This window comes from Danio aesculapii, chromosome 24 (assembly GCF_903798145.1).
Source record: "Danio aesculapii chromosome 24, fDanAes4.1, whole genome shotgun sequence".
NCBI lineage: Eukaryota > Metazoa > Chordata > Actinopteri > Cypriniformes > Danionidae > Danio > Danio aesculapii.
The window spans coordinates 20,558,877-20,687,507 of record NC_079458.1 but is presented as its reverse complement, the minus strand read 5'-3'; the positions used below and the strand labels follow the sequence as shown (position 1 = coordinate 20,687,507).

The 128,631-nt window shown below is 35.1% G+C and overlaps 6 protein-coding genes across 7 annotated transcripts in view; 3 read left to right on the top strand and 3 right to left on the bottom strand.

Annotated features, from left to right (window-relative positions):
• Positions 1-11,540: 11,540 nt before the first annotated feature.
• Positions 11,541-15,208, bottom strand: rpl21 (ribosomal protein L21). The gene is made up of 6 exons (XM_056451056.1): positions 15,117-15,208; positions 14,417-14,495; positions 14,266-14,327; positions 14,003-14,115; positions 11,872-12,022; positions 11,541-11,664 (listed from the first exon to the last, which is right to left on the bottom strand). Exons 2-6 carry the CDS (start codon positions 14,481-14,483, stop codon positions 11,575-11,577), a joined length of 483 nt encoding a protein of 160 aa, XP_056307031.1. The 5' UTR covers positions 14,484-14,495; positions 15,117-15,208; the 3' UTR covers positions 11,541-11,574.
• Positions 15,209-16,573: 1,365 nt separating this feature from the next.
• On the top strand, positions 16,574-38,413 carry usp12a (ubiquitin specific peptidase 12a). Its single transcript, XM_056451068.1, has 9 exons — positions 16,574-16,684; positions 26,203-26,283; positions 26,373-26,586; positions 28,842-29,074; positions 29,203-29,279; positions 32,279-32,362; positions 32,456-32,653; positions 34,839-34,917; positions 37,638-38,413. Exons 1-9 carry the CDS (start codon positions 16,637-16,639, stop codon positions 37,737-37,739), a joined length of 1,116 nt encoding a protein of 371 aa, XP_056307043.1. The 5' UTR covers positions 16,574-16,636; the 3' UTR covers positions 37,740-38,413.
• A 3,723-nt stretch (positions 38,414-42,136) lies between these two features.
• On the top strand, positions 42,137-46,033 carry gpr12 (G protein-coupled receptor 12). The gene is made up of 2 exons (XM_056450812.1): positions 42,137-42,272; positions 43,600-46,033. The coding sequence occupies exon 2, from the start codon at positions 43,601-43,603 to the stop codon at positions 44,624-44,626; it is 1,026 nt and encodes a 341-aa protein (XP_056306787.1). The 5' UTR covers positions 42,137-42,272; position 43,600; the 3' UTR covers positions 44,627-46,033.
• Positions 46,034-52,833: 6,800 nt separating this feature from the next.
• On the bottom strand, positions 52,834-95,927 carry wasf3b (WASP family member 3b). The gene is made up of 9 exons (XM_056450645.1): positions 95,820-95,927; positions 77,191-77,356; positions 70,647-70,781; positions 67,372-67,525; positions 63,123-63,240; positions 61,029-61,210; positions 58,454-58,708; positions 55,404-55,714; positions 52,834-53,384 (listed from the first exon to the last, which is right to left on the bottom strand). Exons 2-9 carry the CDS (start codon positions 77,321-77,323, stop codon positions 53,227-53,229), a joined length of 1,446 nt encoding a protein of 481 aa, XP_056306620.1. The 5' UTR covers positions 77,324-77,356; positions 95,820-95,927; the 3' UTR covers positions 52,834-53,226.
• A 2,761-nt stretch (positions 95,928-98,688) lies between these two features.
• On the bottom strand, positions 98,689-124,368 carry cdk8 (cyclin dependent kinase 8). Of its 2 annotated transcripts, none has more exons than XM_056450727.1 (13): positions 123,938-124,368; positions 113,656-113,731; positions 110,017-110,127; positions 109,794-109,934; positions 106,702-106,759; positions 106,475-106,606; positions 106,250-106,393; positions 103,784-103,853; positions 103,608-103,680; positions 103,431-103,528; positions 102,279-102,366; positions 101,331-101,492; positions 98,689-99,778 (listed from the first exon to the last, which is right to left on the bottom strand). In XM_056450727.1, exons 1-13 carry the CDS (start codon positions 124,063-124,065, stop codon positions 99,653-99,655), a joined length of 1,407 nt encoding a protein of 468 aa, XP_056306702.1. In that variant the 5' UTR covers positions 124,066-124,368; the 3' UTR covers positions 98,689-99,652. The 2 variants fall into 2 exon arrangements, with proteins under 2 accessions (XP_056306702.1, XP_056306703.1); XM_056450728.1 differs by having other exon boundaries at positions 102,288-102,366.
• Positions 124,369-126,339: 1,971 nt separating this feature from the next.
• The window catches only part of rnf6 (ring finger protein (C3H2C3 type) 6), a 7,754-nt gene continuing 5,462 nt past the window's right edge, over positions 126,340-128,631 (top strand). The window contains exon 1 of the mRNA XM_056450539.1: positions 126,340-126,424. The gene's annotated coding sequence lies outside the window, so the exon portion shown is untranslated. The remainder of the gene's footprint in view (positions 126,425-128,631) is intronic.

Here is a 128,631-nt window from a genome sequence, read left to right as displayed (position 1 = left end):
CTTTAGATGGAAAATATGTTAAATGTTATTAAATTGTTATGGCATTCTTATATATATTGTATAAATAACAAAGTAAAAGAAGTTACGTGGATGCACGGTGTTGTCGCCTCACAGGTGAATTGGGTAAGCTAAATTGACCGTAGTGTATGTGTGTGAATGAGTGTGTATGGATGTTTCCCAGTGATGGGTTGCAGCTGGAAGGGCTGCCACTGCCTAAAACATATGCTGGATAAGTTGGCGGTTCATTCTGCTGTGGCGACCCCAGATTAATAAAGGGACTTAGCCGAAAAGAAAAATGAATGAATTAAGAAGTTACGCTTACGGCTATACCACCCTGGGTATGCCCGATCTCATCTAATCTCGGAAGTAAAGCAGGTGATTATACAGACTTTGTGCTTATATTTGTGAGTGTATTCAGATGTATGATCTTTGACATGTATCTGATAAAACTATTTAAATAAAAAAGATAACTAAACAAAATCTGCTTTTGCACTTCAGGTTTAAATCCGATAATTTATTCTACTTTTCGAAGTGAAGTTTCATAAACTAATTTCGAGAGGAGTATGTAATATGATTGAGCACGACTGGCTGCTCATATGTAATCAGTAATAATCCAATCAGAGTGATTCTAGTTTACAATAAATGGATCGTTTTCTCCCTACTGCTCTATCTTCGTTTTGGAAGAATCCCCCCTTCCTCCCCATCTCCTCCCTTTCCTCCCTTTTCCAAGGGGGAGCTCTCGAGACCTACCCGATCTCGATTCTCCAGATATGCTTATTTGACCGGGCGGGAGCCTTGGGCTCAAATATCTCCGAGCTCAGGGTTCTCTCCCAGGACAGCATGCCAAACCTACTATAAATGCTAAGCATATCTAAGTGGGAACTCTTGATTGTAGTTTGGGATTTATCTGATCAAGAATCCACAAGTGTATTTCAATGTTTTGCACTATGCCACAACATTATTTGTTTACTCTAGCCCACTTGATTAAAATATACATTGATGAGAATTATATTTAATATATCAACTTGTAAAATTACAAATTAAAAAACACAACTACTGAGCATTTCCAATATTAAACACACTGAAATAAATGTAATTTATTTAAAATTCCGAATTTATGACACATAATTAGGCAACTTAAAAGACTACTAAATGTTTTATGCTGCAGTTAATTAATTTAACAATTAATCAATTTGTTAATACCCACTCACAGTTGAAGTCAGAATTATTTGCCCCTCTAGTAAATATCTAGTAAAATATTATTTACTGTCAAGGATAAAATAAATCAGTTATAAGAAATGAGTTTTTAAAACTATTATGTTTAGAAATGTGTTAAAAAAAATCTTCTCTCCGTTACACAGAAATTGACGGGAAAAATAAACAGGGGGGCTAATAATTCAGACTTCAACTGTAAATAGACTCTTTTTTTAGAAATGTTATTAATCTCCATAATATTATATTCATAATATATATTTAAACTTTTAAATACATAATTTTTGATATAGAAAATAACCATGGCATAGGAATAGAAGACAAGTAAACTAATAATGAATAAATAAATACTGGGTCTAAATATCCCATCTGATTGTTTAAAATAAACAAACCATCATATCAGTTGTGTTTATTTTCCATGGTGATTGACACGTGGTACAACACCTGATAAACACTAAGCAAGTGTTCACCTTTACAGACTTGTGATCGAGACTGAAGGTCTTTGGAATTGTCTGACAGAGATTAATGTGGATATTAAACTGTCAAGTGGCTCCATTCAAGTCTGTGTATGAATGTGTCTGTCTAGGGTGTTTAAAAGACCGCCTGGCTCCATCCATCACACACACACACATGGAAATTACTGCCCTAATTGTAGTTTATCAGCCTGCTGATATGTATGATTTACTACAGTCATGATTGCTCATATGTGTCCTAAGGTGATCATGCTTTATTTCAAAACTTGCATACTGTAAACTATTTCTCATTTCCTGCTTGCTGCACTTTGCCTGGAGGTAAAGCAGGTTTTGTTTTTTCTTTGCTTGGAATTACCTGATCCAGAACTTTTGCATTTTTCACAGGGTCCTCGCATTTAAAGGGACAGTTCAACAATTTACTTTTTTCTATACACAACACAAAATCAGATATTTTATACAATGTTGGAAATCGGTAGCCATCGGTTTCCATACACCTATTTTTATGCACATTTTGGAAGACTGCTTAAAAAAATTATAAAAAACTAACTAATAATAAAAAAATGTGCATAAATAACGGAAATGCAAATGGAAACCCATTTATCGAATAAACTCTAGTACAATCAGAAAATATTTAGACCTAAAGAAATAAGATTATATATAAGATGTATTCTGATTGCATCTAAAATTTCTATTTGGATAACATACTTTTAACATAGTTTAACTAATAAACTTTGTGACTGATATTTGTTAGATAAACATAAATGAAACACATGAGAACAAGATTTATATAATAATATAAGTAAATCCAATGTGTTTTAAATTCTATGTTAATTCGTGTATTGTGTGGAGTATGACGCTGCATCAATTTTGCCTCCAAATATTGAGTAAACCAATCTCATATAATTTAACTAATTAGATCTGGCTTTTTTTAATTGAAACCATATTCATATCTTTTTTAACTGATTCGATTTTAACAGATTTAGATTGATTCTAAGGAATCTTACAACAAACATTTTTAAATAAAAATATAATTTACGATGAACGTCATCAAGATTATATTTTTTTGTACACTTTTGCTGGTTGAAACTACTTATTTAAAATAAGCTGAATCAACACAATTTTTGAGATTTCATTGGGACAACTTAATTTTTTATGTTCAATCCACATAAATTTGTTAAAAGTGTTAAGTTAGCTTAAATACCATGCAAGCTGGATTAAAAGATCTGTTCAGCTCTCTGCGATCATCAACCATCATCAAATGTGATCAAGAATGAGTTTTACAAGTTTAAACAGTTAAAACAAAAGTGCAGTCTTTACTTATCACCACAGCTACGTGTCTGTACAATTATAAAAGAAGACGCTTCAGTCTCGGTTTGTAGATGTTAAATCAGGTTTATATTGTACATTAACATAACGGATATCCATACAGTGTATATCAACACGTATCCTGTCACATTTGCATGCAAAAACAGTGCAAAGTTAAGCGCGCACGCTGTGTGTGTGCGTGAACTTTGTAATGACATTGTGTGTGACTCATCATTCTCATCGACTTATTAACTCCACAAAAAATACATCCAATAATCATTGGTAAAGTTCTTACTGTAGTATTTCTCACAAACGTGACGTGAGATCTGCTTCCTTTGTGTCTGTCACTGTGCTGTTTATCTGACGCATGCAGCCAGAGATTGAGGCACATTCTGACAGGCACGTGGGGATGGTGGGTGGGGAGAACTAGCATTAAAGGCACAGGCAACAAAAACAGCTACAGTGTTCAGAGCAGAAAATACAATATTCTGAAAGCTAAATAATCTGATGGGTGTTTTGAGCTGAAACTTTACAGACACATTCTGGAGACACAAAAGACTTATCTTAAATGTTGAAAAAGGGGTAAAATAGGTGCCCTTTAAGACGTTGAACCTCATCAGAAATGTAGTTTTGATCATTCTAAAATCCATTAGTCGAAATCTGTCATCAAAGCGGTTTGTTATTACCTCCCAGAACTGTCTTGAGCCTCCAAAAACAGTTACGACTGTGTTCATTGTGTTTTGTTTTTATCTTTTTAGGCGTAGGTAATTTATTAAATAAGAAAAAAGGCCCTAAGTGGCCTCTCATATCACATCAAATGTATTATTATTTTATATATGGTGGCAGTTCATCAGGAAGTGGCGATTTTGTTCTCTTTGGCTCATTGGATGGAAACAGTGCTTTATTCACAAATGTTTTATACAATAGTCCAGTTTTGCATATAAGTTTAATTTGCATCTTTTGATGGAAACATGCTGACAGCCATAATAAATCCAAAATACTACTGGACTACAATGAAAGTCAATGGCTTCTGTTTTTCAACAATTCAGAAGTAAGCAATCAAATGTGAAACGAATAATTAGAAATTCTAGCAATCTCATCCAGACTTATAGCGGACATTCCTGTCCTCACATCATCCGGTCAACCCTCCCGTGTTTGGTACTGATCAATAAAGCTGCCTCTCTGTATCTCAATGGCCATGATCTGTCCTGATAAGCAGCAGCAAGTAAAAAAAGACAAACACCAGCTCACAGCCAAGATGCAGAGTTCACGACGATTGGAGAGTCATGCCTTCAGTCTCCATTTTAGCCAGTCTCTGTTCTTTCACAACATTCAGGGAGCTTTCAGAAAGAGTCTGAGACTGTGGTGAGAGAAGACAACATGATGTCTGGTTGTACTATCTCTGAATGCCGTGTTTGCTCGTCTCCCCCGGGTTGAGAGAGGAAAGTTAATGTGTAACACGGATAGTCGATACGGCTGCTGTGCTGCTTGATGGCCTAAATCTCTGAGTGTCAAACAGGTATGATTAAGGACCTCAGGACTTGCCTCGGCACAGTCTGCTCTATCCCTTTTTCCTCTTTACCTCTCCTCTATTTGCTTTGGTTAATTCAATCTGTGAGTCAGATGACTTGAATGTTGCGGAAGCTACTCGATATACACGACAGGCTACATAAAGATAGATAGGGAAATTGAATTAATGTAAAAAAAAAGTATAGTCCAATTACACAATTTATAGTTTTATCTGAGCCTTATGTTAGCACGACTATGTATTGTAGAGACTCGCACTGGTGAATTGCTGTTTATTAACTGTTAAAACTGATTCACTTATATCAGTTAGACTGTGCAAATGTTGCAGATGCAAGAAGACAGTCTAACTGAATTTAACTGTCCAATGATTGTCCTGATTTGATTGTGATCTAGCATTTCATATGTAAATTAGGACCATATGAACCATTTGATTTTACAGCATTGGTCTGATGATCGTGCGTTACAAATTTTGATAGTTTTCTTTGTTCTTTATTTTCACCTGGGGTTACTCATCCTGAGGCCTCTAGAGATTGTGCAGCACCATTGATGTGATCCAAGACCTGTGAAGAGATGATGCCAACCATAGAGGACTTCTAGAGGTATCCATAATCCTGGACCCGGTCGTATCCTGAGCAGATACTGTGGCAGTCATGGAGGGGTGGAGAGCATGAGACTGATTCGTGAAAGACCACAGTGACAGATGAGTCTCTACATTGATCTCATGGGCCAGCCTGATCCCCCACTGGTGACCTATTCACACCTGCAGCTTCTCCACGATGAACGTCCAGCGTTCTCCAGCCTCCGGCGCCTAGCTCTGCACAAGAAGTTTGGTCAGATGAGAAGTGGTCGTGTCTAACTGAGCCTGGTTTCTCTTGAGGTTTTTTTTTTCCTTCACTTAGTCAATCGGTGAAGTTTGTTCCTGGCCACTATAGCCACTGGCTTGCTTGGTTTGGGACTTGTGGAGCTGTGCATCGATGGATTTGCTCTTCAGTGTTTGGACTTTTAGCAGTGAAATTTAAACTGAACTTAAACTCTGAAAACTGGACACAGTTTCAATTTACTTGTTAGAGAGAAGAACATATGAACAAAACAATTGATTAGAATGAATCTGATGATACAATGTTATAAATGACGGAGAGGACAATCTAAACAAACCAATTAACTAGAATGAATCTGATAAGATAGTTTTACATTTCAGAGAACCACATGAACTAACTGACTCACTAGAATGAATCTGATGATTGATCTAGCATTATTTGTGAGAGAAAGTACCATATGAACAAAATAATTCATCATAATGAATCTAATGATCCAGTGTTACATATGCGAGACAGGAATATCTAAACAAATTGATTCAGTAGAATGAAACAGAAGATCCAGCATTACATATGAAAGTGAGGACCATCAAATTAAAACGAATTCACTATAAGGAATCTGATGATCCAGGATTATTTACAAGAGAGAGGGCAACAAACAAAATGAATCACTGAAATGAATCTGACGATCCAGCATTACTTTTGGGAGAACTTCTTGATTAATCTGATGCTGCAGTATTACATGTGAAAGCGGGGAATGTACAAACACACCATTTTAGTAGAATCTCACTATCCAATCAATGTGAGAGAGGACTCACCAAACTAACTGAATGTTATACAAATAAGAGAAAGAATATTTTAGTGTAAAACAATTCAGTAGAACAAATCAGACTTGCCCATTTAAAAACCAGACATAATACTATTATTTCATTAACTGCATAAAATTACTCCAAATTTAAAAACTCCTGACTTGTCTGATACTTTAAATAACACATCAAATGTTCACGCAAAAAAGTGCAGCTTGTTCAAACTACTTATTTAAAATGAGCTGTAATGTAATGTGTGCCTTTATATAGCGTATTTATCGTGGGGGGGGGTACACAATCATGGGGGGGGGGGGGGGCAGCATCCACTTAGATGATGTGACGGCAGCCACAGGACAACGGTGCCAGTGCTCTTACCACACAGCCAATTCGGAGGATGGGGAAGATTGGAAAGGGCATGATGGGTAAGGGCCAATGGAGGGAATTTGGCCAGGGTAAACCCCCTACTCTTTACAAGAAGTGCAATGGGAATTTTTAATGACCACAGAGAGTCAGGACCTCAGTTTAACGTCTCATGCAAAAGATGCCACTTACTGACAGTTTAGTGTCCCCTACACTATACTGGGGTATTAGGACTCACACAGACCACAGATTGAGCCTAATGGCCTCACTAACACCACTGGCAACAGCAACCTGGTTTTCCCATGTGGTCACCCATCCAGGTACTGACCAGTCTCAGCCATGTTTAGCTTCAGTGAGTAACCGGTCTTGGGTGATATGGCTGTAAACAACTAAGCTAAAACTACATGATATTTTTGAGACAGCTTAATTGTTTTATGTTCAATCCACTTATATTTGTTACAGCTTAATCGATTTGCATTGGGAGAACATGAATGAATTAAGTTCATGTGATCATCGCGTTTTAACTATCAACAACTTAATGGGAACAAATAGACACCTATAATCTTAAAGATGCAAAGATCTGGTCTTATTGGCCCGTCCATGGTAATTCATTAAAAGAGAAATTCCTCCACCATCTTCGTGATCAATACCAGGCCAAGATGTCACTTGTTGATTGATACTATTGATTATGACCTCTGCGAGACCTCATCACCTTCATCCCAATCCTCACGACTATCTAACAGCGGCACGATAGCAGAGCGAACAGGGCCAGCAGATAGACATACAATGAGGTTATCTAGCCGTCCTCGCACATTCTCACAGTCACGCTATGACCTCTCAGCCTGCCATCCTAATACTGAGGCCAATTCCCAGACCTGCGTGTCCTCTGAGCACAGAATGAATAGACAGAGCCTAAAAACAGAAATAAGGTCAGATTCTACCCCATACTAGCAGCTAAATCTAAATCAAGCTGTGCAGCATATACATATCATAAAATGAAATTGTGCACGTCAAACAAATAGTTGGTTAGTAGTACATTTCTGAAGAAGAAACATTTACTTTTACTTCAAAAACGGTACTAGTTAGATTTATAAATTGTATTTAATTCCATCTGAAAGTTGTTGAAAATCATGCTTGGTGATCTTAGGAGTGGATAAATGGTAGTTTAATGATATATCGACTCTTCAAAAATAAATATATTCATTCATTCATTCATTTTCTTTTCGGCTTAGTCCCTTTATTAATCAGGGGTCACCACAGCAGATGAACCGCCAGCTTATCCAGCACATGTTTTATCCAGAGGATGCCCTTCCAGCTGCAGCCCATCACTGGGAAACCCCTATACACACTCATTCACACTCATACACTACAGACAATTTTAGCTTACCCAATTCACCTATACCACATGTCTTTGGACTGTGGGGGAAACCGGAGCACCCGGAGGAAACCCACGCAAACACAGGGAGAACATGCAAAGTGTTGTTAGTGAGACCAGAAGGGGGCGCTCTATCTTCTCATATCTATCTCATTCTGTGCGAGTCCTATTCAATGCGGTCCTAACGCCCCAGTATATTGATGGCGGCTCTATACTGTCTCTATAATGTCTTTCGGATGAGACGTTAAACCGAGGTACTGATGCTGCGTCCCAATTTGCATACTTATACTACACCCTAAAAGTATGTGCTTTTTTTGTGAAAGAAAAATTTATACTTTCGAGTGTGCAACAGAAGAGTAAGCAAGCTTTAGGACATACTACTTCCTCTTTAACAGATTGTTGTGTTGCTTAATTATGCCCCCTGTCAATCATCCACACACCATCCACATTTCTGTTGTATTTCTGTGTTACCTTATTGGAGAAGCAGCAGCAGGTTTATCTACCATTCACGAGTCCATTCATGCAGAGAAATCTCCTCAGGTCTTTGGGTAATTATGCATTCAGACGTTTTGACATCCAAACGCATCTTTATATAATTTCAGTATTGCTGTTGCAGATGAAACATAACACAGATAATGCGATTTAAATATTTTCTATGCTCTTATAAATATAATCTATGCTCTTTTCATAGTATGAGGATTGGGAGGCAGCATGACTCTCTGTTGTCATTAAAAATCCCAGGATGCCCTTCAAAAAAGAGTGGGGGTTTAACCCTGGCCTCCTAACCATCCCCATATCATATTGGGCTTCATCACACTGATTCCTCTCCACCAATCAGCTGGTGTGTGGTGTGAGATCTGGTGCAATATGGCTGCCATAGCGTCATGGTGGATGCTGCACGCTGGTGGTGGATGAGGATATTCCCCCCAAAAATGTGTAAAGCACTTTGAGTGTTCAGAAATGCGCTATATAAATATAAGGAATTTTTATTATTATTAAAACTAGAAATCTTCTAAAATCTTCTTATCGTTAAACAGAAATTAAGGAAAACATCTACAAGTGGGTTAATAATTCAGGAGGGCTAATAATTCTGACTTCTTGCTGTATTTTTTGAAACTTTCCTTTCAAGGACTATATTTTTGTCTTCTAATTTTGCACTTGATTTGTTTTTGACCTTTGCCAGTGCATTTTGATACCTTATATCAAAAAGTACTTTTTTTGAGTACTTTTTACACTCCAGCAAACAACTATGTTCATATTAGACCATCATGGAATTAAGGCTGTTGCACATCTGCTGTGTATCTCACTAACTCACCCTAATTGGAGTAAATATTGGGTGAAGTACTGAGGTGGGATGAGATAACATATTTGTCAGATATGCAGTCAGGCATTCAGCCACTTTGAGAGAGAGAGAGAGAGAGAGAGAGAGAGAGAGAGAGAGAGAGAGAGAGAGAGAGAGAGAGAGAGAGAGAGAGAGAGAGAAAGAGAGGTGGTCTTTGCTTACACACCAAATCACACAAAGAACACAGTAGATTTACAAGTGTACACACTCCACAAAGCAGACAAATCAGCAAGTTCAGATATTTGTGATTTGACTCAATATTTGAGTGTTTAAAACAGAATTAGGAGAGATTGTTAATTTGTGACTCTTGACCACATCACTAGTGTCAATTTTTGGAAATTTAGAAAAACTAATTTGTAATGATTAGACAATATTTGGCCAAGATGCTACTACTTTGAATTTCTATAATCTGTTGTGTTTGAAAATCTGTAGGTAAAAAAAAAAACGAAATTCTAAGAAAAATCACGTTTAAAATTTGTCCAAGTTAACGTACGTTACTAAATATCTTCACAGAACATCATTTTTACTTCATAAAATATATTTATTTATAAGCACAAACTCTCTGTTGATTATACAAATAATACTATAAAAGTTCAAATACTGGATGTTTGTGGTTTGAGTCATAACTTAAACTTTTTATTTGACCATTTAAACATAGTTAATAGTGAAAATAACCAATTTGGGTGCCTTTATACCAGTCAGTGATGAATAAAGAAATTGTCTTCAATGCTTTATCAATTCATTGTAATATCTACTGAAAATACATCATTCATCTTAGTACTTATAAAGCTTTTTTATTATTTAACTTTACATGCATTAAAATGCATCATCAAAACAAGGTTTCCTGCCATAATAATCAACAATTCTGCTCAGTAATAACTATTCACCAGTGTCAGTAAGGCTGATATTTGTCTGATATTTAATATAAAACATTTATCTGTTTACCAATAATACAAAAAAGGCCTACCATAATGCTAATTATCTGCCTTTAGGATTTTGATGCTCACAACACACAATGTTTATGATCTGCGCTGCAAAGGTTATCAGTATCAATCATGAATCTTAGAACTAGACTGAGTATGAATTAGCTATTATCAGTCTTTACAGCAGAAAAAAAAGTCAACTCAAGTGGTGGCAGTGACGGTTAGTACTGCCTTCTAGCGACAGCTCACATCAACTACAACACATTAATCAATCGCATCTGAAATCAAGCGTTTCGGTTTTTGATTTGCGTGCAAATTGTTACTTTCTTACTTTTTTTTTTTAACTTGAACGTCAGTTTAGAGAAAGTTTACTTTGTTCTTTTGGAACTTTTTAGTATACCTTTCAGGCTCTTAAAATTATGATCATTACACCTTTGGCAAACTGGAGCAATGAAAATAATAATGTAACTTGTCCTCAGTCAAGTTGTTTGTAACAGAATGTGTAAATTTGCAGTAACAAAATCTTCCTGTGCTATACTTTTACACTTTACCAAGATATCTAAAAATAAGTATTTTCTGAGAAACGCTGGAGCTTGCTGTAATCCATGACTTCTTAGAATCGCATTTAAGCTTGAAAAGATGAAAGCTGGCCTCTTTGGACCAAACATTGCAATTGATATTACTGCTTAAATGTGCTATCTATAAAAGTATATAAACTTATCTTTGAAACCTACTGTGGAATGTAAATAGACGTCTTTATGTGGAAAAATGCACCATAAAGATAAAGTATACATTCAGTATAGATTTAAGTGTAATGCAAGTACACATTTTTCAGTCAGATTTGCAATGGATAATCAAGTGATCTTTACATTTATTTTTTTAAATACAATTTAGTCCAAAATATTGTGTGCCAAGGTCCTACTGCCCACAATGAAAATCCAAGACCACATGAATTATGCAGTTAATAATTTGCTCAATTAAAAAAATTACTTTATATTCAGCTTCTCAGTATTTTGAGTTTGGCATAAGTAGAAAGATTGGTTTTACTCAGCTTAAAATGATTCAAAAAGAACAAATATGGGCACATAAAATACTAAAATGGAATTAACAAAAATATTTTTACATTTCAAACTACTTTTACACCACATTGTCAGTTTGCGTAGGCAATGTCACTCCAACTCTTCAGGTTCATGCTTAAATATATTATTATAGAGGACTGCAAACTTTCAAAGTTCTTGTTTTTGAAAAGATGGTGTAAATTACATAATTTGCTATTTTTATGGATTAGGGTAAACCAACCATTGACGAAGCGGTCTAAAAGCAAACCTTTTCAGTTTTAAGACGCTGTTGTGTAAACAAACACAAAGAAATGATTAAGAATAGAGTCCCAAACAACAAGGTCTGTGGTACAAAGAAGTTTATTTTGGTCAGCAGATTTATGCCATGAACTCGTATGGGATGGGCTCCAGGAGCTGAGGCTTGTTGTTCTTAGTGCTGACGAAGTGTGCTGGCCGTGGAGCAGCAGGCTGAAAAACAAGATAAAACCCATCAAAACAATGAACGAACATCAGCCAGAGCAGTTAAAGTGGTTCCTCTTGTCATTACATACAATAAATGTAATTTGAATAGCATATTAACAACTTCTATTGACCATTACACTCTTAACGTGTAAGGTTTACATGCAAAAAATACATTTGAGAGTCTAAATATTGCAACATTAGCTGAGGTCATACCTGGCGTTTCAGCTCAACCCAGGTGCCCTGCTTCTTGGCCTCCACTTTCTTCTTCTCGTTCTCCTTGACGCGCTGCAGGAAACTGTCTCTGCTCTTTGAGTGCTTAATATGCTCAACACGCACATTAATTCTCTTGGCCAGGATCTTGCCCCTAAGAGCGAAAACAACCGGTCACAAACAAGAACCGTTGAACATTTACAAGCATCATCAATGAGAGGCATGTTTCCATATTGACAATCCGGTAAAGGCATTAATGTGCCTCTCCAGGGTGCATAAGGATGATTGCTCTCCCCCATATGAATGACCACACAGGACACTTAGATGGCCCTTATGGCAAAGTGAATCTGGGGTGTTGCATATTAAAAATATTCAGTCTAATAGACAGCAAAAACACTTCGGACATGAAAACTTGACTAGATTCATTTCCAAAACTTTTAATCTGTAAATTGAATCTAAATGAAAGAACTCAGCAGCAATATTGTTGGAAATCTGGGTGTGTGAGATTGGCAACAATTCCATCTCGATAATATTCTCATAATAATTAATCAATATTTAGATGAGTGTGTCTTAGTGCAGGTACTTCGGCTGGTTGAGGTCTGTAATGATTAAATAAATCATACTAAAATTGTTACCACATTAATACCTTTTCATTTTAAAATGCATACTTTCCTACTTCTTGGGATTCGGTCTACACGAATAGCATTTAAAACAAAAACAATTTTCTTCATCTCACTGAAAACTGTTTTTTAAACAACATTTAGTCATGTGACCAACTCCGCTAATAAGGTGAAAGACCATGCAGATGTTTTGGATGTTCTATATTTTGACACCGATGTTTAAGATTAAAATGTCAGTCTGCACATGCTCCACATTGCTTTTCTTCGATAGGAGAAAAGACAGACAGCTGTTGTTCTGGCACATCTTCCAGTCTTTACGCTCACTTGTTTTTACAACTTAAGTGTGTAAATAACAGTAAATGGGTAAAGAGTAAAGGGTAAATAAGTGTGTAAATAAGAGTAATGAGTAAAGTTTGTGTGGATGACCAAATTTTGGAAAACTATGTGAAAAACAATGTAAAATTGGCATGTTTTAGATGTAAATGCAGTTTTCAAACAGTCTAAAATGCAATGTGTCTTTGCTAATGTTCCTCTTTCACATTGAAGGATGCATGTTATTGTTCATCTTGCAAAAGTGCCCAGTTCTGGTGGAATAATAGAAAATCTTAAGCACTTGATTATTCCCAAGGAGAATCTTACATTTTTTCTTATGTAATGCATCCTTTTATTATCTGTAGTTACACTTAAATTGGTTTAATGTTCATAGTAAAGATGGTTGGGAGTGCAGAGAAATGAATCTGCAATAATGTCATAATTATGATGCATTGTGGTATAAGAAGTCTCTGAAGTTTACATCCCAAATCTAACATTTGCATAGGTGAAAAACTACTATCAGGAAGACTGTACATTGATGCAGGACAACTGCATTATGCCCCGATTACAAATCATACTATGCACTGTTATACCAAATATGATGTTCTTTTAAGTGTGAAAATTACTAGAAGTACCTACTCAAAAGATTGTAATTTCAATTGCAACCAGAGGCTAAAAGTGGAAAGGAAAGCAGCCTAAAAAGCGAGAGGTGATGGAAAATTCCTTAACTTATAAGTGATTTATTCAATCAAATAATTTGTTAAATTATATCAGGGCCACGCAAACTCCTAGAGGGCCGGTGTCCTGCATAGCTTCCTTCAACAAACCTGTCTGGACATTTCTAGTATACCAAGAAAGAGCTTGATTAGCTGATTCAGGAGTGTTAAATTGAGGTTGGAAAAAAGATGCAGGACATCGGCCATCCAGATCCATGTTTGGGTGCACCTGGATCATAGTTTAATTTAAACAAACCAAAAAACTGCAATTATCCAATAGATATTGAACTGCTGGCTCAGCTTGTGCAAAAACAGTTCAATTCTGGAACAAAGCACTGCAGTTTGTATTCAAACATTAATTTAACTTTAAAATAAAAGCCAATCAAGTGGATTTGGGACTAAACGATTTATCATTTCTTTAGCTTGTCTCACTGATAAAAAACCTTCAGCTACATTAACACCAATCATGTTCGGGGCAGTACTTACTTGACCTGCTTGTTGACGATGATGCCTACAGCATGCTGCGTAACATTATAAACACGTCCTGTTTTCCCATGGTAGCATTTATGAGGCATTCCTTTCTGGATGGTTCCTGTGCCCTGGATTTTAAAATAAATCGTAAATGAAGTATACAACTTATATGACCAGTTTAATGAGGGGAAAAAAACATAACGTGTGTGTTTGCATGTTAAATACACTCAGAGAATCTCATCTAAACGCCTCATATATTGAAACCCTTAAAACTTTACCTTGATATCTACAATGTCACCCTTCTTGTAGATGCGCATGTAAGTGGACAGAGGGATTGGGCCTGTTGTAGGAAGAAAATAGTTGTCAGGTGTAAAAATGTTACATTACACAGTGTATTATGAACAAATAAAATAAATTTAGCTAACTCACCATGCTTGCGGAAGGGCCTGGCAAACATATACCTGGTCCCCCTCCTCTTGCCTCTGGTGTTAGTCATGATGCCTGATTACTGGATAAAAGGAACAAAACAGTTAGAAAAATAAAATGAAAGCACAAACAATATCTGAAACTATTAAGTTAAACTACACTTTAAAATCAAACCACAATACTAGACTGTTAAACATGACAACAGGTTTACATCCTTTGCTCATTACAAACTGTTAAAAAATATGTGCAGCAACATAGCATATCATAATGTACATTAATTACTTAACGGCTATATATAAAACGACACTTAAATTTATTAAATACAGACAATTCGTTGACGTGAACGCGTCTCAGAAATGGTCAACTTTAACGTTAGTTCATTTACGACAGTATTTATTTAAGAACCAATTTTAAGTCACAGAACAGCTTTTCTGTATCCGTATTACATATAACCCAGGTATATTTTTACGAAAACTTTTTTTCCATCCACGTCTCTGCTGTCTGTACACACATGGCCCGCATGGAGCAGACACGCTCAAGCTTGGCTCATTATTTCGCCATTTGCCTCCTCCAGCAACGCATTTGACAACTTTATTCGATGCCATGCTAGGTGGTGTATTTTATGGGCGCTTTGTGAGCAGTCTTACACGACAAGAGTCATGTATTTAACGATTTATCGCATAAAACCTGGAGCACATCTTACCCCCGGTTGCTCGCAAGATGGCGGGTACGGCGGAAAGAGAATGAAGGGGTCCTGCGGCTCTTCCTTCAATCCGCGAATAGGAGGTCTACTTATTTGCCTGAGTACAATTGTCAGGGCAGTGCAGTGATGTCATCGCTATACATAAACAGTTTTTTTTTTGCTGATAGTTGTTTGACTATTTGCATTTCTTTTAAACCTGTCTGGGAGAGGATTTGGATTGTATATTATAATTAAAACTAATTTTATTTAGCTGTTTTAAATAAAAAAAGTTAATTTAATGTAAATTAAAATTATGAACACGCTTATTTATTTATTTAATTATTTTTCTTAAAAGCAGTACAGGTTTCTTTTGAACGTACCTCTGAGACTAATGGTGAAAATCTGTAATCATAACGATGAGCTGTGTAGATTTAATGTACTGTAATGCTGAATAAGACGCTTCGGAAATGTTCATTAATATTTATTTTATTTATTTTAAAAAACAAGGAATAAATGAAATTAAATCTCGATATGAATTCAGTAAATGAACTGTTGAACGTTTAATTTATTAAAAATGCAATAAAATAATTCTTAATTATATCAGCAGTCTGTGAGCGTTTTAAAATGTAGATTTATTCAATAATAGGTTAACATAGTTATATTTAAAAAAATAATACAAGCACTCAATTAAATGCAGACATAGTCTTTTTGAATTTCATGAAAACTATTAAAAATGTAATCTAATCATTAATTAGCCTATATATTTATATAGATATATTTAATTGTGTAATCCGGTTTCCAAGCGTTGATTTAATAAGAAGCTTTACAGAAGTAAAAAATAAATAATGAAAACTCTTACCTTTAATAAATTAAAATCTTACATAAATTAGTTTTTAAAATTGCTCAAAAGCCCAGATCCTTTCGATATATATATATATATATATATATATATATATATATATATATATATATATATATATATATATATATATATATATATATTTTTTTTTTTTTTTTTTTTTTTTTTTTTTTTTGCATTTTATTTATTTTTTTTTTTTTTTGCATTTTGAAAAATGTTTGATTGTTAATTTTTTTCATTTTTTTGTGACAATCCTTTGTGAAAAAAAAGTTAACAAATTTTTGTGAAAATTTGTAGTTAGTTTACTAAGCTGTAATCAATTCAATTAAATCCTGATGAATGATATTACATTTATTCCACCAGTTTTCTTTAAAATTGAAATTCAGTGTAGTCTTGATGTTTTTAATATCTTGAATTAGTATTTTGTATAGTACAATAGTTGGCATGTATTCATATTTAATTTTATATTTTTAATGTTACATTTAATTATCTTTCATGTCATATGTTTTTTCTGTGTGACGACAATAATGACTTCTCTATTTTCATAATAATCTGAATATATATAACCATGGGTTGGGCACTAAGACCCCGCGGTTCTCCCTCTGGCAGGAACGCAGTCTGTCCTCACGGGGACTCCTTTTCGCCTCCGCGCGGTGATTGGGTGGAAGATGGCGCTGGGCGAATGGAAATCCTAATGACAGTTTCCAAATTTGCCTCTTTTTGTACCATGGTGAGTAAATATCCCTCAGAACACGGCTAATCGGACGCTAGCACGCGCGTGATATTGAAATCGTTCGCGTGCGGCTTCAGTCGCGGGAATCGGACTCCTTGGGTTGCCAGTTTTCCTCTGCTGCAGTTGCGAGCTGTCTTTATCCGTCTGTGTGCCTGCTATGATTTTTGACTTGGGCCTAAATAATTACTGTTATTGGCTAGATATACGACACAACCGTGTGGTCTGTATAACCCGACGCCAGGCTTTTAAATTCGCCCGTCCTTATAGGATTTGCTGAAGGCAGCAAACAGATCTGCTGCTAGCTGCTGAAGCTGAAGTGTCATTCAGCAGCACGGGTTATGATCGCGAGATGTGCTTAATAAGCGCGAGACAGTGACATCTAAATGATCTCTGGCGTTTATTTCTGTGTAATAATGCGCTGAGAGTAAGTTAATATTGTGTTGTGCATGGTAAACGTGAGCATCATCCTGATGATGTAAAAGGCATTCAGACAGTCAGTGTACCTGTGCTTTAGTGCTAAGCTGTTGCCAGTGCGGTCACATCGTGATTTGATGGTCCCATCCCCTCTCTGCATCTCCGTGTCTAGTGTGTGCCTTCATAGCTTATTTCTTTGATCTGCCTTTTGATTGGTATTCACATTTTCGTCGTTGTGTTTGGACTTGATGTGTGTCGTAATGACGGTAGAGAAATGCTAATGCGTGCTAATGGAATTTTACCTCCTGAAATGGTGTGTGTATTTCATTCTACGGTTGTGTTTATGGTCACATTTGGATGTTTTGGGGGGAAATTGGGTTACATTTTTCAATCATTGGATGTTTTAAAATGACTGAAAGGGTTTTTTGGTGCATCAAGCGTCATGGTAACAATAGTTCCCCCCATAGTTATTGGGTCAAAGACGACCATGGGGGTTTAAGCTTCAAAACAGTAATACAGCTACATATTTACCCCCTTGTGCATTAAAAGCAGAGCCGGAGTCAGCCTGGTGAAAGGGGTGGTTGTTTTTTCTCAAAAAGTGGATCTTTTTTGCAGTTATTCTGCTTATTTTCTGCTAAAATATGATATTTAAATCCTGCATTTTAGTGACATTTTAATCACTATTTTTGGCTGGATTAGCTCGTCGGGTGGTCATCATAACCACACTTTTTAATGTACCAAGTACCAAATTTCCTAAAGGTTTAGAATAAATAAATATGAATAAATATTTATTTTTTTAAATACAAATGCATTACATTATGTAACGTTAGAAAAAAATAGGAATCTGTTAAAGTTTTAAATTAAAAACTGTTGCCTGTTGTCATTTATAAGGCAAATAACAAACTAGCCAGCACGTTCAACTTTCCTCAGTAAGAATTTGGCTATTGGAATAAAAATAAATAAAATACAACATAATAATAATAGAGCTTCACAGTTTTTCTAGTAAAAAAGTACATATGAATATTCATGAATTACAATAGCCAAATTAAATGGCCTATTCAAACAAATTTTAGTATGGGCCATTTTTGGTCTTTATTATCGATAATTTTCTGTTTCAAGAACAATGTCCAGGATTAAAAGGTCCCAAATAAAAGTTACTTGTAAAATTTTTTTTTTTTTCTATTTACAAACAATTTAGTAAAAGATGACTTCCCTTATGTCAGATTGTATGGTTTCTTGCACAGCTGGATGTTGGACTCATGAAAAATAATAATTTGCATTGACCAAAGCTGATTAGCTGAAGTCACACCGAAGTGACAACCAACAGAAGATTCGACATGGTCTCAAAGCCTTTTTTGATGGCTTATTTTCACTATTTATGATGGCATATAGGGCTGCACAATATATCGTTTCAGCATTGATATAGCAATGTGTGTGTCCGTAATAGTCACATCGCAGGATATGCAATGTTGAGTGTGGATTATAGTTGATCAGCACAAAAGTTAAGAACACATGGGATTTGTGAAGTCATTGCAAAGTATAACAATAACAGAGTGAAACTTTATCATTTGCATGCGTTTAAAGGCATTTCAAGGGAGTTTAAGCATTTTGGCAAAAAAGTACATTTGTAACTTTAAAAAAAGAATACTTTTACTGAATTAATACAAAGAAGACGATGCAGTTTCTGCACTTGAATACTGTTTGACTCTGCGGAAAAACATAAAGCACTGTTTATTTGAGTTTTTTCATTGCTCCACTGTAATTATTTTGCTTGCAATTTGTTTAATATTTTTTAATACATGATACACCCTTACAACATCACCCGTATCAATCTAAATTAATGATTTCTTTTCAAAAAGAGCTATTCAATCTATATGTCAAAATTGTACTCGTATCGGAATATATATCGCAGACAAACAAAACATCGCAATGTCAGATTGTTTAAACATCCTGCAGTGTGAATGGCATAGCAGTCAAATGAGCTCGTATGGGACAAATTCTGCACTTTTGTCAGTTAAGGGTGGGTCTTTGGAACCAACCGAACTGGCTATGGGTCTGTAAAGGTGTCCGTTTTAATCAGGTTTTTAAACTAATTCTAAAAAAGATAATGTCTATCATCAAACATTCTTTTATTTACATAAATATAATGTAATTTACTGTAACAATAATTTATAAGATCTTGTAAGGCAAATTTAAAATGAAGGTAATCATTTGGTGTGATTTTTCCCAATTAATTATGATTGGTTATGCTTCAAACCAATTGGTTTTACCTGTTTGTCTCAAAGTCATTTTTAATTAATTAAAACAAACTCAAATATAGTATTTTATGTTTTAAAAAGATGCAGAATAAGTATTTCTGTCATTAACTTAAATTTGTTGTTATGAACAATTGAAATGGGACACAATTTCACTCATATTTTGACATCTTATTTTCACAGCAGTTATCTGAAACATTGAAAATAGACACACAAGGTCAAGCGCGAAATTATTATCTCAGTGGTATGAATAAATTCAGACTTGACTGTATGTTTTAATATGATTTCTATGTATATATAATATAAGTTTACTTTGATCTGCACTCCAATCCCATCTTTGACCCTAGTACAATTATAGTTAAAGGGATTGTTCTCCCAAAACTTTAAATCTGCTATTAATTTACCCACCCTCAGGCCATCCAAGGTGAAGGTGACTTTCACCTTCACTAGGACAGCTAAAACTGTTGTCCTCTTTGTTTCTTGAAGTGCAATTCAACGGCTACACTCTGACACTCCACTTTGAGAGTCTTAAAAACATAAAGAGGCAAAAAACAAGATTAATACCTGTGACACCTGCCAATATATCGTGCTCTTATGATGTAAAATGATCAATCTGTGCAACATTATTACTAATATTCCACAGCCTTACCAGATGGTTCAGGATGTGTTCACAACAATCTGAGCCTATATAAAAACTTACCATGTATGTTTGGGCTGCACATACATCATTAAACGTCAGGAAACTTAAGCTCCAGCCTGTCATGAATGCACTCAGGCTGTGATTTAAAGGCAATAATGTTATAAATGATTCAGTTTTGTGCACATTTGACTTTATAAAACCTAAATGTATTGTCAAGAGCCATGGTTTTAATTTTATGGTGCCTGGGTTTCTTTAACTCTCAAAGTGCAGTTGACTTGCATTATCACCAATGACTAGTTTCATCTGCAAATCTTGGATGACATATGGGTGAATTGATTTACTTATAAATTAATTAAGGAAAGGGTTGCTTATATACACATACTAAAGTTTAATTGTATCAGTAAGAACAGTTACTGTATGGTAGAACTTGTGGTTTAGTTTTCAGGGCTGCACAATATTGGAAAAACTGACATTGACAAAACCGACACATCATTTTCTGTGATACATATTGCGATGCTGAGTACAATTTCACCAGATGACTGGACTAGCTCTATTTGGAAAGAATTATTATTTTTTACTGATTGTGATGTTTTTTTTAAGGGAGAGTATAAAATATAATAAACTAGGGCTGCCAGATATATAGTTTCAGCATTGATATTGCAATGTATGCATTCGCAATAGTCACATCGCATAGATATGCAATGTTGAGGTGGGATTATGTAAGTCAGAAATCAGAAGACAAGATTTTGTGGAGTTATTGCAGGGTTTATCCTTAATGGATTGAAATTGCATAATTTGCATCTTTTTAGGGCTTGAGAGAGATTTAAGTATTCAGGCACAAGACATTTTACCAATAGGAAGTTTAATAAAGAATAATCACAAAGTATGCTCTGCCTATTTCACTTTTATCTTTGCTTTATTGTATTTATCTTGTAATTTATTACATGTTATGCATGATTCACTCCCCTACAGAACCATCTCAACCAATCAAAATTAATACATTTGGTAACACTTAAGGGACCAATTCTCACGATTAACTAGTTGATTGTTAGCATTCATGTTATTGAGGCTGCTTATTAGTACTTATAAACCACATATTCTGCATGATCTTATACTACATCCCTAACCCAATAGCTAAACTACCTTAATATCTATTAATAAGGATCAAAAAAGGAGTTTATTGAGAAAAAAAAGTCATAGTTAATGATTTGCTAAATAGTGAAAATTGAAGTTTAATATAATATGTTACTCATTTTTTTCAAATAGTGCTATTCAATCATTTGTTGAAGTTGTTTAGATACAGTATATCACAATATATATTGCAGAAAAATAAAGTATTGCAATGTCAGATTTTTCCATTATCATGCAGCTCTATAATAAACCAATCACAAGTATTGATAAATACAGTAGAGCAAAGATGCAAGTGAATAAACAGTGCTGTATGGTTTTCTGGGAGTCTAGCAGTATTCAGATATAGTGTTATCGTGATTCTGGAATTTCCAATATGATACGATACCTTGAAAAATATCGATATTTGATTTTCGATACCATGGGTAACAAATTCCGCAACATTAAAAGTATGCAAATGAAGTGAAAAGGGAAAAAATAACTAAACCATAAAATGCTTATAACCAGGTGTGTTAGCAGTCCTTAAGTCCAGAAAGCAATACATTATAAAAACCTAAATTAGTGCAATCTCATCTTTTTTTCTGATTAAAACACGTGTTAAAATATTATTATTATTATTATTAATTATTCATCTCCCTGCTGGTGAGAAAAGAGAGTGCGAGAGAGCAAAGCCAGTATCGACCAAAAGCAAAATTGTATCATTTGAAATATTTCTCTATCGATATTTATTGATATAGCGATATCTATGACAACACTATTCAGGTACACAAATTAAATCATCAAATTTAAAATAACACAAAACAGCGTTCATTGTAGGGGTGGGCGATATGGAAAAATTATTTTTCTGAGGAAATCACAATTCATGATTTTTATCCCGATTCTTTTTCAAGTTGTTTTTTTTAAGACTATTTTTACAAATTACAAAGGTACAATACAACCAAACTAATGTCCCCATATAAACATATACTCTTACCGTGTATGTTTAAGAATATTTTAATCAGGGCTCTGAACCTGTTCAAGGAATGAAAACGAAAAATGGAAACGAATGACATTTTGCAGGAACAGACACAAAAAAACGAAAACCAGATAAACTTTAATTGTTCTGAACAGAAACGTTCACTTAACCGGTTAATAACGTTATTTTATCGTTCTCTTTATTATATGAATTTGGGAGACAAAAAGCATTCTCTTAAATCATGTGTACAAATGCGAAGGTGATGCATAAAACGTGAAATGCCCGCGAAGCAGATGTCATAAGCGAGAGTCATTTCTGATGCGACGAGCTTGTCTTAAAGGTTACAGAGATCCTGGTTTTTTTCATGTACAAAGGTATGTTTCGGTTTAAGTTATTGCTATTAAACTTGTATTTATACAAAATGAGTTCTTGATTGTCGATTGTTTTTAGATGCGTCTCCATAAAGAAAATCCTTTTGTTAATATTTCTCTTATGGCAAATCATCTGATACATCGATCTGTAATATTGAAGGATAAGGGGCAGATCATAAACATCATAGATAAAGTTTTGAAAGATATAATATATTATCAAACCACCCAAGCAGAATTACTGTATTTAATAGCTTAGTCCTTATAAACAATCCATAAAGAAAATACATTATTTACAAGGCTACTGAAGAAATAACCGAATATGCAATATGATCCGCATTATCACTGTGAAATGAGGTAAGCGCTCGTTTTTATGTAAACTATAAATGTCTGGCCGTGATGCGTAGCATATTTTTGCCAGTCTATAAAAAGATAATATAGCTTGAAACGCTTTAATATTTTAGAGGAAATATGTAAAGTTTGCACAACCAATGTTTGGTCTTATTATCCTGTTACCCATAATTAAACGTCATGTAGCCTATTTTTTGATTACTTGACTCGCGGATTAACAGCAGCACAAACAAGGTTTTATGTGTCCCCAATATGCAAAGTTAAGAGAGTGCACGACTCCATAAGGTAACATAAACTACACACACTTGATTATGTAATGTGTGAAGTCGGGGACGCATCTCACAGCGCAAAGCATAACTTATTAAATCAATGCTTAATCGGTCATCAATAAGGTCTATCGGTATTAAAGGGTTACCAACAAAGGTCACCGCATTTTTTTTCTTAGGTGCACCACGCATTGCAATGAATGTATACAATTTTATATTTATATTAAAGATAAATAAGGCAAGAATATAAGATACTTTTTATATTTTTACACCAACAAAAATATCTTGTGGTATTGCACTTGTTTAATAAAAATCTTTGTAATTGTAACATTCAACATGCAATAAAGTGGTATCAAAAAAAAAAAACTAAATCACATAATCTTTTGTATTTACAAGTAAAATTAAATTTTATACTCGGCCAGTGCCTAAATCCAAAAAGCACTAAATAATTTATATATTTATAAATTACAGTAATTAAACTAAATAACTATATATTACGCTAAATAACTAAAATAAGCTTTATTATTTTCTGATTAAAACAAAAGGGATTTAGAAATGCCAAACCACTGACATCGGAATCCGCAGTGAGCACTTTTTCCGAAGTTACGCCTTTCTTTTTAACACTTAATTACTGTGCGTTTAATGTTAAATAAATCAACAATGAATAGGCCTATAAGTGTATCCTGTCTCTCTCTCTGTGTGTGTGTGTGTGTGTGTGTGTGTGTGTGTGTGTGTGTGTGTGTTTCCACCAACTGTCTTTCATTACTGAAGCAGCTCTTTTCCAAAATTGAAAGTTACTTCATCTGTCTGGCAATATTTCGGCTTTCAATCGAATGAAAAACCAATTTACATATAGTCCAAAATATGCAGAAACTGTGTAAGGAAACTGAAGTGCAGCCACATATTGAATCTGAGGTCTCATCTCATCTCATCTCGCTCTCACTGCCATCCAGACATCGATACGTAGAGCACACATAAACATCAAGTCACGAAAGTGAGGCCGGTACCTGCTGAAGCTTTTGCGAAATGTCAAAATACAGCACTGAAATTAATAGGTAATGTCTTTCAGCCAAAAAGTCTATCAGTAGGATATCTTTAAAAACCAGCCTGATCTCACGAGATTTTAAAAAGGAGGCGTGGCACCTAACCCCACCAATAACCCCAACCGTCTTTGGGTGATGAGCAAATCGTACTAAATTGTACAAAATAGATCGTACGAATTCATACGAATTAGCCACTAAATCAAAAAGTTACCAATTGCCGTGAGATTGCGTTGGTATAAACGCAATCAGAGCCAATGTTATGTAGAAGTAGTGTTGCCTAAACAGCTATTAAATTTCTAATAAAATGAAAACCAAAATACAAATAATTGCATTTTTCGTTAGGTAAAAATATACGGAAAAAAAAACAAACATGCTTAGACTTTTTAAGCTTAACGGTTATACGCTGCCAATAGGCCATTAATAAATACTATTTTACTTTGTACTGGGTTACAATGTATATTTTAAAATAAACTAAATTTAGCATGTCTCACTGTCATTTAAAACATGTAATTTATGAAAATAACTAAAGCGTTCACTGTAAAGTCTGTGGGAAGGAATTTTCAGGTAACTGTTTGCCACATTTACACATTTTAAGAACGAGAGGTTCTGTTTAATCCTTCATTTTAATCGTAAGACGCTGTCAGCTATATGTAAAATTTAACACCACATACACCATCGCAAAAGGGCTTGCACTGACTAAGATTAAACTAATATTGCAGCTCATGAAGAGACTGGTATTGCTATTAAAATGACGTATGCAAATAATAAGGTATATGTCAAAAGCATCTGTGCAATATCAGACACCACCCGTGAGAACGCAGCACAGTTATCATTAACAGATTCATTAATGAATTCATGTCAAACAGTACGTGCAGGGGCCGGTGAGCGGTCCGTCCGTGATATCTTTTGGTCACTCAATTATGTTATAAAAATGTATTTTCTTGTGATAACGGGATTTCATTGAGACACATTTTCCTCACGCATGCATATATATTTTTGCTTGTTAGTTCTGATTAGTGTTGATTTCAAATGCAATAAATCCGTTTAGAAAACTTGTAGTAACGGTGCGATAATTAGTGGGAGCCACTAAATTTTGGCTGGTGCGGCTAAATTTTTAAAGTTAGGAGCACCAGTACTACCAAGCAAAAAGGTTCATTTCGAGCCCTGTAATGTTTAGTAAATATAGTTAAAATATTTTGAACATCTTAAAGTTATTTTTATTGTTTGGATATGCTTTGGTAGTGCGGGGTCGCAAGTTCTTGACGATCTTACATTGGGGGTTGCTGGTTTAAAAGTTTGAGAACCACTGGCATAGAGTTAGACCTCTTTCTTGACTTCACACAGAAACAGCAATGTGTGCAGTATGACATCACTTCGTTGCAGAGACGCTATTGGTTAAATGCTGGCAAGGACACAGAAGTGTTAAAGTAAGGTGAATTAAATACAAAAAGTAAGGAACATCCTGGATCTCTTTTTCGCTCTTCTCTATTCTTTATCAGTAGATACTCAAAATGAAATGACTCGGACTCAAGGGCAAAATAATATATCTGTATGTATAATGTACATCCCTAGATACAGCATCTATTTATCACTTTGGATGGCGTCTGACAGTCAGCATACCGCTAGATGAACTGACTGTTTTGAGAATTGCATAGGAGGGGCAATGGCACGGAAGGAAGGGAATCCCGCCATTTTAAATTTATTTCAAAGTGGTTTCTTGCCTAAATAAAATGAAAGCACAGAACTGATTCACATTTAAGAGCAAAGGATGTCACCTGGTGTTTCGGCGGTATGGTTTGTGTATAGGGAGGATGGGCCCTTTAATATTTATTGCCATCCTTCATAGAAAGATTGAAAATCTGGGAGAAATACAGGAAAATATCTTTACGGGATGATAGCGGGATAGAATTGTAAAATACGAGAGATTCTCAGGAAAAACGGGAGGGTTGACGGGTATGAACTATAATCTCAATTGGACATTGCAGATCTTGCAAATGTACACATTGAATAGAGAGTAGAATTGATCTTTTTTGGAGTGATATTGCACTTTCAAGCATCTGTAAAAGGCCAACACTGCTCGCCTGTTCTGTTTTAGGGCGCCAATGCCTCCGCTTTGGAGAAAGAGATCGGCTCGGAGCAGTTCCCAGTCAACGAGCATTACTTCGGATTGGTCAACGTAAGCAAAGCCTTTCCAAACACTACAGTTTCTCCAGACGTCCTGTATTAATCATGCCCTGGAATCAACATGTGTGTTTTTATCCACAGTTTGGAAACACCTGCTACTGTAACTCTGTGCTCCAGGCTCTGTACTTCTGCCGGCCATTTCGGGAGAAGATCCTCGCATACAGGAGTCAACCGCGCCGCAAGGAGAATCTGCTCACCTGCCTGGCTGACCTGTTCCACAGTATAGCCAACCAGAAGAGGAAAGTTGGCGTTATACCACCGAAGAAGTTCATTACGCGACTACGGAAAGAGAATGGTGAGATAGAAGGGATTGGATTTCAATTCAGTTCAGTGTTATTTCTCAGTTTAAGTATAGATTTAGATGTTGGCACCAATAGCTTTTTGGTTACTGCGTCGACACATTGACCTTATTGTTCACTTAATTTGGCACAGCCATTGGAATCTTTCTGGCTTCACACTTCGGGTCTCATTCACTTCCATTGGTTTTTGAATATTAAAAAAAGCTTGTGATGTTGCAAACTGATATTTTTAAATTATATTATTCTACTTTTTATGTAGAGTCATCAACACACTTCTTTGTAGAGCAAGCAGTTTGATCAGTTGCTGCCGTTTATTGTTCCTAGTCATTTTCACAATACATAACTGAAATGGAAGTTCTAAAACAATCAGAAAAACGAGCGCACTTCCGCATTGGAGAATAAAGTTAATAACACTGGTGCTCGCTGCGACCCAGGTTTGATCTCCGGCTCGGGGTACTTTGCTGATCTCTCTCTCTCTGCTCCCTAATGCTTTCCTCTCTCCCTCTCCACTGTCCTGTCTAATACAGGTTAAAAACCCCTATGATAGAATTATTTAAAAAAAACATGGATTTAGATACTAGTTATAGGTCAGAGAAACTGAAGAGTTATAGTTGCATCACCTTTATATAACCTGTTTATATCAACACACTCATGGCAGTTCCTAACTGTTTTATGCTAGTTACTGAGTCATTCATTCATACATTGTTTGTGTGTTATGGTATGATCTGCTCATGAATCCGTGATCAGAAACTCTACATTTTTGTACAAATGGGATGGTACAGGTTTATGTGAATTAACCAATAATTTACTAAAACATAAATAGTTGTGTTGCCCTGTGTGATAAAATTTTGATTATTTATTCATATACAGTTGAAGTCAGAATTATTTGCCGCCCTGTTTATTTTTTTCAATTTTCAACATTTTTTCCCAAAACGGAGAGATGTTTTTTTAACAGATTTCTAAACATAATAGTTTTAATAAATAATACCTGATTTATTTTATCTTTGCCATGATGACAGTCAATAATATTTGACTAGATATTTTTCACAACACTTCTATACAGCTTAAAGTGACAAAGGTTTCACTAGGTTAATTAGGTTAACTAGGCAGGTTAGAGTAATCAGGCAAGTTATTGTATAACGATGGTTTGTTTTGTATCGAAAAAAAATAGACTGTAGCTAAAAGGGGCTAATAATTTTGACCTTAAAATTTATTTATTTTTTTAATAAAAACTGCATTTATTCTAGCCGAATTAAAACAAATAAGACTTTCTCCAGAAGAAAAAATATTGTCAGACATACTGTGAAAAAATTCCTTGCTCTATTAAACATCATTTTGGGAAATATTTAAAAAAGAACAAAAAAAAGGGGGGGGGGGGTAATAATTCTGAATTCAACTGTAGGTTTTATAAAGATGCAGTTGTATAACTTTGTTTTCTAATTAACTTTGTTATGAAAAAGTCAAATGCTAACACGTGCTAATGTACGTTTACCTCATACAATGTCACCATATTACCTCTTAAAGTTATTTAAGTGAATGCCCTGCATTAGCTTTAAATTGAATTTATTACAAGCGCGGTCATATTCAAAACTGGTAACAATTTACAATTGTGTATTTTTTTTATATGTCTAAGTTACTGTAAGAGTCTTTAATAATAATAATTCAAAATAATATATTTTTTAATATTTAAATTTGTAGTTTTTTTTTTTTAATTTTCTTTTGTGATTTTTGGTTTGTTTTTTGGCCTTTTTAATTATAATTTTTGTTTATTTCTTATTTGAAATTAATTGAAACATTATTTACTACTAACAAGCAATTCATTTGTTACAACCTTTATTAACTTTTATTATTTTATTACTATTTTTTAAGTACATAGTTTTATAAATTCTGAAAACAACTGCTATCAATTATTTTGAATAAGAATTAATTAATTGATTTAATAAATAATTTAAAAGAATATTTTCCTTGTTAGTTAGTACTAATGTTAATAAATGGATCTGCAGAACCTTAATTTATTAAAAGTTTTTTATAAACTTCAGAGTTGTAATATCTTCCATATTTTTGTGGACACACACATGTATCAGTATTAAAACTTGTGTCTATTTATCATTTACACTTGTCATTGTAATTAAGTGAAATTCGAAATACACATTTTAAAGATTAAATTAAGTAGTCAGAAAAAAAACCCTCACTGAAAACATAAAAACACAATTCCTTTCGATATTATTTACACTATTCTTTCTCTCTGCAGAACTGTTTGATAACTACATGCAGCAAGATGCACATGAGTTCCTCAACTACCTGCTGAACACTATAGCAGATCTGCTCCAAGAAGAGCGCAAACAAGACAAGCAGAATGGCAAGCTGGCCAACGGCACACTCGATTCCCAGAACAATAACAGCACCCCACCCTCCACCACCTGGGTTCATGAGATCTTCCAGGGCACGTTGACCAATGAGACGCGATGCCTCACCTGCGAAACGGTAACGGCACCTCACACAACATAACTGAATTCCCTCTAGTCCAATCAGAAGGTGTCCTGATAACTCTGCTGACTGTGATTGGCTAAGCTTTTATCTGAGGTGTGTCTTTGGACTTTGCTCTCTCACAGATAAGCAGCAAAGATGAGGATTTCTTGGATTTGTCAGTGGACGTGGAGCAGAACACTTCAATCACGCACTGTCTCAGGTCTGAAAGCACATTCACACTTGAACCCTGTGGCACTGGGCAAAAATAAAAAGAAGATTTTTTCAGTTTGTAGTTTTAATAAAAAGTGGTCGATTCGATATTGATTCTAAAAATTTGCCAATTCTTTTACACTTGCGCTATTCTAGGGGTTTTCTAAGTGAGGGATGCGAGAGAGCATCAGAGGAAGTGTGGTAATATTAATATAAATCCACAGAGATTTTTCTATTTAGTTTATTTGTATATCCATGCAGTGCATCGCATTCTAACTTTGAGGTATTTTTAAAAAATTCTGCGATACATATTACGATATGAATACAATTTCACCAGATGAGTTGAATAACTATTTGAAAAGAATTTATAATTTTAGATTGATTGGGGAGATTCTGTAGGGGAATGCATAACATTTAATAAACAATCTACAAGCATAGATAAATTCAATAAAGAACTTATTTAATAAACTGCATTTTACTGTTTTCCAAACTGTATTCAGGTATATATGAATTGAATAATCAAATGTGAAATAATACTGCATAGTCTTCGTTGTATAAACAATTCAATCAAATTAATCGTCATTAAATTAAAAACGGTACAATTTCCCATTTAAAACCATCACACAGGCTTCGTTGCAGGCAAATGTGGCCTGAATCAGATTTTTTTTGCCCACATGTGACTCGGATCTGTTTTCGTCATGACAGTGTGAACAGCCCAAACCACACGGAATCTGTTCTTTTCAATCCCGATATGTGCCACTTTCATATGTGGTATTAAAGCTGATACAGATCTGATGTTTTGCAATCAGACCGCAGTGTGCACAGTTATGTAGGAATTCATGTGACTTTTACATAATTTTGGATCAATACACATCCTTATTCTGTACTGGTTCGTGCTGCAAACATCGTCTACTCCTCCTCAAATACTTTACCAAAAATTAAGGTTGTTCATAAATGACAAATCATCAGTGTTTTCGATCACATAATACTTATTTTAGACTTTAAACACTGAAATACACGTTAGTACTAGCAAAACAACCATTTACAGGTCATAATAAACACAGCTGTTGTCTGTGAAAACAGCAATAATCATGCTTTATTCACTTCATACAGTATACTCATTGTGTACATAATGAAACATTTTGTGCTGTGCGTAGTTGTACTTTTGCACATGCGGGTCAGTTTAGGACCATGATCTGTTCATACTGGAAATCTGACATTGGCCACATTTATAACAACAATTTGAACAGCTATGCAAAACAATCAGATCTGAGAAAAAAATCAGATTTGAGCACTAAGCCTCGCAGTCTGAACGTAGCCACAGTCACAGGCCTCAAAAACACTTGATGAATGATGAATTCTAATACAGACTGTGTATACCCATGATGTGACTATTGCGAATGATCACATTGCGATATTGATGCTGAAACGATATATTGTGCAGCCTTAGCGAGAGCTGAGTTCATCTAACTTTTGCATCCTATTGCCCGTCTTGTTGAGTATTCATGCAAATATTCAGTCAAGTATGAAGTGAAAACAATTCAGAAACATTATAATGTCTTAGGCTTTGTTTAAATGACATGAAAACTGAAAGGTTTGTCCCTTGCATTTTGAAAAACATTTACACAACATTTTGAACATTTTCAAAATGATCTGTGTTTACTCATGTCTGCGAAAATGGACAAAGTGCTGTATTAAGTACGTATAGTATGCTGTATTTCACCTTGTAGGTAATCAGTACTTGTAGGGAATTAAAAATGTCTATGTATAATTTGTCGTGTGTGTGTGTGTGTGTGTGTGTGTAAGATGCATCTCTACTTTTAGTTGTAATGTAAAGTAAATCCAAACTTTGCTGATAGCAACAATGCTATCCATTAGGCTACTCCACCATTGTTGTGTGTGTGTGTTTGTTTGCGCTGGCCTTTAATCTACACCAGAGTTGCCCAAACTAGGGCCCGGGTTCCAAAGTTGGCCCATAGTAACCTTTGATTTGGCCTGCCACCCCATCTGAGAAGAGAGGAAGAGTGATGTGGATGGTTTAGAGATTCAAATCTAAATTAACCTTTTGTTTGTTTTGTTTAAGCTATCTTAAATGAAATGTTTAATTAAATATTGTAATTTAATCAGATTTAGTTTAAATGTACAAACTGTCACCTGATGGATGGAGGACCATGCAGAGACTTTGGTGAGCAAATCAAGGCAAAGGCAGATTCTGCTTGACTAGTGTATTCAGCATTGAACTCCACTGTTATGTTACAATAAGTTATTATTTTAAAAGTTATACTGCATTAGTTATTATGATTTAAAGTAATGTTTTTTATCTATTTTTAAACATTATGAAATGAATTATGAAGTTACCCATGGCAACTTTAATGTAATATAGTTTGGTATATTTACCTTCAGTCTACGAATATTTGGCTTTTGGCCCTTTAAACAAAAGTTTAGGCACCCCTGATCTACACTCTCTGAAACATGTACAACACACGTGCATGACATCATTTTTTAAAGACTTTTGCTTCAGTTGTTTATGCGCACACAAGAATGGTGAGATTAAAAAAAACATTTCTATGTGTTTAAAAAAAAAGAAAAACATTTTCAGTCACAAAAACAACTTTGTCATGTAAACAAACAGACAAAATGTATAAAAAATGCCGTTTTGGCTGAATATGGAGTGAAAACGGCCTCTCAAAGTGACAGCATATTAATAATGTCCTGTTTATGCTGTTAAAATGAAAACATTTACCTCCCTTGACTGAATGAGTTTATTAATATGTGAAAAATTCATTTAGTCTATTTAGAATTGATGTATATCTATACATGTGTCTATATATTAATATATAAAATGACGAGTTTTAATGTACCCATGCAGCTGAAATGAAGTGTTAATAATAAAGCTAATAATTTGTTGTAGATATTAATATCATGACTTAAATTAGGATATGTAAATCGATAGTCTTAAACGTGTCCGCATTTTAATGAACCCTTTTTTTTCTTATTGTCTCCTTTCAGAGGTTTCAGTAATACAGAGACATTGTGCAGTGAATATAAATATTACTGTGAGGAATGCAGAAGTAAACAGGAGGCACACAAACGGTAAGCATGCATTCATATCTGTCAGCTGCTTCCTGATTTTTTTTTTTTACTGGATATACTGGATTTATAAATGTGCTTGTTATTTGACTCTAGAATGCGGGTTAAGAAACTTCCCATGATCCTCGCCTTGCACTTGAAGAGATTCAAATACATGGAGCAGCTGCAGCGCTACACCAAGCTAAGCTACCGTGTGGTCTTCCCTCTGGAGCTCCGCCTCTTTAACACCTCTGGCGACGCCACCAATCCCGAGAGGCTTTACGACCTGGTCGCTGTGGTGGTGCATTGTGGCAGGTGAGTCAAAACAGGCTTTAATGGTGATCAGGATGTCAGAATGGCTTCATAAGGGACAGAGATGTTTGCTTTGTTATGTGCTTGTACATTTATTTGAGCATATAAAATCTACAGCTGTGAGTTTCAAATAGCTTTTGACATTCAGTGTAACAGATTATATAAAAAAATAATGGTATTTTTTTTGTCCTGTACTTATTAAACTTTGTAAATGACAATACAAAATTTGATCAAATATACTTTTAATGCTGTTAACCCTTTCACGCATACAATCACACCGGTGTGATCAGTCTTGCCTGGTCCCTGAAGCGTACAAGCATATTAGAACGATTATAACATTAAAATGCACGTCGTCAACTGCTAAATTCCAATCTTCTCACTCATGCTGAGGCAAAGAAAGAGGAGCATGGTGTTGGTCAATTATCAATCAAATGTTTTCAAACAAATAACACTTATTTTACACTTTAGACATTCAAATACTCACAAGTGCTAGTAAAATATAACATTTATGCTTTGTAAAATACATGCTGATCTCTATGGAGAAAGCAATCATATTTTTTAAAATATACTGTATTTGGACAATGTGCTTTATTCACATAAGATATATGCGGTTTATATCACTAGAACATTTTCTCTATTCCTCTCCCAGTTAAACAACCACTTACTTTTGTGTACAGTGGTCGCTCGCTGTAACGCGGTTCCCCTTTTCGCAGTCTCGTGGATTTTTTTTTTTTGTGCAATTTTTGTGTTCTGCGTCCTGATTGGCTGTAGACCATTGTCAGTCAATCTCCTCCGTGTCCCGCACAGTATAGAATGCGTTCAGCTTGCCAAATTAACATAAATCTTCGATTGCTAGCAGTGCGCTGTGCACCGCGCCACACAGCGCCACGCAAACATAGGTTTCAGGGTACGCACACTGTATGTGTTTACAACTGTCATGTGTGCGTTGCATCTGGTGTGACCCCCTTAAGGATAGAGTCTGCTTTCGCTTTGTGGATCACTGCAGAATAAAAGAACATTACACTGGACGCCAATAGTATCCACACTAAAGCTAAAAAGATTTATGAACCTTTTGCTGACAGCAATGAATGTTTGTGCCTGACAACAGGTTTTGATCTTTGGTTTAATTCTGTAATACGGAACTTAATTTTCTACTAAAGTTTGAACTTTGAGTGTATTTAAACAAGAGAGAAAAGTGTGAAGATATTAATGCCTGTCTGAGAAAAGTGTAGAAAGTGTGTAGTGAGGGCTTTTACAGCCTTAAAACATCTATAATAATTGTAAAAAATAAAGCTGTCTACATTGCGGATTTCACCTATTGCGGGCTATTTTTAGAACGTAACTCCCGCGATATTCGAGGGACCACTGTATTTCGTGAGAAAATTATGAATTTTCATGTTATAAATCCAGCAGCTGTAATCTCTCCTGCAGCATAGATTAAATAAGTCATAGATAAAAAAATATGATCATTATTAAGTCGTTTAAATGATGAAATAAATGTTCTCACACATATTTAAGAGTTGGTTGTAGGTATTTGTAGAAAAGGGAAAAAGAAAGAAAACATGATTCAGTATTTACATAATTCATTGGAGAATTCATGGTGTCATGTGGTAAAGTTGACGTTTCGTCATGGAAACGTTAAAGCTCTGCATACTATACAATAACAGTCACTTAAACTCACGCAGAGGGGTCAGTCTGTGTATTTACAACTTTCATAGAAATGGTCAAACGATAAATATATTCAAATTCTTTGGCTATATAAACTATTGTCACTTTGAATGACATTTTAATGAGTTCTTCTACTTCTTCTTTTTTTATATATGACAGTAAAACAAAAATTAAACCTCACTTCATTACCTAATAATAGCACTACCTATTGTATTGTAAATCAATCTGTTTGTCCTTTGTTTGTTTAAAGAAGGTGCACAACACTAAAACACTCATGTCTTGTCACTCACAGCTCCTACATACTGTTGGTTTTCTGGTGATTTGAACAGATTTGTAATGTGACAAAAGAAAAACCCTTTAGAAATGCTTATTGTCCTGCTGTTTTGTGGGATTTCACAATGCGCAAACAGAATCTTTTCATGCAAGATTGAAACTTGTTCTTGAAAAAGGAGAACTGTTCTGATTTGCTTCCTTGATTTGTGTGTGTGTGCGTGCGTGCGTGTGTGTGTCTAATTCACAGTGGTCCAAACCGAGGACACTACATCGCAATTGTAAAAAGTCATGATTTCTGGCTACTGTTTGATGACGACATTGTAGAGGTAAGCTGCCATCAGTCACGTATAATAGCATCTGTTATGTTCAGAGAAATGTGCAAGTGTAGGAATCTCACAGTAGTGAAAACCTGTATAAATTAAGGAATTTCAAAATAATGATTGGCAAGACTGGTACTTAAAATAAAAATCTATCTGTAAAAATTGCTTTCTGGGAGTAAAACATTAAAAAACAATCTAAAATAGATTTTTAATAGTTAATTATAAAATAAATATACACAAATCAAGAAATGCATGCACAAAATAGTTATAAACCTATTTATGAATGAATGCAATGGATAAATAATAAACTACATAAATATGCAAACACTCTCAAACACAATAGTTAATTTAACAGTGGCTCAGTAAACGCCTCACAGCAAAAAGGTCACTGGTTCGAGTCCCGACTGGACCAGTTGGCATTTCTGTGTGGAGTTTGCTTGTTGGCGTGGATTATCTCTGGGTGCTTCGGTTTCTCCCACAGTCCAAAGACATACATCATAGGTCACAGGTGTCAAACTCCGTTCCTGGAGGGCCGCAGCTCTGCACAGTTTAGTTTTAACCCATTATTAAATGCATCTGATCAAACTAATTGCTAAGTAAGTAAGTGTGTTGAAGCAGGGTTGTCACTAAACTGTGCAGAGCTGTGGCCCTCCGGGGTTTGACACCCCTGTTATAGGTGAATTAAATAAACTAAATTGGTCGTTGTGTATGTGTGTGAATTAGTGTGTTTGGGTGTTTTCCAGTACTGGGTTGTGGCTGGAAGGGCATCCGCTGCGTAAAACATATGCTGGAATAGTTGGCGTTAATTCCGCTGTGGTGACCCCTGAAAAATAAGGGACTAAGCCGAAGGAAAGTAATTGAATGAATGAATGAATATATAATGACCGTGTGCATTTAAGCCACACCCTCTACATTGACTTTGTATTGCGGAAAGCGGCCTGCTTGTCATTGTCATACAAGCTGTCATGTGACATGGTGTACAAACAAAACCTTAAAACTAAAATTTTATAAGCTACCAAACCCTAAAGGGCAGCCCTAAATGAGACAAAAGTGGACACAGTAGACATGCAGCATCAGCAGGAAGAATGGGTGAGTTATTTGTATGTGTGGCGTGAACATTTTGTCACTAGAAAGTCAAACATATCCAAATATCAGTATAATATTGTATATTTCTGTAAGCTGTAGCTTTTTTGACAGTATGTAACTTCTCAGAATGTGGATAAACCAGAACTCTGTGCAAGTTACGCCATGTTTTCGAGTGCCATGGCTAAAGTAGCTTATAGTTAGCAACTAGTCCAACCATCATTTTAGTTTCAAACTAAATCAGATAGTTGTAATTATTATAGTATTTCACGTCGGGCTGTTGAATCGAATAATTTCTCTAACACAAGGAACATTAAAGGGCACTACCATAGACTAATACAGTTTAGTTTGTGTGTATCTCCTCTCAGGTACACATAAGGTGACCTCTTTTAGAAATTGTTCTGTTTTTTGCTGTTATGCTTCGTTCACAGAACGATTTTTACCTTTCAACAGCTATCTGAGAGTGAAGTTCTTTTATAAACATGTTTTAAAATAAGTAACAAGATATGTCAATAAAATAATATATCGTTTTATAGGGAATATATACAGTGCTGAGCATAAATGAGGACCTTTCTTGCAGATCTCTCTTTTAAATGTATATTTTTGAAAGGATGCTTTACAATAATATATCTGTTCATATACATCAGTTCAGTCAGAACCAAAGCTAAAACTGACTGAGCTAATCTAACAAAAAAAAGATCAGAAATTAGCACACCCAAATTAATATTTTGGGGAAAAATATCAAATAAAATTTTAATAAAGAGAAAAAAACATTTTGTTGAAATTTTCTGATTTGTAATTTCTGTATTATCTTCTTATTCCTAAAGATGTTAGATCAGGGTATCTCAACCATGTTCCTGGAGGACCACCTACACTGCATGTTTTAAATGTCTCCTTTGTCATTATCAGTCTCTACTAATGAGCTTATAATCTGAATCAGATGTGTTTGGTTAAGGAGAGATGGAAAATGTGCAGAACTGGTGGTTCCCCAGGAACGTGGTTGAGAAACCGTGCATTAGATGACCAATACCTTATTTTAATGGATGTATCTGCTTATTAAAACTGTTTAATAGGTTTTGTTTATTCATGCATTCATTTTCTTTTCGGCTTAGTCCCTTTATTCATCAGGGGTCCCCATAGTGGAATGAACCGCCAACTTATCCAGCGTATGTTTTATGCAGCGGATGCCCTTCCAGCTGCAGCCCATCACTGGGAAACACCCATACACTCTCATTCACACACACTACAGACAGTTTAGCTTACCCAATTCACCTATAGCGCATGTCTTTGGACTATGGGGGAAACCGGGGGAACCCCGCAAACATGGGGAGAACATGCAAACTCCTCACAGAAATGCCAAACCAGCGACCTTCTTGCTGTGAGGCGACAGCTTAAGTTTTGCTCAAATGCACCAAAATATACTGTCTATATTTGTTTAGAAATGGATAAAAGTATTCATTTTCCAAAGGCGGGTGTACTCAATTATGCTGAGCTTTGTATATTTTTCTATAAATGCCTGGTTTTAAAGAATTAAACATGCTAGATTGGGTGTGCAAGCTTAATTCGTCACTTTGTTTCACAGATATGAGAATCCAGATGATTGCAAAACAATCGTTCTACCTATCTTTTGTTTCTCTTTGTAGAAAATCGATGCCCAGGCGATTGAAGAGTTCTACGGATTAACCTCGGAAATTTCCAAGAACTCTGAGTCCGGCTACATCCTGTTTTACCAGTCCAGAGACTGAACGCGGCCTGAGCGAGGCCAAAGTGGCGTCCTGTTACGGACACCTGTGCAGCAGGAGCAGCGGCGGCACGTCTGTGTGCAGAAAAGCCTGCAGCGGCGCCTCCACACACACCCAAACCCCACCCGTCCCAGCCCTCCCTCGCCGACCTCCACGCAGCAGCAACGTTGGACGCGATGCGGTCGCAAGGCCTTTTGAACGTTGTTTGTCAGTTGTATTTACGTTGTGGGAGCGTTTCATCACTCGTGTTCAGTCCTTTACTGTGGAGAGAATGTGTTTTAATGTGACAGACTGGGATTTGCATTCAACTTTCATGCTGCGACCTTTTGATTCCTGTGGCTGTGAGGAGGCTTAAGACTTGTGCATGGGGGGAAAAGCGGGTGTGTTTATTAAAGCAGCGGGGAGGGTCTAAACGCTCCGGGTGCGGGGCATTGTGGGTTATGTATTTCTACCTTGTACAGAGTGATATTTGTATAAATATTATGAGAATTATAATAATATTACTGATATAGCCAAAAAAGAGGATAGAACCAGAAAAAGATGTATAACACTATGGTGCACTTTTGATACAGTTTTGTAGATGTTGGAAGGTTCATGTGAGGGTTTGCTTGAGACGGCCTGTTGTGAAATTATCATTTTCTGTTTTAAAGAAAAAGAAATAAAAGTGTATACACCAAGATAGGATGTATGCATGCAAGCATGTACATACCAGCTATTTCCAGCCTGCTGCAATTTGATTGGACATGTCTTTCACACAGCCAAGCCGTGATGACTCATTCTTGGTCACTGTGGCCCCTCAGTGGCTGCTCACGATTACTGCAAGATGGAGATTTACTGCATCCTACAATGCTTTCACAACCAGTTACTTTCCTCATTTCTGCTTTCTCTGTCAATCTGTTTCAGGGCTGGCCAAACTTTTTTTCTTATGAAGGGCCAAAAACCAAACTTGATTGAGGCAAGTGGCCTCAGGTAACCTCAGGTTTGAGTAGGCTGAAGGTAAATATAGCTGTTATGGCTAATCTATTTTATAATGTTTGAAAATAACTAGATAACATTGCTTTATATGAACTAATACAATTTTTTTACATTTGATAATGAACTTATAGTAAAAACAAAAACAATCACAAAAGAATGCAGTTACACTAGTTTTTGCTTTGATTTACTCACCGATGTCTTCTTAGACATTGTCCAGTATTCAAGTGACAGTATTTAGATTTTAACAAATCAGATTCATTTATTTAAGCTTTTAATTTCAGTTTGCTTTTTAGTGTCTCAGCAATAAAACAAACGATCAAAAAAGGTTACGCCAAATTAGACATGATGACAGGCGATCTCTACAACCCTCTCTATCATTCTCACTCTCTTCTCAGATGGGATGGTGGGCCAAATCAAAGGTTACAATTGGCCAACTTTGGCCATCTCTGATCTATTTAGACATCAAAACCTTTCCATTGTCCAACATTTGTCTGCAGACGAGATTTTCAGGGGCATTTTTATCATTATTCACTGTTTTTTTTTTTCTTTTTAACTATTCCTCCACAGCTATGGAAAAAATCACTTGGTTATTCTCAGATTTATAATGTACAGTTATGCATGAGTAAAATGTCATTTTTAGTTTTGTTTTATGCTAATGACATTTTCATAATCATTTTTAGACAACCCAACACAAATGTTTTAACTTCAGGAATGTAAAAATAATCATTTGAAATGAAACTGAAATGACATTTGGAAAATGTTATCAGACTTTTTAAGATCAAATGAAATGTTAATACATATATACATAGTAAATCAAAAGAACTTCTAAGATGGCTGAAGTTGGAATATACTAACACATTTGGGTCATTGTCTGGATTTGGCCTTCCAAACAAGAAAGCTTTATGGACCCTGAAGTTAATCAATTTTTTCTATTCATTATTCTTTAATTAAGCAAAAACTTACATTATAATCGTCGAAGCTGCAGCATAACAATTTCAGGTCATGACAAGAAGATTCTTGAGTGTGTAGAAGTTCATTCATTCAGTCAGTAAAGACGCGAGATCAATCAAAACACTAAACGGGGTTTTCAACAGTGACTAATCTAAGCGCACCTCATTGGCTGCTTCGTTCATACTCGCAATAGGAATGTCTGTGATTGGTTAGAAGGCTCAGCGCTGCAAATAAATCACTATATCTGAATATAATCAGGTGAAATAACCGTGTGATTTAATTTCATGTTTTACTTTAACCGCGACAGGCATAACAGTTTAGCTTAATAGTTCAGGGACAATTTTTGCCCCTCATATAGGCTATAATTTAAGATGCCTTTTTGAGGCATTGTTCATTGACACAGATTCAGGATTTTATTAAATTAGCGTAAAACCTGATTATAGCCGATATTTATAAACCTTTAACTTATTAACTCTCCCGCCGAACCTCGTTTCAGCCTGAAAGTAGCCCTGTTTTATCATCCGTCATCATCACTGACTGCGCAGTTTCGTCTATGAGGAGGTGAGAGAGGCTGTCTGGGAAACAGAAAGGCATTGGGGATGAAGGCTGCTCGGGTTAGAGGATGGAGGAGAGAGAGGAGAGGCAATGGGGGAAGTGGGTGACACAGATGAGCATGCTGTTAATAGCACGAGCCCAGAATAGCTCTCACAGGGGAGCGACACAATGTGCATCTTTCCAGAAAGATGCAGGCTGAATGTCAGATGCGAGATAAATGGGTCTCTCTCTCTCTCTCTCTCTCTCTCTCTCTCTCTCTCTCTCTCTCTCTCTCTCTCTCTCTCTCTCTCTCTCTCTCTCTCTCTCTCTCTCTCTCTCTCTCTCTCTCTGTTTGAAGTTGTGTTTATCTTTTTTAAGTAAAATGCAATCTTTAACATTTATTATATGAGAATGACGTTGTTTAATACAGTGTATTTGTTTGTGTGTGCAAGGTAAATATGCTATTGGTGCATCCAAAAGAACGGTCAGTTGTGCTCAAAATTGTTTTATAATAATTAATAATTTATTGTAATGGATATGCATGGTAAGGGGCTAAATAAGTATTTGAGAAGAGCTCCTTTATTGGACAAAAAACACTGACGAAAAGAAGTAAAACAGCAGGTGTTCAATTTCACAAATGTAACTATTTTAAACCACCGTAACAAAGTTTTTACAAATGCTAATGTTATATACAAAATTACAATATATATATATATATATATATATATATATATATATATATATATATATATATATATATATATATATATATATATATTTTTTTTTTTTTTTTTTAATGAAAAAATAATAATGCAAAACATTTATTATTACTCTATCATCAGGAGTAATTGTTTTGGAGGGCAGCATTTTCAATGTTATTATAAGTGTTAGTGCACAATATTACAACTTTTTTTGAAGTTCTTTAGAACTTTTTTACACACACACACGCACACACACACTATACATATTAAAAGAAGAATGAATGCATGGTCTTCCCACCAAACAAAATTAGGCTATACAATAAATACAAAAATAATACAGCCTACTCAGCTCTCAGCTAAATAAAAATATAAATAATATATTATTCAATATACCACATTATTATTCAATATTTCATATATTATTCATATATACCAATAGAATATACACCAATAAAAAGAATACACTGCACATTTAACAATCTTAAAAAATTTATAAAACTTAATAAAACAGTAATAAAACAATAATAATCAGTATATTTACTCTCTCTCTCTCTCTCTCTCTCTCTCTCTCTCTCTCTCTCAATAATTGCTTTATTGGCATGATAAATGTCAAAACATTTATAAATTTTACATAAAAAAAGAACGTACACATATAATAAAAAAACACAATAAACAGTAAATAGTTGTTAAACACACACACACACACACACATATATATATATATATATATATATATATATATATATATATATATATATATATATATATATATATATATATATATATATATATATATATATATATATATTCAAATATATCAACAAAAATATATATAATTATTATATAATTTATATAATATTATAATTATATATAATTATTCAAATATATCAACAAAAAAATAATAATAGTTTACAATACACTGTACATTCAACAATCAACATTTTAGGATAAAACTCTCTCTCTTTCTCTCTCTCTCTTAGCAAAATGAAATAAAATAATGTTACGAGCATTTGTTTAAGTGTTGACGAATAAACCCATTAAACCCCGTCGCATCCTTTATTTTGTGCGCAGCAGATAAATAGGTGGCGGGACCTTCTGGTGTGCGGAGGAAGGCTCACCCCTCCCAGCACCTCTCGCACAGCCGCAGTCGGTGCTCGTGCAGTCGGCGAAGAGCCGCTAGAGGAGCCGCTGCTGCTGCCGCTGCTGTGAAGATCCTCCGGTCCGGCTTCATCTTCATCATCATCATCATCATCATCACAGCCTCCATCCGCCCGCGCCGCGCTGCACCTGCCGACAGCGCTGCCATTAAATACAATGGAAAGAGCAGAAAGACACGGAAACATCTAAAACAGACGCCTCTCCTCCAACAGACAAGGTAGGGAAGACTCCAGATGGGGAGCTTGTGAAGGGGGACCGGCGGTATCTGAAATCGTTATGCTTTGCATATTACTGCACATAAATCATTTTTACACAGCAAGTGCTAAAGCGTTATTGTAAAGCTGAAGGGATTCAGAGGAAGCAGTGGTTGCAGGATCTGATTGCAGTGAAGATGTGCTTTGAGGGTCCATATGTGAGAGATCTGATGCAGAGGCGCCTTTATAAGCAGGAACCCGCCTTTATTTAATATCAGCACTCAACAGGGCCCTCCCTTCTTTCTTCATCCTCCACCATTGTATTCAAAAGTATCTCAATAATTGCTGCTTCCTATGTGCAGTTTTAATAACGGCGAGGTGAAATGTGTTGTAATTGATCATATAATTAGATTCTTTGTTCTGTGTTAAGACAGTAACAGGGAAGTAATGTAATTTAAGTGAACAATTGCTTTTGTGAAAATGATTATCAGCTAGTTTTGTAGTCATTTCAGTTATATATGATTATTCAAGTCTTGTGCTTTCCAGGATGATTATTAGCTACTGTGAATGTGGTGTTATTTTAATAGTCATTTTTAACGTGGAAAAATATTAAAATCAGTTGGTTAAGCTAATATCTTTAGTAAATATGTATAAATATATAAAAAACAATGCATTTGAATGCAATTGGCTATAATATTACTGACAATATAAAAACTTTTGAGTTATTTTATAAAGCAACATGTATATCCTTTTAAATACATTTTTTCAGATTTGTCTAGCCATTTACTAAATTCTCTTCAAAAATCATAAAAATATTTTATAATAATACATTTTTATATTTTATTAATAATTACAACAAAGAAAATATATTTAAAAAATTATTAACTGGAACTCTAATAATTTGATCATGAACATGAACAAGTCTAAGTTTAATTCTAACGTTGTCGCTTTTATTTTTTGACATATAAACGCATACAATAAAGCTTTGGCAATCACAACTCCGAGCTGTAAATATAATCTTTAAAATTCAAACATAGTCTATATCAAAATAAAATACAAATTATTGTCATTATTTACTTAATCTAATGGCATTCTAAACCTTTTTCTTCTTTGGAACACAAAACAGGACATTTTGAAGATTTTTGGTGTCAAAGCATGCCTCAGTGACATCCATTAAATCAGCAGAAACTACAACAGAAGTCAACATGACTGCAAAATGTCTTCTCTTGTGCTCTAATATGAGAACGTCATAGGAACTGTCATTTTTGTCGACTTGTTTGTTGTGTTTTGTTGATTTATCCTTTTCTTTAGACTAGCGCTCATTATGTTTGTCTGTGTGTGTTATTTCAGAATGAGTGAAGAGGTGCCAGTTTCTCCCAGCTGGCTGGCTCAAGAACCCACCTGGGGCAGCAGCGGCGCGGGCAGCATAGAGAACATCACTGTAGGAACATACCCACCTGCGGTCGTCCTGCCAGCGAGACCACCTGCGGAGCTGCTGGTGAACCCATGGGACATCGTACTGTGTTCATCCGGCACCCTCATCGCCTGTGAAAACGCCCTGGTGGTTTTGGTCATCTGGCAGAACCCGGCTCTACGCGCCCCAATGTTTCTGCTGATCGGCAGTCTAGCTCTAGCTGACCTACTGGCTGGTTTGGGACTAGTCCTGCACTTTACTTTCGCATACCTGCTGCGTTCTGATTCAGCCCAGCTGTTGACTGTAGGTCTGGTGGTGGCGTCCTTCTCCGCATCTGTTTTCAGCCTGCTGGCCATCACCATTGACCGATACCTGTCGCTGTACTACGCTCTCACCTACAACTCCGAACGAACTGCCGCCTTCACATACACCATGCTGGTGCTTCTATGGGGCGTTTCCTTGTGTTTGGGTTTGCTCCCAGTCACTGGTATCAACTGCCTAGGGCAGGAGGCGAACTGCAGCGTGGTATGGCCCCTAACGAAAAACAATGTGGCTGTTTTATCCGTGTCCTTCCTTCTACTCTTCGGCCTCATGCTACAACTTTATGTGCAGATCTGCAAAATTGTCATGCGGCATGCGCACCAAATTGCCCTCCAGCACCACTTTTTAGCAGCAAGCCCTCATTACGTCACGACGCGTAAAGGCGTATCCACGCTGGCGATAATTCTGGGCACGTTCGCTGCCTGCTGGATGCCGTTTACTGTATACTCACTCATAGCCGATTATACATACCCACCGCTCTACACGTACGCCACCCTGGTTCCAGCCACCTACAACTCAGTCATCAACCCAGTCATTTACGCCTTCCGCAATCAAGAGATCCAGAAAGCGTTGTGGTTGGTGTGCTGTGGATGTATCCCTGCCAGCGTAGCCCATCGGGCACGGACCCCCAGCGACGTCTGATGTGATGTGCCTAGGGAATTGCACAGGTCATGGGACAAGAAAGGGCATGTGCGTCACCCGTTTCTGTCTTCCCCTAAAGCCCAAAGTATACTTTGGTTTTTACGCATATGCGAGAGTCTGTGTACACCTGAATCGTGAACCGGATATCCGCTTTGAATTGTTTTTGCGCTGCTTAATTTTGTCCACAAGGTGTCAACAGTAAACATATCAGGAAAAAACGGAAGGATAACAAAAACACAAGTTTATGAGGGGATTACAAGGCATCCAAAGATGTATTTTAAAGACTTTTTGGAGGGAAAATGAGCAGAAATTGGACAAGAATAAATCTTTCTTATCAGTGTAAACTTCGACAGGCTGTATGTTCGACTCGCGTGCGTAAAAATCAAACTACGAAGTAAACTTTGGGCTTAAATGTTATGTGACAACCACTGCCACACAATCTTTTGCCTGATCCTGTTCCGACCAGCTGCCACACCCTGTCCAGGATTTGAAAAAGGGCCGGGAATTGATGCAGTGTGGCAGGCAGCTGTAAATATCCTGTACATAAATATGCCTTTGCATTTTTTTGTGCTTGTTTTGGCTTGGCCACAGCGGCAGCCCCCTGTTGCATGGGCTGTGAGGGAGGAGGAGGATGAGGGGCAGCACGAGGCGGTCCGCTTGACTGGATCCCGAAGCTCATTCATCTCGTCCTGCTGTTGCTGCATTCAGGAACGTGCGCTGAACGTTAAGTAACCGCGGTGTGCTAAAAATAGACACGAGGCGCTCGGTGATCCGCGCCTTGCGTCCTCCATAGAAACACAGAGAGGCGCGCTTTTCTCGTCTCTTTGATTTAAATCTCAACCCGAGCGTGGCCGAATGTAAAATGTCCTCCAAAGCAGAAAAACCATGAAGAGCTAACTACAATCTCAGATCGAGAACCACTCTATAAATAACCCAACCCACGGATGCCTTTATTTTGGTTTATATCGGAAGTGGAACTGTCACCCGTCTTGCATTCCTCTTCCATAAATGCGGGATGAAAGTGAACGGGAGGGTGGAGAAAGTGTATGTGTGGTCATTTTAAACAGTCCCCTGTGAATAGAGGCTCACTTCAAACAACTGTCGAGTACAAAACGTGCATTAAGTGTTTGAGAATAAGAGGTTTGTTTATATGCAGCGACGTTGTTGAGAACAGAACCGAATGTATTTTCTTTTGATTTGCTCTTAATTTGCATTGTGCCCCCAAAGCTCTGAATAGATCACTGCTGCTTTTATTATGTTCAACTGGTAATTAATACTGGGTACAGGATAGCTGTCAAACAATGGTAATTCATAGCATTTTGCTTCAAATCTACATGTATTGCATTTTCAAAGAAGCATCAATATATATCAATTAGAGGGGTAATCTCTAACGCTAATTACAAGTTTCATCCCAAAATCAAATGATTAATTTTTCAGAATTAAACAAAATATTCTATTATATAATATAATTTTACACTGTAAAACATATAATCTGGTTAGCACCAGTTGGCATTTCTGTGTGGAGTTTGCATGTTCTCTCCGTGTTCGCGTGAGTTTCTTCAGGGTGCTCCGGTTTCTCCCACAGTCCAAAGACATGCGCTATAGGTGAATTGAATAAACTCAATTGTCCGTAGTGTATGTGTGTATGTCCTGGTCCTCTAGGTTGGGGGTTGAGCACTGGGCTAATGACCCACCTCATAAAAACTAGATGTTACGAAACACCTGCATGGTGTGGCTAAATATCAACTTCGATATAAACGGCCCTGGGAGTAAGTAAGTAAGTAAAACATATAACCTACATTAACAGTGTTTCATCTGTGAATGTTTATTTACATCTTTATACATGCTTCAAATGGTGGTACCTTGGTTTACACTTCAAAAGACACCTGGGAATCATGATGTATGGGGAACTGTTAATTAATAGATTTTTTTTAAAGTGTAATAGAATATCTCATTGAAATAAGATCTATTGAGATAATGAGGTGTAAAATTGGATTTATTATGGAGAGGAAATAGTTTTCCTTTTGATGTTGGGGTGAAATATAACAAAGAGACATTTTCATGAGATTTACCAATAATATTCCGATTTGGTGATATGCCAGCCAAATTACAGTTCCACTGTAATTACAGTCCCAAATGAGCTTCCCATGGATTTACTGTCAATATGATTGTTAGTAAACTATTGAATACAACCCAGGCTCATTCCTGGTTTACGTACCCCTATATACATTTCTGGAAAACACCAAATACGTCCCAGGAGCTACGTTTTTTTGAGGTTTTTGTTTTCGCAAATCCACCAGAGGCCGCTGTGTATGAGTTTTCATGACTCAAATTCACACCTGCTTCACTCACGTAAATCTACCAGAGGTCGCTGTCAACTATATGTTTCGCGTAAATCTACCAGAGGTCGTCTCGAGCTACTGGACAAACGTAACAGTGGAAAAGCGAAAAAAAGAACGGCGTCATACCGCCCCGTAGCGTTCATTTTAAAGACAAAATGCAGCCATACTACATGGCTACATAATTCTCAATCTCCAAAAACGTATATAAGGCTACATTTTCAGAATGAGCCTGTGTTGGTTGAATCTTGTCAAACAGTCTCACGAGACAAAGATTACAGTGAGGAGATCAGCTGGTAAATGTCAAACGAGGGAGAATGTTATTATAAAATCTCTCTTGACCCTGTTCTCCTCCTCTTTGTGGAGTCATGCTACTATTACGAGCTGAAGTTCACCCCTGCTTTTTACCTTTCGCCCTCCAAATGCCAACCAGCCACTATCCATTTCAGTGGCAGAATCCATCAGCGAGCAATAATTACAGACCAAGTGTTTCATCAAATTATAGCAATACTCTGGCAGCAATAAAAGCAGTGCCCAAGCAAAACCAACACCTCTGCTAGTCTGAAAAAAAAACATCCATGAAAAAACCAACCGGATTCCAAGAACATCTGACAACTGTACTTATATCAGCATCGCCCGAATGATATTAGTGAATTTGGGATTAGGAAATAAACAGAAACTGAACAGATGTCCCAATCCCTATAAACATGTCCATAATCCCACTGCCTCGTGTTCTGTCGTCCAGAAAGTGACTGTGCCCTGTGGTCATATACAATATCTAACTATGAATGAAATCTCTCTGTACACTCAATGTGACCTATTCTACAGTATGCATTTGCTTTTGCGAACCTTAGAGATGTTTATAATGTGCGAGGAACGTGTTGTGTAAGGTGTGACTGTCAGTGCATGTGCGTGTGTGCGTGTGCGAAAGCATGCATAAATGTTCATCTCTCCAGGGACAATGTTGTAGTTGGGGGTTATAATGTATATTCCCCATAGACCTGCATGGGCTAGAGTGGCTACCAGTCTTCCCATCGCACCCTCTTTACATCGTGCCTGCGGGTCGGACACAGCCTCGTTACCTTTGTTTTGTTTTTTTGCCTGAGTGACCTCTATATGATTCCACTGAAACAGCACATGGGTGGTAGCAAAGCAGGTATGTGAGTTTTAATAGGGCTTAGCATGGAGATGATGACCGATCTGTTGTGAGCTACATTTGACCTTTGAGGAATTATTTATTTTGCTATTTCCACTGAAAAAGTCTATTTTTCCCCCTCAGTCTGGATTCTTTGGGAATTCCTGAGATTTTGTTTTGTATTCTTGATGCGCTGTACGGCCTCTTCTGAATGTATCGACAAAGACATTCTTATGGCATCCCATCGATCGTCTTGATCCTGTAAATAAGGCATGCGACTTTAAGGAGGCATGATGGCATTTCTCATCTGGTGTCATAGAGTGATGTAATGATGATGCGTTTGGGGCCTGGAAGTTGGCATGACCCTGGATTCTGTCAAAAATACTGAAGATCTTTCCATTGGTTTTTTAGATTATTGCAGAAAGTAAGCTCTGTGACTAACAAAGGTTCTTTCAGATTTAGCTTATTATGATTGTCTTCAACTTGCCAGGAGTATTTTATAAAAAATAATTAAAACTGTAATGCTAACTATATTAGCATCTGCATCATAGCATCCATACTATAAACTACCTGACCAACGTCTTGTCGTCGATCCCAGTTGTAAAAGCAACAAATAATCACTTGACTTCTAGTTGATCATTTGGAAAAGTGGCAGAAGGTAGATTTTTTCAGATGAATCATCTGTTGAACTGAATCCCTATCATCACAAATACTGCAGAAGACCTATTGGACCCAAGATTCTCATAGGAATCAGTCAGGTTTGGTGAAGGAAAAATCATGGTTTGGGGTTACATTCTATGTGCGAGAGATCTGCAGAGTTGATGGTAACATCAACAGCCTAAGGTATCAAGACATTTGTGCTGCCCATTACATTACAAACCACAGAAGAGGGCAAATTTTTCAGCAGGATAGCGCTCCTTCTCATACTTCAGCCTCCACATCAAAGTTTCTGAAAGCAAAGAAAGTCAAGGTGCTCCAGAATTGGCAGGCCCAGTCACCAGACATGAACATTATTAAGCATCTCTGGGGTAAGATGAAGGAGGAGGCACTAAACATGAATCCAAAGTATCTTGATGAACTCTGTGAGTCCTGCATGAACACTTTCTTTGCCAATCCAGATGACGTTATTAATAGGTTATTAGAGTCATTGCAGAGAGTCCTCAAGTGTAATCTAGAGGCCTTTGCCTTTCATATAAGCCATTTCTGATACCAAATGATCAACTAGAAGTCAAGTTATTATTTGTTGTTCCTAAATCTTGGATAGGCAACAAAACTTTTGTCAGGTAATGTATAAAGCAGGGGTGTCCAAACTCAGTCCTGGAGGGCCGGTGTCCTGCAAAGTTTAGTTCCAACCCCAATCAGACACATCTGGGCTAGTTAATCAAGCTCTTACTAAGCCTCCTAGAAACATCCTTGCAAGTGTGTTGAGGCAAGTTGAAGCTAAAATCTACAGAACACCGGCCCTCCAGGACCAAGTTTGGACACCCCTGGTATAAAGCTTTTCCACTGCATAGTAGGGTGCAGTTTGGTTCGATACCACTCATTTTTGAGGAAATTTCCACTGCATATGGTACCTAGTACTTTCCAAGGTTCCAAGCAAGTCATACTGTTTCCAAAACATGATGTCTGTAGAAGAGGTCCAGACGTTCTTCATGTTGGTAGCTAAGGAGCAGAACCAGTGAGAGTTGGATGGGACAACGCTGAATGAAAAAGATTTTCAGGAAGTTACAGCTGTAGAGGCTGCGATGATTCCACCCACTTTAAGGGTACTAAATTACAGTAGAAATGCAAACTGGGCACAGCAAAATCGGACCAAAGCATACCAAGCTGAACATTACCATACTGCACAGTAGAAAAGCAGCTTATGTTAGCAGCAACTGCAGTTTTGTATTCTGCTGCCTACTTCTTTAAATGCCTGGACTCTTTAAGGGGGGATGAATTCTAATTGGCTGGCCATGTTGAATTGTTCATCAGTTGAAAAAAAAAGTCTGATGTTGTTGTTCCTATGTTCTATCAGTTCTTAAAACTAAATTGTTCCAACTGTTTCCAAGAATGCAACTAATAACAAATTAAGACCCCAAACAAACTCTCTAGACCCATTTAGCTACTTGTTAGCAACCATCTTTTACTCAAGAAGAGAAAAAACATCACAAGGGTATTATTGATGTGTTTTTATGTTTTTTTCGTAGTATAACATGACCTTGTGGTAATCACAGACCATATTTCCGACATTTAACCTAAGTCTCACAGAGTCCAGGACGATAGAATTGCAAACTTGTTTCCAGGCTTACAGCAACACATCATCCCTGCATCAATCTATTTCTCAGCAGTTAACCTAAGGCCACATTTCCATGTCTCCGGTTGCCTGGGCATGCTTGTCTACAGCAGATTGAGAGGGTTAAAGCTTGATCCACAGCCGTTCGGTCAGAAATGACCGGGAGATTATTGCGGTGGATTTTGGGGGTTAGTCCTCCACCAAAAGCATCAGATCTCCGTCTGTTTTTGAAAAGAGCTTTGTAAAATGATGTTATCATGCTTTGTGCCTGGTGTCTGATGGATTTTCCACATGTGGATGGACGTTTGCCAACTGAATCTTTGATTTAAATAGACTTGTATTTGATTGTGCTCTGTAATACATTGTAAGAGCTTGAAAATGTCAAACCGAAGGGTGACAAGGGCTTGGATGGGAGTTTTTCCTCTTTTTTTTTATTTTGAAAGCATAGATATAGAAATGGCCAGGAAGTAAGAGCTATCTAGGTAAACCTCACTCCTCCTGGAGTTGTGTGCATAAACCTCACTACTCTTGCTTTACGGATACACTAGTGAACATGGGTTTAATGGAGAACAGCTAGTAAGAGCTTTGCAGTAAACTTCACTACACTTGCGTGAAGAGTCACACACTAGTAATTAACACTAAAGACTGCAGTTTTTTGCGTCCTTCTGAATGTTCCCTCATCCCATGCCAGAACTGCCAGTTCAGTCTTGCTGAGATTATTAGAATTGTATTGGTTGAACTGGTGCCGTGACCCGGATGGGATCTGGGTGAGTAAACCTCACCACTCTTATGTCAAGAGTCTCATTAGAGATTAATGCTAGACACTGCAGTCTTCAGTGTCTGTGCTAAAAACGATGGCAAGCAGAACTCACTACTAATCCTTCAGGAGTCATACTAGTGACCTACGCTAGAGGCTGCAGTCTTTAGTGCCACTTTTGTGGTAGTATGGCTCCAATGCCTGAAACACAGGCCTGAATCCTGCTTGGAGGGGTGATGTATCAGAGGCGTGTAGTATTGGAGGAGTTATATTGGTGCTGTGACTCGAATGGGAGTCACATTTAGGGGGGGAAGTGTAACAAAGGCCAAATAGTATACTTTGGGTGAGTAAATCTCACCACTCTTATGTCAAGAGTCCCATTAGTGACTAATTCTAGGCACTGCAGTATTAAGTGTCTGAAAAACAATGGCAAGTAGAACTCAATACTCATCCTTCAAGGGTTATACTAGTAACCAACGCTAGAGGCTGCAGTCTTTCGAATCCTGCTCGGAGTGGTCTGCGCAGAACTGGAGGGGCTACATTGGTGCCTTGATCCAGATGGGAGTGAGGTTTTCGGGGAATGTATCAGAGGCATGTTGAATTAGAGTGGTTATATTGGTGCTGTGACTCGAATGGGAGTCAGATTTAGGGGGGAAGTGTAACAAAGGCCAAATAGTATACTTTGGGTGAGTAAACCTCACCCCTCTTATGTCAAGAGTCCCATTAGTGACTAATTTTAGACACTGCAGTTTTCAGTGTCTGAAAAACAATGGCAAGTAGAACTCAATACTCATCCTTCAAGAGTCATATTAGTGACCAACGCTAGAGGCTGCAGTCTTTAGTGTCCCTTTAGTGTTAGTATGCCTCCAATGCCAGAAACACAGGCCTGAATCCTACTTTGAGTGGTCTGCGCAGAACTGGAGGGGGCTACATTGGTGCCGTGACCCAGATGGAAGTGAGATTTTGGGGAGTGATGCATCAGAGGCATGTAGAATTGGAAGGGTTATATTGGTGCCGTGACCCAGATGGTAATTAGGTTTGGGGGTGATGTAACAGAGGCATGTAGAATGAAAGGGGTTACATAAAGAATCTTTCTACATTTACAGCAAGATTGAGCCTTGTTTTGTACTTCATTCGGATACTAGAATTGAAATCTTGAACTATGGGTAATCGGTTTCAGCATCTTGTGTACATGTATGCGTAGTTTTAACTGTGAAATGCACTTTATTTTTTTGACGAGAAAAGGCACAACAATTTACTTATCTGCAAAACAATATGATAAGAATTATAATCAACATGCACTAATTAACATTGTAAGACATTGTGTTAACGTGTTGTATATTTTTCCAAGTTGTTGGTTGTATACTTTTATTGCTTTGTTAGTTTAATGAACTGAGAGATCTTGTTAATTTTGTATTAAAAAGAATGTGCTGTGCATTAAAAATATCCTCGCCTGGGTTTATTCACACTCGCGCATCAATTGGCCGAGTGCCTCAAATACACTGTTGCCATGGCGATGCCAGTCTCAGCTGTACTGTTTCCATAGAGACGTGAATCTCCGAATCAAAACTGTCCAGTTTCCATGACGGAGGCACTCAGAGGCTGGAGCCGAGAGCCATTTAACAGGATTCGGCAAATTTGACTGTCAGTGCCAACCACCCCACACACGCATGACATAAACACCAGACATCACTGTGCCAGCACATTTTAGGTCGTTTAATCAAACACCTCTAGTCAGTTCACACAAATGTAAGTACTGGCGTCAATGGCTCTTAACATACATCAAAACTTTCATGCAGAAACTTCAACCTCAACATGCGTATTAATCCATTCCACTTGCTATTCGCTAAATACAGTATGTCCATATCATTTAATAACAAGTGTTACGTTAGAAATCTTTAGAAAAAATGGAAAAAGCATCATACGTGGGAAAAGACTGACTATTTTAGTATTCCGTAATACAGTCGGCCTATCATGCCTTTATTAAAATGCGTACAGTACAAAATGATGGTGTGTATGGGAAATGCAATGTTAACATTGGCATGTAAGTTACTGAGTGAGTGTCTGTGAAGCGTGTACTGCATTAGTATAGTGTTAGTCAGACCAGTCATTGTCCTCTAGCTCAGATTCATCCTCAGAGTCACTGTATTCCACTGCTATGCGCCGGGACAAGATAGTAGCCACATCATTGCCCACCGGCTCTCGTTTTGCCTGCTGTTCCTGTTGCTCTTGAACTTTTTTCAGCTGGATACCTGCAGCACAAACAAACACACACCTTCAACAACCTTCAACTCCTAAAAAAGTGGCCATTTGTGCACTGGTGTGGGCAACTCAGCAAAGTTAAGAAGTTTAACTTTATGCAAATGATGATCCATACTGTAGTCAGGTGTAGACAAGAGGTTACTGTTACAGGAAGTGAATTCACGCTTTTATATAACGTCTTTCTGCCCCATGAAGTGTTATAATAAGTTTGATTCCTGCACTAATTGTTAGTTTTATTGTTTTGTTTGTTTGTTTGTTTGTTTGTGATAAGATGAATTAAGACCTGAGTAAATTCACAAAAAAGCTTTTCATTTATAATCAAAATATAAATTATTCTGTCATAGACTGATTTCACGTGGTCGCCATTTTAAAAGCGAAAGTGAGGCTGCGGTGGGAAGAATCCGGATGTATCGCCTGGAGTCACACAAGAATGGTGTCCATGATGGCGTGTTGTTGTGTACTGGGCTGTATATCTTATCAGCAAAGAGAAAGTGACACAAATTTATCATTTCACCGCTTTCAGGGTGACCCGAAGGTCCATTCTGAATAGATAGTGAAAATAAAGAGATATCAGACCTAATTTTCAGCTAAGGCAAATAGCACTAGTTAGCTAATGTTTTTTTCCCCAAACAGATGTTTTAGATGCCATTTAACAAACTCAAGTTAATGAACTGATTCTTTCACTACATTACACTATATTATACTGAATTTCGGTACTGAAATGTAAAAAAAAATCATCAATTTCCCGCTAACATTTAAGCGCGTTCTTAAACAACGCTGATTTGCCATAATATTCACCTGTGCTCAACAGAATGACTGTGATTGGCCGTGAAGGTCATCAGTTCTCCGCACTTCTCCGATGTTTACCGAGTGCAAACATAGACGAGCGATCTGCTGATGAATTGAGTGATCTTCGCGGCTTTAAAACGCTCCAGTGTCTGTGTATCAGTGTTTGCACTCAGTGAAGAGCAGTGAACTAATGACCTTCACGGCCAATCACAGTCATTTCTATCAAGCACTGGTGAATACTATGGCAAATCAGCAGTGTTTAAGAACGCGCGCAACAGCGCTTAAATGGACGATTTTAAAATTTCAGTACTGGGACAACACTATTACAGACAACACAGAGGACTGCATTCTTTTATCGCTCACCAGGTGACATAGGCTGAAGCAGAGAAGCGTCCCCAAGGTGTTTACCTGGTGCCATTAACTGAAGCCTAGAAGGACACTTAAGCGTATTACTCTTAAAGAGATTGTGATTTTGTTTGATGCCTAATATACTTTTAATTGATTAAATGAAACTTAACTGAGTTATATTAAAGTGCCGTTTACACCATATCTGCACTTTAAAATTGCGGCAACAGTTGGAGGTTTGTAGTCCACAGCTTGTTGTTGCAATGTTTACAGTGCTGATCCTTCCAGGTTTCTTTCCACCACAGCCTCGCTTTCGTTTTTTTAAAATGGCAGCGGTGTGAAATAAGCATATTGACCACACAGTATAATATAATAAAATAGCAAACAAACTGAATTATTGTTTGGTATAAATTATAAAAAATCCAATACTTAAAGAAATACAGTACACGCTTTAACTGTAGTATTTCAGTATTTAGTAATTTCGTATAGTTATAATAGTAAGGAAAAAAAACAGCAAACTAATTATTACTGTTGTTATTTTCATTGTTTTCAAAGCTTAAACTCTCATTTTAGCAGAAAACAGCAAGTTAATTTTTATTTTCGAATACTTCCCTGATATTAAAAACACATTTATAAATCGTTCTCATTACAAACATGGGAAGATGTTTGGCGCAAATTGCATATAATTATAATATAACCAGGCAATTAAGAGTTAGAACCTGTTTTATTTAAATGTAATGTATAAAATGAAATTCATGACCTAATAACTTTCTTTAATAATGATCGATAAAACTCTTGAAATTACCTATGAGTAAAAACAACAAGATATTAGGTTAAAAAAAATGTCATTATCATTATATAATTACTAGTCATACCCATTCTTATAGCTGCGAGCAGGTCACTGCGGGCATCACTTATGGGCTGGGCCTCATTAGGCACAGAGGGCCGTTTGGGAGTGATGGATTGGATGGCACTGGGTGGAGGGGGCGGGGCTACTGGTGGAGGAGGAGCAGCCATTGGTCCGGCGGTAGGTTGAATGGGTGGGGCATAGCCAGCCATTGCTCCCATTGACCCTGCATGTCCTGGAGGAGGGCCAGATCCCATGGGCGGCATAGCAAAAGGAGTCTGTGCTGATGGGATAACAGCTGGTGGTGGAGGCAGCTGACCAGAATTCATGTAATCCACACTGTCAACACAGGAAAAGAAGGAACATAAAAAAATGCTTGAATGCTTGTCACAGATGCAACCATTAGGTGGCAGCATTTGTAAGTACCTACTTGGCATTTGTTTTATAAACAGGGTTTTACAACCGCTAACATGAACAGTTATATACAGTGCTCAGCATAATTGAGTACACCCCATTGTGAAAATGAATATTTTTATCCATTTCTCAGTGATTATAGGCAGTGTATTTTGGTGCATTTAAACAAAACAGAGTTACTAAACAGATCTATTTATTAAAATAATATTTCAGTCATCAAACATATTTAAAAATGTAAAGATAATACAATTAAATTCAAGCTAAATATTTGCAAAAATATTTCTACATTTTTTTTGCTTCTCTTGATTTTTCCTCTTTTTTTAATTTTGTATTTAATATTTTTCTATAACAGATAAATTTGGCTGTACTAGTTTTTGGATCGATATTATTTTCGAAGTTATTTTGTTAGATAAGCTCCAGATTTGGCTTCAGTACTGACTAATCTAATGCACAAATATAATATTGTACAGCTTCCTATTAAAAATATGAATTTAAAAGAGAGATCTGTGATGGGTGTACTCATATATGCTGAGCACTGTATCAGCTGACAGCTTTATAAATATGATTGGTGCAAATATTTCTTATTTACTTGAACTTCTAAAAAACCAAATAATACAATAAAACAATAAAAATGGCAAAAACATACTAAGAAATTGCTAGTAGTTTAACTACATTTACAGATAACATTTCTACAGAATCATTTAAAAAATAATTAATCCTGATAAATACTACAATAGTTACTCATGAAATTAACACTAACACACACATTTTAAACATGGTCCAATTCTGATAATTCATTCATTCATTCATTTACTTTTCGGCTTATTCCCTCTATTAATCTGGGGTCACCACAGTGGAATGAACCACCAACTTATCCAGCATATGTTTTATGCAACGGATGCACTTCCAGCTGCAACCCATCACTGGGAAACATCCATACACACTCATTCACACACATACACTACGGACATTTTAGCCAACCCAATTCACCTATATCACATGTCTTTGGACTGCGGGAGAAACCGAAGCACCCGGAGGAAACCCACGCCAACACGAGGAGAACATGCAAACTCCACACAGAAACGCCAACTGACCCAGCCGAGGCTCGAACCAGCGACCTTCTTGCTGTGAGGCAATCGTGCTACCCACTGCGCCACTGTGCAGCCCAATTTTGATAATAATAATAATTATACATTTATTTGTACTCTCATAATAGTAAAGTGTTTATTTAATATTACAGAAACAAAAATTAAAGACAAGACAGTATATCATTTTTGGATTATGCATGCCTTTCATGTTAAATTATTAGTTTCACTTTATATTAACTGGCCTTAACTAATATATACTTACACCAACATTAGTAATTTATAAGGATGCTCCGATCGATCTGCCAGAGATTGATATCAGCCGATAATCACATTTGATGACTCGATCGGGACTCACTGGTCTAGCCGATCTCATAAACCGATTGCAAGTGTTTGTGTTGGTTGGAGATTTTCAATATTTTTTCAATATTTGAATGATCTTGCATGTATTTAGGCCTTTATAGAACTGAAAGTTCAGTGTTTTTGACAATATTGGAAGTTCACTAAAACCTGGCTGGAAATATTAGATACATTTAAAAATATATATATATATTTTTAACATGAATATTTAATAATATAACGTCTTGTAATTAACCTATTGAAATAAACAATATTTTATAGACATATTTCCATTTAGTAAAGAAGTAATGGATTTATAGGTTTGCATGTTAACTTCTTAATTTCTTTTACCAATTTTTTTGACATGTTCACACCTAAATGGTTATAAGAGACGTGTTTAAGGGACTATATGCAGCATCCTTAATTTATTTTCTTAGGTAAGAAGAGATCTACATTTGAATATTATAAAGCTTAAAGCATCAGAATTTGTACTTTGTATCGGCTGATCACCATGACATAGGAATTGGTACTACGTATCGGCTGCAAAAATTCTGATCGGAGCATTTCTAGTATTTTATTACAATTTGTAAATACATCTTTTTACATTGTACTTATGACTGATTAAATACATACATGTAACTAAATCTGTAATTAATTTCTGTAATTACATTTTTAGTCACACTGATGACCATCCCTTACACCTTAAACCTACCCATACCACCCTACCCATATCCCACTTCAAGAGCACCAGAAGTTTTCCAGAGAAGTTTTGCACTGGATTTACATTTTGATTTTAGTACATAAAAGTTAAGGGCACTTAATTTAAAGTAGAAGCAATTTTAAAAAGTAAAAAAAGAAATATCACTATTGAATGGTTAATTATATAATAATTCCTCTAAGAAATAATAATAACAATACATTTATTTTTGACAAGAGTAAAACTGCAAAATTAACACTATTTAGAAAGAGTTTGCATGAACTGCTTCTCTTTTGATTTATAAATCATTCTCATTTTAAACTTGTGATATTGTTTGGTGCAAATACATCTCATTTTCTCTTTTAGTTGATCTTAAAACCAAAAAGACCATAATATAAACTACACAGACATCTAAAAATGACTAAATGAAAGCATTTTTAAAAGTATAACTACATTTTAGTTTATCTACTCATGAAACTAATACATTAATAGTTACATCAAAACATTGAATATTATTTATCAATCACTTAAAAAATGTCAAACCTGTAGTCGACAGGTGGGAGGGTCATGGAGCCGTTGATGGTGTGTGATGCTGGTGGAGGAGGTGGAGCCTGATGTGGGCGACCCAGAGTCCCAGAACGATACGCCATTGACCCGCTGCGGTAATCCTGATCCAGGCTCATCTGAGTATGAGCTGACAGAGCTGCCATACTGGGAGGAGGCCCAGAGTAGGTGTGGGCATGACCGACGTGATTGGCCATGGACAGATAACCGTGATCTGCATGATCTCCGTGAGACCTGTGCCAATTACCAGTTAGAATAAATGAAAATGTACTTATGGTTTATGACCACTTTAAAGGATAGTTAACCCAAAAATAAAGAACAGCTGTTAATTTAGTAGATCTAGATAAATTTTCCATAAGAAGAACTAAGCTAGGAATTGTGGCAGACTTATTTTAATATTTGACATATTTCCAACTGAAATAAAACCCCACCCCCCACTTAATATTGCGTTTTTGAGCTCCTCCTCTCATTTTTCACTCACAACAAAAATTACAGTTGGAGGGCGTGGCTAAGGATTTTTCACCCAATCAGAGAAGGAATGTCATTCCATTGAGGAAGCAAATAGTTCATTTTTAAAACAAATTTAGCAGATTTATTTGCATCAATTGATTTTTCACCTTAATTAAAAACACTGTGAAGTTTGATTTAGGTCGGACTTTAAAGCGGTCATAACATGCAAAACGAAAATTGTATTGATCTTTTTATATATAATAGGTCTTCGTTCCATTAAAACATCCTGCAAGTTTAAATTCTTAAAAACATTATCCTCCTTATAAGCAAAATATTTATTTAATTAAGCTGTAAATACAACTTATTTGCCAATGAGGTGGCATGTGACATCACTGGGTTACTCTATGACTGACACTTGCATTTACTGAATTCTTGTATCAAAACTGAAATATGTAAATCTTTTATTTTTAATGGTGTCACGAATCATTTTAGAGAATTGTATGTTTTTGTAAAGCATGTGACTGCAGGTTGTTTTGTAAATAAGCAGCGATGCACCGATCCCGATACTTGGATCGGGTATCAGTTCGATACCGCATATTTCTGCTGGATCGGGTATCAGCCAGCTGCGCTATATTCTGTGTTTATAAGCACAGCAATGAACAAACCCATGAATGTAGCCTATTATAAGGCACTAGAAAGTTGTCATGTAGGCCTACTATATACTAAATGTTCTGAAGTCATTGGATAATTTAATGTGAAGTACAGATAAATATTCAAGTGGTTAAATTCATGTTTAGTTCAGCACTTTCCTCCGCTGCGCCTGTCAATCATTCTCCATTCATTCACAATTCAAATTGCGTGTCAACAAGAAAAACTTTCTCCAATATTTGTTCCTGTCAGTTTAAATAATCAGTGGAGAAATGCATTTAGTTTAGTTCATTTTGACCTGCAACAAGGAGTTCATTGCTGTTTCTAAATCATGTTGCGCTGTGTCTGTTAGAACAGCAGATCACATTCGCAACACTGGAGTAGACAGGGTTATTACCTGCTCTTCACACACAAAGTAGGCCTACCTGAAATTTATATTAGAAAAGGCTCAATAATACATTGGACAGATCCTCAACGCACTGAATTCTTCCCTTTGTGCTGCTGTTTTGGAAGTGTCTGCAGATACTGGAAGGCTAATATTTCATTAAACAGACCAGTTTGTGTTTTGGCACTGAGGAACTTCACCTCAAATCTTCTTGTTTATTTTGTAGATAACTGACCTACAAAAAATACATAAAAATTATTTATTAAATTATTAAAATATAGAAATTATACTAAATGAAAGTCCTTCCAAAAAGATATTTTTTTCAGACAAAAACAAACCTATAAATCCTATAGAGCTCTTATTTGTACTAAAGAAGTAAAATAATTTATTTAAATACCTATAAATAAAGCACAGTGTGTATTGAATGTAGTGATGACAAGCTTTAAAAATCCCATTTTTACAAAGAGAATCAGGATGAGGGTTGAATATAATAGTTTTCCTACATGTATGTATGCATGTATGCATGTACGTATGTGTATATATATACATGCATATATATATATATATATATATATATATATATATATATATATATATATATATATATATATATATACACATATATATATATATATATATATATATACATATATATATATGTATATATATATATATATACACACATATATATATATATATATATATATATATATATATATATATACATACATATATACATATATATATATATATATATATATATATATATATATATATATATATATATATATATATATATATATATATATATATATATATATATATATATATATATATATATATATATATATATACATACAATTAATTTAGTTTTGCCTATATATGTTTTACTCTCAAAGTGCTGGTAGTCACTGATGAGTATTGCATAAATCACCAAGGACCACATTTTTAGCTAAAAATCATCTTTAATGTACACCTTGAACGAACTGAGGGTGAGTAAATGGTAAGAAAAAAACAGTAAAGTTTCATTTTGGGCGAACTGTCACTTTAAGTGTATACAGCCAGTGTTACCTGTGCTCTGGGGACATGGTGCCCTCTGTGGATCCTCCTCTGTGTACAGTGTGTGAATGTCGAAGGTCAGGTCTCAGTTCCTTATCGAAGGCCATCATGTTCCACTCCTGCCTGCGGTTTCGTGCCTTTCGCACCTTCTTCACCTCTCTCTGCAGTGTGCCATCTACACATCGCCTCTGCTCCTGAAGCAAAGTGTGAAAGGACAAAGAAAAATGTAGTTATCAAACATAAATAAATAAATATAACTATACAAATAAAATATAAACATTGGTGCTGTCAAGTGATTACAATGATTATTATTTTAGTGATTATTTTTATAATGTAATTACACAATGTAATATAATCATAATTTAAGTACAATTTTTATCTTTTTATGTGTGTTTACTAAGCTAAATAATAATTTGCACAAAACATCTATTTTCTACAGCATTTCTATTTTTTTATTTGTAATTTCAGTACATATTTTGTGTCTGCTTACACTCTGGTCAACTCTGTTACAACAGTTGAATCAATTTGTAAAGCTCTAATAGAAAAAGTGACTTTCTTCAAGCGATGTCACTTCCTCTGGTGCTAAATTCTGGAAGGCATTGGGGCATGTCGTCGTTTATCTCATGTACAAAATGTTTAGGACACTCCAATAGACAATTAATTGTCAACTCTGTTACAGAGATTTTCAGTTTATTTCTCATAAAACCAATATTATGATGACCATTCATAAAAGTCTTGCCATGGTGTCTGGTTTGAGGTTAGCATTTTGTGCTAAATTACCAAACGGTGGAAAGAGTCAACACTGTTACTTATAACTCTGTTTAACAAGAAGTTGAATAATTAGTAACAGAATCAAATGTTTGTTGTCGCACTTAAGCACTTTGCATTATGTTAAATTAAGAATGGATTCAGTTTACTGTAAATCATATATAATTACATAATGTAATAATCATAATTTATGTCACATTTTCATATATTTGAGGTTAAATAATCATTTGCTCAAAACATCTATTTTCTGCAATATTTGTAATTTCAGTACACATTTTTTGTCTGTGCTTACATTCTGGTCAACTCTGTTACATCAGTAAAGCTCTAATAAAAAGTGACTTTTTCCAAGCGATGTCATTTCCTCTGGTGGGAAATTCTGGAAGGCACTGGGGCATATCTCTTATTAATTTGTACAAAATGTTTAGGATACTCCAATATATAATTAATTATTATCTCTGTTACAGAGATTTTTCAGTGAATATCTCATTCAATTTTTACAAACAATAATATGAAGACAATAATAAAAGTCTGTATTAAAGATGCCATGTGGCATCTGGTTACAGGTTAGCATTTTGTGCTACACTACAAAATGGTGGAAAGTGTCAACTCTGTTACTCTCAACTGGTTTAAAAATGTTGACAAAACGTTTAACAACAATTAGTAACAGAATCAAAAGTTCCTTATCACAGTTAGTAATTTTGCATTGTGTTAAATTAATACTGGATCCAGTTTACTATAAATTAAACATTTATTGTATGACATTTAAGGTAAATGAATGGAAAATGCTTGAAATGTACCCACAATTCTGAAATGAGTTATATTCACCGGGTCTTAATTTTATACTTGACTTTTTCGGTCACACTTTTTTTTTGATGGTCCGTTTGTTGAATTTAAGTTACATTGCATCTACATGCAAACTAATTCTCATTAGATTATAAGTAGACTGTTAGGTTGGGGTTAGGGTTAGTGTAAGTTGACATGTACTTGCAAAGCTTCTTATAGTCAGTTAAATGTCTGTTAAAGGAGCAATATCAGCAGATATTAAGCAGACAGTCTACTAATACTCAACTGGACCATCAAAATAAAGTATTACCCCTTTTTCTAATACAGTTGTATATTTAACAATACAGTTATTTTTATATTAAATACATAACTATATCAGAAAAATAAAAATATCAGATCAGGACTCAATAATAAATGCAAGTGATAGCATCGAACACACAAAAAAATTGATCGGCACATTCCTATTAATGACCCCCAAACTCCTGAATATATTAGGAGTAAGAGAAAATAGAAGTAAATGAGAAAAACAGAAGAGGATAAAAAGGGGTGTTGAACCTTCTGCCGTCTCTTCTCTTTCCTCTTGTCTTCGGTGTCCTGCAGCATCTTCTCCTTCCACAGGTCAAAGAAGTAGGATGGATCGGTGTAAAACTTCAGCCCTTCTTTATCATCATCTCTATACGGCAAAAAAAGTTCGTTTCAGTTTCAGTTTCCTCTATTTTTGTCATTCAAAACATCACAATAAATTGTAATGCAGAATTAATTTACGTCGCATCAGACCCAACAAAAAACATCAAACACTATAAAAACCTAACATAATACATAAGCTTTTATAATTTCATAAATATATAAAAATATAGTTATCTAAAATATAGCCCAATTAATACTTAAATAACTATTGCACAGTTTGTTATAATAGTTATAATATTAACAATTTGCGCTAGTTTAACTATTTATTGATTTATTATTTATAGTAGCTATCAGTAGTATTTAAGATAATATATTATTCAAAAGTCTTATAATGACAGGATAAAAACTATCATGAAACCACACATTATTCAAAGCCATTTCATTTCTTTTTTTTTTTGCTCTACTGTCACCTCGTGTTGGATTTTCTAATCACTTTCTTTTAATTACCACACCAGCAAAACCAGAAGTGTGGTAAATTTGGTTCTAAATACATTTGCGTAACCACTCTCGTTCAGAATGGATTCATTTTACGCATCTCTTTAGAGGAGAAAAGGGTTTTAAAAGCATCTTGATGCATCTTTTCTGACTGGATGCTCTTCCAGAAGTGCTATTAATTGGCCATTAATCATTTATGCGAAATGGCCAACAACTTTGTGAACCGCATTCAGCCGAACAGACAGAAAGAGATGAGTCAGAGCGCAGCATCTCTCCTGCATTAGATCTGTTCAAGTATTCATGAGTGGCCCATATTCTCCAGCTTGAGAGCCGGTGTTCACATGAACTACATCTGCCAGCTTCAAGTATTCATGACTGCTCTATATTCCTCCAGCAGACTGCAGAAGAAAACACCTCTGCACGTTCATCTGTCTTTGTCATATCCATCTTAATGTTTTGGGGAAGCAGCTACAGTTAAAGTCAGAATTATTAACCCCCCTGAATTATTAGCCCCCCAGCTTATTTTTTTCCACAATTTCTGTTTAACGGAGAGAAGATTTTTTCATCACATTTCTAAACATAATAGTTTTAATAACTCTTTTCTAATAACTGATTTATTTGATCTTTACCATGATGACAGTAAATATAATTTTACTAGATATTTTTCATGACACTTCTATACAGCTTAAAGCAGCGGTGCTCAACCCTGTTCCTAGAGATGGAACTTTCTTCAAAGTTCCGCTCCAACCCTGAACAAACACACCTGAACCAATTACTTAGGACCTGAACAGCACTTGATAATTACAAGCAGGTGTGTTTGATATGGGTTGCAACTGAAATCTGCAGGAAGGTCGATCTCCAGGAACAGGGTTGGTCACCCCTGGCTTAAGCTGCGGTCACACTGGGCTTTTCCTCCCATAGACTTCCATTCATACGCACGCGAATGCGTCAGACCGGAAACGCAGAACTCTGACCTGCGAAATCGCATCACTTGACTGCGTGAGACCAATCGAGGATCAAAACAGCACCTCTCTGGACAGAAATGTAAAACATGGAGCAAATCGCTGGCTTTTTTAATGTCTAATCATCTTGTTTAATCCCACCCCTTTTCCCAGTGCCGTACGACAGAATTTCGAACATACAAAGCCCAGTGTGACCACAACTTTAAAGTGACATTTTAAGGCTTAACTAGGTCAAATAGGTTAACTAGGCGGGTTAGGGTAAGTAGGCTATTGAAAAAATATATAGCTTAAAGGGGCTAAAAAATATTATCAGACATACTGTGAAAATTTCCTTGCTCTGTTAAACATCATTTGGGAAATATTTAAAAAAGCAAAAAACTTTCAAAGGGGGGCTAATAATTCTGACCTTAACTGTACATGTTTTCTTTCTAGTAAATCCATAAGTTTTATTTAGTTTTTCGGTTTAGGTGGTTAAAGAAGAATGTACATTATTGTGTTTATGTATTAAATTAATGTTGTTTCAGAGCTGTGCTTTCTGATAATGAAATCAAAAGACTGAAGATAATAAAATAATAATTTAAAAATAATGCGATTAATAAATTCCATCTATGGTAGTCATTATAATATTAGTATTATAATGATTATATGTTAGTATTATAATAATTTAAAAGCGTACGCATTAATATTGTTATTTGAAAGTAATATTGTAGCAATAATTACAGTAATTACAGTAATATTGTAATTTTTATTAACAAGGATAAAAAATGAAAATGTTATTATAATTACACTGCATTTTAAAATTAAGTTGCCATGTTGACGGGTGTTTTAATAATAGTTTAAGCTTGAATTATAATTAATAAACATATTTCAATACATGAAAAGATTATATATAATACATAGAATATTTTTAGAATAAATGAATAAAATGTTCTATATATTACAACATTAACCTAATGAATACTCTAACATTAATACTCAAAATTAGCCATTCAAAAAATAATAATGTCAATGAACTAAAAAAGGAATTCTAAAATGTTATTATTATTATTAAGTAATATAATAATCGCAATATAATAATAATCCTAGTTCTATAAATTCTAGAAATACATCCAAAATAACAAATATAAATTAAATAAAATGTTATTATTATTATTATGAAGTTAAAATTTTATTTAAAAAAATATATATAAGCAAATTTATATATTATATGTCAATTCTGTAACGTGAAGTGACGCTGACAATAGTGAATGAAGATCTAAACGTAGGGTTTATTAAATGGAACCGTCAGGCAAGCAACCGTCAACACAGGGGCAAACAGATGTAAACAGGCAAATCCAGAGTCATAGTCAAATATCAGGAGAGTGGTCAGAAGATAGAGAGCAGACAGGAGTAAAACGAGAAAACAAGGTTAGGGTCTAACACAGCAAGGCAAACCAAAGAAACTGCATTGAAATGCTCACAGTTCAGTTCAACAACATGTGTGTGTTTGAGAAGTGTATATATAGTCTTGTGTAATTAGTCCTGAACAGCTTCAGCTGTGTCTGTTTGCAATCATGTGGATCTAGGCCAGGTGTGTAAGTGGTACATGACTGAATAAGTAGTTCTTTTGCTGGCAGATTTGTAGTTCTCCAGCGATCTGCACAGGCTGGATTGCTGGTGATTGTGGCAAATTCTAAGTAAAATATACATATTAAAAACTTTTAAATTAATCAATGAAAGTTATTGGGTGATTTGAACATAAATTTAGGCATAAATTATCAATGTAGATACTAGAATAATGAAAATGCTTCTCATATGCTTCATATTCGGAAATCAGAATTATTTAACCCCCTTTAAATTTTTTGTCTTTTTTAAATATTTCCCAAATGATGTTTAACAGAGCAAGGAAATTTTCACAGTATGTCTGATCATATTTTTTCTTCTGGAGAAAGTTTCATTTATTTTGGCTAGAATAAAAGCAGTTTAAAATTTTTTGAAAAACATTTTAAAGATCAAAATTATTAGCCCCTTTAAGCTAGATTTTTTTTGTCTACAGAACAAATGACCGGTTTACAATAACTTGCCTGATTACCCTAACCAGCCTAGTTAACCTTAATAACCTAGTTAAGCCTTTAAATGTCACTTTAAGCCAGGCATGTCCAAGCTCGGTCCTGGAGGGCCGGTGTCCTGCAAAGTTTAGTTCCAACCCCAATCAGACACACCTGGGCTAGCTAATCAAGCACTTACTAGGCTTTCTAGAAACATCCGTGCTGGTGTGTTGAGGCAAGTTGGAGCTAAAATCTGCAGGACACCGGCCCTCCAGGACCGAGTTTGGACACCCCTGCTTTAAGCTGTATAGAAGTGTCTTGAAAAATTTTTAGTCAAATATTATTTACTGTTATCATGGCAAAGATAAAAGAAATCAGTTATTAGAGATGAGTTAATAAAACTATGTTTAGAAATGTGTTGAAAAAAATCTCTCCGTTAAACAGAAATTGGGCAAAAAAATAAATAAACAGGGCGGCTAATAATTCAGACTTCAACTATAGATTAAATTATTTATAAATAAAATAAAATTCCATGTCAATTCTAAGTGAAATCAATTGTAAATTAAAATTAAACTATTGACAAATTTGAAATTGATTGAAAAAAAATATTTAACCTTGTTAATCACGTCAGATGTTTCCCCAAAATCCTACCCAAACACACACACACACACGCACACACACACACACACATACCTGTAGGGTGTGAGAATATTAAGCGGTGGTGGTTTATCACTCAGATTGTACATCTCAGTCACAGGAATGGGAACGCTGCTCTTGGACACCACCTGCTGGTCCTGTATAGTAGAGCTCTTAAACGCCTTCCTCATGTTTATGTCCTGCAGAGAGACTGTGAGAAGGAGAGAGAGATCCATTACACCGTGGCCTCCAGAGAGGGTAAAGTAAACTCCAGTATTGATCTTTTAATTGAAGAAAAAAAAAACCTAGAGATGCGCAGGTCGACAGGTCAGAACCAGATGTTTTTTTTTTGTTTTTAATTTAGACAATCTCTGCTCAGGACATGCGTAGAAATGCAACTGAATGATTTTATTGTACGAAGTGTGTAAATGAAGTTTGAACAGAGGTGAGGGAACCTGAAGGTGAAACACAGATGTACTAATAGGCAAAATACTATATTCTCTTCCACAACTATGTATTAAATATAATAAATATCAAAGGGATAGTTCACACAAAAGTGAAAGTTCTGTTATAATTTACTCAACCTTGACTTGAGTTTGAGTTTTTTGTTCTTTTGGAGAGTAAATAACGACAGATTTTTCATTTTTTGGTAAACTATAATTTTAACCTTAGTTCAATTCATACTTCCATGATTCTGTGATGTTTTTTATCATTAAATAAAAAGATTATACTGAGAAGACTTCTGAGTTTGATCAGCGTTCATTATAGTTCATGTTTAGGTCATTGCTATGGCTCCGATTTCTCAATTAAATATTAGAGATGATATTTTTTGTATTTATTTTTGGCCTTCTTTAGTTTCTTATCGGTTGAGCTGGGGTGGAGGGGCTATAGAGAAAGAGAATCTTTGCCACGGCGAGTTTCGTTCTGCCATGTTTTCGGACACACTTCAGAATGCACAATGTATGACTGTTTCATAGTAAAACCATATGAAAGTCTTACAAAAATCACAGAATAAAATGGAGTAACATGTAAGTACCTTTATAAATGCTCTCTTTGTGTGTCTTAGAAAATATACATTTCAGTATATTCTGTCTCCAATGCTGAAGTGTAACTCGAGAAGCCGAGCACGGATGCAGACGGAGCGGATCAAATAAATGAACCAGCTTATCTGTAAGTGACAGAGTATCAACGAGTTGCGGCACGAAAACATTTCCATGATTTTCTTCTTTGTTGGTAGTGTAAGAACTTACAGTTTATTGCAAGTCAGTGTGAATATATGATACAATAAATCTATAGAGATCAATGGGATCCAGGTATCCATGTCCCAAATTCCCAGAATGCATTGCGCTGTAAAAACACATCCCCATTCTCTATAAAGCAAAACTAGTCTGATCCTCTTTCTCTGCCACATTGTTGATGGGCTCCGTGTCTCCTAAAGTATGGTTAAAATAGTGTTTAATCTTGCTGCTTGTTATTTTTATATTATTTTTGATTATTGAAATAATTTTGATGCTTTAATATATTCTTCTAACAAATACATTTCACAGTGGTGTTATTACGCTTCATAAACAAGACATGTGACTTGTGTAGTTTTGAATGGGAAAAAGTTCAACAGTCATTATGTCAAACAAAGCCCCGCCTTCTAGTAGAGGAGCCAATCATAGTTCGCCATAGACTTACGATTCTCCAGGGGAGGGGCTCGGACCAGACGTGTGTTTTCAAGACATTTTATGCAGATGTCATGAACCCTCTGGAGTCTTCACATGTACTGGAATCTCAGCGAATACTTGCTTCACAGATATGAGAAACATATTCACATGAAACTTGAAATCTCTACTTTAAAATGAACCACCTACACTTGAAAACAAATGTTCTTTGGTTTTGTAATCTGTATGAAACGAATGCGAGGTACAGTCCGTCCCGTCAAACGCACAATACATGACAGTAACTACTCGAACGCCAACAAACGTGTAAACAAAAATGTCGCTGTCATTTTGTGAGGTGATTTTGCCATCAAGAACATGTTGGGAATTACTTCAGAAGACCAGCAAGACCAGATGAGGCATGTAAACAGAAACAGCCATACATGAGGTTGGTGGCATGATCTCATTCCCAAGCATGTGCAGTAGCTTGAGCAACCTAAAAATGCTAATTTTGTGTGATTTGAATGTTCGAACACTCCTATGCTTTACATGTTTGTTAATATAACTGCTTTTTTTATTTAAAGCACTTTTTTTTGCATTGACATTTAATTTCTCTTGTTTAAATACACTATGAACTGCAGCTACGCTAATAATTTTCTTTGTTTGCTTTTTCCACCTGGGGTTACTCATCCCGAGGCCTCTAGAGATTGTGCAGCACCGTTGATGTGATCCAATTCCTGTGAAGAGATGATGCCAACCATTGAGGACTTCTAGAAGTCTCCATAGCCCTGGACCAGGCCGTATCCTGAGCAGATGCTGTGGCAGTCATGGAGGGGTGGAGAGCATGAGACTCATGAGATTCCTGAAAGACCCCAGTGATAGACGAATGTCAGCATTGATCTCGTGGGCCAGCCTGTACACCTGCTGGTTACCTACTCACACCTGCAGCTTCTCCACGATGGACGTCCAGCGTTCTCCAGCCTCCGGCGTCTAGACTGCAGCTCTGCACAAGATGTTTGGCCAGAGGAGAAATGGTCATCCACACCTGAGCCTGGTCTCTCTCAAGATTTTTTCCTTCACTTTCGTCAACTGGTGAAGTTTTGCTCCTCGCCACTGGCTTGCTTGGTTTGGGACTTGTGGAGCTGTGCATCAATGGATTTGCTCTTCAGTGTTTGGACTTTCAGCAGTGAGAATTAAACCACACTGAACTGAACTAAATTCAACTTCAACTCTGAAAACTGGACTGACACTGTTTCAATTTTAATCAACTAGAACTTCTATGTTAAGCTGCTTTGACACAATCTACATCGTAAAAGTGTTATAGAAATAAACATTAATTGAATTGAACAGTGTTGTTTAATTTCTTTGGATTCCAAATATGAAATTTAATCGCAAGCTTGGAATTTGATGCTTTCCCATTCAAACAGAATGACCGAGAGATGTTTCAAAGATGGCCGCAGAGTAAAATGACTTGCCTTAAAGGGAGCTATTCTTATAACAGTGATACACAAGCTCATGGTCAGGCTCATGCTTTTTACGTGAGCATCTGAATTCACTCATTCAATTTCATTCCCTCTTTTCCTGATATGATCCACTCACTCAACTGTTCTGCATTATGTAGTGATGATTAGTGAATGAGTGAATGGGCGAGCGACGCAGCTCTTGTTTCACAGAAGCACAAACACTCACCCTCCTCGACGGTGGAGTCCAGCTGGGTGACCTTGACGGCAAGACGGTCAATGCGGTCCTGCAGAGAGTTCGCCCGCAAATAGAACATGTTTGCCTCGTTGAAGAGCTCGCCGAATATGTCTTCAGCATGTTTACCTTGGGGAGAAGAGGAGAGTCAGCTGAAGATTCATTTGTGAGGGAAACAGATCAGGTTAAAAACGAGGGAACAAATAGTGTCATTTAATGTGAATTAATTTCATTTATTTTTCACTTTAAATTCTTCGTTGACACCTTTGTTGTATTAGTAAAAAGCGACACTTTAAAATGTAAACAAAACATTATTAACACTAATAATGTATTAATAAACTGTGTAAATGGATATTTATTAATATATACAAATAATACATATAATTCTAATACTAATTACAATACAAGTAACATAATAAACAATTATACTTATAACACATACAGGACCACATGGTTGAATTATAGTTGTGTAACGGATCACAAATCCAACAATTTGGATCACATTATGGTTTTTTAGTCACCGATTGGATAATTTTTTTAATCAGCCAAAAAGGGGAGACAAAAGTAATTTGCTTTTCATTTATTACAAAAACAGTACTGCAAGACACGGTTGGTTTTAACAAACAGAACTTAGAACCTGTAATTTTATTAAAAATAAAATTAAGTAATAATCAGATAAATAAAAAATAATTGTAAATTATTCAGTTCTTTAAAAAAATCAGTTACTACTACTGATGCTGATAACGCTAAATGTATAAATCTAACATTATAATTTGTACAAACCATATTTATTTTTAGTCTCATTTTCAATAAATGAATCATTTATTTGCTCATAAAACTTCATGCTTCATTGCTAGATGTGTCAATTTTGAAGAATTATTCAGTGGAATATTTTTGATGGCTGGTTGTCGCCACCTATTGGCTAAATAATGTGATTGCTGCCTACAACTTTCATTTTGAGCGTATGACGGTGATTTTAACCTTTACCATGAACATCAGCGATTTTATCTAAACTATAAACTGTTATTCCAGTCCTTCTGTGTTATTCGACTGTTTGTAACTTTATAACCATCTCAAACGACTCTCTTGATTTTAGCATTTTCAGATTTGAATGCAGTGATTCGAAAATGAATAAACATATGCAAATCACCCTCATTTATAATTTATGTTGCGTGAGTGTTGAGATCCTGATCTTTTAATGATTAATCATGCAACTGATTTACACTGAATGCATTAATGCAGGCTAAACAAGTACAGGCAGAAAACACCTTTAATAACCTAAGAAACCCACCACATCCTGAATAACCTAGCATAAAATCTTCCGTCATCATTATATTTTACAAGAAACCCTAAATGCTTTCATACATGTGATCTGAATGATGTGAGAGGCGATCTCTCTGTGATAGTTACAAATTGAGGTTTAATCTACCATTAAAAAAAATTATTAATCCGTGGGTCACGTGTTCCGAACCGTGGATTGTGATCCGTACGAATCACACGGATCAACAATAATACGTTACACCCCTACTGAATTCATTCCCTAAATTTTTTTTCAATCATTAACTTTGTACACCCCATTTTGAAAATGACATTTCTCTTTTGTTTTTTATTAAATATTTTAAATAAATAATTTTCTTTTATTCTTTATTTAAATAGGTTGCTGGTTTGAGCTTCGGCTGGGTCAGTTGGCATTTCTGTGTGGAGTCTGCATGTTCTCCCTGCGTTCGCATGCGTTTCCTCCGTGTGCTCCGGCTTCCCCCTCAGTCTAAAGACATATGGTATAGGTGAATTGGGAAGGCTACAGTGTCCGTAGTGTATGAGTGTGAGTGAGTGTGTATGGATGTTTCCTAGAGATTGGTTGCGGCTGGAAGTGCATCCACTGCGTAAAACATGTGCTGGATAAGTTGGCGGTTCATTCCGCTGTGGCGACCCAAGATTAATAAAGGGACTAAGCCGAAAAGAAAATGAATGAATGAATAAATCTGTATTGTTTTCAGTAATGGGATCTTCATCATGGCTATTACAGTTAATAAATCCATAATAGTAAAACCATTTTAATAATATGTAAAAGTTATAATAACTGTAGAATAAAATAATACAATATTCAATAAAATTTAAATAAATAAAATGAATAAATTAAACTTAATAAAGGAAAAATGTTTAAAAAAATAACAAACACATCATATGAATAAAACTTAGAAAAATATAATATAAAAATAAAAAATAAATAAATGTAACTTAATAAAACAACAGCATCTTAATAATATTATATCAATGCTGCTTTTCATGTGCATAACTGTAACAATAACATTAAGAACAGGGTCTAAAAAATGTAAAACATTACAAAAAAAATGTGAATTGAACTGAGGCTATTAAAAACTCCCATGTCAAACAAAAGCACACAGGAAAAAATCATCAGGAAGGAAAAGTGTCTGTTCCTTACAAATTCTTGCCCTATGACCCAACGCACACACATACACGCACTTCAACTTGCTTCCAGTACTACACCCTCCAACACATGAAAAGCATGTTTCCAGACATGCACATGCTATTTTAGTCACACGCACACATCGTCTACAGCTCTGCCTTCAAGTCCAGTGGGCTGTCATTTATATTTAATCCACACAGCTGCTACCGAAAGGCCTTTCCTTCTACAGGCATCCACTAAACAGCACACAGTAAGGACACTGGAGGGAATTTCAGGGCTCAGATGGACACTTATAGAACAGGTGGACGCAAAAAAAAAAAAACATAGGAAGAATGCATGGATGGACAAATCGGTCGCTGGATACACAGAGACTTGGACATGTTTTCAAGATAATGGTCTTATGTAATGTCCCGTGAGTCAAGAGGAATTATTATTAAGAAGCTTCCCTCTGGCGTCGTGAGCTGAGGAAACCACTGGACCACTAAATTATAGACCACACAGAATGGAAATACAAATGTCTAGAGTGAATAAGAAATGGACATTTTGGTGTAACGTAATGCAGGAACTGTGGAAGCGAAATGATTTTAGTATTTTCTGTATTTTTAACAGAGATGAAGCGCAAGTGATCTAATACAAATTCATTATGTGCTATTTATTATATGTGGCATAATGTGTATATATATTTTTTACTTTATTTAAAGAAGTTTTTATGAAAACATAACACCCAATAGTGTACATCATGTATATATGTTAAAAAAATCATCTCAGTGTTATTACCTGATACCAAACAGAACATGCACCAAAACACTAGCAAACAATACAGCAATTATACAGGACCATCAAAAAAAATCTCAGCCAGTCTAATGGAATAAGAAACAAAACAAAATGACATAAAAAAAGGAAGGAGAAAAAATATTACAGAAAAAAAAACGAAGTATTTTAAAGAATTAGCAATTTATTTAAATCAAAAATGAGGAAATAACTACATTCAAATCTAGTTCGTTTCTGTTTTTAAAGAGAAAGTTCAACCAAAAATGAATATCCTTTACTCACATGTGAATTTCTTTTTTTCTGTATAATTTGAAGATAATTTGAAGAATGGAGGAAACTGGTAGCCATGTACATCAATAGTTTTTCCTGTTCCTACTGTTAATGGATACTGGTTTACAACATTCTTCAAAGTATCTTCTGTGTTCAAAAAAAAAGACACTCCTAAAGGTCTAAATATTTATTTATTCATTCATTTTTCTTTGGCTTAGTCTCTTTATTCATCAGGGGTCGCCATAGCGGAATGATCCACCAACTTATCCAGCATATATTTTACACAGCGGATGGCCTTCCAGCTGCAACCCAGTACTGGGAAACACCCACACACACTCATACACACACACATACTCTATGGCCAATTTAGCTTATTCAATTCACCTAGAGTGCATGTCTTTGCACTGTTACCCACATCAACACGGGAAGAACATGCAAACTCCACACAGCATTATTATAATCAAATAAAAAGTAAATCCATTAAAGTTAAATATTTTTGACATTAAAGAAAATGTGAGTGCAAAACTGGTTGCTAATGCCGAGTTCAGACCGCATGATTTTAGCCCCGATTTTTGAGAAACTCGCCGACAGATTTTGAGAAATTGCCAACAAATGTCTGAAATCACAGGCAAATCGGTGCTCATTCACGCAAGTAACAATCACAAAGTGTGAACTATCAAAGATGCAATCTGAGAGAATCGCCAATGAGTTGCCGATGCTAATGAGATATTTGGCATGCTAAATATCTGGACCTGTCTGCGATTCAAATCATGGCGTGTGAAGTGAGTTTTGACTGAAAATAACATTGCGATTACCTATAGCCAATGAGAGAGCAGCATCCACTAGTATGGGTATCTGCACGCCAGCAGGAGGTTGAGGAGAAGGTAAAAGCACTCATTTTCAGTTTATTTGGACCCAAGAAATGGAGGAAAAACTAGTAGAAATTTGGCAGGAGCACCCTTGTCTGTTTGATGTGTCATCTGAGCAATACCACAACCAAAAAAAACGTTGAAGAGAAATTGCTAATTCCTTTCAAACCCAGGTGAGAAACTATGTAAATTTTTTACCCCACTAAAGGCTTCTTTTTTATTATGTAGTTAATAACAAAAGATTTATTTTTGGTTGTGAGACAGTTTGGAAAAAGTTGTCGCCGATTCTTCCTATTGTAAAGTCATGCAGTGTGAAACTCCCTGTCGCTGATATATCTTGCAGTGTAAACAAAGCAGCGACAAAACGCTAGCCCAGACAGCCATGCAGTGTGAAAACATCTGTGACATGACTACTTTGAAAATCATGCCGTCTGAACCAGGCATAAGGTGTTCTGAGTGGTTGCTAAGATGTTTCAGGATCCTCAGATGTTCTAGTACCAAGTTTAAGACAAAATACCTGAGAAATGTGTGAGCGAAATTTCCATTTTTGTAAGAAAAATCGTTCATAAAATCATATGACTGTATACAGGGTATATGTAGGAATCCTATTACCTTTTCAATACCTTTTTAAGACTTTTTAAAGACCTTCTCAGAATATTTGAAGACCTCATTGCCACTTTAAGTTCTAATCGGTATCAAACCTTTAACTTAATAAACAGTTGTTAATAAAGAGTTGTAGTTGTATAAATCAATGGAGCACAACCATGGATCAGAACTCAGAAGAAACAAAGCTTGGAAGAATAAATTACGTGGTTGTTTTCAGCAACAGGCTTTAGCCACTGTTTAAACTTGTCTAACTCCAACCTGGAGAATGCAAACTTACATTTTCCCATCTGTTTCGCTACATGTGGAGAGCGTCACATCATTTACCCGCGTTTGTCGCAAACTACGTGACATCATCCGGATGGAGCTTGGCCGGATGCGCCCCGGCCTGAACCAATCGCGTGGATATTAGGAGAAAAATAAATATATTTGTGCTTTTTTGGAGTGAAACACTTTGGACGACGCTTGAACAAAATTTAAGACCTCGTAAAAACGTGATTAAGACATTTTAATACCTTTTAAGGGCCTTAATTTTCTCATAATTGATTTATCAGCTTTTAATATTTTTTAAAACCCCGTAGACACCCTGGTATATGTATATGACCATAACACAATCATGTTTGTAAGTTTGGGATCAGTATGACCAGAATGTTTGAGCTATAAATACTTTTATTCAGCAAAACTTCATTAAATTAAACAAAAATGCCACTCTTGGTTATAAAAGAATTGCTGTTTTTTTATTCATCAAAGCTTTGCGACAAAAATGCAGTTCGAATTCCACACTACATAAATTTAAAGGTCCAATGAAATTAAAATTAAGTTTTATATAGATGTTAGTATCAGTATTGTAAGTTTTAAGGATATCTATAAGCTAGTGTGCACTAAAACAGTGACAAAATTCGTGTTTAGAAGATGTAAAACTGATTTTTCACTTCCGTCTAAATGGATCAATGTTTTTTTTCACGTGACCTCATACTTCAGTTTCTCATCAAATCTTGACCAATCAAATGCTCCTTAGTATCCGACATGCCCTGCCCACTTCAAGAAGCTTCACATTTGATGCGCTTGATCTCAACCACTCTCGCTGGCAGAGTGGTGATAAAGCAAAATGCTATTGGCTGTTTTATAAAAAAAGGAGGAGCTACATTATGTCCCACCCTTTCTTGGAGTTTCGGTTGAGATTACGTCAAACATTGAATAAAAAGTGCACATTTCAAAGCACTTCACAGGACCTTTAAACATCATTAATAATCATTTAAATATTGATAGTAATAAGAAAAATGTTTTTGAGCACCAAATCAGCATGTTAAAATGTTGGGTCACACACATCCGACCACCTCTGGAAGTGGTCAAAAGTGAACAACCTCAATACATTTTAGAGCCTGTATTTAGTGTTGTCCATTTACTCAGATTGATGAAAACACATCTTAAGAACTGTTTATTGCTATTATTATTACTGTTAAATCAATAAAACACACAAACACCAGTGGCTTATTGTTTTAGAGTTAGTCCTTAGTAATACTAATTAGCCTAAATACCATTAAAAGCTAAAGCTAAGTCCCTAATTAGCCAGGTAAACAGGGAGTAGGAGACTTACTGAGGCTGCTGAGCTGGCGTATGATGGCAGAGAGTGTGTTGTTCATCACACACTCCAGCTCGCTGCCGATGCCCTCCGGTAACACCCCGCGGCACAGGTGCCTGGGCTCAATGTTTCTCTTCACCAGCGGCATGACTGACCCTTACACAGCCGCAGCGCACGCTACCTGTTCAGACAAAACACAAACACTAAATTAGGGCTGCAACATAAATCGTTTCATCATCGATATCGCAATAGTCACACTGCATGGTAGAGCCAGGATTATATAGTTTAGAATTATATACATTATATTGAGATTATATATATTTACACAATAGTTCTGTCTGGTTCTTGAATCCGAATTGCTGATAGCCGTGCAATATTCTACAATTAACAGCACTTATACAGCCTCTTCACCCTTCAGCCTTGTGTATTACTCCGCCCACATACAGCAACAAGCAGAGGACACTCTACAGTTTGACAAATATTGCTGCTGTTGGACAACATAATGTACTTTTGAGGCTTTTTTTAGTCATAGCTCGCAGTTTATTTATAAGGAAAGTGCTTATTTTAAAATATTTATAATTGCAGAGATTCAGCGCATCAGCCGCCATTAGCCTGTCTGAACAGACCAAAGAAATTGATGAAAAACTCAGCCAAATCACACTGCTACTCATGTGATAATGCTCATATATAATTTACAGTTCAAAATACAAAAGATTTGTGGAGTCACCACAGAGTTTAACCATAACGGAGTAAAATGTATTCTTTTGCACACGTTTTTAAATGCTAAGAGAGTTCAAAGCATTCAGACACAAGCAAACTTTAATAGAAAATCATTTTATTGAACTGTTTAAATAGTAAAGTCTTTGCAGTGTTATTTATGTTTGATTAATTTTCAATTTCTTTACCCGAGTACGATTTGACTATACCCTAAAATCCATTAAGCTGTTTATTTCACTTTTATATTTGCTATATTGCATTTAGCTATGTTTGCAATTTGTTTACACTTCATGCATGATTTGGTCTCCTAGAAATAATGCCAACCAATCGCAAATTAATAAACTGTTTCCAAATAGAGCTATTCAATTCATCCAACACAATCTTACAGCAATCCGTAACTTTTTGATTTAGTGGCTAATTTATATGAATTCGTATGATCTTATTTGTTCAGTTTAGTATGATCTACTCATCCCAATGATGGTTGGGTTTAAGGGTGAGATTAGGTGCCAAAATCCTATATTTTCATACAACTGAACTCTTACGACTGAAATTAGCCATTAAACTGACAAAACGTAAAATAGTTACTTTTCTTGTGAGATCAGGCTGATTTATCTGATGAAATAATATTTATATAGCAATTTATATCAGAGAAATACAAAATATCACAAGTCAGATTGTTCTACTATCGTGCAGCCCTACACTGAATTAAAGCGCTCCAAATATGCTGTCGTAAAAATTCTTAATTTTGTTTCAGAAGTCTGCTTTAATTTATATACAGTCCATCCATTTCCAACTTCAAAAAACACTTTAATTTTCTGATAATACATATTTCAGAGTCATCCCTTTTTCAAGAGTGTCTGAAATGGTCAATTCAAAGATCCAGACTCTCTAATTTCTGCCTTTCTATGGGTCTACTCTACTCAGATTGGTCAGATGGCAGAACCTGTTATAATTGGTCCTCTTCTTACAGCATATGTCTTAAACCTAATGTAAATTTCAGCTTATAAACAATTATAAACACTGTTGCTTAAATGGTAAAGATGGCGACAGTTTTACCATTTAAATTCAAGACTGAGTTTTAATCCTTTGGAAGTGCATTTAAAGTAGATTTATTTTTCTCTACTTATCGACAACAAGACCCAAACTCTTTAGACCACTACAGTGTTTGAGCGTCAAAGTAGACTAATGTGAGTGAATACACATGCTCCAACCTGCTCATCTTAGGTTAGTTTTTATCTTTTTGACTCCATTTTGATATTTTTTGGCAACAATAACGAGCTGTTAATTCATTAGACGAGTGGATCAGAATGTGTGCATTCATAGTTTTCAGTCACAATACTAATGCAAAGGCCCTGTCAAGTTTCACTTTGTGTCAAGCTATAGGCAACCAACATTCGTTGTCCTTATTTCATTATTTATCTACAATAGATAATGTTGCATGTGGAAAAAAGTCACTAAAATTCTCACTCATTTGTGCAACAATAAACCATTTTATTTTAATAGTCTGTGGAGCCCTTTAAGGATGCAAATTTTCTGATGTTTTCGGATGTTTCAAACACACATGAATTGGTTCATTTCTGTCCATCTCAATATGATTTAGTAGCTACAACAAGCGCGACAATCTCTTAAAAAGAACAACTCACAAAGTGAAATTTTGAATTACTTTGGATTGTTAGCTAATGAGACTGAAAGAAAAAAATAACAATAGACGAAAAACCCAAAATAGCAACAGGAAACATTGACACCATTTTTAACCACTTCATATAGCCTAATTTTGCTGGAAAAATGCTCTTTTTGTAACAAATTTCATTTGGTATAATTTGTATGTTTATTTTTATGCATTTTTCTCAGTGTTATCTACAAAATAAACAAATAAAAATGAATACATTTTAGGTGAAGTGACGTGCAAATAATACTTTTTCAATAATAAGGAAATTAAGAATTAAATTCAAGACATATTATAACATGTAAAATATAGTATTTCTGACAAATTTCTGACAATTCAAGTTATGAATTACAGTATTGCAGTACTACTTGGTATCGTGATACTTCAGCTGTTATATTATCGTAAGATGAAATGAAATGGTATCGCGACAACCCTACTGTGAGCAGCCTACATCTGTCATTTTTATCCCTGTATGTTGCATGTGTGCAGTCTAACTATGCTTATAATGTATGAGCAGCTCACACACATGCTTCTAATCATTTTTAAGTACTTAGTTTGTCCATAAGCTGTAAGCACTGAACTGGGATGTTGTTTGCTTCACATTGGGAAAAAAGCAACAACAGCACGACTTAAGACGACAATAACCAATGAGTTGAAAACTACATATGTGAAGTGAACAATGAATGTGTGCTTTAGAAAAGTAGATAAGTACAAAGACATTTTTATCGATCATAGTTGCTGTGTAAAAAGTAAAGACATGGTAAATTATTGTATAGACATTGACTTAGAAGATGCACTTTTAACCTGCACCTATTCTATCATTCATTCATTTATTTTATTTTCGGCTTAGTCACTTTATTAATCAGGGGTCACCACAGCGAAATGAACCACCAACTTATCCAGCATATGTTTAACGCAGCGGATGCCCTTCCAGCTGCATCCCATCACTGGGAAACACCCATACACTCTCATTCACACACAGTCTTTGGACTGTAGGGGGAAACCGGAGCACCCGGAGAAAGCCACACCAAAATGGGGAGAACATGCAAACTCCACACAGTAATGCCAACTGACCCAGCCAGGATTCCAACCAGCAACCTTCTTGTTGTGAGGCGACAGTGCTAACCACTGAGCCGCCATGTCACTATATGTATTTATACAACCGTTCTGACTGGTTCTTGAATCTTATTGGTTGATAGCCGTGCACGAATCTTATTGGCTGATAGCCGTTCACGTTCCGCCACAAGATGGCAACAGAGACCGTATGATAAGTCCTTAGAGAGAGAAAAACTCTACAACTCTATAAAAACATTTATAATTCACAGTTCAAAACACAAAAGATTTGTGGAGTTTAAAATGTAGTAAAACTAAATTAATTTGCACATGTTTTTAAGCACTAAGAGAGTTTAAAGCATTCGGAGAAACACAAGCAAGCTTTAATAGAAAATCATTTTAATGACCCGTTTAAACAATAAAGTCTTTGCCGTGTTATTTATTGTTTGATTTTAGTACAATGTCTTGCTGTGAGGTGACAGTGCTAACCACTGAGCCACCATGTCGCCCTACATATTACCTAGTTTCATCAAATAAAACAGCTAATATTTAAGCAAATTAAACAGTCTCTTTGGATAAGTACAGATAGTGAAATGTTTGCCAAGCAACCGTCATGTCTGCATGTCTGTAGACTTCAAACGTGGCTCAACATGACATGTTGTACATTGTCACTGTATAAATAAAAAACTGTAAAAAAAACAAAATATCCATTTTATAATATAGATTTGAATACCCGTTGTCATTTTTCACAATCATTTTTTGTAATATTTAATTTTGTCAGAGCTGCCACAACGCAAAATGTGTTTTGTATTTTTAAAAAAAACAATGTTAGATTAAATCAAACACACATTTTTTGAAAGTCAGGGTACAACAGTTTTATGGGTTTTATTTCAACAAAATTAATACATTGTGAAGTTTTAAAAAATGCCTTGGTAGTTCTACTTTTAAACAATCTTGTCATGGAACAGGACAATCAATAAATCTGGAGAGGTGTCATATTTTGCCAGAGAAGGCAAATAAGGTCTTATTTCAGCTGAAAAAAAGCTGAAATATAAAACTGGCTTGTTGCAAGCTATAGATTACTTTGCTATTATTATTAGCAATGTAACTGCTATTTGGTGTTAATAAAAAAACAATACATACAGTATACGTAAACCTTTTAATATTCTCATCAATTTAAAGACTTTTTACCAAGTAAAAATATTTATGGCAACCACTGTCATATTTGTGGCTGTTTGAAGATTCAGTTCAGGTCCAAGAGCAGGTGAGACAGGAGTCATTCTAGTTTAGCTACTCTAATTCATATGTTTTGGTCCTGTTCGTCCCTGATTTCCTTTTGGAGGCAAATTTTCATCTCATTGTCTGTTATTACCACTGTTGATATTCCACCTTGTCCAATTATTTGTTTATGTGGGGTTCTCCCACCTGGCCACACGTTACCCTCTCATTTTGCAGACTTAGGCCCTGTTTACACTAATATATTTTAGCTTTAAAACAAGTTGCTACGTTACGCCTTCCGTCCAAACAACCCCAGAGTTTTTGAGCCCTGAAAACTGAGCTTTTTGAAAACATTGAAGAGGCTATTTTTGTTTTAAAACACTGCTGCTCCGTGTCAATGTGGATGGGGGAAAATGGAGACATCTGAAAATAGAGCCGTGGCTGCAGACATTCGCCTATCTGATTGGAGCTTTTTCCTCAAGTTTTTTTTCCTTCCTTAAGTTCAGGCTTTGCAAGTTTGATATGGAAAACAAACTCCCGATGACACATCGGGTAAATCTTCAATGGGAACAGTGTACTTTATAACCTCATTCACACCACCCTGGCTACAGTGTTTCTTTATCTCAACAATAAAATGAAAACATGATATAAGGAATTGCCTATTTTCATTTTGATATGAACTTAACAGACACTAGAAATGTTGAGGCGTCATCTAGCTACATATTTATATGACCGTCATCTTCTCTATAACAAAACAGAGCCTATTGACCTTATTCTTTAATGCAGAAGTGCGCGCGTTTTTACGATTGTTTTAGAACTTCCGATTCAGCTGCCTATGGGAGAAATGACTAGGAATAATAAACGGTAGAAAACGGTCATACTACTTACTCTACAAACAAGTGTTTGCATGATAATACAGACAAAGTAGAATAATATAATAAGAAAATATCAGTTTGCAACACCAAGCAGCAAAACGCGCCTTTTTTGTAACGTTTAAAAATGAATGGAAGTGAATGAGACCGGAAGTTTCGAGCCAAAATGATTCAAATGGCTGCGCCCACTTGTACGCGGAGAATAAGGTGAATAACATGACTGCCTCCTTTCATTTTCAGTAAAAAATACGAAACATAACCTCTCTTTAGCTGAATATCAGTTTTAATAATCAATAATGGCCATTATTAAAGTATAACGTACAATAAGTTTATACAATAAATGAAATAAAGGCAAGCGATCAGTCAAATATGCAAAATCAGTGTACGTGGTTACATAAATGAATATATTAACTTATGTTTGCATTCAGCCAAAACACGTTACCTGAGAACAAGTAATAGATACAAAAAACCAAAGAGTTGTTAAATAGAGACAAAATGAGTAACATTTCACATTTAACAAATATAGTAAGATGAAATCCAGCGGAAGATCCTTGATGAACCGTCCGATGTGCACTGCTCTCACCCTCGGAGCTTTGCTCAAAGCACCCGCTGACTGCCTGGAGCTTAGACGTGCGCATATTCTGCAGCATACGCGGTCTAGTGTGGACGGAGATCTTTTCAGACATGATAGTTGAAACGCCAGTGTGGACGTGGATCGTTTTTATTCTAAACCTAAAACGTATTAGTGTAAACGTGGCCTTAGTTTGAAGCCTTCTTAACCCTTCTGGCTAGGCAGTTGATTCTTCTGAACTGGGAGAGAGCCCCTACCCTCCTCCTTACACTTGTTGGGTAAGAAATGTTCTTTATTTTATGAAATTAGAGAAAATGAGGTACTCTCTTCACCATCCTAGCATGATTTTTTATTAAACTGCGGGAACCCCTTCGCAAACAAGTCCAAACTCTTCAGCTTGACCCTGTTCTTTCTGATTGAGTCCCAACTCCCAGCTTGATGCTAGTTCTGGTCAGCACATTGTAGAGCTGTATTTTCTGTATGTAAGACTGCACTCGAGTTTTTTTTTGGTTTAAAATACTCTTCAGTGTATTTGATTACTGTTACATGTTTTTGTTGTCCTTTATTTTGTATCTTTTTGTAATGTGTTTTACAATGTATAAATAAAACATTCAAAAAGATTCAGTTCAGACATCATTACGCCACCAGTACCTATAAAAAAGAAAAATCAACTATGCAGCTGGCATTGATATTGTAAAAACCGAAACAATCTCTCTTACTAATGACTCAATTCCAGCAATTCTGGATCTTTAAAAGAAAAAAAAGCCCCATTTACAAACACAAAACTACACATTACATAAAAGTTACATCCGAAAAAGCATAACAGAGGCACTTAAAAACACACATGCGCACTGACGATCTAGCTCTAAGGCCCATCTATCATGTTTACTCAGTTTTCAGCTGTATTTGGACGAAGCTCGTGTTATATAATAGACTCCCACACATTGAAAGCAAGTGAATGTTGAAATGAAAGTGGGACAGCGAGAAAAACGAACCGAATTACTCAGATTTTGGTTAACCCTCTTACACTTGTCAAAACCCATACTGACCTTTGACTTCAAAATCACACTGCTAACGTTGAGCACAAGCGAGGCTCAATCTGCCCCGACACAAACAGAAACACAGACTTGAACTCTCTCCACAAGCAGGATTACAAAGCATTAAGGAAAGAAGATACAAAGTAATCCTGTTCATCAGCCGAGCCCCCGGCTGCAGATCAAAGCAGCACAGATGCAAACTGATCACTTGCTTCGAGGAAACAGATGACATTCTCACTACTAATCATTAGTCTGATGTACTGGAGGTTGTTTTATTACTTGATGTATGAAAATCACTGAACACGTGAACATTATATACTAATATTTTTTATATTATTCACATTATATAATAATGTATATATTTTTACCATATTTTGCCAGAATAATCTACAGCGAAAACATAATTTTTATTGACAGAGGGGTTGTGTTATCTCCTATTGTAAAAATGATTTGGTCTTCATAATATTTTTGAATATTGTTATTAACTATATTATCAAACAATCCTTAAAATACAATTTAAAATTCCTTCAAAAAAAAGTTCTTAATTTAACAAAGAAAAATTAACATTTAGCAAAAGTGGCAGTACAGAGACTTTTAAGGTTAACAAAAAATATAACTTCAAATAAATGCTGTTTTTAATTTTCCATGTTAAACAAGCAATTATCTTAAAAAAAGAACAAAAAAAACTAATAAATATTTTTAAATTTTGTTTTATTTAATTAATTAAATATTTTAGTAAATAATAGAGATGCTCCGATTAATCGATGGGCCGAAGATCGGTATCGGCCGATAATCACATTTCACGACTCGATCTGTACTCGCCAATCTGGCCGATCTCATGTGTTTGTTTATGAGTTTACAAGCAGAGGAAGATGCATGTGCGCTCCCGTTTATTATACATAGCCTAAATAAATGATGCATGGGGGCGTGCGTCACAACAGCTAAATTATATACAGATGTGGTGCGACCTGTTTATACAGTCTATTGGCACGACTCATGTATGGTCTTGCAGCCAATGCATATCCAGTGTTTTGAGCTGCTGTGACATGAGCGGGGCATCGCCCCTGTCTAGTGTCTCATCCAACCTTATGACCTCTCCCGGAAGCTCCGCAAGTCTCCCACATATTCATACTGGCTCTGTGATCCCCAAAAATGAGTTAAAATACAAGGAAATCATGGCAACGAGGGTGAATGAGCAAGACAAGCGATCATGATGAAGCATTAGAATTAGTACGGACGATCACCATGACAAGGAATCGGTACTCGGTATTGGCTGCAAAAATCCTGATCGGAGCATCCCTAGTAAATAATAATTTTTCTTTTTTATTATTTATTATTTAATTATTTATTTGAAATTGCATCTATATAATTTGTAATATATATATATATATATATATATATATATATATATATATATATATATATATATATATATATATTTATTTGTAATATAAAAATATTATTAATAACACTGAAGATTGAATAAGATTATTTATTATATAATTATTTATTTAAAATTGCATATATATATATATATATATATATATATATATATATATATATACATATATATATATATATATATATATATATATATATATATATATATATATATATATATATATATATATAGTTGAAGTCAGAATTATTAGCCCCCCTGTTTATTTTCCTCTCAATATCTTAACGGAAGTTTAACGGAAGATTTTTCTCAACACATTTCTAATCATAATAGTTTTAATAACTCATTTCTAATAACTGATTTCTTTTATCTTTGCAATGATGACAGTAAATAATAATAAATAATAATAATAAACTAGATATTTTTCAAGATACTTCTACACAGCTTAAAGTGACATGTAAATGCTTAACTAGGTTAATTGAGTTATTTAGACTTTTATTCTAGCCAAATAAAAACAAATAAGACTTTCTTCAGAAGAAAAAATATTATTAGACATACTGTAAAAATTTCCTTGCTCTGTTAAACATCATTTGGGAAATATAAAAAAAAAAGAAATAAAACTTCAAAGGGGGGCTAATAACTCTGACTTGAACTATGTGTGTGTATATATATATATATATGTGTGTATATATATATTCAGAAATTACATGTACTTAACAAATGTTTAGGGTTAGCTGCATATAATTATTTATAATTGTAAATACTAGAACGTGTAACAACGTGTTACTGGCTGTCATTGTTTCCCCATAGATTTTATTACTTTTTAATAATCCTTATTATCTAATGTCTTTCAATTTATTTTTAACAAAATATTTGACTTACTGTTTAATATTATAATTTTTTATGATGCAAAACAATAAAATCACATAATATTATATTATATTTTAAGCACAACATTAAAGATGTTTAAAAAAACCCATTCTTGAAAGGATGGCACAATATTAATAGCATAATTATTCCCTTACAATCCCTTCTCTGTGTCATTCATATGTCCACTGAGGCTTACTTAGATTTTATAGATGTTTCTTCAAACCCTATTTTGCTTTATGGTATGTCATCATTGAATTTATTTATTTTTTGTTTTATAATTATTTTATCTTTATAATTTTTTTCATTTTGTTTATTTACATATTATTATTATTATTAATTTGTATTACTATGATTTATTGATTATAATTATTTTATTAATTATGAACATATATAACTTGTCTTGCATTAGCTTCATTAAAACTGGCATTGTCTGTTGGTTTGTTTCATTAATGGTTAAAATGTTAATAAAAAGGTTTAAAGACAGTTTGCTACTTTATATGTTACAAAAATAAAACAAGGTTGCGCATTTCCATGTGCAAAGTTTCTCCTCCCTAGCCTAAATAGCCCAACTAAGCCGTGTCATCTGGTTCAACTGGACACCATGACAGAAAGCTCCCATCTGTGAAAGAATAACTCCCACAGTGATTGGCCAGCTGAGAGGCCATCTGCTGTGTGATTGGCTAAGGGGGGTTGAAAGTCATAGATTAGGGACAAGAACAAAGGGATGGTGGGACAGCATCTCAGAGGTCATCTTATCTGCCTGTTTGCCTGCTTCCTGTTTTGCAGCTCCACACCCTGTTCTCCACTTCCTGTTCCTCTCCGTGTCACATCTCTGACTTCCTGTCGTCCCAAACAGGCAGAACAATGATGCAGTAGGGGTGTGAAGCATTTCACTCGCACACAATCACAATAAATCACTTGCTGTGTGACCACTTACTTCCTCCCATATCCCACTCGTACAATCTAAACATAAGTATGAATGCAGCTTAAGACTACTCCCTGAAAGCAGTCTGAGATGGATTCTGACTTTCTCTACTGTGGATTTTTAGCAGGATAATTACAGAATTACAAATAACACGTTTATAAACGGTTAAATGGAGCTGAAACAAAATGCATTAGCCAAAATGTTCAATAAACATCCATGTAACAGTAATAGGATGTTTACATGGTTAAACCTAAAGTTCTTTTAAACAGCTTTATTTGGAGCAAGTATTTGTCATTATTTTATATGTGATTATAGTTTATTTTAAATAATTGATTATTATTGTTTTGATTTTTACCTGTCCAGGGACTGCAGGTGGACAATAGCAATCCTGCTACAACCTGGCACAGTGCATCTTTCCTTTTTAAGGTTAATTTTTGTTTATGTCCCTGTTAAAAAAAATCATTCATTCATTCATTAAAATTTTGATTTAACTATGTAAAAATGAATTTAATTTAGTCATGCATAATAGTGTTAAAATCTCTATTGAATGTTTTGTCTAATGCTTTAAGTGGCCTTTCTGTCTATTACACATACACACATCCACTAATTCTGCCATAAATGTTGATTCAGTATTTTATAAATAAATAAACACAAACATTATAGCCTGAAATGATTAATTTTGTAAATGAATATTTTTAGTCATTTCTCACAGCAAATAGATTTTTACAAATATTAAAATAATACATTTAAATTTAAATGTGTTAATGCTAAATAAATGACAAATGACAGAATTCTTACCTATTTTTTTATGTTTTTCTAAATTTTCCCTCTTTATTTAAACTTTATTTCATAATTTTTCTGCAATATATTAATTTGTGTGTACTAATTTTTGGACTTTTTTTTGTTATTTCTAGTTGTGGCTTTGGTATGGACTAATCTAATGTACATCTAATATTTTTTTGTAAAGCATCCTATAGAAAGTATTAAATTGAACAGACAGATCACATTTACAGTGGGTAAAATAAGTATTGAACAGGTCACCATTTTTCTCTGAAAACATATTTCTAAAGGTGCTGTTTACTTGAAATTTCCCCTAGATGCATACAAACTAAATAAGTGTACAAAGGTTTTCATGAATAAATCATGATTCATCAAAAGTTTCGTGCTAAAAGTTCTTCTAAATGTAGGAAAAAAAATGAAGAACAACTGAGACCACACATTCACAATAATCATGTACGCCTGGGGCCTTGTAAACATCTATAAAGAGCCCATCATATAATTAGATGTTATTTGCAGGGTGAATGAAAATTAACTAGATACTAAAAATGTATATTACATTAAACATATAATTTTTTATGATTTACTATTAGCATCATGTTTTTTGCGCAATGCTCACGAGCCCCGCACACATCTTGCATTCCCCTTTTGCGCCTTGTGACCGACAGCTCTGTGCGCCTGCAGCTGGAATGTAAATGTTGTGCAGAAAACGCAGCTGAGCATCGAGACAACTGATACAGTGTGGTTACACAGCATCATAAAAAACGTACAGTCTTTTCTTAACTCAACAATAATGCAGTGAATGTTATATCATGTTTACCGAACTGAAAGCGTGTTCCACATCCAACATCAAAACCTTCATTACCTTTAAAGATTTTTTCTTTTGTTTCACTGCCATAATTGTCTTTTTTTATTCATAATCTGTCTTCCTAGAATTTTCTCTGGACAAGTGTCGGAAAGCCCACCTGAGCAGTGCATCCAACTGCATTCCCATACAAATGGCGTCTTTAAGCTGTTACCAAAACATTTTTTTATACTAAGTATTAAATACATTTCAGTAGTTCAGCACTTTCTCCTTGTGCCAATTCATTGTTATTACATAACTTAATTTCTGCATTTTTTTGGATTTGTTTTGGTTTATTTGTATGTTTGAAGTGTTTGGGTTTTTCCAAAATCAGGGTCAATTTCATGAACAGCTTCTTTAGAAATAGATTTTCTACATCTATAAGTGTATATTTAAAACCTATTAGTTTTAATAAATAATTTCTAATGAGTTAATTATTTTGTCTTTGCAATGATCCCAGTAAAGAATATTTTAAACTAATTATTTTGCAAGCTACTAGTATCCAGATTAAAGTGCAACTTAAAAGCTTAACTAAGTTAATTAAGTTAACTAGGCAAGTTCGATTAAATAGACAAGTCATTGGATAACAGTGACTACGTTTACATGGACATCAGTAATCGAATTATTTGCTTTAATCTAATTAAGACAATAATAAGATTAAGGCGTTTACATTAGTTGCTTTTTGAATGTTCCTTTCATGATCACGTTTTACATGTTATAGTACAAAATTCGATTAATGTCATAACGTCACCACGCTATCCGCATTTCCTCCGGAGTTTCATGTTATTTCGGGTGTTTCATTTTTAATTTGTCGACTTTAACTACAGTTTGGCACGTTCACTTTTATTCGGGAACAATTCATGCATGCCCCCTGTGACAAACGAGATATTGGATGCAACTATAAACTGCTGAAAGAGTATAGTTTTAATGGAAGTTTATATCGCATGCTAAATGGAAGAAAAAAACCTCCGCATTTCACGATGCAGGTGTCTGTGGTCTTCACTGACTCGGTAGGTGCAGAGTGTCAAACAGCCGTGGGGGTGTGTGTGTGGACTATCCTGTCGCAAAAAAAGTCCTACTTGATGGTAATAGTTTGATTGCGGTGTTTACATGTCTGTACTGCACTTCAATAATGCGACTGAAATCGGCATGCTCCACATCTTAATTCGATTTCTCTTTAGTTCAATTTTCAGAAAATCAAAAATCACTGTTTACATGGTAGACTCTAAATCAGAGTATTGTCTTAATCGCATTAAAATCGAATAATTGTTGTCCTTTTAAACGTAGTCACTGAGTACGTTTACATGGACACCAATAATCCGATTTTAATATGATTAAGACAATACTCTGATTAAGAGTCTACCATGTAAACAGCATTTATTGATTAATTTGATCCGAATAAGGTCATAATCGAATTAAACAGAAATGAAATTAAGACATGTGGAGTATGACGATTTTAGTCGCATTATTGAAGTGCAGTACAGACATGTAAACACCACAATCAAACTATTACCGTCGTGTAGGATTTGCCACATTTTGCAACAAGATAGTCTATACACACACAGCTGTTTGACATTATTTTCTGAATCTATCAAGTCAGTGAAGGACCACAGACATCTGCATCGCGAGTTTTGTTCCCCCCATACTGCGTGCGGTATCAAAATCCATTAAAACAACACTCTTCCTGCAGTTCGTTCATGCATTGATTATATCTCATTTTGTCACAATGGGCATGCATTAAAATGTTCCTGAATAAGAAGTGAAAGTGCAAAACTGTAGTTATAGTCAACAAATCAAAAATGAAACGCACGAAATAACATGAAACTCCAGTGGAAAAAGTGGATAGCGTTAATCGAATTATAACATGCTATAACCTGTGAAACGGGATCATGAAAGGAGCATTCAAAAAGCAACTCATGTAAACACTTTAATCATATTATTGTCTTTTTCCGATTAAGGCAAATAATTTGATTACTGATGTCCATGTAAACATAGTAAGGGATTTGTTCTGTAGCCAAAAGAAAAAAATCCTTAATGAGACTAATAATATTGAGATCCGCTTTTATTCCGGCCAAACCAAAAAAAAAAAACTTATTTTACAAGACAAAATTTAGGAAATACTGTGAAAATTGCTCCATCAAACGTGACTTGGGAAATCTTCAATTGTAGCCTTTTTATTCAGTTCTGCTTCATGGGATTTGTAGTTCTAATCCATTTTTCATATACTTCTTTGCTTTAAATCAAACTTTGAAAGGCTAAACTCCTCAGCATAGTTCCGTTTAATTCATCTTTATGTCTATAAGTAGATTGACACAATGTAGATTGTGTCAAAGCAGCTTAACATAGATGAAGAATAGAAAACAAAACTCAATAATTTTATATTTGTGGAACATTCCAGCAACTCAGGCAGGCAGGAGAGTACTGAAAAATGCTGGTGTAGTTCTAGTTAAATTAACACTGATTCAGTTCAGTTCAGTATAAATGTAACTAGTACGTTCCCTAGATAATGGCCTGTTTAAAATGCTTTAACTAAGAGATTTTAAAAAATCCCTATTGGAAAAATATTTGCTTAATGTTGCAAATGACTGCATTTAAATTCCATGCAGGTCTCTGCTGCTTTATTTAAGTGGACCTTCATTTAACTGAAAAATAACTACGTATTATATGCACAAGCATCATAGTTTGTTACGTTTTACCATGGTAATTTCACAAAGTCCATTGTTTCAACACATCGCCGGTCAAACCTGTTCAACCTTCGCTTTAAAAGTGAAAACAACCAGCAAACTCCCTCAATGTTTCCAAACTTTGCCTCAAACGTGCCATCATGCCTCACACATGCACGCAGACACTAGAGTTGTTGTAGTCTAATGAGTTACACGTCTGTGAATCTAGTAATGTGTTCATTAAGCGGAGCGTCTCTCCACAGCATTGTAATTCTGCAGTATGGACACAACCCACACTAATTACATAGTGCACTGAATTAAGAGCGCGCCGGGAGGGGGGCCAAAGACACTGAGGAGACAAAGAAACGGCAATGTGTGTCTGAGTGGCATGAAAAACAGTTTGTGTGATAGTTAGTAGACAAATGCTGTTATTCAAGAATATATCGTGATATTGCACAATATTGATACTATGAGCACCAAAATATTATATATATATATATATATATATATATATATATATATATATATATATATATATATATATATATATATATATATATATATATATATAATACTGTGATTATTTATTATTTCAACTTTTAGAGTGCTTTTTAAGAATATTCAGGTTGAAAATGCAATTCATAACCGCGTTTAATGATTGAAGAATCAATTAATTAGTTAATTAGCTTAATAGTTAAAACATGAATATTTTTACATGTTATTCTGGCCTATCACATGCTGAAATATTGATTGAAAATTCTGTGACCATTTTTAGAGCTTTTGTACATTAACATTGCGCAATAAAGCTTCAATAGTTAATGTTAGTTCATTTAATGCAACTCACGATGAAAAGAGCTTTATTAATATTAGGTGATCTTCATTTCGTTGTTAATGCCTATAATGCATTAAAGGTGCCATAAAGCACTTAGAATTGTGGAATTTTATTCGATGTTTGAGGTAACACAAAGAAAGGGCATGGCATAGAGTAGCCCCTCCCCTTTTAAAAAAAATAGCCAATGGAGTTTTACTTTTACCTCATTCACACTACGAGCAACAAGCAGCGGCAAAGCGGGAAGCGACTGTTCATTTCAACGGAGAGCAAAAGACTTCCGGTGACCTCCTTCTACATAAGCGACAGCAAACATTGGCAACCAGGTGGCGTGTCGAGCGACACGACAAAGTTGAGAATCCTTCAACTTTATGCAAATGAAGAGCGACTTTCTTGAGCGACAGCCAATAGGAGCATGAGTAGAGCTCTCGTGATCCTCTCAACTCACTTAAAGGCCGGTTGTATTCTCCGTGTTGTAGACCTACACAGAGCTGCGTTTGCAGCACCCAGAGCGACAGATAGCTACAAAGTCACTGCTAGGCTGAGCTCAAGCGCAGCAAATCGTCTTGTGTCAAGTGTCTTGAAGAGGGCGGGGCCTGTCAGATACTAGAGAGCATTTGATTGGGCAAGATTGAGGAAAAAAATGAAGTTTGAGGTGACGTGAAAAAAAATCATTGATCCATTCAGGCGGAAGTGACAAACTGCAATCTTTAGATGTTTATATCAGTTTCATATCTTCTAAACGTGAAGTTTGTCACTGCTTTGGAGCGCACTAGCTTATGGATATCCTTAAAACTAACAATACTGATATATAAACTAACTATACTGACGTTTTTATTTTTATTTCACTGGACTTTTAAAATGGCAGCCGGAATCTGATTATAAATTGAAAAAGTTCATGGTTTCCGCTACACTCATTCTTCCATGGCGGGGTGCCACACTAAAATTGATCCTGCCACGGTTACATTACAGCTTCTCATTTAAAACATTCAGTCGTTGTTTTTTTTTAAATAGCGGGTTATAATCTAATCAAAATGTGTTAAAAGGTAAGTGAATTATAACAGAGCGAACACTTCTGTAATCGTAGTAGTGCTGTGCGTTATTTGTTTAACTCTTTAAGGTTACATGCTGACTGACTGACTGACTGACAGGGCTGCGCAATGCACGACGTAGCGACAGTTTCCATAATTATACTTCAAAGATAAAGGTCTGTGGCTCTCCATACAATGACTTTATCTTGCTGGAGTTTATAGCCGTTTCACTTTACTTCAGGACGCATCAATGCTGTTCTGTAGGTCTATTGGAGACAATCATAAATATTCCAAGCAAATCTAATAAATGTTGGAGACATACAACATAAACACACTAAATCGCACTTCAGCAGTGTTTATTTGAGAGCGTACAAAAAATCTGCACTTGAGCAGTGTATATTTGAGGGTGAGCAAGAAGTTTTGTGCACGAATAGAGGAAATCGGTGCGCAAGCAAAGAGATTCATATGCTCGCATTACATAAATGCAATCTCGACTTGTATTACTGCGCTCACGACATTTATCATTGAAATAACGCTATAGGTAGTTGATAGATCTGTATAAAAAGCCTGCCACCACAGCTGGAAAAATCCTAGAGGAAACACTGGAGTTTATTAAATGTTAATAACAAAATTCTATTGTCTGTTTTTTTAAACCAATATGAACAAAGTAACTGTAATAAATTAGTTTTTTCTCACTTTTTATTTTAATCCACTAACTAACATTTATTAATGAGACTTCATTGTAAAAAAGTGATCTATTTAGTGACTTTACAGTCCTTTGGCCGCTTAATTTGATAAAACATTTGTTTACTCTGAACATATATTCAATAAAGCAATACTCTTAAGTAATTGTATTATTACCTGTTAATGTAACCCTTACTGTAGCTTAAGCCAATATTGTGATAATAGCATCAGCAATTATTCTCAAACAAAAACATTTTGAACTGTCATTTAAACCTACATTTAGACAAAAACGTGAACTGTTTTAGAAGAGAAAGATTGGACGAGCAAAGAGTGACTGTGTGAAAAAAATTATGAGGGACAGAGATGATGGGGGAGGGAGAATGGCAGGGGACCTCAGGGAAGGATCCCGGGACAATAGTCCTCCGTTTCACAGGGCAACAGAGGAGCTCTCCCATGCATGTTCAATTCCCTCCCCCAACCCTCTTACCCCCGCCATCCCACCTCTCTCGCTCTCTCCTCTTCAAATAAAAGCAGCACTCCTGCCTCTCTCTCTCTCCTTTCAGCTGCCTTTTCCCCCTCAAGTCTGTGGCTTCGGCGAAAACCACACACACTTTACAGACACTCAGAATGTAGACACTTTTGGATGCTGAAACCAAACATGTGCATACAAACAAACAGTGTGCATCACAGCTGTTTACAGCCCCATCAGTGCTGCTGCTGACATGGCTTTGAAGTCCATCAGACTCATCCCGTGACCACAGGAGGCCACATCCTGTCCAAACTAACGAGGGAGACACGAATACACTCCAGAAACGCAGGAAGGCAATGCATTAGCTATTCATAACTGAAGTAAAGCGCATCTCCGCGCGTAAGGCTACATTAATATTTCAAAACAGATCACGTCACACATGATGAAGGCTTGTGAATGTCACGAGCTGTAAAACCGCGCGTAACGCTGGCGTTTATGTTAAAAACATGAACACATGCACTCGTTAAGTGTAACACTTTCAGGTTAAATTCGATGAGTGTTTTGATCGGTTGACTGTTCGTTATTTAGTAATCACTCTATCAGTAAAAGTTCTGGAATTGTGTTTTGTGGTATATTCTTTGGTTTTCGTAGGTTTCGGTATTTATTGTTAACCTATTGTGTTGATTTTAATGGAAATATGTAACTTTTGTTTGGTATTATTATTCCAATGACGACATAACGTTACTCTGGTATTAGGCAGGCAAAGGTTGTTATTGTTATTAAAACAACAACAATAGTAATACTATTATTACTTTAGTATAACAAACTACAAAATAAACTATGAATAACACACAAATCTCGAAAATAACTAAAAACATGAATCAAAATAAACTCACCACAACGAAAACCCAAACCTCATGTTCCACTTATTACATAAAGCTCGATAAACAGTAAACATAACAAGTGCAACATAATGAAATAAGTACATTAGCGGAGGTAAGTACACGTTGAAGACTTACCAAAAGTGAATTTTGTGGAGAATTGTATTCGCTCACATGTCCAGGCTTTCAGCGGTCCGGATTGCCATCCTGTGTCTCCATCGGTCCATCTGACCATTCCAAACAATCCGCTTGGGGCGGGACATGTCGGGTTGTTCGCACCAATCAGCATTTTGGATTAAGAATTTAGCGCGCCACCGTTTGTCACACTCAGCCTATCAGATGCGAGGAAGAGAATGATTGACAGAAAGTCCCCCGGTCATTAAATCATAGGGCGGCTGTGTGAAGGCGGGATTTATCTGGGGATATTAGGTGGGCTTTAAAAACATCACAGATAAATGATTAACTACTACTTCTTATAAAACAAGAGATTTAACCAAAGACCACTGTGTGTCAAACGTTTGGTAACTGGGACGTTCAGACAATGCATGAAAAAGCAAATGGTCCACTGACCGCGGGTGATTGGGGAAGTGTTGATTGAATATGTTGATTGGTTGTCATCAAAACCGGGACAATGTGTCTGAACGAATTAAAAATCCGTTCAACTAGCTTCAATAAACAAATTATCGTTCATCACCGTTGACTTATTATTGTTATTTACATCCTATTCTGTGACAACTTTATTTTAATTTTATTGTGTACATTTTGGTACGATTTATTTAGAAACGTAATGCCCATAAAACCTTGTCTTTAAGGTGAATGAATTACTTTAATACTTTAATAAAACCTTAATGCAACAAATCCTAATCAATTTTTCTAATAAATTAAACCATTTTATTAGCATAACTGCAAGTGTTTAATTCAATATTTTATGCTGCAATGGTTTGCTAAAATTGTCTTCACATTTGTAATGCTTACTTCTATTTATTAATGCATCCCAATCAGATCAAAATGGATTAGCAATTAGCGTTAAGCTGTTAAGTAATATAAATGAGGCAAAATTAAAATAAATCTTTTTTCGCACAAAACTAAAATTAAATATAGCCAAGGACATCAAGACCTCAAGGTGGAACAGGTCAAAATAACTACTTTACAGAAGCAGCTTTACTACAAATGAAAAAAGAAACTTATAATCCTTCAAAAGCATAACTGGATTACTCAAACTCATTTTAACAGCACAATATAATATCACAGATTTAGTCAATACTAAACTGACAATAGGCAAGAAGCTTTCCTCACTAAATTCATAACTAAAAGCTTTAATCAAAATCCAAATGCACCAATCTACTCCAATAACCTAAAAGTTTAGATATCATCCATTTTAATATAAAATAAACTACAAAAGAACACAAATTCCTGATGAAATTTAATCACTTGGATTGGATGAATTATAAAAAAAAAAAAAAAAAAAAAAAAGGCAACAGTTCGTGGAAATCAGCTAACTATAAATCTTCATATCTAAATGTAAATTGTGGCATACCACAATCAGTTTTTGGTCCGATATTGTTTATAATTTACATTAATAATATGTGTAAGATATCAGAGCTGTTTAAGTTTATTTTATTTGCAGATGATACTAGTTGTTCTGGGGATAATTTACCAAACTTATGCAGCTGATTAAAACAGAAATGAATGAATTGAAATTGTGGTTTGACGTAAATAAATATATCATTAAATATAAGTAAGGTTCTGTTATTTGGAAAATTAAAAAGCAGTCATAATATAGATTTAAAAATTGATAATTAAGTTATAGAAAGAGTTTATGGTGTTGTTTTGGATCAAAAAAATTTGTTGGAAACAGCAAATAATTAATGTGATAAAATTAGTCAAAACTGTAGCAATAGTGTATAAAGCGAGATTTATTCTGGACAATAAATCAATGTATGTATTATATAACACTGTATTATATAACACACTTATGTTACCATATTTGCTTTATTGTGTTGAAATTTGGGGAATACATATAAATCTAACTTACGATCCTTACGTACGATGTAGAAAAAGTAATTAGACTGATAGATAATGTGGGATGTTTGGAGCATACAAATCCTTTATTATTTTAATTGAAGATACTTCAGTTCAATGATTTGGTTAAATTAAAAACAGCACAATTTATGTCTAAAGCTAGGAATAAATTACTTCCGAAATGCATACAAATGTTTTTTGAAGAAAGACAAGAGGGATATAATCTGAGAGAAAAACTAAATATTGGGAGGTTGAAAACAAGGACAACTTTAAAAAGATTTGTGTATGTCTGTATGTGGAGTGAAATTATGGAACAGTCTAGAACAGACTCTCAAACAATGTCAGGATATTAATCGATTTAAAAAGTTGTATAAATACATATTATTAAAGCAATATAATGATGAATAGAGGTGATTGAAAAAGAGTCAAATGAAAAAAGGCATGATGAAATTAATGGTTGTTTGCAGTTTGGTGTTGGTTATAATATGTAAATGTACAAATGGAACCAAACATATGTCAAAGATGCCAAAAGGATAAAATATGTCTCTTGTAAAATGAAGAGATAAGTAAAAGAAGATACAAGTTTAAGACGAATGATGTGTGTTGTAATGGGGTGAGAAAATAATAAGCTTGTGCTTCATGCTGCTCCTTTTATGTTAAAGAATGTTTATGTATGTATATTTCTGTTCGAGATCAAAATCACTAAAATGCTCATAATTAACAATAAAAGTTGTGCCAATATCATAGTGGTTAAGCGTGCCAACATATAGCACCATGGTGCTCAGTGACCTGAGTTCGATGCCCAGCTCGACGTCCTATGCCAATCCTTCCCCTCTCTCAGCTCCCAAGGCTTTCCTGTCTGTCCTCCACTATCCTATCACAATAAAAAGGCTAAAAATAACAATACTAATAACAAAAACAACAATGAAAAAACATTATCGATGAAATTCACACAAAAAACCTTCCCCAGATATATATCTATATATATTTTTTAAACGCTTCCACTTTTATTGTCAGGATATTTGTTTCATGTAAAATATTTCATTACAATACAGTACAATGCATGTTCAATCTGCTGTCAACACAACTTTTGTCATGACGTTCTAAGGCCGATCATTCACACGTAATAGCCTGTCTGACAGCAAAATGGAAGTTGCTGACCTCTCCTAACATAAAAACCAAAACATTAAATTATTAACTACTAAAAATCAAGTTTGTTGTTTTTCTTTTTTTTTTAATTGCCTTCTACCAGTAAGATCCAGCAGGGGGCACTAGAGGTTCTCCTTATGCTTCAGTCAGCAGCTCCAGCACAGAGAATTCGGTCCCCAGCAATGGGCTAAAAGAATGAGTGCTTCAGTATTTGTGTGTGTGTGTGTGTATGTGTGTGTGTGTAAGGGCAGACGGATAGACAGACAGTAGACAAACGTCATTCTGTCTTTGCTGGCAGTCACATAGCAGCTTTAAGACTTGGAGAGGCCAACGGATTTTCAAAGTGAGGGCAAGAAGGACTGGAGCTAAAGAGATTGGACCAAACCAATCCAAATACCAGTCTCACTACATAGTGCAGCTGTTCAGTACCACATTTTGAGAATGCTTGTTGCTTTTTTGTGTTTTTCTTTTTGTGTGTTATCACAGACTTGCAGCAAACACTCAAACTATCACCAATGGAACAAATATCCGTTTTTCTTCAGCTTTTTTTTTATTCCCACTACTTATTTCATTATTTTTTCCTTTCTCCTTGTGTCAGCGGAGGATAATGTCGGCTGTATGATACGGTGACGCTTTGTTATGTTAGGTTTACAGTTACTGTTCCTGCGGTGTCTCTATGGAAATGCTGCACAGCAAAGCGCCCAGTGGGGTAAAAGAGGGCGGTTCGGCTCGAGGCCATACCCTCCTCCCTAAGTACATTCTCCCTATTGGGCACTGTGAGCGGAGGGGTGTGGCCTGACTCAGTAGCGATGGGTCTGGTGTGAGTACTGTGGAGGCTGCTGGGAGGTAGAGGAGTATCCCATGCTGCTTTGGGGCAATGATGTGCTTGGTCCTGGGTTCTGGTAGGCAGCATGTGGATTGGAGCGCTGGAACACAGAAGAATAGAGTTGGTGATATACTGGGTTTCCAAAATAATTGTGGAAGAGAAAAAAAATTGAGGATTAAGTTTGTTTAAAAGAATAGTTCTCCAAAAAAAACTTTAAAGATGCAGTATGTAAGTTTGACACCCAGTGGTTGAACTAGGTACTGCACTCCTGGATCAAAACACATTTTCACTTGGCTCAAAATCCGTGCGCAGGTCTCCAGATTGAAGAGAGCGTGTCTGACTATCGAGCCTAAAGGCTGATTTGAACTGTTTTCAAACTAAAAGCAACGGCACGTGAGTTTTTGTCCTAACCAACACCTGAAATTTTTATTTTAGAAACTGCTTTTATTTCTCACAGGTGAACAACGGTATAAATGACAATGGTCACCTCAGGTACACCTCATGTGCTTTATTCAGTGTTAAATGCTAATGTGAGTTTAAAAGCCATTTTACATGACATTTATTGCCATACTACTGAAAGCAGCAGCAGATAGTTCACCTCAGAAAATAAAATAAACTGTCTGAAATTGAACTTTAGAGCATGATTCAGCATGTACATTTAATAATGTAAAGTAATAATTATGTAATAATTAGATTATAAACCTTACCATTTTGTTAAAGTGCAGTAAGTGCACTATTCTGGTGCAAACAGCCAAATTGCTTATCAATGAAAATCTCATCACGTAGTGTTGTTAGGACACGTGATTACAATGTAACCTGCTCAACTAATGTTTATAAAATGTATATTATTTGCTCATTAATAACCACCTTGTGGAACTCTGAATATGCGTCTCATTTAGGAGTCTGCTATTGTCCACCGAAGGTCGCATTTCAGTCACAGACACATGTTTTGAGAGCATTCCTGACTGAATGAATCAAATATGTTGTTTTCCACCAAGGCAACCCAGGGTGCTGAAATATAATTGGGTAAACTGGCACTGGGTGGGTTAAAAAAAAAAAAAAACAAAGATAGCCGTTCTGGCATGTAACAGACATTTTCAAAGCAGAAAATCTGACTTTAACATTTTTTTTCAGATAAACAAGAATGTTCACTTAGAATGTTTCTCAAATATCTGGAAAAATATTGTGGTAATTGTATGCTTTAGAAGAGTAAAAAAAACTTGCATCCAGCAACTTTAACTATGGTGTTTATTTACCCTCACACCATGTCCTAACTACATGACACGTGACAAGATTCCAGTAACAAGCAATTTGGCTGTATCCACGAAACACAACATGATGTCACGGAAACATTTATCTATTCAGAAGTATTCAGAGTGCACTGCACACCCAATGAATATATACAACACATTAGTTTTATTTAAAGGCATAACTACAGTATCAATTAGTTTTTGTTACATAAAACATCCAAAAAGTGAAATGTATATTACAAAGAAACAAAATTGTCTGGAGAAACGCAAGACTCATCAGTTATTTTATTATTAATATTATTATTATTATTATTACTATTATATGACTGGTGGGAAACATAGGGCCAATTTTCCAGCCTGTCTGTGAAAATGAAGATGGATGTGTGTGTTTTGATGCGTTACCTGGTAATCTGAGGTCATGATCAGGCCACTTGAGGTAGTGGTGGGCGGAACCACTCTCACCTTCTTCAGAGGCGGGCCTTGTGCGTGGCTGTTGTCAGGGTTACCTGTGTGCCCCGCCCCATTGGTGTGGTTGTTCCCCTGCTGCTGCTGCTGCTGGTTTTTCTGCGGTTGTGAGACACAAGAGAAAATACTACTCTTAAATAACAGTAGAAAATCTATAACTTATATCACAATCAAAATGAATTATGCAAAGTGGGGTATTTTTCTTTTAAATGGTTGATCAAATAATAAAATATTAATTTAATTTTAAAGGTCCTGATATACCTCAAGCAAATTCGGAAAACATACTGGGTTCTGTCCTTCATACATGGATCACTCAATTAGCTGGATTTGATTATTGACTAATATTTGAATATTTAACAAGATCCAGGTGAGTTTCATTCCTCAAACTTCTCTGAGAGTTGTTGTCAAAGCAATCTGCTCTGGAGCAGGACAATTTTACATTATATATATATATATATATATATATATATATATATATATATATATATATATATATATATATATATATATATATATATATATATATATATATATATATATATATATATATATATAAAAATAAAAAGATTAGATTGTATCATTTCAAGCAAAGGTGATGCTGAATGTCTGTAGCAACTACTGATATTATGTAGTACTGCATTAAATAAAAAAATAGCAATAAAGTAAAATAAAAAAATACTCAAAAATTTTAAAAAGGAGCCCAGTTATGACATTTTACAAGAAACTCTGGTCATAAATTTAGTTTCAGGAGTTCGGCAAAGCAAAACTTCCAGAAAGGTTAGATGCAAGTACATCAGGGCCTTATAGAATAAAATAATACAATTATAGAAATGTGTGCGTGTGAAACAAATGCTGAAAAAGAAGAAAAAAAGACAGAAAACACACATTTCTTACTTTATCTGCCTTGTCTTCTGGCTCCTCTTCCGTCAAGAATTCTCTTTTAGGATAAGGAATCTGGCAGCCAGCAAAGACACTAAACAAAAAACACATTTGAATTGTTAACGTCCTGCAATTTATATTCTAAAGCAACTTATTTAAATCAAAGCAAAACCAATGCAAAAAATAAACGTCACTATTATTTTTATTATTATTATCTCTTTTGTTATCCATTCCTTTTTGTTTTGAATACTGCTAAACTTAAAGGCCCAGTGAAATTAAAATAAAATTTTTTAGATGTTAGAATCACTATGTTAGTCTTAAAGGATATGCATTAGCTAGTGTGGTAAAAAAGTCACAAAATTCACGTTTAGAAGACCTAAAATTATGTAAAAATGTAAATATTGTAGTTTGTCACTTCCACCTAAGGGGATTGATGTTTTTTTTACCTCATACTTCAGTTTCTAGTCAAATCTTGACCAATGAAATACTTTCTAGTATCTGACATGCCCCACCCCTTCTCATTGTTTTCATCTGATCCACTTGAGCTCAACAACTCTCACTGGCAGAGCTGTGATACAAACAAAACACTATTGGCTGTTTCTTTTTTAAAGGGGAGGAGCTACTCAAATGCCCACCCTTTCTTCACTTTTCGTTGAGATTGTCAAACATCGAAAAAAAAAATTGCACATTTCAATGCATTTCACAGGACCTTTAAAAGGTTTCTTTGAGTGAGGAAAGTGTAAAAACATTTTAAACATGGTCAATTTGACACTCAAAAGTCAAGAACATTTGTATTTTATTCCAGTGTTTCCCAACCCTGTTCCTGAAGGCACACCAACAGTACACATTTTCAACCTCTCCCTAATCAAACACACCTGAATCATCTTATCAAAACATTAGAAGACACTCCAAAACCTGAAGTTGGGTGGGTCAGAAAAGGGAGACATCCAAAATATGTACTGTTGGTGTGCCTCCAGGAACAGGGTAGGAAACACTGTTTTATTCTATACTCCCTACACTGACTATACAGTGTTCAAAAGTAAAATCGTTTTTGTGAAATCAGTATTATTTGATTTCCAGAAAATACTGTAAAGTCTACATGCATTTCACTTGCAGAAAAGCTGTTGATAACACATCAGACGTGTCGACATCACTCACTCAGACGTGGGTAAAGGCTCCTCCAGGAAGTACGGGTCCTGCATGGCCTGCTCAGATGTGATTCTGCGGATTGGGTCCATGGTAAGCAGCTTTTGCAGCTGAGAGGGTGTACAGAGGTCAATATCTGCATGGGAATATATGAGGATAAAAGATTTGCTCTTCTTTTGATCTGCTTACCAAGTGGAATGCTTTGCTGTCAGGCTTGACTTTATGCTTCTCCATATACTTTATAAGGCTGCAGTTAGTGTACCTACAGCAGACAAAGACTGTTATGCCAAATTTGTGGCTCAATGAAATATCTTAATAAAAATAAATAAATAAATAAATAAATAAAAAAAAAAGCTTAAACTAACGTATTCCTCCTAAAGTCTTTCATCAGCGTTGAGTGTTCCGGCATTTTCTTAATGTCCTCCCAGTCTTTGTCTGGGAAGAAAATTAGATAACAGATTTCAGCACATTTATCGACATCAGATGACTCAAACTGTAAATAAACATTTTAAATGTAATAAAGACATTAGATATCAGACATCAAACTACACAAATAAAGAAAATTCAAAGCTCTAATCAGCAAAGATATATACAGAACACTAAGGCTGCACAATATTGGAAAACTCTGACATTGTGATATTCTGTATTTCTGTATATTCTGTAGTTTGGCCACCTCTGATAATTTTGATAATTGCAAGCCATAGCCTGCTGGCCTTTCAAATCAGCAATTTCATTAGGATATATTTCATACCCCAGGGAAAAAGCAACATTTCAGTTCTGACATAACATTTAATTAATCAACAGATGCAATGCAATTTAAGCCTTAACAAAAACAGACAGGTGCAAAAATGTGGGCTCCCCAACAGAATAATGACATCAATCTTTTGTACAGCCAAACTTGCTGAAATAATACCCTGTAGTTGCTTCTTCAGGGATAAGTTCCTGAAGTCTTGCTGAAGGCATTTTTGACTACAAAATGTCTCCAGTTCAGTCAGGTTTAATGGGTGCCGAGCGTGCACGGCCCTTTTCAAATCAATCCATATATTTTCAGTGATGTTCAAGTCTGGGGACTGGGATGAACATTCTAGATCATTGTATCGTGTCTGAGCATGAATTTCTTGGTAGATCTGGAACTTTGGGTCATTGTCCTGCTGAAACATCCAACCCTGTCGTAACTTCAGCCTCTTGACTGTTTCCTGAACATTGAATCTGCTGATACTGGGTGGAACCCATGTGACCTTCAACTCTGACAAGATTTCCAGTACCTGTGTTTGCCACATATCCGCACAGCATGATGGACCCTTCACCATATTTTACAGTGAGAGCATGTTCTTCTCCTGGAATGCTGCGTTGTTTTCCCATCATACAAAGTGCCTATGGTTTGGCAACTGTCCACAGTATATTTTTCCAAAAAGATTCAGGGTTGTCCAGATGACTCTGCATACCTCAGACGACTCTTCTTTTTAGCAGAATGCAGACTTCTTCTGCATGACATTATCTAACTTTCTCTACAAGCCAAATGGCATTTCACTGTGATCTTCTCTTATAAAGAAAGAGAACATTATTATGCAGCCACAGAGGGGTGGCCAAATATTTGCATAAGACTGTATATTGTGATATACTGTATCTATACAATTCCAGCAAATTATTAAATAGCACTTTTTGAAAACAAATTTTTATGACACTTTTAAGGTTCAATTCTCACTCTTAAAGTGTCACCAAAGGTATTAATTTAGGTTGAATAGGATGATATAGTAGGGCAAGGAATCATGCATAAAATGTAATAAACAAATGACAAGCATTGACACATGCAACAAAAAGCAAAAATAAAAGTTAAATAAACCGTGCATTCTTTATTGTTTTGTACATGTAAATGTAAAAATTACACTGCAATGTCAACTCAGCATTGCAGATTTATGAGATGTGACCATTGCGTATGCACACATTGTGATATTGATGCTGAAACGATATATTGTGCAGCCCAACAGGACGCTTTAATAAAAGAATTGAATTTTAAAACTAAGTGGGATTCTTTTTGCAAGGCCTTTCACATTCATTCATCATATGGCAATGTTTATTTATAAGTAATTTAAACATTTTAACTTGGCCTTTAATTTAGTTCTAATTTTAGCTTAAGTTTTAGTTAGGTTATTTGTTAAAATTGATTTCATTTAGCTTTAACTTACTTTAATTTTCATAATTAAATTTGAATGAGAATTGCTAAAAATATATATTTTTAAACCAATTCATTTTGCATGAATTGATTAAATTAAATAGTTTTTTTTTAAATGTAGTAAATTACCAGTATTGTTTTTGGTATTATTTTTATAGTTTTATTTTTTCATTACCAATTAGAGCAGTCTGGCAATAATCTTTCATTTATTTTACCCTGAATATTTAATTTAAAAAAATGAGTCATTTAATTACATTCATACAGTCATATTAGGTCATTAAAAGTAATCTGCAGTGTAATAGGAACAGTGAAATTACATCCTAATTTTTCTTTTTATATAAAATTTTATAATAAAATTTTCATTAAATACATTTTATTTATGATTCTGTATAATGTTAAGTTAACAGAAATAATCATTTGTCACTTAAACTCTGTTTATTGTTTTCATCAATCATAAAAAGCAATCAGTATTGCAGCCAGAACTGTTAAGATTACATTTGTTTTGACAAGATTATTTTTTTCAGAAATGCTGCCCCCTACTGGAATTTTTATTAATTAATTAAATACATACACACATACACACATACACACATACACACATACATACACACTTTTTAATAAATGGCCTAGACCTAAATGAAAAGTAGATGCTAAATACCTGCAGGAAAGCCCATGACATTAAAGATGCGGTCGAGCTGATCGTGATGGTAGGGATTACTGGTCTTAATGTCCTCCTGTCGACAGTGGAAGATGGGCTCTGAGGTCAAAAGCTCAGCAAAGATACAGCCAATTGCCCAGATATCTGTGAAAAAACACACCATTAGATCCACATCTGCCTTTTTGTTTTAAATGGGCATTTGCACAAATAGAAGTATGGTCTCACCGATGGCTTTGGTGTAATGCCTGGCTCCCAGCAGCAGCTCTGGTGCTCTGTACCAGAACGTAACAACTACTGGATCCAGATCCGCTAAAGGCTTCAGTGGTGAGTTGAAGAGCCGTGCAAAACCCATATCAGCTGCACATGGAACAGGATTTGTAATAAATTGTTATGGCTGTGAATTGAAACATCTCTTCTTTTGTTAAAATAGGAAAACAGAACTGATGTTGTACCTATCTTAACACGTCCTCTTTCTGGACCTTCTCCCATTACCAATATGTTGGCAGGTTTCTGTGGTGAAAGAGTTTAGAGATGTAACACTTCCTCTCTTAATTCAGTGTGAAAAATGATGCTGTGAGCAGAGTTTAAAACTAACTTATCAGAAATTTTGTCATTTTGAAGATGAACCATGCCTGATGAATTAATTATATTATATTAACACATTTGTATTATATTTGAAATGCAAATCATTTTGTAACAACCATGCCAGATTTGGATTGTAATGTAAGAAAATGTATGAGGTTTTAACCAAAAACAACTTCATGTTTTTGTAAATGTCTGTTCAATTTTTATTTAAATATATCTTCCATAAATGTACAAAATATTTAAGTTTTGGGAGGAATGTTTACTGGAAACATAGGAACCATGATTACATTTCATATATTCATAAATAAATTCATTAGTTTTCTTGTCACATGCACTTTGAGAAGGTTCTGGCTGCAGACTGACCCTACTTGCACTCTAACACATGTACTCTCAGGTTCATGTGCTTTTTATGTCTAAAGGCCGGGACACACAAAGCCGACCGTCGGATATTGGGCAGCGACATTAGGCTAGTTTGTTTGATTGGTTATGCATCAATGTGTAAACAAGTAAACCTTGATTAAAAGCACAAAGAAGCAAACTGTACATTCACTCCACTTGCAAATACATCTAAATATTTGCAGAAGTGAATCCCTCAGTGGTAAGTGACAATTACAGTGTTCTAAAATTGTACTAAACGCTTTGTCTAAGCAAATTTCATGTTCTAGTTTCCCTTTGTGGAATGAAAAAAACAGTCTATTGCCACCCCTGGGTGCAAAGAGACACATCCTTTCACGCAGGTGTAGAACGAGCGCTTCTGTTTCAGTCAGCTGTCATCTGTTCAGCGTGTTTCAGTGCAGCTTTTTGGTCCAGACGAGACCAGACATGGCCAACAATACAGTTGGTTTTTGTCCGAGCTAGTTGTTTGGCGTCAGCTTTAGGCCAGTATAAGATTCTGACAATATGATAACTTGGATAAAAATATCAGTTTCACAATATTGTGATTACTGCTCTAATACAGTGTTTCCCAACCCTGTTCCTGAAGGCACACCAACAGTACACATTTTCAACCTCTCCCTAATCAAACACACCTGAATCAACTTATCATAACATCAGAAGAGACTCCAACACCTGAAGTTAATGGGTCAGAAAAGGGAGACATCCAAAATATGTACTGTTGGTGTGACTCCAGGAACAGGGTTGGGAAACACTGCTCTAATATATGCTCCATTTAAATATCTAAGTAAAAAACAAAAACTATTTTCCCCCTTTGAACAATGCATTTCATTTTGTGAAACATTTAAAATATTTTGGAGCAGTTAACATGTCAGGCTAAATAATTCAAATGAATCATTGACTTCTGCTGTCTTCATTAGTTTCAAAAACACAGATTTCTTTACAATTTAAAATGATATCTTTGGAGATCTTTTCTGCTGGAGATACTGTTGTCCTAAAAAAAAAACTTTAAAAAATTTATAAAATTATGAAATCTTACCCATACATTAGGAACGGTATATCAGACAATTTTGGCGGTTTTAAACCTAGACTTTTTCAAACCGCGGTATACCTTGAAAACGGTTATCGTCCCATGCCTAGTCGGCTTGGTGTGTCTCGGCCTTCTACCCCTGCCCCTACTACTCACACTATACTATTGTGTACTGTAGGTGACCACCAACTGCCAAACTATTTTACTAATGTTATTCTAGTATTTATTTACCAGGGGTGAAATGGAACTCTGAAGTCCCGATTCGGTATGTACCTCAGTTTTGGCCTCAGTACAACACGCATGTTTTTTCTCTTTATTTTGAACAGGCAGAAGTGTTTTGTCACAACCAGCTACAGAACTGAAGAACTTCTTGAACCATTTCTGAGTGCTGCAGCTCATGTTTTCAAATGTAAAGAAGCGTTCTTTGTGACTGGCTGCTAAGTTGCGGCACTGCTGTGCTCTTTTCTGCCTAACTCCAGTGACTGGCATATCTGGACCGACTGTATTTGACTTCACAGTTCGTGAAGAGACCCATGACAACTATTTAAACAATCAATTTAATTAATACATCATTTATTATCCTATTATTTACGTAATTTAAAAAAAACATCTTTTATGCTATGCTATGTTAAGTTAACCCTTTCACGCGTACGACCACACCAGTTTGATCAGCCTGGTCAACGATGTGCTTCGTTCACATAAAATACACACTGTTTGTGTTACTAGAATATTTTCTGTATTCTCAATTTCAGTAGAAAATTATGAATAAACGTGATGTAAAACCAGCAGCTTGGATCTCTCCTGCGGTTGTTGCTAGAAAGGATGCAGCTGTGATCGGAAGTTAACAAAAAATATTAAATATTGCTTATTAAAGCATCTACCCCTACCTCAACCCATCCCTTACAGCAATTTAAAAATATTATTTGTTGGTACAGCATCACAAAAATTATGCTATATTGACGCGAGTATCCTCAGCTGTATCCCATATAGATTACACCAAACTCCAGGAGAGGGTGAAATATCATACTTGTATTAATATAACACAATCTAATAAAATACAATTTTATTAGATTATGTAATATTGATGTGAGTCTCCTCAGCTGTATCCCATCTAGCTAATAAAATACAATTAATGCCTAATTTAATAAATAACAAAGACTTCTTGTATACAACAGCAGCTGTATCCCTTCTAGCAACAATGGCAGCGACCATTACGATCTGAAAGGGTTAAATTTAAAATTTAAAAGTTAAAGGGCTACAAAACTTGTATAACATCCTTAAACAATTTAACATTTTTAAACATGTTAATTCTCGAATGTCAATTGTCCATCTGCTTAAATTTCACTTAACTGAAATTAACTTGACTGAAATTTAAACTGCTGCCCCCTACTGGAAATTTAGCTATGGGTAACTTAAATAATCAGCCTAGTTAAAGAACACTCAACTCACATACTTTGAGCAACATGATGATAAATAACTGATAAGCATCAAAAATCAGAAACACAATGGTTTAAATGAAGACAAATGAAACCTCACCAAGTCTCTATGCAGAACCCAGTTGGCGTGCAAATAGTGGATGCCGTCCAGGATTTGGTAGAGCAAAGACTTTACCATCCCACGCGGCAGCTGAAGAGGCTTCTTATTGGCCTTAGATGCTCTGTGGAACTTGATGATGTGCTGCAAAAACACGCAGACCCTCAGCAAGAGACGAACTGCATACCAAGATCTCAGTGCATACCAGCGTTTGACTATACTTTACCCAGAGGTCATGTTCAGCGTAGTCAAAGAGAAGCCAAACTTTGCGGTCTGCATGTGACAGGAAAACCTTCTGCAGTGAGATCACATTGGGGTGCTTTAGTTCACGCAGCAGCTGCAGGGAGCAAACACACACACAAAAACGCACGCTGAGACTGACATCTACAAAGCACCCACATAACCAAAACACTTGAAGTATGCTCATTAAAAGAATAGTTGGGGCAAAATTATAACTCAGCCATAGTTCATTCATCCTGCTTTAGATGCAGACTTGCATGATCATTAACCAATAAAAAGAGGTATTTTGATAAATGGATCAGTTGTAAACAAATCATTCAGTTGAGAGAACTAGTCCTCATGATCCATTAATAAGAACAAATCTAAAACAACAACAATATAAAAACCTTAACTAAAATATAAGCTACAATTCAATAATTAGTCCTTTTTAAAAGTTATCTAAATAAGAGTAAAGGAGAATATCAATCTTATTTCATGAGTGACATTTATTGTGAAACAGAAAAAAATAAATAAATGAGAAAAAGGACACTCATCAAAATTAAAAAGCACTTCAGATTCATCCTAGTATTTAATGTTAATATGTACCCAGTGATCATTTCCAAAATTATCTGACAAACGCTATTTAACTGGCAGCCAAACTTTACAATTTTGATTGACTTTGCAAGATGGTCAGACATTCTAAAAGAAAACTGGGAGCAGTTTGTACAGATGACGAAGTACCGGTCCTTTTACTGACCAAACCTTTCAACAGAAAGAATGAATAGGCAAGCATAACCTTTGCTGAGGACTAGGGGTGTCAAAATTAATAGTTTCTTTGATGCACCGCGATGCAGACATGGATAATTTGGTATCGGTTCATATGTGCCATGTCGCGGTAGAATACTATTCGAATGAGGCGAGAGCGAGTAATTATAACGCTCCAACTACTTTAAAAGCAGACAACTGTGCACAATTCACAGCATGCGAGTTTGCTTTTACTTGCCGAGTTTTGTAGGCTCAACACAATAATGTCATATCTAGATAAAATAGCCTAAAACACTTAAAGAATTACAAATGTCGGATATAGTAAAAATCACATTAAATAAACCAATATGAAACAAACTAAATTTATACCAATTTAGATATATACAATACAAACAAATTGAACGGTTTCAAGCCATTTTACACTTTTATTTTACAAAGGTCTACCTGGGAAAAAATTATTTTAGAGATTTTCTAAAAACTATAAACAATGGAGGAATTTAGAAATATTATTTATAAAGTATTTGGATACGATGATATTGATCAAATCGTGCAAACAGAGCATTATTTGGGTGAGTGCAACCATCAGAAACTACCTTATTTTCTGTCATCCAGTCCTGTGCAGCACTGCTTTACAAACGGATTGGGAAAACTGCACGTAAAAAATGTGTTATGTCCTCAAACAAATGTTTTTGTTTTTATATGACGTGGTAAAATTTTAAAATAAAATTTTAAATGTAGAGCTTTATTAGTGCAGCTGCTGAGCGCTACGATATATAGGCTATAGCCTATACTTCAGCTATTACTTGCTCTTATGTCCTAAAAAACTTCTCCTTTAGTTAAGATAACCGAACAATATGCAACATCCTTAAATTATTCTTATAAATAAAGGGGAATTACCTATTAAGTGTCATATAGCCAAGGGAAAAATTTAGATGTTTTGGGTCTCTGGAGTATTTGGGCTGAATGTTTGACAGCATCTATTGAAATGAGGATGTTATCAAATACATTTTATACGGATTTATTACCGGAAAATTTCTGTGGTTTTAAATTATGGATATGGGTCATCCCTCTGTTAGTGGCGAGACCACTTGATGCACGATGCAAACAGTTGGTCGGCGAGTAAACAAATATAATGAATGAAAATAAATGGGCCTGTGTGAATAGATATATAATGTAATGCTGTACAGTGACGTGTCATTTGTTTGTTTCGGTTGTCTTCATTTGAATCGTTTAATCGTTTTGCCTGATTCCCGCCGAACTGGACAGGTTGTGTGACGTTTGATTAGGAAACATTCTGGGGGTGAGATTTGCGTGACGCGCTGCGAGCTATTAGCCCAACAGTGGAAACCTGACATGATTTCGGCCCCACTGCTCATGCTCCCGGGCTGGATCCTGACCCGGGTGTGTCTGTAGAGTGAGTTTTCTCCACGGCATCTAATATGGATCAGCTGTGATAGCACATATAGACTGTTACTGCACATTCTTCACTGTCCGCGTCACTCATCGGTGAACAATGCTGACAGTTTTAAAGCCAATCGTAGCACTTTCTGTTGAGCATGTGAACACAATGACCAATCATAGGGATGTAAGAACACGCTTGACAATGCTGAAAAAGCAAGCAGAATAATATTTACATTAGTTTATTCGCTGTTAATGCTTATGTTGTCTTCTGTGATTGCGTTTGAGACATTCAAAAAGATTTCTTTGAGCAGGTAAAATTAAAAGGTACATCATATATCCAACTGCTTTTATTAAAGGAAAAAAAATTATTACAAATAATTTACTGTATAAATATGAATATATTTAAAATTTTTATCCAAGAGTTCTTGTCATATGAAGAAAAAATATAATTGTGTATGGAAAGCATCAGCAGTGCACCGTGATATTGAATTGGATCGAATTGATGACATGATAATCATAACCAAACCGCGAGACCAGTGTAGGTTAACACCCCGATTGAGGACCATGTTGCGTGGTCAAAGAACTGGTCCAAAGTTCACTTTAGAAATGAAAGCATGTTTATTTCATTTGGGTCTGATGGAAAAACATGTTCAAACTGTGGAAAGACTGAACCCAAAGTCAGTTAAAGGTAGACAATGAAGTATCATGGTTTGGGGATGTTTTCAGCAGTAGTAGGCATTGTTGGGCCACTTATGAATCTACATGGCAAAGTAAATACAAATGTTTCAGGAAACATTTGGTTCTTTTCTTGCATTCACTTCCCAATCAGCCTGCAATTTTCATGCAGGACAAAGAGCCATGTCACACTACAAATTGTGTAAAGTAGCTTCATGAATCTAAACCCACAAAAATAATGAAATGGCCAGACCACAGTCCTGACATAAACCTGACTAAAATTTCAGGAAATCCTTTGGTGACAAAGTTATGGATAAAAAAAAACCCAGTGAACTGTGGAAGTGACTGAAAGAGAAAAGAGGAGGATCATAGAAGAGATGCGAGAGTGGTGATGTGCTGAAGTCACTGAAAACAAGGCCTCCACATTTCCTACTTATATTTGACTTCTTTAAACTTCAGAAATGTTAGTTGTACCTTTTCGTTGTGATACAACCATTGATCAATGTTTCTGATCAATATTTTCTACAAAATACAGGTGGTTTGGTACGGGTCACCTTTATCAGGCTTGTGTCTCCACTGCCTAAAGGGTACCAATGGTACCCTTTCGGTGGGTGTGGTTTACAACGGAAAGTTGCAGTCAACGCCATTCTCGCTCGAGGAAATGTCGCAGCTGTATGGGTCGTTCACATTTCATATGAGAAGCACTTCTCACTAAACAGTTGCTTTATAAACATAAATACTTGTTTAGAAATGTTCATTACTCACCTTTCTTGACAGGAACACGTTTAAAGCTTGATGTACTTACTGCTATCTCTCTGCAGGCAGACATGGAGATCCCTGTGCCTTCAATCTGCTTCAGAGCATAATCTTTATCATCCTTCCTGCAAAAAGACACATCAGCAACCCCAATTACTCTTCAGTGAAGAACATTTCCCTAAATCTACACCTACAAATCATAATAAACCCCTTATAAACAGTATGAATCCAGTGGGGAAAAAATTAAGTAGAATTTAGCAACATTGCGACTCATTTAACGAGTCTAAATGTCTCCTGATAGCTATTGTGAGGCAAAAAAATTAAGTCAGACAAATATACATTCGCCTATAAAATCTCCCAACGCCCTGTCCAGTTTCTGGAGAACAAATTAGCTGTAAACCGCTCATAAACAACCAGCTTCTATGGTGAACAAAAACATCTTTAAACACTTAGGAGCTTCAAGTCAGACTTTGGCCGCCAGGCAGTCTGGACTTTAATAGGAAAGCTTTGGGTCTGTCTGATGGGTCTCACTTAAAACCAACTCAACTCATCAGCAGATTCATTCTTCCTCCGCCAAGACGGTTTACAATTGGTGTGAATAAAAGGAAGCAGCAAATAACCATTAGAATTAAACATCAAATTAGTGTGTGGTGCACACTAACAAAAGCTATTCTCCTGGGACAGCAGTAAATACAATAAATTATGCACATTGTGAAGATTGCTACAATATATAATTTCAGCATCGGTATCTAATGTGCAAATCTGCTATAATAACGTCGCAGGATCTGCAATGCTATCGTGGACTTATAATAACAAAAAAATACAATAATAATAATGTGAAAGACTTTTATTTGGATGTGTTTAAGGACTGTGACTTCATGATTTCAAGTGAATTTAAAGCATTTAGGCACATGATAAAGTTTGCCGCTTTAACAAAGATTATTTGTGTTTAATTATTTAATACAATAGAATAAAGACTAAGCAGTGTTATTTTACATTTGATTATTGAACTCCTATACTTTAATACTGTTAAAGTCCCACCAAAAACCATAAAGTTTTGCATATTTAGTTTTTATCTTTGTTCTGTTGTTTTCCTCTGTTTTCTAATGTATTCTATTTTATGTAGATGCACTCAACTACAAATAATTCCAGTCAAAATAAAATTTGGAATTTTTTCCAAATAGTCATCTTGTAAAGTTATTTCCATATTGCAATGTATATCGCAGAAAAAAATATCACAACGTCAGTTTTTTCAATATCACGCAACCCTAATCGCTGCTTAAAATACCAGGTAGATTTTCTTTTGCTTACCTTCATCCTAAAAGATTGCAAGACAATTAAAAGAATTAATTAGGTCTTTTAAGTCTTTTTTAAATCCTTAAAGTACTATTTTATTAATGGTTATTTCATTTATTTATAAGAGGTTGTGTGCTATTAAACCCCAGTTTTATATCTAAGGAGATCCTATGAAATGCCATTGATTTTTAAGGCTACAATTAAAAACAAATAAGCTAATAAAACAATGTAATATTTGATCAAATTAATCTACAAATAATGATATCATCCTTTTCCAAAGAAATTATTCTTTTATATATGTTTTTTATTATTATTTAGTCAGTTTATACAAATTTATGATGAAGAATTATGGTAGTCATTTAAATAAATTAAACCATAATATAAAATACAAATCAATTAAATTCAGAACATTATTTTTTGAAAACAAAAATAGTTGTTAAAAATCCACTTAAAATGTTTTATCATCATCATCATCATCATCATCATTTATATTAATTTGAGTACTACTATCTTTAATAAATTTCCATCTTAATTACAGTCTATACAGTAGACTTATTGTGGTCGGATATTCAGTCCATTTATTTGTTCCTAATTTAGATTTATTCATCCATAATTTGCCAATAAAATTGATTAAAAAAAACTATTCTAGTGCTGTTAACCAATTAATTGTGACTAATCACATGCAAAATAAAAGTCTGCATTTACATAGTAATTTTGTACACATCCATGTATACATGTTAGGGGTGTCAAAGTAAAAGCAAAGTCGTTTTAACAGCAGTAATCATTTGATTAATGCACGATTAACGCAGCACGTTTTTGTTTGACCCTTGCCAGTAAATAATGCAGCACCTATAGGAAATGATGAATGAGAAAGATGCAAACTGAGAGATCATATAGACAACATTGTCCGATGATTCTGTCAACAAAAACGTGCATTTATTGTTGATGTGAAATTATCACTGTAACGGTGACACTTGGAAAGGTTCTCCCTAAGCAGACCACTTTCATTGTATTTGGCATCCAAGGTTCATTTCAATTTGAGATAATGTCTTCCATCCATTTTAAATGTAGTTTTGACTGTCTTTAGTGTCTACTGACATAGAAGATCGCTTTGTGAACACTGATGAAAGAAACTGTTAAACATATTTAAATGCAATTGATGTAATGTCAATAATTATCATTTAGTCTACATGTTAGGAGATAAACAGCATGCAAATAATGTCAACAAAAATGACTTTTACCTCAGAAAGCCATTAAATGTCTGAGCTAGAGGAACATTTTGCTGAATAATAAATGACAAAGTAACACTTCACAATATGGCAAACATAGTTAATGTATTTGCTAACATGAACAAACAGTGAACAATACGTTTACTGAAGGATTTGTTCATGCTTGTTACCAAAGCTGTTGATTGTTCATGCTTTACTATCTAATATAAACAGCCACAGTGTTTGATATTAACAATGCATTAGTAAATGTTCAATGATTAGTAAATGCTGTACAAGCATTGCTCATTGTCTGCTCATGTTAGTAAATACTGTACATTAGTGTCACAATTTGCTTACTCAAATATAGACTACATTCTGCTTTGTTGAACAACTGTCTTCTGGAATATTAAAAATATTATTAAAACCACGACAAAATTGTGAAAACACTTCAAAATATGTGGAAACCCCGCCAAAAGGAAATTGTTTTTCTATTATAGCCAAGAACTTTCATTTCCCTGCATCCCTATAAAGCAAGCTACTTCTCAGTTTCTTATGGTGTGCACTTAAGTCCCTGATGTAGTTATGCAATTTCAAAATGCAACATTATTAAATTAACGTGCGATTAATCCCAAGTTAACTCATGGATGTCATGCGATTAATCGCGATTAAATATTTGAGTTAATTGACAGCATTAATATATACAATTATGTTTATATAATTATATAATAATAAAATCTTTATATAACATAAAATGATATACCGAAATATCAATACTTGTATTATGTAACTACAAACTTTTATTTTGTATGCAATTATTCACAATTAACTATTAAAAAGCTTTTCTGAGACTTCATCTGCGTTTTAGCAATCATTGAATTTTCAAAATGTAACAGCCTAATAAATACCTACTTTTGATACTTAATGTTTAGCCAAATTCTGATACATTCTGAATTAATGGGTTAATTTATATTTAAACACCGCTACCGTTGAATTATATCTGTATTTTACATTTTCATGCATATTTCAGGAAATTCCACAACATGTTAAAGAGTAAATCCTATTTTCCCAATTGCATTCAGTGATTTTATCTGTGTTTTATGCATCAAGGAAACCATGGGACCCTAGAAAATCAAAAAAAGCTAAGAGAGAGCCTGAGAAATGACTTGACAAATGTTCTAAAAACAAGATCTAATCCTAGAAAGAAAGGTTACACATTCTGTCATTTTCAGCACTTTGATATCTGCGTCTGAGGAAAAAAAAACTGTTGTCTTGCTTTGGAAGAAGAGCACAGACAAATCTCTGTGTTTTTGTCCTGAGTGTGAGAAAGTTTTAGAAAATATATTTCTATCGGCATGTTACCAAAAACATTAAGAACAAAGGTATTTCAACTCCTTTTTCCATCCTCAAATAAAATAGACCTCTTAATTCCTATTCACATGTGTCTTGCAATAAAACATTCTACATCTGTTCTCTTTTTTTTTAAACATCATCATATGAAATGAATTACAATATGACTAATAACTACAATATGAATAATAATAATAATAACAACAACAACAGTCATCATACAAAATGTTTATGTACATTTATTCATACAATTACATATTAATATGCTTATATTATATAACAACAAACTTTTATTTTGTATGCGATTAGTCACGATTAATAATTAAATGACACCACTCTAGTACTAGTAGAGTTTTAATTTTATTTCAGCCATCAGGGAATGCTAGAAAATTAATAAAGATTAACAGAGAGCCTAATAAATACTTATATTATGTAACTACAAGCTTTTTTTGTCAGACAGACAAAAATGTTTGCTTGTTTTTTTTGCCATTTCTGCAGCGAATTTTGTAAAAAAAAAAAGAAAAAAAAAAAAGAAAAAGAAAAGAAGTGTTAATTCCCCTCAATAAAAGGATGAAAATGTTCAATATGTTCCAATTCTTACAAACCTGAGAAACGCTTGGCAATAGCCTGCTCAAAACTCAACCATGGTACTCTGGAATGATTGGGAGGCTTCTACAGGTATCAAATTTTCTTTTTTGCAATTAGTTGCCGAATTGTTTTTATCATGATATAGCGGTATTATCACGGTATTGACCTAAGCTGCAATAAGACATTACTGTAACACATATAATATAACCAAATAATACTTGGTGTATTGCTTTGAATTAAGGCTGCACAATATATAGTTTTAGCATCGATATCACAATGTGATCATTCGCTAGAGTCGCATCACGAGAATTTGCAATAATATGTCTGGATTATAATTATATAATAAAATATGTAATATAATAGTAATAAAAGTGTTTTTGATACCTGTGACTGTGTGTGGAATTTAAAAGAATTCAGGACTAAGAAATTGTACCGAATTTAATTGCTTATTAAACGAAGACTATGCAGTATTGTTTTACATTTTATCATTCAACTACTGTATACTGGAATACAGTTAGACTCTTCAGAAAACAATCAAACTCTGTTTATTTAATTTGTGTCTTTTTCTTTATTGAATTTGTCTTTGCTTGTAGGTTGTTTCTTATGTTTTATGCAGATGCACTCCCCTACAAAATCATTTTAATCAATCTAAAATGATACATTCTTTCCAAATAGTTATTCAGCACATCTAGTTGTATTTGTATCGCAATATACATCGCAGAAAAAAAATATTGCAATGTTAGATTTTTCCAATACCGTGCAGCCCTACTTTGTATATTGTACATGCATGTTCAGAGTAAATGTTTTAAACAAACAATAGGCAACACTTTACAATAAACTATCATTAATAAATCTTAGTTATTGCATTAATATCAACAGCTAGAAAAAGCATAATATAGTTATATGTTAAAATAAATTATAATAATAGTTAATAATAATAGTTATTAAATCCATTTAATAAAACATTTACGACTTCTTAAATGTATTACCTAAGTATTTTTATCACCTAAGATAAATAAATGCTATTGGAGTTATCATTATATTGACTTTAGTTACATTAACTGATGTTGACAAATTGAAACTTAAAGTTAATAAACAAACATAATTAGTCACAGAATGTTCAATGTTGTCCAGATAATGTTAAAATGTTCATGTTTGAAAATAAATCCTCCGTTAAGTCTATTAAGTAATAATCTTAAAAGCACTGAATATTAAAAAATTATGAACATAAAAGTTTAAATAATATGCAACATCAATATCGTGCATGTTCATCATCACTATAACACTATTAATGTAATTATATTTTTTATGTAGACAGGTTTTTATGTATTAAAGGATTAATGAAAAATATAATTACAGTAATTGCAGTTAATTTGCTGTATATTATCAATGTAGACATATTATGTGTATTAAAGGATTAATCAGATATAATTACAGCAATTGTGGTTGAGCTACAGTATGTATATTTATACTTAATGTTTTTAGATTTGTGTTTCCAGACAGTCATAATAAAACCCCCAGTTACATTTCAACATAATACAGACATAGATTTTCCCACAATTATGATTAATTAAGTCCCGATATTCCAGTGCAATAAATTTGCTGGATTGACATCTGCATTGTGTCCTCAAAGTCAGGGAACAAAAACCATGTTTTGATATCACATGTCCCGACATGCATGAACTAAGAAATTTATTTCTCTGCTAAAATTGTTGTTAAGAAATTATGAAGGTTGTTTACTCAATACAGGTTTTATGAATATGTATCAATATTGAATATCAATCACTCTAAAATGATAAATTCTTTCCAAACATTTATTCAACTCATCTAGTGAGTAACTCATCAATATACAAATCGCAGAATAAGAAAATATTGCAATGTTAGAATTTTCCAATATCATGTAGCCATAAATCACTGTCTGGTTTCTAAACCTTTCAATCAAAATGGCTTTTTAAATGTGCCTTTAAACTGGAAAGAAATAAGAGATTTGATATTTATTGTGATTAATTTATCATCCAGCCCTTAAAACCAGTCACAACCCTCAACATCCGTATTAAACTGACAGCTGATCCAAGCAGTGAAATTGCATAGAGGTTTCAGTAGGGCAGAAGAGAAACAGAAAACCTGCAGACATGTAAAAGGGGTTAAAAAGATCCTCTTAACCTGTGCAGTGAACCCGACCTTCACAAGTAAAATCAATCACATCAGTAATGAATTGACACATGAACTTGCTCAAATGAAATTGTCAAACTCTGAAGTAATAAGCTAGAATTATATAATCAATAAGCAATTAATCGAATTAATCGAAATCGAATTGCAATTTTAAATGCTGCTTCTTAGCTAGTCACCATAAGCAGCGATATGGAATATGTATTTATTATTTAATTTCCCCCACCTAGAGCAAATGCGTGAGCACACTTTCATTCTGCCCAATCAGAACATTTCAATCTGCCTCTTGTCAGCCATGTTGGTTTGCGGAGTGTTCTGTATTTTTATAAGTATTTTATTTTTGTATGTATAATAAGCGACATTATCACCCTATTTTGAGTTGAACTTGTTTACAGAAAGGTAATTTTATGTGTGTTTACTGCTTGCTCTAGAGAAAAATGAGTTTAATTTCTGAATATATAAAACTGATTTGAATAAATGTTGGAGTAAGTTAATATCCTTTGCGTTTCTTTTTTTAAGTAACACTGACTGCATTTTAGCAGGTAGAAGCTAATATATTATTATATTACGAGATTATTGAGCTGAATCTTGACCACACTATTAAATCACAAATCACAATAGCAGAATCTGCCAAAAAAGATTGCAATTGGATATTTGCCCCAAATCACAGTCCAACCAGCAGCGAGGAAAATCTACTCACCCTCAAATGCTTTCAAAGCTTTCTGTAAAACACAAAGGTAGATATTTTGATCAATGTTGAAAGAATGTAGTAGGCATGGGACGATTACCGTTTTCAAGGTATACCACGTTTTAGAAAAGTCAAGGCTTTAAAAAGAGCTAAAATGTTGTTATACCATTCCTAAGGTATGTGTAGGATTTTTTTAAACGTTTTATTATTTTTTTGTATAGGACTACAGTATCTCCAGCAGAAAAGATATCCAAAGATGCCATTTAAATTGCAAAGAAATCTGTGTTTTAATGAAGACAGCAGAAGAGATGCTTGCATACAAGTGTGAGCGATTGCAGCCATAGGATATACAGATGAGGAGCAAGCTCTGTTTACAGTCTATAATTTATTTATTATTATTTATGTTCACATCTAAATGGTTATAAGAGATGTGTTTAAGGGATTATATGCTGCGTCCTTAATTTATTCTTTTAGGTAAGGACCGTACTTGGAAGGAAAATGTGCTTTATGCTTTATAAAGCTTGAAGCATCAGAATCGGTACTCTGTATCCGCCGATCTCCATGACAAGGAATTGGTATTGGCTGCAAAAATCTTGCATTCCTAGAAGTTAATGATTGATTTGAATTATTCAGCCTGACATGTTTACTGCTTCAAAAATTTGTAAATGATTCCCAAATTAAAATATATTGTGTTCAAAGAGGAAAAAAAGTTTTTTTATTTAAAAAGAATACATCTTAGAGCAGTAATCACAATCCCGTAATACCGTTAAACTGTGATATTTTTATACAAGATTATCATACCGCCAGAATCATATATCAACCCATGCCAACAATATAGTCATTTATATCAGCAGTAGGAAAAAAATCCATTGGTTTCCAACATGTTTCAAAATATCTTCTTTTTGTGTCCAACTGAAAAAAAAGCTCTCTAACAAGTGAAGGCTGGGTAAACGATCACAGATTTTGTGTTTAGGAACTATCACTTACTTCATTTTAGTGAACTATCACCTTATTTCAAACTCTCTGCATGACAAACGCAATGATGCTGCATTTTATCTACATAAAACAGGGGTTCTCAAACTTCTCAGCCCGCGTCCCCCAAAATAACAATGCCAGTGACATTGAGGTCAAGTTGGTTATACATTCACACATTCTGACTTTCTCCTTAATAATAGAATTTCACAAAAATATTCTTTGCAAATTCTAAACAGTGAAATCATATTAGCAGCCAATGACTATCAATATACAATATTGTTAACAGTCAATCAAATAGTGTTAATGTTGTTTTCAAGTATTAATTGCATGTGATTTCAGACCAAATATTCAATGTACCATAGTAAACAATATAGTGAGCAGCATGTCACAAGTTGACACTGAATGAACGTGCATATATAAAAATCAACTTTACCTCAACGCCGGTGACTCGTGATCCCCACATTTTTCAGAGGTGATTATAAATATACAAATCTTGCACACACAACAATAAGCCTATAGAAGCACGAGAATATTGAGAACACAAAAAAGTGCTGAGATTTATATATAGTCATTTATGAATTTGTTTAATTTAATATTAACCTCACCTAATGAGTCCGGTGGACACAATGTTTTCAACACAAGTCTATTCTTGGTTTAATTTCAGAGACCGGCCTGTCAGTTGTGGCCTGTATTTATTTTTAATGTATTAGATAGCCATAGAGGTGTCAGAAAGTTTAACCTGGTGCTAAAAAATCTGCTGCAGCTGATGCTATTGCTGTTTTGTTTATCTAACATAAAAAGAAGAAAAAGTTAAAAGGCTGATGGCTTTTTATTTGGACGTTGTTGCTTTATGTAACTATTAACTACTATTTTTATCTTCTGTGGGTTATGGTTAAAATATGGTAATTCTAATGGCAGGTTTCACCAAGTTAAATTTAAGACATTTTAAGACTATTATGAATGAATTTTTAGACTTATACGGGGCTAGGATTTTTTTTTAAATATGCTGGTTAGAAAAGATATTCACTAGCCCTATCAAAATATGATTACAATTTTATACAATTTAACAATACAATAGTTTTCTTTGAATATTTTCGCATTCATTTTCAAATATATCTATTGACAAACACTTTAAACCCTACCAAGAATAGAACAAAACATAGCTGTCAATTGCTTCCGTCTGCAATAATAATAATTTAATAATAATAAAATAATAAAATATAGGTCAGGTCAGTATCCTCAGCAGTAAACAAATGGAGAACTTTTAGGTAAATGTTACTGTAAGGAAAGTAATTTAATGCTTTTTTTTTAAATAAAAAGTTAAATTGAGAATTGTTGGTGATTGTATGGATGTTAATGCCCAGATTGGGTAAACAAAGCAAAATTAAGTCCTGTTAAAAAAAAAGACTTAAGACCTACAACACAACATTTCAGTAGATTTAAGACTTTTTAAGGCCTCAAATTTAGCTTTTGAGAATTTAGCCATGATAAGACTTTAAGACCCCGCGGATACTCTATAATAGTTTAATAAAATGTATTTGACTTTTGGAAATCCCCAAGCGACCCCTTGTCATTGTCCCGTGACCCCCACTTTGGGAACCACTGACATAAAACATATATCAACAAGAGAGCCACTGATACCAGGAGCCAACATGTAGCAGAAATGCTCGATTTACATCTGATTTCATGCACCATTGTGGCTTCGGTTTCACCAGTGTAAACAAGCCTTTGTAAAAAGTATCTTCGTCTTCATCATCACTCAGAAAAAAAATGACAAATCAGACGCACCTGTTCCCATCACAACAGCACAGCCTCGTCAATCACAACAACACTCGTGCCTGCTGCTGCTGCTGACGTACATCCACAATCCCTTCAAAATAAGCCTGCGTTTAAACCGTGAACCCTGCATATCAATCTCACACACGCAGCAGTGTCTCTCTAAAACCCCGAACCCGAGGGCGAAAGGCGCTCGGTGTGTTCTGGTGTGTTTCAGAGAGCAAAAACGCGACGGGAGCGCAGGCCTCATATCGCTACATTTAAGTCCGTCGTGCAAAACTCACCCATCTTTCCTCTTCGCTTTGTACACATGGCCATATGTCCCCCGTCCAACTTTACATCCCTCGTACTCAAAGAGGTCCTCGACTCGTTCCCTCTCCCCTGTGAGCTTCACTTTGAAGTCATAGTCCATTTTCAGCGTGATTCTGGGGATCCGGGCTGTGGCTTCCCTTTAAAGCGCCGCTGGGGAGGCAACTTACTTCAAGCCCCGTTTAGACAATTAGTTGCCTTCCCTCGCGTCGCTCTGAGCTCGATTAAAGAGTCCTCATTTACCGCGAGTGATCACGGGCGGCTGAAACGACGTGTGGAGCGCCTGTGCTTTTTATCCGACACAAAGTGCAGAGTGTTATTGGACTATCAGTCCCTTTCTTTGATATTTCTGTGCAACTGCGCCGCTCAGCCGGTATCTCACCCGGGAGAGTTGAGCGTCCACGTACGGCAGTGTCGCAAAGCGTCGTGAAAGCCGTTCCTAAGCACACAGACGTCGAGGAATGGGCTTTGTGGCGCACCACGTGGATTTTAACCCTTTGCTTAGGATTGGACTTGTTTTCCAGCTTTATTGCATGTTTTGCATTTTAACCCCCTATGGCATGGATTTTAGTTTTAGGAGGAAAAATATTTCACAGTAATTTTGGGGTGCTTGGGGGTCCCTTATAATAAATCAATCATAAAATGTTCTCCCCCTAGCCCACCAACGATGTGCAGTTAGGGCACTGAAACACCAAGGTTTTCTGTATATTATTAAATGTGAAATGAAATGTTAAATACCAGCATTATATATATATATATATATATATATATATATATATATATATATATATATATATATATATATATATATATATATATATATATATATATATATATATATATATAACATTATGCAGTAGGAGTGAAATTATCTTTGTGATGCAAACCATGAATATATGTAGAAAGAACCTAATTATACATTTAATAATACTAATGCTTATAATAATGCTAATATTAATAGCTTAACACTAATTTGCAAAAATACTGACTAAAAGGAATTTTCAAACATCAAATCAATGAGTGTAATACAGATTTAAATGATATTTTTTACAGCCTAATGTGTCATGTTTAACTATATTTCTTCTGAGCAAAATCAAAACAATAAAATCTTTGATTATTATTCATACTTAGCCTACCATGGTTTACAGAAGACACACACTAAAATGTAACTCATTGTATATGTTTATATACCCATACTGTATATTGGCAGGCATATTCACCGCAAAAATCATTTAATGGCATGATCATTTAAATCTTCATTAACCAATTTAAATCTCCTAACTCCCAACATAAAATGGTCAAATAAAATTTACATTTTCTGCAGTGGGAATGAAATTATATTTGTGATGCAAACCATGAATATATGTAGAAAGAACCTAATATTACCTTTAATACTGATACTTCCACTACTACTATAGTAATGTTAATAATAATAGCTTAATACTAATTTGTAAAAATAAAGACTAAAAGGGATTTTCAAACATCATATCATTGAGTGTAATACAGATTTAAATTATATTTTTGTACAGCAGAATGTGTCGTGTTTAACTATATTTATTCTGAGCGAAAACAAAAATAAAAAAAAAGCAATGACTATTATTCATACTTACCATGATTTACAGAAGACACACTGAACTTATTGTATAATAGTTTATATACACATATTGTCAGGCATATTTAAAGCAAAAATCCTATAATGGCATAATAAAACACAATTAAAGTTTAAAGTATAGTCTGATAGCACTAATTCAATATCTTTAGCCCTGTCACTACCCAGCAAACAATTTTGTGTTTAATAGATGTCTAATAGACATCTAAACGTAGACAGATTGGCTAAACAAGCCTAACTTAGGCTGTCAGTGAAAATCTAATGGACATCTAAGAGTAGCCAAAAACTAGACTAGTCGTCAAATAGACAGATTAGACAGACTTTATATGTGTTGTCATTAATTTCTGTTTATTTGACGACTAGGCTAGTTTTGGCCTATTCTTAGACGTATATTAGATTTTCACTGACAGCCCAAATATAGCCTTGTTTTAGCCAAGACGTTTATGTTTAGACGTCTATTAGACATCTATTAGAAGTCTTTTAAAAACAAAAATGCTTGCTGGGTATCCTTCAAAACACAACTTCTTTAAAGTAGGCCACATTAACATTTAGCATGATCACTTAATCTCATTTAATAGGTACATGCTGGAATAAGTATGTTGTTTCATGAATGTTGATGTAACAATATTTCACTCTGATTTTATTTTCACAAAAGTTATTTAAACTTAAAGAAAAAACGTTATTACAAAACACGTTACAGTGTTATTATGGGTGTATTACAGTGGAACTGCTTTAGCGCACGTGGTAGTTGTCCGGACAGTTGTTTGTGTGGCTCCGTTGGTCCCATCTTGGCTACATTGTAATCAGAGCGCAGAGGAAAGAGAACTCGTCCATATTACAGCTGCTGTTTCAGGTACATACATATCTATTACGAGCCTCATTTCTTGATTTCGGCTTCATTTTGGACAGCGTTGGCACATTTCATGTTTTGTGTTACATTCTCGTGTCAATGACATTTTTCTTCATCTTGTCAAAATAATGATCTAAACCTTTCATTGGCCCACAGTTAGCCTGTCAGCAATCTGTCGACACCACCAAATGTGTTGCGCATTTAAAATGACAGCTCGCCCCGCCGCGTGACTCGCGTTTGCCTGATGACAGACGACGGTGACAGTTTAATGACAAATTCCAGATGTAAATTTCACCATGTGGGGAGTGCTAGCATTGGCTTTTTATTGTCTGGGATAGGTTGCTAGCTGACATGGAGCCCGACTTTTTCTTTGTCACGGCCCTCCTCTGGCAGATGCTGAGTGGTCAGTCTTGCTGTCAGTCATTGTTCCTCGGACGCTGATTGGTTGTGAGGCTGACACCGTCAGGTTTGGTGCTTGACTTATTCTGCGGTGCTGTCTGTGGCCTACAGAGCAGCAATACTGTATGAAATTACTGGGGTGTTATTAATATGAATTGATTTGACGATGTTGTCAACCTCATGTTGCTCTTTTTGGAGTTCGACGTGTGTCAAAGCAGTTTTGCTTACACGTTAAGGATTTACGGGTTGCCTTTTTGAGGCGTTCATTTTGTCGTGCTGTCTCCTAATGGTGGCTCTGTTTTAGACACAAGTTAATGTCTCAGATTTGTTATGTATATCTGTGATGATTTGAAAGCACCTTTTCTTGCTTTCTCACATCATTGATTTATATGTAGAGCTGGTTTCTACATTGACTATTATTTCATAAGTATATATTAAGCATTAGCTCTAGTGTTATATTTATATTGCTGTTTTTGTTGATAAAGAGTAGCTGACATTATTTACTTCAGAAAAGGCATAAGTCCTACGATGTGATTCTCCAACAAAATCTTTTTCATGCAGCAATTTTCTAAATAAATGCATACATTTATGTAGTGCTGGGCGATATAGCAAAAATGCAATCTCGATAATTATTTTCCATATTGAATCATAACGATATATTTAGATGTCTAGATAAGTTGTTATTGCTTCCAGATTTAAAAGAGTATCCCAAAAATGACCGAAGCCACAAAACTTAGAGGGTCCATTAAATGCCATAACATATTTTTTGTCGATAATTTTTCTGAACGAAAATTCAGTAGTCTCTAATTTCAACACACTTTTAGATTCCCATTGTTGCTCATTTCTTCTGTGTGATTGGCTATAAAAGTCCAGAGCTTATTATTGTTATTGACATAAATTTTATCGCGATTCGTTATAATAATATTGTTTATCGGCCCAGCCCTAAATTTATGATCTAATATTTAGAGACTACATGTCATTGTATTTTTTAAAAATAATTTGTCATTGCAGATCCCTAAAATGAAAAATAATTCCAATAGTGACCTGTTAGAGGACCAGAAATGTTATGTATTCTCCTGTAAACTTTTATAGCAATGCTTTGAAATTTAATAGAAGTTTATAGAGATGTTATGCATCAGCTACCCAGTTTTCCAAAGCACAACAAATTGATTTTTAACAATAACCAATAAACCTTTAAAGACAGATGTGTTGCAAGGTCAGAGGTTGTTAATTGATTGCCTGTGCTTTTGTTGAACCCATCTGCTTGCATTAATATGTTAAAACTGTACACAAAACTCCACCTATCAGAAAATGCAGCTAGAGGTCTACGCGGGACTTATTATTTTGTCCCGCTCCCGCATCAGACTTGCCTTATGTGGGTTTCCTAACAGTAAACTGACCATTCTCTAATGCAAGCTGAATTAACAGCCGTGAGTACTGGCTGTACCGGTGCTCAATAAGGATGAGAAAATCACAAATATGCTGTTCCGAAATAACGTCAGGACTCAGGAACGCTATATTGTTGGACAGCCTGCTTCCGTTCAAATTTCATATATTTGCAAATTTATTACAGCGCCGCAAGAAATCTGCTCGGGTCCCGTGGCAGTATGTAATACAGTATAATGCAGACCTCTATATATAGTTGCTGCAAAGCACAACAAAAGATATCTTTAGCTCCACCCACAACCAGTATGCACAACATATTACATAACTGAATGTGTAAACATTTATATTTTTTGGTTAACGACTTGTAGCACTTTAACAAAGACTATATATATATATATATATATATATATATATATATATATATA

What these genes read in the sequence shown, in the direction of transcription:
- rpl21 (XM_056451056.1), bottom strand. Translation starts at nt 14,483, where the DNA reads ATGACTAACACCAGAGGCAAGAGGAGGGGGACCAGGTATATGTTTGCC. An exon ending in GTGACATTGTAGATATCAAG is followed by an intron (nt 14,116 to 14,265) that starts GTAAAGTTTTAA and finishes TTTAAAATCCAG; the next exon opens with GGCACAGGAACCATCCAGAA. An exon ending in GGGTTGAGCTGAAACGCCAG is followed by an intron (nt 11,665 to 11,871) that starts GTATGACCTCAG and finishes CTTGTTTTTCAG; the next exon opens with CCTGCTGCTCCACGGCCAGC.
- wasf3b (XM_056450645.1), bottom strand. Translation starts at nt 77,323, where the DNA reads ATGCCGCTGGTGAAGAGAAACATTGAGCCCAGGCACCTGTGCCGCGGG. An exon ending in GGACTCCACCGTCGAGGAGG is followed by an intron (nt 67,526 to 70,646) that starts GTGAGTGTTTGT and finishes TCCTTCTCACAG; the next exon opens with TCTCTCTGCAGGACATAAAC. An exon ending in AAGAGAAGAGACGGCAGAAG is followed by an intron (nt 61,211 to 63,122) that starts GTTCAACACCCC and finishes ACTTTGCTTCAG; the next exon opens with GAGCAGAGGCGATGTGTAGA.
- usp12a (XM_056451068.1), top strand. Translation starts at nt 16,637, where the DNA reads ATGGAAATCCTAATGACAGTTTCCAAATTTGCCTCTTTTTGTACCATG. An exon ending in TTGCCTCTTTTTGTACCATG is followed by an intron (nt 16,685 to 26,202) that starts GTGAGTAAATAT and finishes GTTCTGTTTTAG; the next exon opens with GGCGCCAATGCCTCCGCTTT. An exon ending in GATGCCTCACCTGCGAAACG is followed by an intron (nt 29,075 to 29,202) that starts GTAACGGCACCT and finishes GCTCTCTCACAG; the next exon opens with ATAAGCAGCAAAGATGAGGA.
- gpr12 (XM_056450812.1), top strand. Translation starts at nt 43,601, where the DNA reads ATGAGTGAAGAGGTGCCAGTTTCTCCCAGCTGGCTGGCTCAAGAACCC.
- cdk8 (XM_056450727.1), bottom strand. Translation starts at nt 124,065, where the DNA reads ATGGACTATGACTTCAAAGTGAAGCTCACAGGGGAGAGGGAACGAGTC. An exon ending in AAAGACTTTAGGAGGAATAC is followed by an intron (nt 103,681 to 103,783) that starts GTTAGTTTAAGC and finishes TGTCTGCTGTAG; the next exon opens with GTACACTAACTGCAGCCTTA. An exon ending in ACAGCAAAGCATTCCACTTG is followed by an intron (nt 103,529 to 103,607) that starts GTAAGCAGATCA and finishes ACACCCTCTCAG; the next exon opens with CTGCAAAAGCTGCTTACCAT.